This window comes from Mustela lutreola, chromosome 9 (assembly GCF_030435805.1).
Source record: "Mustela lutreola isolate mMusLut2 chromosome 9, mMusLut2.pri, whole genome shotgun sequence".
NCBI classification, from domain to species: domain Eukaryota; kingdom Metazoa; phylum Chordata; class Mammalia; order Carnivora; family Mustelidae; genus Mustela; species Mustela lutreola.
Genome location: NC_081298.1, coordinates 105,463,874 through 105,579,547, shown reverse-complemented (window position 1 = coordinate 105,579,547; position 115,674 = coordinate 105,463,874). Strand labels below are relative to the sequence as shown.

General features: G+C 49.4%; 3 protein-coding genes across 9 annotated transcripts; 1 reads left to right on the top strand and 2 right to left on the bottom strand.

Annotated features, from left to right (window-relative positions):
- Positions 1 to 52,644: 52,644 nt before the first annotated feature.
- Positions 52,645 to 59,900, bottom strand: SH2D6 (SH2 domain containing 6). Of its 4 annotated transcripts, none has more exons than XM_059188250.1 (15): positions 59,849 to 59,900; positions 59,696 to 59,721; positions 59,315 to 59,349; positions 58,820 to 59,107; positions 58,195 to 58,253; positions 57,289 to 57,355; positions 56,340 to 56,362; positions 55,842 to 55,887; positions 55,360 to 55,438; positions 55,140 to 55,170; positions 54,991 to 55,015; positions 54,490 to 54,548; positions 54,140 to 54,223; positions 53,804 to 53,962; positions 52,645 to 53,261 (listed from the first exon to the last, which is right to left on the bottom strand). In XM_059188250.1, the coding sequence occupies exons 1-15, from the start codon at positions 59,849 to 59,851 to the stop codon at positions 53,145 to 53,147; spliced, it is 1,101 nt and encodes a 366-aa protein (XP_059044233.1). In that variant the 5' UTR covers positions 59,852 to 59,900; the 3' UTR covers positions 52,645 to 53,144. The 4 variants fall into 4 exon arrangements, with proteins under 4 accessions (XP_059044233.1, XP_059044234.1, XP_059044231.1 ...); XM_059188251.1 differs by lacking the exon at positions 59,849 to 59,900 and having other exon boundaries at positions 58,820 to 58,931; positions 59,025 to 59,107; positions 59,696 to 59,842; XM_059188248.1 differs by lacking the exon at positions 59,849 to 59,900 and having other exon boundaries at positions 59,696 to 59,842.
- A 17,741-nt stretch (positions 59,901 to 77,641) lies between these two features.
- CAPG (capping actin protein, gelsolin like) lies at positions 77,642 to 89,132 on the top strand. 3 transcript variants are annotated; one of them, XM_059188252.1, is made up of 10 exons: positions 77,642 to 77,753; positions 82,845 to 82,880; positions 83,060 to 83,232; positions 83,331 to 83,485; positions 83,688 to 83,855; positions 85,064 to 85,213; positions 85,566 to 85,658; positions 86,100 to 86,232; positions 88,046 to 88,134; positions 88,956 to 89,132. In XM_059188252.1, exons 2-10 carry the CDS (start codon positions 82,858 to 82,860, stop codon positions 89,019 to 89,021), a joined length of 1,050 nt encoding a protein of 349 aa, XP_059044235.1. In that variant the 5' UTR covers positions 77,642 to 77,753; positions 82,845 to 82,857; the 3' UTR covers positions 89,022 to 89,132. The 3 variants fall into 3 exon arrangements, with proteins under 3 accessions (XP_059044235.1, XP_059044237.1, XP_059044236.1); XM_059188254.1 differs by having other exon boundaries at positions 77,747 to 77,767; XM_059188253.1 differs by lacking the exon at positions 77,642 to 77,753 and adding an exon at positions 77,774 to 77,938.
- A 2,059-nt stretch (positions 89,133 to 91,191) lies between these two features.
- ELMOD3 (ELMO domain containing 3) lies at positions 91,192 to 115,428 on the bottom strand. 2 transcript variants are annotated; one of them, XM_059188245.1, is made up of 12 exons: positions 115,147 to 115,428; positions 111,399 to 111,476; positions 110,869 to 110,938; positions 106,972 to 107,040; positions 105,899 to 105,990; positions 103,944 to 104,067; positions 103,543 to 103,665; positions 99,749 to 99,879; positions 94,911 to 95,063; positions 93,024 to 93,100; positions 92,647 to 92,774; positions 91,192 to 92,144 (listed from the first exon to the last, which is right to left on the bottom strand). In XM_059188245.1, the coding sequence occupies exons 1-12, from the start codon at positions 115,198 to 115,200 to the stop codon at positions 91,942 to 91,944; spliced, it is 1,302 nt and encodes a 433-aa protein (XP_059044228.1). In that variant the 5' UTR covers positions 115,201 to 115,428; the 3' UTR covers positions 91,192 to 91,941. The 2 variants fall into 2 exon arrangements, with proteins under 2 accessions (XP_059044228.1, XP_059044229.1); XM_059188246.1 differs by lacking the exon at positions 94,911 to 95,063.
- Positions 115,429 to 115,674: the final 246 nt, after the last annotated feature.

Here is a 115,674-nt window from a genome sequence, read left to right as displayed (position 1 = left end):
GGCTCAGTGGGTTAAAGCCTCTGCCTTCCGCTCAGGTCATGATCCCAGGGTCCTAGGATCGAGCCCCACATCGGCCTCTCTGCTCGGCAGGGAGCCTGCTTCCTCCTCTCTCTGACTGCCTCTCTGCCTACTTGTAATCTCTGTCTGTCAAATAAATAAATAAAATCTTAAATAAATAAATAAATAAAATGTTTTAAAAGCAGGTAAGAAACATGGAGGGATAAGAAAGAGTAAGAAGAAGGATCTCTTTGGCGGGAAACTATGGTTTGTCCTGACACAGGACCAGCTTATTTTAGCTGCATTAATAAAAGCATTGTGACCACATCATTAGGGTTTTGGGAAGACCACCAGGGCAGCAGCCTAGAGGATGGAGAGGAGATGTGAGACTAAAGTCAGGGCAACTGATCAGAGGTCTTTGCAACAGAGCGGGGCTCAGTTTTAGTTGGTGATAGTGGGGGTAGAGAATGCCTCAGCTAGGAGAGTTATTAAAAAGGACAACTGACAGCTATGGTGCCTGATTGGATGAGGAGGCCCAGCCATCTGCCTTGGGCAGCTGAGTGGGTGGCGAAGGAAGGAAGGAGAAGGTTAGAGACCAGAAGAGGATGGGGAAGAAAATAATGAGTTCAGTTCTGAGCGCACTGAGTTGAGGAAAACATCGAATCTGATTATGGTGAACAGACATAGAAGTCTGGAGCTCAGCAGATTCTGAGTTGGAGGCAGAACACATGAGATCAGGTGGGAATGGAAACGGGGTATAAGGAAGTTGTGTGATAAGAAAAAATAAAAGGCCCAGTTCAAGACGGCACACTACGGACACCCATTTTTGAGTGTTGAGTAGAGAAGAAGACCCAGAGTGAGGCTGAGGAGGGAGCGATCAGAGCTGTGAGGGGAACAGGAGGGACTGGGGTCACAGACGACCATTTCCTGCTCCTGGTGGGACACTGGCTGATCTTTTAAGCTACTCTGTCACCAGTGAAAATTCCCTTCTTTTGCCACATCTGCCCAGTAAAATCCCAACCCTGGATTTTCTGGTTTTGCTCTGGAAAAGGGCCACCTACCCAGTGAAAATGGCCCCACTCCAAGTTCACGGTTTATACCTCTGTTCGGCTTTCTCTCTGCCACCCATCGATTTATTTTTACTTACCTTGGGTTGGCTCTGGCTCTCACCCCTGTTATTCTAAATCAGCATCGTGCTCACTTCTCACATCTTACTTCCACTCATCTTTGTGACCTTTTTTTGTCTTCTTACTTCAAGGAACAAGCAAGGCCCTCAGAATGAGTGCATGGAACATCTCAGCTTTCTCTCTGTAAATATATCTAAAACAACATTCGCCTTCTTTCGCAAGTATTCAGCCTCCAAGGATGAGGTTCAGCTCCCGTTTAGTGTTAGGGCCCCTCAAGGAAGCTTCACTGACCACCCCCGCATCCCCGAGCCTTAGCTATTGGTCCTTTTTCCGTCTGTATCACACATTCTATCTTCCTCTTCATGGCATCTGCACTGAAGTTATCTCCATGTCTCCTCCAATTACCTTGATCCTATGCATATTTACCCCCACTTAACTTCTTATTGATAATACGACATCCAAGCAGATAAAGGCACCTGTTGTAAATGTGTCACTTGCAGAATTTTCTACTAAAGAGAGTCATGCAGTCAGCACCCAGAGGAAGAAACCAAGCTTTACAGTGCCCCCAGGGCCCTCCTTGTGCTCTCTTACACCCTCTATTTCCCCTCCCCAAGGCAACCACTATCGAGTCTTTCAAAAGCATTTGATTAGTTTGGGCTGTTTTAATAAATTAAAACAAAACAAAAAAAGCCCCAAATGGTGTGTACTCTTCTGTGTCTGGCTTTTCATTGACATCGCATTTGTGAGTCACCCACATTGTCGTGTATAGTCCTGGTGTGTAGTCCTGTCGTGTGATAATAGTCCATGCTGCGAACGGACCGCGATGCACGGACCCATCCAGGTATGACGGATTGTAAATAGCAGCCACTATGCTGTATTCATCTTCCTATCTCCAGCCTTTCCCACCTGTCTGCAAAATGGTTTGTGCATCAACAGGTGAGAGAACTCAAGGAGTGCTTTTCCACTGTATTCTTAGATGATTCGATGATACCTGCAATCTTAGATTCAATCCTGGGTCCCGTGATTAAAATGTTCCAAAAGGGCGATTGATCACTTGAATTGTCTATAGAGGGCAACGATGGTCCTGTGTCTGGAAGATGTGCGGGACCAAAAAACACTAAAGATGTTTATTACAGAAATGAAAACAGAGGGGCTCAGACAGGGGCCAGGTTGCTTTAGAAGAGAGCACTGGGCCCATGGGTCACTACTTGGGGGAGGCAGCTTTCTGCTCGATAATACTGATGATACTGGCTCATATTTAGAGAGCACTTAGCCACATACCAGCCCCTGACGAGCGCTTAGGGCTTGCTGTCCATTAATTCAATACAAGAGTGACTTTTTAATGATTGAGGCTTGAACATGAGCTGCCTGGTGAAACTGTGATCAGTCCCTTCACGGCTGCAGAGACTGGTGACTACAAGCCCTGGGAAGTGGCTCATGGTTTGTCTGAAAAGCCTTTCTCTGACTTGGCTCTCTGTCCGGCTCCCCTTCTGATAGAACTGCCTTTCTGCCCTAGAGCAGGCCCCTTCAGCGCCTCCCTAGGTCCCATCACAGTATGCAAGGTATAAAGTGTTTCTGCCTGGAGCTTCCTTCTGCCCGGGGGGCCTTTCTGTCCTGGCTGGAACCCTCTGCTCCCTACCCCAGGATGCCTGTCCAGCCCTGTTATCTCCCTCCCGTGACTAAAAAAAATTCATCTGCAAGGATGTTGGAGGGGGCCTCTGACTGGGTTTATGGCCACCGCAGGCTTGACCCTTCAGGGAGACAAGGGTCCTTTGGGTTATCCTAGACTTTGTTTGAGGAAAAAACGGGAAAGTTAGGAAGTGCCTGGTGGGGGGTGGGGAGGAGGGAAAGCTGGAGAAATCCTTCCCTAGATGTATCTATCCACTGTAGGCCTCAGAAAGAAGAAAAGCCCAGAGAAATAAATCTGGGTTGCTGATGCAAAAGGCATTTGTTAGAAGCAGCAAAATGCTGTCGTCCTCACAGGCTACACTGTGCTGCTGGCCCTGGGACAAGATGCTTTATCTTGCCACTGGCGCCTGAAGCCAAGGCCTGGCGGCTGCAGAACCACCAGAAAAACACTAGCTTGAGTGAGACAAGCAGGCGTTGTGAAGTGCTGGCGGACTGTGTCCCCACCCGGGTCAGCCCTCCCTCTCACTTTCTCGGCTCCATTTCCTGCCTCAATCCCTGCTGTCACCTCACTCTTGTATCTTCTCAGAGCTTTAATATTTTTTTGTTCTGGAAGCGGTCAGAGGGAGTCCTAGATTTAGGAAGCTGGCCAGCAGAGGGACAGATCCCAGAAGCCTCGCCCTCCCCACCCTCTCACAGCCACAGTTAATGTCCTCTCTTTCTTGTCTTCTGCTGGACAAAGCCCAACACACACTAACAGTGTCAACAGGATAAATATCAGCAGTCCTGACCTTTGTCTGTGGGTCCAGGAGTGGCCCTGACTCCCAAGCTTCGCCTTGCCTGTGCTTAAAGTGGATTAGCACTTACCGTAGGTTTGGGAGCCCTGCGCGAGGGCTTGATGGGAATCAAAATAGAGATTACCTTATTTGACTTAAAAAAAAAAAATTTCCACTTGAAAAGATAGAATCCCCCAGAGAAACACACTGGCGCTTACACATACACAACTTTAAATTGGATTTTAAAAATAGTTTGCCAGCTGTTTGCTAGGTCGTGCCTTAGGTTCTTGTCCTTGATTGATGTTGGGTCCATTTGGGAAACGAGGCCAAGAGGGGACAGAGGGACGGCCAAAGCCACAGGATCCTGGATGCCTGGGGATTTTCCCAGGAGTCCCGGCAGTTGTTGCCATGGGCCTTTAGAAACCCTCGGAGCCCTGGCACCAGGGTCTGCATCTTGCCCAGAGCTCGAACCACCTCCCCCAGACCGTACCTCATCCCTGCATTGCTTCTTCTAGGCCAAGTCTGGAAAGAGAAAGAGAGAAAGAGACAGAGAAGAGAAGAGAAGAAAAAAGGAAGACTGTTCTCAGCTGGATGGCTCTTTCACATTTTTTTGTGGTTAAATATTTATTTTAGCTCCTTGTAACACCTTCAAGTGATACATACACGGGCCCTCTGCCCGGAACTCCCATCGCCCTCCTGTCTACTGGCCCGACTGCTCTTCATCTCTCTGGTCTCAGCCAGAATGCCACTTTCTTAGGGAAGCAGGAGGGGCAGGAGAGCATGGCGCTTAAGAACACCAGTGTGCCCAGTTTGAAATCCTGGCTCAGCGCTTCCTAGCTGTGTGACCTTGGGCTAGTCTCTCAGCTCCCCTGGGCTTCAGTTTCCTCAGTTGTAAAATGGGGATGACGATAGCACCTGTCTCATTAGGGTGTGAGGATTCAGTGCATTACTATATGGTGTACAGAATATGTAAAGCACTTAGGACATGGCCTGACATGCAGTAAGCATCTCTTGTTACTCTAAAGTACGCTGTTGGTTCGTGGCTCGGGGGTCAGCGGCCACCCTGTGCTCCCCCCCGGCCACCTGTCCTTCTGGGCATCACCTCTCCTCATGTATCTGTAATGCTTAATTATCTGTCTTCTGCATGAGGGCAGGAACCTATGTCTGTCTTACTCTCCACTGTCCCTTCCTCACAACATAGAGCATGCCTCACTCAGGAGTTACTCAAAAAAAGTTTTTGAGTGCAATCATGAATGAGATAGAAAAAAGAAGAAATGTCAAAGGCAAATGCGACCCAGAAAGGGGGATAAACTCGGGGCCCTTGGGTCATGCTCTGCCATCTACATTTGCTCCGTATATATACTTGGCCTTTTCGTTGTATTTGTGTGATGGTTAAACAAAGACAGGATTGATGAGTTTCGGGTTCCAGGATTATAAGGATTAGGCTTTGTAATCACATCTTTGGCAGGAGACTTCCGCCCCATCTAGGTTTTCAAAATCGAACTAAATATTAAATGCATACAAAAGAATAAATCACATTAGCAGAATATAAAAAACAAACATCCAACTACCTATAGCCCAGCTTAGACAGAGGCTACAGCCCACGCCACCAAAGCCCCACTGTATACCTCTCCTCTGCACCACCCCCTCCCGGTACCCTCCTAAATTCATGTTGATTGTTTCTATACTTTTCTTCATAATTTTATGAAGGGTGTTTAAAATACCCTTCCCTGAACAACATGCTGGGTTTGCGTGCTTTTGAACTTTATATGAAGTAAATAATACAGTATGTATGCTTTGATCTGTTTTTCTTGCCACTCAATGTGCTGTTGGTGACATTTGTCCTTGCTGTGTCATGCAGCTGTATGACCTCCTATATGTGACTACTCTGCCATCTTCTTCTCCATTCTCCTCTCAACAGATATTTGGGTTCTTTGGCATTTTTTGCTCTTGTGGACAGTGTCACTGGGAACATCCCTGCAGGTGACACTAGATAACACAGATTTGTTTTCCCCAAGGGTTCCCAGCTTCCCACCTGGTCCCAAGCCTCATACCCGTGACGTTCTTCTTCAGCTTCTATCAGACCTGTTGGAAAGAGGCTTTGAAGCAGGACCAGAGAGAAACCTGTATGTTCACACTGCCCTGCTTCCCACTTTGGGCACAAGAGGCAACAGCATGGCCTGGGAGATTTAGACCATCTCCCCTTGTGGCCCAAGTGGCTTCTTTCCAGCTCACATGCACCACTGGGGAGCCAGACAGGAGAGAACTCTGTTGACCCAAAGCCAGAAGCCCAGTGAGAATCAAACAGATATCTGGAAACAGCATTCTGACCCATTTCTTTTCTTTTCAAGATAATAAAAGTTTTACTATTTCTTCAACTCAGTGAAAGTGATATTAAAAAACATTCATTTCCTTGTTGTAAATACCTTGTCCTTGCACTCATTGTTTTTAAATCCCAAAGAGCCTTGATTGTAGTAGGCTTTCAATAAATACTGACTTTTGTTTTTGGGCATTTAGTAGGATTACTCAGGGATCTATAGGCCAGAGCCAAAAATGGAAATCCTTTCTCCTGTTTTCTCTATTCTCTTCTATGGTTTTATGGTGCCCATATAAAAATAATTTAAAAGAAAGCTGGACCAGGGAAACCTAATGAATCCCTAAGGCCTGTTGTGACTTCCTTCTGGACACCCTTACATATTTGCTCACTGTCAGCTCAATAGGCTCTCCTGAACCAGCTTCTCAGGCTATGAAGGAGCCCAAAGCTTCTTGGTCACTCATTCACCCTTTTGAGAAGACCCACTGATGCTTCAAGAAAAGGCTCCTCTCTGAGGTTTGCTGGGGAGAGGGGGGTAGGGAGAGGGTGGTGGGGTTATGGACATTGGGGAAGGTATGTGCTATGATGAGTATTGTGAAGTATGTAAACCTGGTGATTCACAGACCTGTACCCCTGGGGCTAATAATACATTATATGTTAATAAAAAAAATTAGAAATTTAAAAAAAAACAAAGAAAAAGAAAATGCTCCTCTGGCAACTTAAGTGGGACAGTCTGTAAGCAAAGTCTGCTGCTAAAAGCAATAAGTTATAGACATAAGCCAGGGCTGTGCATAAACCTAGTTACTGCTGGGCCTGGCTGAGGCCCCAGTCACTTTGACGCACGGCTATATTCCCTTTGCCCATCACGCGCAATCTCCAACGCTTGCCAATTCATCTTTTATAATATTTCTCCTGCCCATCCCATCATCATGTTTGGGCCTTTTTCACTAGATGCCTGAGCCACAAGGGCCTGAAAGCATCCCCCTGCTTGAGTTCCTCCTCATTTTAACCCATTGCTGCTGGATTAATCTTTAAACCGTATAAACCAAACAGCAGCAACCACAAAGACCCTGACGTAGGACTGTTTGCCCCACCATACCCCTCTTTCTGGCCCCCAAACTCAATGGCTTCCGCAGAGTAAAATCCAGAACCAAGGCACGGCATGCAGATCTCTCCCCCAGCTGCTCAGACCTCCGTGGCCATCTCAGCAGAAGCCAGCATAAGCTCCCCCCATTGTCAGCCCTGTTTTCAGGACACAGGACCCCTGAAGCCAGCCATAGAGGGGGAGTTCCAGGCCCCGGCCCTGGGACATGGGCCTGGCTTCTCAGAATTATCACCCCACCCCACCACAATACCCACACCTCTTCTCTGGTGCACTGCCAACAGCCACTCCTTCAGGTGCCACCTGCCTGCACTGGCCTCCTGAGCAGCATTGCTTGGCACTCCCCTGCGCCCACATGCCCCCAGCAGAGCCCTCACCTCCTCCATCCCTTCCCTGCCTCCCTTAACCTTTGACCTTGCCCTCCTCCAGCTTGCTGTCCTAACTCAGGATGTATAGCTTATTCCAGATAGACTGTCCACTGAACTGTAGACCCCAGAGGACAGGAACCTTGACGTTCGTGTAGGGCGGGGCCTCCCATATGTTCTGTGCCAACATACATTGCATTTTACAACATGATGGTGATTGTGATAGTGAGAGGGAGAAAAACAAATGAAAGGGTAATTCCCTCTTTCTCTATGTCATAGTAGGCCCACTGGCTCCCTCCTTCCTCAAAATCTGCTAAAACAAAAAACAAAAAAACACGACAACGAGAGAAAATGCTGGGCCTGACTCCTTTGTCCTGTCATATGTAAAATAAGGAAGTAAAATTCTAGGGAATAGAGAATTGAAAAAGCAAACTAATACATTTCTCTTAATGACCCAAATAGCCCAGGAAAGATAAATAAACAACTTGGACCTGAGACAAAAGGTCATTGACCGCTGAGGGAGGCAAACCAGGTGCTTCTGAGAGCCAACTTGGGCCCCACAGCTGCTGGGCCAAGACTGATAATAAAGGAAAGCTGATTACCAAAAATAAAAGGTGCTGAATGGACCCTCAGTGATCATCTCTGAAATACCAATAGGTTAATATTGTGAAGGCCCCCATTTTTTTTTTTAATGCCCACACACCATCATGACCAATCTGTGGTTATAAATCTGCAAAGCCTTGAGCAGAGAGACCCCATCTGACTTAGGACCTGCAGGGCCATGCCAGTCCCCTCACAGTAGAGTAAAGGTCTTGTTTTGAAAGGTAAAGAAAATTCTGTAAAGGGGAAACAGGAAACCCTGGCTGGCTCAGTCCACAGGGCAGGCGACTCTGGCTCTCTGGGGTGTGAGCCCCACCCTAAGCCCAGACCCTACTTAGGAAAAAAAAAATAAAACAGAAAACAAATATCCTCTGAAAGCCTTGTCTTTGGCAGGAAGCAGAACCACCTATCCTAATTCACAGGTTATAGTGCAAATACTTAGGTTTCTTTAAAAGAGAAAAAAAAAAATCTGTCTTTTTTTTCTGTGGTCTCTCCATCACTTTATCCGGCTCCTCTCTACAAAACCCATCTTCCTTTTTTTTTTTAACTTATTTATTTGACAGAGAGAGCACAAGTAGGCAGAGCAGCTGGCAGAGGGAGAGGGAGAAACACTCCCTGTTGAGCAAAGAGCCCAATGCCAGGGCTCAATCCCAGGACGCTGCAATCATGACCAAGCAGAAGCAGATTAACTTAAGGACTGAGCCACCCAAGCGCCCCCAAACCCATCTTCCTAAAACTCCAGCCTCACCTCAGGACTCTGCTCAAAAATGTGCAGTGGTTTTCTGTTTCATCATGTATACAATATAAATGTTATCAAGGCTGGCTCTGCGGCCCTAGAGGCCCTAGAAATCCAGGCCCTTTTTACCTTCTTAAAGTTGCTTCCCCTCCCCACAACCAGCCTCCCCCTCTACAGGATGCGCCCGATGCCCATGCCCCACCCCTGTCCCCAGGCTCCCCTGGAAGCCCACTCTTCCTCCCAGCCTGACAGAGGTACTCCAGTGTCCCGTGAGCTTGGAGCATCCTGTGAGTCGCACACTTGGGCAATTATAACCCACTGTTAAACGATTTTGTGTGGGTTACACTTAGCTCTCTGGCTAAAGGATAAAGTCCTCGCGGGCAAGGACTGGTCTTATTTGCCGCTGAACTCATTTCTGAGTCTGGACTGCAGCCAGTCTTGGGTGGCTAAAATCTCTTCATTGCTGGGCTCATCAGGACATCTGGCCCTCTTTTTGCTTTGTCCCCCGCTGTCTTCCCCAAGATCTACGCCATCTCCCCAAGTCTCAAATCAGAGCAGCCTTCGGTTGTCCCCACTTATCTTAATCAGATGAGAATAATGGGAGAGATGACGTATTTGAGGAAGCCCTGAGGGGAGCAATCGGAAATAGCCCAGCTTCATTTACGAAGAAGAACTTTCACTGTTACCTCATTTATGAAGGGAGGCAGCTCTCACCCTCTGGTTTACAGATCTGATAAAAACGTTTCAGGGCTAAAGGCTTTGCGTAAAGGGTATGTCAGAACTGGCACTTAGGACCCATCTCTTAAGTCTGGCAATATAGCCTTTTTCCTTCACCAGGTTGCCTCACAGCCAATGGTGATAACAAAGCTAGTTTTATTTATCAAAAATGAAAACTATGTTAATATTTATGCTTAGACGTCGTTCTAGTAAAATGCTAATCATTACTATCCTGATGGGCGCAAAATATTAAAAATGGTTTTGCTGTATCGGTCTTCCTGAATTTGAGATTGGTTTTAGGATTAAAGTAGTATTAGCCACCTAGCGTGTTTGGGTGCATCCCAGTGAAATCCACTTAGCCTTTGGGTACTCAACAAAAAACCATGTACAGTTTACAAAGACTAGTTCAAGTGCCTGCTTATTGGTAGCAGTATCGTGCCATAGAAAAGACAGCAAGTTACTTTCAAGCATTCCTGGAATTGTGAAACTCAGAAAGCGTATTTATTTTTGAAGACATGTTTATTTCATGCTTTGTATTCATTTTAAACCCTAGGACTACTCTGTGGAACAAGTGTATAAGAATTGGCATTTTGGGGGCACCTAGGTGGCTCAGTGGGTTAAAGCCTCTGCCTTTGGCTCAGGTCATGATCCCAGGGTCCTGGGATCCAGCCCCACGTGGCTCCCTGCTCAGTGGGGAGTCTGCTTCTCCCTCTGACCTTCTTTCCCCAGCTCTCCTCCCCTCACCCCCGCTTATGCTCTCTCTCTTGCTCTCTCTTTCTCAAATAAATAAAGTCTTTAAAAAAAAAAAAAAAAAAGACGAGGAAACCAAGGCTGGAGTGCCTAGTGGTTGTGACCAGGGTCGCCCAGCTCATTAGTGGCTGCAGCAGTCAGGGTCCTGGCAGGAAACCAAGGACACACTCTAACTGGGTGATTTCAGCAGAATTCAGGACTCCTTACAAAAGTGGGGGCAGAGCATAGGGAAGCCACAAGGGACAGCCCAGTGTTTGGGGGAGCTACCTGGCGCTGAGGAGAGGGGAGGGCACTGTTAGCAGAAGCAGGAGGGAGACCCAGGGTAGGGGGAGCCGGCCCCAGCCTGCAGAGACCTAGGGAGAAGTCAGGGGAACTGACACCCAACCTGTCTCTCCTGCTGGGAGCCCCTCATTGGCTGCGCCATAAAGCCAGAGGGCAAGGGAGACTAAGTTTGCAGAGGCCAGCCTCCTGGAACATAAGACTAGGTGGAGAAGAGCAGGGAGTGCCTCCAGGGTGGGTTAAGCAAACAAAAGATAAGCAGCACGGAGGTGAATAGTGGCTAACCCTCAGACTTCCTGTCTCCTGTTCCTCCTATGCACTTTCCATAATGCTGTGGCCTCTACACACTGGGATCTGGCAGAGAATTCCAGAGAAGATCCCTCCAGATACCACCCTTAGGCCTTCTTTCCCCAGCTAGTTGAAGAACACTTCAAGCTAGTTCTCTAAAACCTTATATGTGAGTATTAGCCTCTACATGAGGACAGACTACCAGTCCAATGGGAGCTGTGAATGAGATTGAGTCACGCAGCTGGTTACGTAGACCAGGGCAAGCTGGTGGGCCTGGCAGGTGCAGAGAGCTCATTCTGAAGTCATCACTGGTTCTTGGCCTTCACCTCTTGCTAGTCATGTCCCAGGGTCTTTAATGCAGCTGCAGTGGGCATTAGCCGCAAGGATGGCGAAGTTTCAATAAGAGAAGATCCTACTATCTTTTGCACCTGACAATTAAAATATCTTGAGAAAGACTTCATTTCACAGCATTGTCTATAATGATAGAATTTGCACTTGGCTACTGTGGCTTTATTTTTATGTAATGCCCCTGGCGTAAAACTTTGGGTTTTATGAAAAGGAATCATCCTGGGCATTGAGAGTGTTCTGCTCACTTGAGTGAGCTCTTTATTCACCTTTGTCCTTGGTTGGTTGGGAGTGAAAGTCATGAAAGAGTCTGACCATGGCCTCTTCCACTCCCGGGAGCTGTGAGAACAGTGTAAGGAGAAATGCAAACCCGTGTTCTCCTAGAACACCAAGAGGCCATAGAGAAAGAATTTTCAGTTCCTGTCCTAGCAGAATAGTTTCCAGAGAAATGAAGTTGTGGTCACATGCAACTCTTATGCCCTGTAGTGATCACATTCCCCCACAAAAGGTAACAGCTGCGTCTATAGTGACTTTGCTCAGAGTCTCTACAGCCAAGTCACTCCCCCAACTCCTCATCCAAATTAGACCCTATGCACTGCGTATCCCCTCCACCACACACACGCACACGCATGCGCACATACACTGCCCACCTCCCCAGGGGAGGTTTTTCCCAGCTCCACTATTAAGCAGTTTCCCTGGTACCATTGTAATTGACCGAAAAGGCACAGAGATAAACCAATAGAATCTCATGGTAATGGCTCTGCAGTCTCCTTGCTGTTTCTGCCTTGGGCCTTTTGTACTTGCTAATCCCTCTGTTTGGATTACTCTAGCCCCAGATTTCAGCCTGAGGTGAGTATATACCCTGAAGTGGAATTGCTGAATCCAATGGTAATGCTCAATTTCATTTCCTGAGGACCTACCGTATACTGTTTGCCGCAGTGGCTGCACAATGTCACACCCTCGCCAGCCTGCCTCACCTACTTGCACTTACATATATTGTGTAGTGTCTGTCCCTACTCTTACTCGAACGTAAGCTCCACGAGGGGAGAGACTTGCTTCCCAAGTGCTCAGAACCTTGCTTGGCATGTGGTAGTTGGCGGTCAGTATTTTTTTTTTTTTTTTTTAAGATTTATTTATTTGCCAGAGAGAGAGGGAGAGTGGCAGGTAGAGGGAGCTGAGCAAGGAGCCTGATGTGGGACTCGATCCCAGGACTCTGGGATCATGACCCACGCAGAAGGCAGATGCTTAACCAATTGAGCCACCCCGGCATCCCAGCGATCAGTATTTGTTAAATGGATGCAACAGATTCAGTGCCTCTGAGTTCATTTGCAAGGCCAACCCCTTCAAGCCAGCTTGATGCCCAGGGTGCCTCCCTTAGCCCACTTCATCAGAGGGCTCCTTCCTTTTGATTCTTTCTCCTTTCCACTTTGCTTTCTGGTCATCTGGGAACTCGCCCCATCTCGCCGGCTAAATCCGGAACAGTGCTCCTCAAGGTTAGGGAGCATGGTTTGTTTGTTCTTGGCCTTTTGCCAGCTTCCTGGCCTAGAGGATATGTGCTCAACACACACTTAGCAGAGGAAAGTTCTAGTTACCCAAGCTGAGGAGCGACCCTATAGGGGCTGGGCTTGAGGTGCTCCAGAGCTCTCTAGAAAGAGTCCCCCAGTAAACCGTTGGCTGTGTGGCCTCGGCACATGCTCTGGCCTGGTTCTCCTGGGTCTGATGAAGAGGTTGGATCACTGATTCCTCAGGTTCCTCTTAGATATTTAGGTGTGCTGCAGGGCCACTCCTTTGGCAGGAAGACTTCAGTCTGCATCTCTGAGAGCACATGGTCTGAGATGGAGAAAATAAACATGTGAGAAAATTTAAAGACGCAGAGAAAGCTGGTGCCCAGAGCAGTCCTTGCCTGGAAGTACAGGTGTACGGGCCCTCCCCTAATGCCTTCCCCCACTGCTAGAGCTTCAGGGCACAAAACGTCAGGAAACTCAAGAGGAATGCATGACCTTTCCATTCTTGTTGAGAGAAGGAAAAAAAAATCTTTATAGCTCACGTGATTTCATTGGGTTATTTTAAACTGTTTATTTTTCTGTCCCATCCCCAGGGAATGAACATTTGCAGGCAAAAATGTACTTGCCTTTGCTCAGCTATTCGTGTATAAATATGACTTGAGCAAAGTCTCCAGAGGACGACCAATCCCCCCTTCCCACTTGTTTCCTAAGAAAGACTTAATGAGTTTGTACCCAAGAGTGAAATGTTTCAGGGACACTTAAAGCCCCCTATATATTTTTTTAATCTTTTCAAATGCATAAACCATGCACTAACAACATTCACAGATTATTTGAACAAATCACTCATGACCTAACAACCCTAACACACAATTCTTTTTTTTATTTTTACCAATTACCTTTCAGGTTTACCCATTTGATTACATAGTTTAAACTGTAGTATCTGGACCATAATACAACCTTGGATTCTATGTTTTCCTCGTAACATCTATAAAGAAATCACACATTTCCCCAGATGTATCTTTTTAAAAATATCCATAAATCTGGGTCAAATCTACCATGGATTGAGTGCCCAGTGAGTGGGTGCTGGGCTATAGAGGCTATAGAAAGATAAAAGTTGTGTCTGCCCTCCAGGAGTTTCCATTCTTTTGGAGAGATGGTACACACATTCCTCGGACACTCTTGGAGAGTCCTGATTTTTTTTTATGAGTTTACTTATTTATTTGACAGACAGAGATCACAAGTAGGCACAGAGACAGGCCTCCCCGCTGAGCAGAGAGCCCGATGCAGGGCTCGATCCCAGGACCCTGGGATCATGACCTGAGCCAAATGCAGAGGCTTTAACCCACTGAGCCACCCAGGTGCCCCTCGGAGAGTCCTGATTAATGGGAAGATGTGTGAGGTCAGTGGTGATGCACACATGGTGAGCAGGCATTCTAGGCAGTGGGGAGTTGATCAGGGGGAAGTCCGCCTCTCCTTGAAGATGAGAGAATTGATTTATCCATGATGAGCAACAGAGACAGAAGGAAGGGAGGGAAGAGGCGGTTCAGATGGGGAAAGCTGGAGGAGGACATGAATGTGTTGAGCATGGGGCCATATAATCCATTTGGGAGATGCTGAGGCACTTAGCCCAGCAACTGTAGAAGGCGGATGTGTGAGGGAATGGTGCGACCGCACATAGGCAGGTGGTCATGAGAGAGGGATTTGGAGTTCCCCCGAAAGCTGGACAGAAGTATAAAGCTGATATGACTGGGATGAGGAGGGGACATGGTGAGACCAGCACTGTAGTCCCATTGGCCCAGTGGGGGCTGGGAGCTGTGTGTTGGCACCGTTGTTCTGTTCTGGAGGTGAAGGAAATCTATCCATCTGGACATAGCCAGTAGATCGGGGGAGAGTTAAGGGACTAGAGGGCAGAAGGTCGAAGGGAAGCAGGGCCCAGGCCTTGGGAAAGGATGACATAGCAGAACTCACAAGTAAACACCCAGAGCAAGCCAGGGCTTACCCCTCAGGTTCTCTGCTCCATTCCTGCCTAGAACAGTGCCCAGCACAGAAGGAGTCCTCATAAGGACTGAACCAAGTTTACTTTTGCAAAATTTCTATACAGAGTTCAGCAAATCTCTCTTCCTTTTGCAGGCCTCAGTGTCAACTCCCTCAGATAGGCCTATTTTTTCAAGTCTGCCTCCTGGTCATTTAGGGCCAGGTCAGGCCAGGACGCCATGTGAGCCTCAACAGCTAGCCGTCCGGAGCCTCGCTGAGGCCTGGAAGGATTGCCACTTGAGATCCTAGTTAGTCATCCTGGCAGCTGCTTCCTGTCGCCCTTCCCTGGGTGATTTCGCTTTGGGCCTCTCTGGGGTGGTAAGAGGATATTGTCTGGACTCATCAATTATTACCACGGGAAGGCAGCTTGCACAGAAGCACGTGTCCCCTCTCCACGTCATCAGCCAGATGAATGCAGTCAGGCTGGAAGGGAGGGGGACTGACCCGAACCACATACTGCCCAACAGTAGCTCACGGTCTAGCCTCATTCTGGCACATTTTCACTGCTGGAGATACAGAAAAAACTGCTGAGGCAGGGGGACCAATCATTGAGATAAGCGAGGTAGGCAGTAAGAAGTGCCAAGGAAAAAGCGGAGGAGGTGGGGAATGGAATGTGATGGGGGTTTACAGTGGTAGAGAGTGTGGTCAGGGAAGCTCTCGGGGAGAAAGTGACATTGGAACAATGGCCTGAGCAGAAAGCAGGAGGGAGCATTAGACTAGCTGGGTGAAAAGTGGTGCAAAGGCCCTGTGGCAGGAGTGACCCTGGCATGTTGTAGGAACAGTAAAGAGTGATGTGAGACGAGAGGAAGAGGAAGCGAACCCTGAGAGATCCGAGGGGCAGAGGCTGTGCGAGGTCTCAGAGTGCACCGTGGGAGGCCTTTGGCTTTTTTTCTTCCCACACACTGCTCATTGTTGAATTCATGATCCTGCCTTTTCCTGTTGATTCTCAAGGGTGCTGAAACTTCTGTGGGCAGAGGGGAGAATAGGGCAGCCAACAGGATTCTTGAAAGCCCATAGCTGTGGTGTGGGCAGCAGCCTGGGCCACCTGTGCTGGGCCCACCCCCATGCCCCTGCTCCAGGAGTCCTTCAGGCTGAGAGGACAATGTGGCCTCCCATTTCATGGTCAGGAGAGAGAGCACAGATGCAAAGTTAAGCCAAATTAATCCAGTATATAGAATCAGCAAAATGTCGCAGGGGAGCAAGTTCATAGCTGAAGCAAGAGCAAAGGGCTGAGCCCAAGGCCAGCAGTGCTGTGCATGGCTGTGCAAAGAGTAGAAGCAAGTACATTTACATAGCAGTGCCTGGCAAAACAGTCATGTCCTAATGGTGATCCATTTCATTCTAATTCCTGGTGTCCTATGCTCCCTGCCAGCTCTCTGTGCCCACGTGCATGAGGCCTCTGCTCAGACTGGTTTCACAGGCATCCCCATGGATGCCATGTCCTGGGTGGGCAGCTGAAGCAAGTAAGCAATGAGCACTGTTGTTTACAGCAAGCTCTTGCCTGCCGGGGTCCCCCCCCCCCCCCACAGAAGGAACTGTTACACATCCTGGGGCAGAGCCAGGTTGGCAGATCCATTTCCCCTGGGGGATCTCAGCTTCTCCCGGTGACCCTGGCCCTTCTGCTCTGAGAGGGTGTGGGCAGAGCCTGGATGGTGGGCCAGACCATTGTCAGAGTTCAGTCAATCTGGTCTTGAACTCTGACTCTGGCTGGGATCTTCATCCATGTGCCTTCTCTCTCTCCCTCAGGACAATCCGGTTTCGGAGTCCAGATCAAGTCAATTTCACAATCTCTTATTAATTCCTAGCTGCCAGGCACTTTATCTCCTGCGGGGAATACTAAAATTGACAGGGCATGAATGTTCCCTGCAGAGACACTGAATCTATTGTAAGTGTGGGGTGCAGGCGTTCATGTGTGTGCACTTGAACTCACATGTGCTCATGGGAGGCAACCTGGGATATTAGTGGGAAGAAGCCTGAGTTAGAGTGAATTGGTTTTGTCCCAAGTCACCCAGCTCAAGGCACGAGGCACCACCTCACAAAGGTGGGGAGATCCTGCCTGTTCTAGGACATAGGTAGGCTATGGTCTCATCTTTATAACAAATAGAAAAATTAAAAGAAGCTTGCATATGTATATGTGTACGAAAAGATCTGGAAGGACACCTGACAAGCAGCCATTGTGGTTACCCCTGCCCCCCACCCCTGGCCCCGGGAGTGGAAGGAAGCAAGCAAGAGGAAGAGGCTCTTTTTGCCTTATGCATGTCCTTATTCTTTTTTCTCCAAGAAGCACACGCTACTATGTAATTTTTTGTTCTAATGAATAAGCGTAAACTAAGCTAGTGAGGCAGAGTCAGGGTTTAAATCCAAGCAACCAGCTGCCCCTGGGGCTCATCTGGTGGCGAAGATAGCACACACCCCCGCAGAGAAGAACCACAGCCAAGGTCGCTGGACAAGGACAGTGCAAGATGATTGGTTCAGAAGTCTGGGGGTGGGAATGACCACTGAGCCATGGGGTGCCGATGAAAAAGAAGGACAAGGACCTTCTAGGCAAGGGAACTTTAGAGGGGAGAGAACAAAGCCCTGAAAGGTATTAGAGACAAATGCAGGGCTGGAAGGCTCAAGCAGGTGAGTGCCAGGGGCTAAGTGGAGATGGGAAGAGGAAGCAGCTGCAAGGACAAGGAACTGAAATTTGATGTGGAGGAATTGAATAACTGGGACTTTGAAGAGAATGATCTCGTAGGCAGTTCCCAAAGTGTGGTTCCAGGACAACCATGTGTCTTCAAGACCCTTCTGGGGGTCTGTGCATTTGAAACCATTTTCACGGTCATGTTAAGATATCATTCACCTTCTCCACTCTCATGCTGAGTGTGCAGTGGAATTTTCCAGAGGCTACATGATGCATGCTGGCATCACCACTCTGATGTTAACATGCAATGGATTTTATTTTGTTTTGTTTTGTTTTTATTTTATTTTATCTTATTTTGGGGGGTGTTTCTTTTTAATAAAGTAATAAATATTTTTACAATTTCCCGCTTAAACATTGAACGCAGTAACTACTGATAGATACAACCCTATAAAGAAAACTCTTTGGGATCCTCAATAATTTTAGCGCACTCCAATATAAAACTCCGTGTGCACAGCTCTGTGTATGTGCACATGCCTGTGTGTATGTCAGTGAATAAATGGGCTTTTCTACTGGGGTGGGAATCCAAAGTGCTCATTCTATTCTCTAAGAGGTGATACACCAAATGCAAAAGTGGGAAATGGTTGGCTTGAAGGGGTAGAAAAATCAAACCCCAGGACTGAGCAATGGTCCACAGGAGGCGGGTTTTGGGGGCAGTGGCATGGTTTTAGATGAGTACCATAATCCTTTTTTGTCTCCAATTTAGGAATAATAACATTGGTCTATCAACTTCAGCAGGAAGGTGTATGTGAACACACTTTGCACATCAGAGATGACTCAGAGACCATCAAAATCTATGCCAATGTTAGTTTCTAAAATCCGTGGAATTCAAGTTTCTGAGACCTTTGCACTGTGACCTCTACCTTTGCTGCAGCAAAGAAAAAATGTGTGAAGTCTTAGGTTGGTGTTTGCAATTTCTCTTCCAGTCACATTCTGGGGGATGGAACCCAGAGAAAAAACTTAAAGATCTGGGCCTGTCTCTTGATTGGGGTAATACCTGCACGTTCACACATCACTTGTTCTTACATTGTCTGGCTGAGGGCCTGCCTGGCAGCTTGGCTAGACTCCTGCCTAGAAGTGGGATGAGATGAGAATGGGCTGGGACTTGTTATTTACTCCCAAAGGAGCTGTTCCCAGAGACTTAACTTCCCTCTCTCGCCATAGGTAACTTGCACAATTGCTTCAATATCCTTCCTATGGGAAATGATAATCTTATTTTCCTTTGCTTCTTTCACAGGCCTCGGAGTATTGAATATTTAATAGGGAGTGTGTGCCCTTGCAAGGCCAGGTGTGAAGAAGGGGCTGGAATCAGGACTCAGGCCTCGTTGGACAACGATTTTGGGCAAGCAAGGTAAGAATGACGAATGCCAAGTGGTCCGTGACAAGGTGAGCCCTCCTCCAATACAGGTTGCAGTTGAGGAAAAAGAGATATAAAACCATAATGATCTCTATTTCAATGAAAACACCCTCTTTATTGATAACGAGCTCAGGAAGATTTAGCTGAGCAAATTCCTAACAATACTTCCCCCAAGTTCTAAGCCAGCTTTTTGTTCTCAAATGTCAGGTATGAATTTCTCAATGTCGTATCTTCATGAGATATTGCAAGTTTAAACATAACCATTCCACTGCTGCTCACCTCTGCATTCCATTTTATGTTCTGAAATGGCTAAGATTTTTCAAAAGGTGTTAATTAATCTTTCAATAAGTTTCTGTTTAATAGCTAGAAACTTGACCAAGCTATGTGAGCCTTATAAAACCTTAGACTATTTGGGAGCTATTAAGAAGACGGAGTCCAACAGATGTGAGTTTGGATTAGCTGGTGACCTAATAGTTGGTAAGCTATTTAACAATTCTAAGCCTTGGTGTCCTCACTTGTAAAAGAGGATCCAAAATGCATTCAATAAATCCATTTTGAATGTTCGATGCCTGCCAGGCACTCTTCAGGGTTTACAGGGGCAGACATGACAGACGTGCCCCCCTGCTCCCATGGAACTTATCACAGGACCTGGATACTAAACAAAGATTACATAATGAAGTCATTAATTCCAATTGCAATACGGCATCCACTTCTGCCAATGCTGTGAGGATAAGAGAGGCAAGCAAATTCAAAACTGATGTCCTAATAGTACTTATTAGTTTTGCTAACAGTCCTAACTGGAATAGCTCCAGGCTGTGCCTTCGTTCCTCCCTTGTTGTTTTGCCCGTAAAGTGGTTAGAAGCAACGGCAAGCATGCGCCTTAGATGAGTGTCCTTTACAGAAGATGAGAAGGCAAGCATTCCTCCTATGTTGGGGACATGGGTTTAGTTAACCTAAGGAGAGAAGATGGGGTAGCTGGGTGGCTCAATCAGTTGAGTGTCTGCCTTCGGCTTAGGTCACGATCCCAGGGTCATGGGATCAAGCCGCATGTCAGGCTCCCTGCTCAGCTCCCTGCTCTCCTTCTCACTCTGCCTGCTGATCCCCTGTTTGTGCTCTCTCTTTCTTTCTCTCTCTCTGTCTAATAAATAACTAAAATCTTAAAAAACAAACAACAACAACAACAACAAAAACCTAAGGAGAGAAGCTGAAATTGTTGCTAATTGCTGGAAAGAACAGTTTAATGTTAACATTAACTGGAGTGAGCCCCAAGCCTCAGGGGAGTGGAAGGTGTGGGTACAGAGCTTGGCAGAGGGTCTCTGAATCATTTAATTTTTTTTTTAAATTTTCTTTTTTTTTTTTTTAAGATTTTATTTATTTATTTGACAGAGAAATCACAAGTAGATGGAGAAGCAGGCAGAGAGAGAGGGAGAGGAGGAAGCAGGCTCCCTGCTGAGCAGAGAGCCCGATGCGGGACTCGATCCCAGGACCCCGAGATCATGACCTGAGCCGAAGGCAGCGGCTTAACCCACTGAGCCACCCAGGCGCCCCACTTTTTTTTTTGCAAAGCGAAGTACGAAGCTTCTGAAGAGGGAGGAGACTCAAGAGGGTTTCCTGAGGGTTTCTGAGTCCTGATGTGCGTCAGGACTTCCCTCTCCCACAGAGTGAAAGCATATTTTACCCACATATGGACATGATTATAATCGATGTAGATGCTGATGTGATTAATGCAATATAGATTCCTTTAAATAAATTGTTGAATTCTTACCAGCATTTTTGTAATCACAAGCTTTCTCTCAAATCTTATCCCGTCTCTTCCTGGCTTACACCCTTTAACAGCCCTTCATTGCACAGGATAAAGTCCAAATTCCCTCCCGGGCACTGCCTGATTCCACTGACCTTCCTTGGCATGCATGCCACCCCTATCCCTGTCTATCCACCAAGTTCTAACATGAAGGTTCTTTCGGGCCATGGCTTTGAGCACTCACTGCTCAACTCAAGATTTGTTCTGGCATGAACAGATCTAGAGCTCCTGAGTGGGGAAAAATATCCACCCTTCCTGCAAGTGTCATGCCCTCTGAGGTGGGCATGGGAGTCCACTTGGGTTTCTGCTCAAGCAGGTCTTACCTTGGGCCAATGACTGCTCACCTAGACCATCTGTCCCCCACCCCCTTCTTTTTCTGGGAGTCAGCGGTAAAGTCCCCCTAGCTGCTTCTTCTGTCACTGTTGTAGCAATCCTGCCTTACTTTCCCTCCAAATGAGTGCACGAGCCATTTTCTGAATTAAAGCCATTTTCATCTCAAGGGTTTCAGAAAGAAACAATCTTGGAAGTCACAAAACTTCTTGATGTCCATTTTCCACGGACTCTCTTTCTTCAGTGTTACATAGAAACCTAAACGCTATAATGGCCCATATCTCTACAAAGCTAGGCATGCGGATTATTCAAACCTCTGGGGACAGAGTCATTGATAAAGATGGAGGAGGCATTTTTTACTCCTCTTCCCACCCTAAACCCCTCCAAAAAACGAAAAAGGGAAACTTTTAGAAGATGAGAAAAAAGGAACAATCATTCCATTTTTTATTATGAAATTTCATGCTAATAAAAGGATTACTTAATGTATATGAACAATTTAACTAATCACAGTAAAATGAACGCATGTACCTACCAACCTGCTTTTAGAAAACCTGATGTAAGTAGTTCCTTAGACGGTCCTGTGTGGACTCGTCCTGTTACACCCCTTCCTCTCCCTCCAAGCAGTAACTACTATCCTGAATTGTGACTTAATCATTCCCTTCTCTTTCTTTAGAGATTTGTTCCTCATGTATATTTCCCTATACAATATATTTTCAATTGAGGAGTTTTTGCTTTTATGGAAATCACAGAGTATATTCTTCCATGACTTACTTTTCTTTTCACTCAACTGTATGTTTTTAAGACCCATCTAGAGTTCACTCTTTTTTGTTTTTTAAGTTCATTTATCTATTTGAGAAATCTCTATACCCAACATGGTCCTTGAACTCATGACCCCAAGATCAAGAGTCACAGGCTCTTCCAACTGAACCAGCCAGATGCCCCAGTTCACTCACTCGTATTGGTGAATTGCATTCCATTGTATGAATATGTAACATTGTATTTACCCATCCTCCTGATAGCTCATGATAGCTTATTCCTTTCTAGCTTTTGTTATCACAGTGTTGAACATTCTTGTACCCATCTCTAACTTCAATGACACAAAGAAGCTGTAGACTGCCAAGTAAAGGTAAGGGCACTATTCTGGAAAGCCATTCTTTTTCCTTTTTTTTGTTTTTAAAAACTTACTTATCAGGACACCTGGGTGGCTCAGTCAGTTAAACATCAGACTTCCGTTCAGATCATGATCCCAGGGCCTGGGGATTGAGCCCCGAGTAGGGCTCCTTGTTCAGTGGGAAGCCTGCTTCTCCCTCTGCCTGCCACTCTGCTTGTGCTAGCTCTCTCTGTCTCATACAAATAAATAAAATCTTTAGAAAAAATAAAGACTTATTTATTTAAGGGAGAGAGCATGAGGGGTGCCTGGGTGGCTCAGTGGGTTAAGCCGCTACCTTCGGCTCAGGTCATGATCTTAGGGTCCTGGGATCGAGTCCCGCATCAGGCTCTCTGCTCAGCAGGGAGCCTGCTTCCTCCTCTCTCTCTCTGCCTGCCTCTCTGCCTACTTGTAATCTCTCTCTGTCAAATAAATAATTAAAATCTTTAAAAAAAAAATAAAAGAGAGAGAGAGAGCATGAGCAGGGGCAGAGGAAGAGAGAATCTCAAGCAGTCTCCACTCTGATGCAGAGCCTGACTTGGGGCTCGATTCACAATACTGAGATCACAACTTGAGCTGAAACCAAGAGTCAGATGCTTAACTGATTGTGCCACTCAGGGGCCCCAAGAAAGCCCATCTTACAATTCACTGTTTGGAACCATAACTCAAGCATCTGGAATGGCTCCAGAGAAGTAACTCCATCAAGGTGTGGCAGGATGTAGGCAGTAGGAAGGTGCGAATCATGGAGAAGTCAGGTGTAAGTAACATATTCATTATCTATGTCCCAGCCCCCTACCTGAGGGAATCTGCTGGGAGTGAGGAGAGACAAAGGAGGGGGAAAGAGGGCACATTAATTATCAGAAAGCCTGGTATACACTGAAGGTTTGTGTTCCCTCAAAATTCCTATGTTGAAACCTAATCCCCAAATTGAGGATATTTGGAGGTGGAGCCTTTGGGAGGTAATCAGATGGTAAGATGAAGCCCTCCTAAATGAGATTCGTGCCCTTTTAAAAGAGATCCCAGAGAACTCTCTCACCTTTTATACCACATATAGATACAGCACAAAGATGTCCATCTACGAACCATGTGGGGTCTTCCCAGACACCATATCTGCTGGCACCTTGATCTTGGACTTCCCAGCCTCCAGAACTGTGCGGAAATCAATGTTGCTTTTTAAGCACCCAGTAGGTGGTGTCTTCTGAAAGCAGCCCAAACAGACTAAGACAGAGCCTGTCTTAGGGAGTGTTAACACACTGACTTCCTACATCCTGAAAACTGGAAGAATATGGCCCCAGACAAAGGCAAAAACAAATTTGGTGACAACATTCGAGGAAAATCAACAATTTCAAACTGTGGTCTGTCCAGATCACTAGCTTCATCTTTCTCGAAACTGATTTTTAACAAAGCTGGTCTCTTGGGGCACCTGGGTGGCTCAGTGGGTTAAGCCTCTGCCATCAGCTCGGGTCGTGATCTCACAGTCCTGGGATCCAGCCCTGCATCAGGCTCTTTGCTCAGCAGGGAGCCTGTTTTAACTTCTCTCTCTGCCTGCTGCTGCCTACTTGTGATCTCTCTCTTTGTCAAATAAATAAAATCTAAAAAAAAAAAAAAAAAAAAAAAAAGGCTCGTATATTTCAGAGATAAGCAATAATCAGAAAAACTTATGCATAATTAATACAACTTCCAGTTATACAAGCTGGTAGGCATAGCCTTTCCTCCCCAAAACCCTAACAAAATAACAATGAAGAAATATAAAAGGGCCTCGCCCCTGAAGGAGTGAGAGGCAACTAAATTAGCAAAGTAGAAGAAAATAGAGCTTAAAGTTTCTGCAGATCAGGGTGCCTGGGTGGCTCAGAGGGTTAAAGCCTCTGCCTTTGGCTCGGGTCATGATCTCAGAGTCCTGGGATCAAGCCCCGCATCGGGCTCTCTGCTCAGCAGGGAGCTGCTTCCTCCTCTCTCTCTGCCCGCCTGTCTGCCTACTTGTGATCTCTGTCTGTCAAATAAATAAATAAATAAAATCTTAAAAAAAAATAAAGTGTCTGTAGATCCCATGAAGGCATGAGATACTGTGTAAAGTGGAGGTGACACATTGGGAGAAAACAGCTATGAGATCTTAGGCCTTTTCTTCCACCCCTTAAAGCAAGGTGACCACCAATGCAAGCAGGAAACTGTACATTCAGTGTCTGTAGGAACTAAATCTGAAAGGCTCTTTACTTAGGGACACACATTGTAAAGGGACTGGTGATGTCATATGGAATTAGAAACATGGGGATCAAGAGTAAGTCTATCCTCTCATATGACCCAGCAATTCCACTAGTGGATATACAACTACAGCATTGGGCTCTCTGCTCAGCAGGGAGTCTGCTCCCCACCCCCCCGTCTGTCTCTCTGCCTACTTGTGATCTCTGTTGAATAAATAAATAAAATCTTTTTTAAAAGAATTAAAAATATAGGTCCACAAAAACTTATACACAAATGTTCATAGCTTTCTCATCATAACCAAAAGGTGTAAACAACACAAATGTCCATCAACTGATAAAATGTGGTGTATTCATATAATGAAATATTATTTGCCCACGAAAAGGACTAAAGTACTGATACATGCTACAACATGACCCAACCTTAAAAGCATTATGCTAAGTGAAAGTAGCCAATCACAAAGGAGAACTTATTTTATAATTGCATTTATATGAAGTGTCCTCAGTAGGCAAATCCAGAGACAGAAAGTAGATTAGAGGATGCCAGGAGCTAGGAGAGAGGAATGAGGGTGACTGCTAATGGATAGGGTGTTTCTTTTTGAGGTGACGAAAATGTGGAAACAGATAGTAGTGATGGTTACACAACTCTGAATATACTAAAGACCAGTGAGTTGTACACTTTGAAAAGGTGGCTTTAATGGTAGTTGAATTGTATCTCCATAAAAAAAAAAAGGAAGGGTAAAGTGAAAACCTGTGAAATCCTCCACGATTTAGCTTTAAATCCAGAGTCAAAATAAGAGGTTTTAAATCATGCATCAGTTTGGTTACAATAGTAAATTACTGGAAACAATGGAAATGCCTGCCAAGAGACTGGATTAAAAAAATATGCTATATCATGCCAAAGGAATGTGATGCAACTGCTTAAATAATATGGGAGAAATATATCTCCTGACATAAAAACATATATGACATGAAGAAAACCAATTGCAAAAGAGAACGTAGATTGTCATCTTATTTTGTAAGGGAAAATTATGTACACATCTCTCTGGAAGTATACATACCAAAATGGTAGCCATGGGGCAAAAGAAAAAAAAGAAGAAGAAAGAAAAGAACAGAGGAAGACTTTCTCTGAATGGTGGAAACTCCAGCTCCTTTCTCTCACTCTGCTCCTAGAGCATAAATGGCCTTCATCTCCCGAAATAAAGAAAAGAGAGCCATAAGCAAAAAGCAGATGAAAAACATACATCAGAAAAGGGATTACTTCAGGAAACAGAGTCCAACAAATAATTCTCCATGATCTTAAAGAATGTGAGATGAAACAGTCTCTCTTTGACAAGAGAGCTCAAAGAAAAGATAACAAGAGTGCAAAGAAGAGATCCCAAGGCCCTAGAAGAGGATGAAAAGTAGGCTGGCCTACTTCAGAAAGAAGGAAAGAAAAAGATAGTAATATCACAGAGATACATACACCAGCAGAAACAATAGGAACTGGAATAAATACAACTGAAAAAGTTTTCTGAATGAATACAGTTGATAACACAAATGAAAGTGAAATGGAAAGAAAGCATTGTAAAAATATTTAGAGGAAGGATGATTAATATGGAAGACATGTACAAAGGGTACAAACACAGATACAAAGGTTAAAATAAGAAAGATATACAGAGTACAAAAGCTGGATAGTTGGCGTTCCTAAAGCAGAAAATGGAACAGGAAAAAAAATAGTCACAGATGTTCTAGAAGCTTTCCTGAAATAAAGATTTGAAGCTACATATTGAAAAGACAGGCCATACCCCAGGAAAGAGCAGATACAGATTGATCATAGCAAAATTTTCTAGTTTTTCTCCAGTGTTCATTCCATTACAGTGGGATGTTTTTAGCTGCATATATAGTCACCCAGAGTGAAGACTGGATTTCCAGTATTCCTGCAGTTAGGTAGGGTCATATGACCAAGTTCTATCCAATGGGATGTGAGCAAAAGATCACTGTATGCAACTTCTGGATACCTCCTTAAAGGGAAGGAATCTGATCTTTTCTCTTTCCTTCTTCCTATTGGCTAGAGTATGTATCTTGGTCCATGGACAAGGACAATACCCTAGGGATGGTAAAGCAGCAAAACGAAAGAGCCTGAACCCCTGACCATTTCATTAGAGAATTGCTACTGTATCAGTTTATATCATTAAGTGAGAAACACATTTCTCTCTTTTAAAGCCACTGTTCTTTTGCGTTTGTGTCTGAATTTCTATGCTAAGCGATACACTGATTACAGTATATATTGGTAAAGTTGCTGAATTTTAGAGTGAAGGGAAGAATCTTAAATATACCCAGGGAGAACAAGCAAGTCATACAGAAGGAATAAAAGTTAGTTAGCCTTTGGCTTCCCCCAAAGCAACACTCAATGCTAGAAGACAAAGGAGCAATATCTGGAAAGATCTGGGGAAAAGAGATAACCCAAAATTTTTTAATCAGTGTGCCCTTTAAGTATAATGATGCAGACCATTTGAAGCATGCAAGAATCTATGAGACCTGTAGGAAAACAGACTACTTGACGACAAAACCCCACCAATGAAGGGATGACTCCAAATGTAGGAATGGAGAAGTCATAGAAAGAGAACACTAATGAGCACCAATGCCATTTAGACACAGAACCAACCAGACAACTGTGGGAATTGTGGTAAAAGAATGGAATGTAAATATTATTAACCTTTCCTATGTGAAAATAATACAACCAAAAAAATCAGGGGGAGGCAAGGGAAGAGGAAATGGGGAAAAGTACAAGTGTGTTAATGTCCTCACGTTTGTTGGCTGGAAGTCAACTGACATTGCCTAAAGGTGAAATATGCTTTTAAAAATGACTCAAAACTCTGAATGTCATCATTTTTCTTAATTTAACGGGCAATTTTTAGGAACCTGTATTTCTTGATGTCAAGAAATATTTTCTGAAGTTCATGAATTCCTTCAAGTTTTTTGTCCTGATAAATGTCATGCCTTTGTTGGAAAGAAAAATATGATCCCATTTGGTGGGGGGTAATGCTATTGTGGTTATTTCCATTCTCTGTAAAACTGTTTCTTTTTTTTTTCCCCTACACAGATGCAAACATACACTTTCTTTTATTCTCATTCCTATCTGTGCATTTGCAGATAGAAACATCTGGAACAATTGTCTCTACATGTCAACAATTAATTGTCTCTGAGTGATGAACTGTGACCAAATTTATTTTTGCTTTTTACTTTGCTTCTTGACAATTTTTGGCACGCTTCAAATTTTGATAATACAGTAAAAGTTCAATAACCAAGCACAGATCTGACTTGGAACATGCCAAATAATTAGATATTCTGGATTGTTGGGCACCTGGGTGGCTCAGTGGGTTAAGCCGCTGCCTTCAGCTCAGGTCATGATCTCAGGGTCCTGGGATCGAGTCCCGCATCGGGCTCTCTGCTCAGCAGGGAGCCTGTTTCCTCCTCTCTCTCTCTCTCTCTCTGCCTGCCTCTATGCCTACTTGTGATCTCTCTCTGTCAAATGAATAAATAAAATCTTTAAAAAAAAAAAAAGAAATTCTGGATTGTTAAATTTACTGGGTATTCGTCTACTGCTTGTCCAAAGCATCACAATTTCACAAATGTATTTGTAATGTACTTCACTAATCTGTTTTTCACCTTAAAAGTATAATGATTTGGGGCACCTGAGTAGCTCAGTCAGTTGAGCATCTGCTATGGGTTTGGGTCCTGATCTCAGGGTCCTGAGATCAAGTCCCAAGTCGGGTTCCTTGCTCAGCAAGGGAGTCTGCTTCTCCCTCTCCCTCTACCCCTGCCCCTGGTTGTGCTCTCCACGCCCCCATACATAGATAAAACCTTAAAAAAATATATATAATGATTTAAGTATAATGATTTAACCCATATACTAAAATAATATACTCCAGTCATATTAGAAATGTAATGACTATAGTAAAAACACACTAATAATTCAGACCCTGAAAATATAATACACATTGCAGATTATAATTAAATATATTACAGTAGATGCATTACCTGAGTGGAGTTAATTTGAAAAGTAAAATAAGGGGCACCTGGGGGCTCAGTCAGTAGAGCATGCAACTCAACTCTTGATCTCAGGGTTGTGAGTTCAATCCCCACCTTGGGTATAGAGATTACTTAAAGATAAAATTTCCAAAAAAAAAAAAAAAAACCCAAAACCAAAAAACCAAACCACAGTGGGTGTTAATAGCCAAATAGGATTCTATCAGATGATTCTACTTGGCAAATTCTCAGTTGTTAGACAGTAAGGTCATTTCCATTTTTTTGCTAATATAAAGTTTGCTTACATCCTTAATTATTTCTCTGAGATAGATTCCTAGCAGAATCTCTGGGTCATAGGAATGTGTATTTTACAGGAATGTATATTGCCTGGCTGCCTTCCAGAAGGTCCTAGATAGTTATGCACCCCCACCTGCACTTCAGAAAAGAAAGTTCAGGCCTTCCCACGGGGTGTTGTTCTAGGAGAGATGAACTCTGAGCTTTCTTCTCAGGTGCCTGGGGAACTGCACTCACTAACTGAAGACTTAGACTCTAACGCATGCATGCCTTAGAGACTGGCCAGTAGGGGTGGGGCTTTGGACCATTTAAAGCGTCCAAGTGGTTACACCCCAGTAGACAGATCTAGCCCTAATTCCCATGCCTACCTTGTCCTTCATCTCCCATTTCCCCCACACTGCTCTTCAGAAGCCAGCTCCACACAGACATGCTTGTGCTTGGCACCACAATGTGTTTGAATTGCTCAGTTCATTGGTACCCCGCCCTCCCAGACAGGAGTTCCCTGAGGACCGGAAGCACAGCTGCCTGTTCTGCACTGATCCCTTGAGGAGAGCAGCGCCAGGCACCTTGTTTAATGCCTGGGAATCGAAAGGCTGGGAATCGAAAATGCTTGGGAATCGAGAGGCTGGGAATCGAAAGCCACTCACGGATCAACTAGACGCAGCAGAGTTTTCTGATGGTCTCTGCCTCTTCCTCACTCTCCCTATAACCTGTGATAAGCCAACTTTTGCTTTTCTCCCTTCCCTCTCCAAACCTCTGGGCTACCAGGCCTTATTCAGGTCCTCAGGGCATATCACTTAAACAATTAGCTTGCCCCTTAGCTGATCGCCTTTCCCACGTGCTCCTGTTTTAGCTCATTAATTTTCACATTCCCTGGTTCTGGCCCCACCATACCCCCCCCCCCAGCCCCCATAAACCTCCAGGGCTTACCAATCCCTCTAGAATCCTTTCAGTGGAGGTTTTGGCCCCTTTCACCTTATTTTGGCCTTCTCTTCCCCCAAGACTCTGATGACCCTATTTTAAAGAATACAGAATGAATCAAAATTCCCTCCCCTGCCCTGGGCCAAGAAGCCACCTGGTCTAATGCCTTCCTTTGCGCATGCTCTTTCCTGCACCTAGAACGCTTTCTCCTGTCTAAATTTCTGTTGAAGGCCCACCTCTGCGGTCACCTCCTCTATGAATCTTTCCCTGTCTCTCTAGACAGCTCATCACTACCTCACTCTCCCAGAATTCTTTGTTCACATCTTTCCCCAAAAAATTTTTTTAATGGTAGCATAGTCCCTTGATTATTAGCGTTTTCCTAAAACGTGTGAATTCCTAAAGGGCGAGGACTGTGTTGTCTTCATCTTTGTATTTCTTGAGCTCAGAATCACCTGCCACAGTCAGTATTTGTAGCAGAAGCTGCTTGTTGCCTACATCAGCATTCCGTAGTGAGCGCATCTGGGGCAGCAATCCACCGGCAGAAAGATATTGCCTAGATTCCTTTGTGGCCAGGTGTACCCACGTGATTAAGTTCAGTACATTAAAATGTTAGTGGAAATATTAGGTGGGACTTTCTGGAAGTGTCCTTAAAATAGAAGGGAAATAGGGATGCCTGGATGGCTCAGTCGGTTAAATGTCTGCCTTCGGCTCAGGTTATGATTCCAGGGTCCTCAGATCAAGTCCTGCATTGGGTTCCCTGCTCAGCGGAGAGCCTGCTTCTCCCTCTGCCTGCCGCCACCCCCCACACGGCTTGTGCTCTCTCTCTTCCTCTCTCTCTCCCAAATCAGTAAAATCTTTAAAAATAAATAAATAAACAAAAAGGAAATACCCTTCTCACTGTTCATCTTTCCTTCTTCCTCAAACGCAGTGGTGACAGCTGTGACTTGAAGAGCACTACTGAATGGTAAGGGATCTTGGTTTCCTGATGACCAGAAAGGCTCCCTACTAACTCTGGTTTCCCTACTTCTGGGCTTCTTTTACCTTCTTAAAAAAAAAACATGCCGTTATTAGCTTTTTCCCTCTGATATGTAGCCATACATAAGCCCGACTGATTCAGTAGCCAATAAATGTTTTTTTGAATGTGGAGTAACTTCACAATTATGTAACTTTTATTTTGTCTTACCTACCAATGAACTTGGTTGGAATAAGACTTAGCACTTCATTCTATCAATGTATCATCACACTTTCCTTGTGTCTGTCTTTATTTTTTTAATCGTCTTTGCCTATATTTTATTAATTTTGTAAAGTTGATTCAAATTTGTCTAAAATACAGATGGGGTAAAAATTATAAATAAGTCAACTTTCAATTTAAAATATAGACAATCGGGGGTGCCTGGGTGGCTCAGTGGGTTAAACCCTCTGCTTTCAGTTCAGATCATGATCCCAGGGTCCTGGGATCAAGCCCTACATTGGGCTCTCTGCTCAGCAGGGAGCCTGCTTCCTCCTCTCTCTCTCTGCCTTCTTTTCTGCCTACTTCTGATCTCTGTCAAATAAATAAATAAAATCTTTGAAAAAAAAATGAATACAATATAGACAATTGGAGTGCCTGGGTGGCTCAGTCAGTTAAGCATCTTTCTTCAGCGCAGGTCATGATCCTAGAGTCCTGGGGTTGAGCCCCACATTGTGGGCTGGGTGGGGCAGGGGCGTGACCCTGCTCAACGGGGAGCCTGCTTCTCCCTCTGCCCCTCCCCCTGCTTGCGCTCTCTTGCTTTCTCTCTGTCAAATAAATAAATACAATTTTTTTTTAAATAACGTGTCGACGATCAAAGCCAAAAGTGTAGGATTGGGGAGCAGCGCAATCACACCCACATACTGGAAAGTCAGCTCTGTTGTCCTCCTGGCACTTCCCCCACGGATTGCCTCAGCAGGCTGTCTTCCAGGCAGGGTTTGTCAACATCTTTCTCTGTGACACAATGTGGGCCAGGGCATACACCCCCAAAGGAAGTTTCATTTTGGCAAGTGGATGTGGCAGATAGCTGGCAGAAAGGCTGAGTAGGAGGAGAGGAGATGAAGAGGTTGACTGTTGGAAGGTGCACAGAATCAAAGAATAGGACCTTGCTCTATGGGCGGGGAGCCACAGGCCTAGGGATAGAAGTGACAAGCAAAGATCCTGTGACTAATGTTTTAGCTGCGATTCTTTCAGACTCAAGCAATAAAAAACAACTCTGACAAGTTTAAGCAAAAGAGAGAGCATGGCATCCATGGAAGAATTTCAGATCCTCGGTATAGACATCTTATGATGGACGGTGAAGACTGACTTCCCGCAGACCACACCCTGTTATCCCCTCACACACACATACTAAGCCCTACATCATCCCAGCAAATTATGTTCCCTTTCCTTCACAATTCTATCCTCCCTAGAGTAATGTCTTGTTTTTTCATTTGCCTAGTTTTCTACATACTTCTTTTTAACCCAATCTCAGTCTCCTCCCTCCCCCCAGAGCGGTATAAATCTCTCATGTTCAAGCAAGGAATGTTCCATCAGTTTCATCATCTTGAAGAAATCTCTCCAGTGCCTTTGACCTGATCTTGTCTTCTGTGGAACGCTCTTTAGGACTGCTGTGTAGGATGGTCATGGGGTCTCACTAGACCATCACCCCGGGGATGTCTTAGATGCACACGTATTTAAAAGTGGGGCACAGAAAAGTTCCTTAGAAACCCCATATACACATGTGGGGCTGGCCACGTGGGGACTTAAATGAAGAGTAATCAGTCTGGGCCAGTTCATTGGGAAACCTCTGATGTCAGGATCTCTAGGTTTTTTTCCTTGGGTTTATTCAGACTTTCCAGAAAAGTTTCTGCCAGTCTCATGCTCAGAGGGAATAAGTCTGTCAGTATTCTAATTGTGGAATGGGGAAAGAGGGATGGTGGTCTCCTTGTTTAGTGTATAGGATGTCTCTGCTTAAGCCCCCTGTTTCCAGTATGCCACCTATGCCCTCAACTGTGACTGATGTCTTCCACGCCAGAAAACCTGTTTTTATCCTTTCCTAGTGGAAGAGTCTAGTGTCTCCTGCTGGAGTAGAGGGGGGGACGGCCACTCACCAAGGGCAGTGGAGGAGGGGTGAGGGGACTAATTGCTTCTTAAATCAATACTTAATCAGTCTTCTGTTTTTATGCTCAGCTCTACCCTTACTCCAAGTGAGTGGTACCTGCTGCCTCCTATCTCCTGGGGGTTCCGTGTATTAGGGAGAGTGTACTGTTTTTTGGTTTTTTGGTTTAGGATTCCGCTTTCTCAGGTCTTCTAGCTCAGTTTTCATGCAGCCATCTAACTTCCCAGCTTACAGCATTTTATTGCTCTGTCTCCTCCCACATTTTCTTTGTTCTTGTTCAATTATTCCTTTTCACAAATTCCTCCACTGTTGTTTTAATGGACTTAAGGAGGGAAATACTGATTTCTGCTGACTTTCGTTGTTTAAAGTTTTATACAGGGAAATACACTTGCCTCTCCTAATCCCTAGGAAGTGAGCATTTGTCCAGTTTGAATCACGTGTCCCTTCTAAGCCCATTAACTTTGGCAAGGAGGGTAGAGGCTGTGGCTGGTGTGGGAGGGACCAATAGAGTGGTGGGGGTAAGAGTCATATTTTACTAACGAGGCAGCTCCCATGGTCATGGAGATGGGGAAGGGCAGTCCCTAGGAAAGACCCTAGAGGGATAGTTCCTCGGGATCTACTACAGCTAGGAAATAGGAGATTGAAATCTGAAACTCTTCTTATTCTCCCCAAGCTGTTGGTCATCATAATGAGGGCAGAAACGAAATGGAGGGGACAGGAGGAAGAAGGAGCCATCACAGCTGCTGGGGTAGGTAGAAGCTGCTATCCACAGGAAACTTCTGAGTCTTGGCTACTACTGGATTAGATAAGGGAGAAGACAGTCTACACACAGCAGGCAGAGGGACAATGGGGAAGTCTCGGAGAGGGCGCTGAATGGGAAAGCCATGGGGGAAGCACTGCCTTGAGGAAGAACGTTGCCCTGCCAAGTGCTCATCAAGAATTTCTGGGAGGGTTGCCTGGGTGGCTCAGTCAGTTAAGTAGTCTGCTCCTTGCTCAGTGAGGAGCTTGCTTCTCCCTCTGCCTCTGCATGCCACTCTCCCTGCTTGTGTGCAGGCTCTCTCTCTCACTCTCTCTTTCTGACAAATAAATAAATAAAATCTTAAAAAAAAAAAAAAAAGAATTCTGGAAGTCTTTCAGGGGTGGCTCACAAGGACTTAGGAATACATGGGTCCTTCTCTGGCATTAGGGCTACCCCAAGTCTCCCACCAGATATTCTCTGGGCACCACTAGTTTCCGGGAGATACTGGCATTTTGTGATGCCAATATGGCACATGGTTCTGTTGCAAAATGGGGCAAGACCTGTTCATCCCTACTGTGTTACATTTGTCGGAGGAATCCTAAAGCCACTATGGTGGCCACCATAGTGGCTTTATTGAAAAATAAAAGTGTTTTTCTATTTTTTTCATTTCTAACCTGACACATGGTACCTCTCTCCTCCAATGGACATGACTCTCCTCCAACAGCTCTTGCCTGGCCCAAGCTGGTCCCGCCTTTGGATTGAGTGCTTTCCCAGAAGTCTGCTTGCTCAGTCACTCAGGGAAATTAACTGCCGGGCACACTCTTGCATATCCAAGCCTCAATTTATACCCCAGATTATGTTTTCCTAGTCTTAATGTGTTCAGTATATTTTCTGGAAAATGTTGATTAATGTGGAGGAAGTTCAACAAAGAGGTGGTTATGTGCTGCCTCTCACACTCCTGGGAGTGAACATGGATGAGATTCAGTCTATGTGTGTTTGAGGACAGTCCTTTGTAAACTAGGACTAGCCCTGCTTTCTGTTGTGGTAACCGAAGACCTAACCTAGTGGGGGCTTGACCGTGGAATGAGCAAATGGGCCAGCAAGCCAAATCTGGCCTGTCCCTTGTTTTTGTAGAGCCCATGAACCAAGAATGGTTTTTATATTTTTATGTGATTGAACAAAAATTGAAAGAAAAATAAGGGGACTCCCGGGTGGCTTAGTTGGTTAAGCATCCAACTCTTGATTTCAGCTCGGGTCATGAGTTCAGGATTGTGAGATCAAACCCCACAACAGGCTCTGTGCTGGGCATGAGCCTGCTTAAGATTCTCTCTTTCCCTCTCCCTCTGCCCCCGCTCCCCCATACCACTCCTGCTTGCACACACTCTTCTCTCTCTCCCTTTAAAAAAAGAAGAAGAAGAAGAATGAGATCTTGTGACATGTTAAAGTTATATGAAATTCAAGTTTCAGTATGCATAATAAAGTTTGACTGGAACATAGCCATACTCTTTCCTTCATGTGTTGTATATGCTGTTTCCACGTGACAACAGTAGAGTGAAATAGTTGTGACAGACATTTTGTAACCTGCAACGTTGAAAATATTTACTATCTGGTTCTTTACAGAAAAGACATGCTGATCCCTGGCTTAAATCATCAAAAAAAAAAATCTTTATTTACTAAAAAATCTGAAAATAGGCATCTCCAGGGTTTCGTTCAGCAGTTGCACTAAGTCCAGATGCTGAGCTGTCATCTCTAGAACTCTCTGTCTGGCCTCATAGTCACAAGATGGCTGCATCAGCTTGGAGCAGGACTTAGTCACAAGATCACATCCAAAGCCAGGAAACAAAAGAACAGCAAGGAGACAGAGAAGGGCCTTATCAGCACTAAGCCACGAGGTCATCCCTCCCATCCCATCATGGAAGTGGCTGAAACGGAAGGGGGAGGACACGGCCATTGAGACATTGCATGGCTGACTGTGTGACTGCCACCTGCATGAGCTATGGCTCTGACCAGCTGGTGAGTTAGGGTCGGGGGTGTGAAAGCCAGCTGTGAACACCTCTTCCCTACCCTGCATTTAGTGAGGTCTCATGGGTAGCTGGAAGCCAGCTGAAACTGACCATGGTGGGAGTATTGAAGTCACAGAAGTCACCTAATACTATAAATCAAGTGGTTTTATCAGCACACCACGGATGAGGAATAATTTTTATTTGGCTTATACTTCCCCAAGTTTTCTACAAGAACACGAATTAATTTTATAATAGGAAAGATGTATTTATTTTATTAATTTTTTTTAAAGCTTTAATTTACTTATTTGAGAGAGAGAAAGAGGTCACAAGCAGGGGTAGGAGCAGAGGGAGAGGGAGAAGCAGACTCCCCGCTGAGCAGGGAACCTGATGCGGGCCTTGATCCCAACACCCTGGGATCGTGACCTGAGTTGAAGGCAGACACTTAACTGATTTGGCCACCTAGGCGTCCCAAAAGCAGAGTCTTGAAGAGGTATTTATACAACCAGGTTCATAGCAGCATTATTTACAAGAGCCCAAAGGTGGAAGTCACCCAGTGTCCATCTATAGATAGAGGGATAAAAACAAATAAGGTATATACATGCATGCAAAGAAATATTGTTCAGCCTTTAAAAGGAGAAACTATTTTGACACATGCTACAACATGGATGAAACTTGAAGACATTATGCTAAGTAAAACGAGTCAGTCACAAAAAAACAAATGTATGATTCCAATTACCTGAGATCCCTAGACTAGTCAAGTTCAGAGACAGAATAGAAGGGTGGTTGCCAGGGGGTGGGGGCAGAGAGGGGAGAACGAGGAAATATTATTTACTGGATACAGAATTTCAGTTCTGTAAGATGAAAATAATTCCAGAAATTGGTTCCACAACAATGTAGATATACTAAACATTACTTGACCATACACTTAAAAATGGCTAAGATGGTAAATTCTATGTTACAGGTATTTTACCACAACTAAAAATTTTTTTAAATTTTCTGGGGACAGTGTCTAGAGGCATTTAGATGACCCAGCATCTGAGGTACCATCGCAGGCTGTCCTACGACATAGCCTCTGACAAAACCAGGCTGTCCCGAGCTCCTGGTAACAGAATTGTTTCCCTTTATACCGAGAAGGTTAGGAAAGCACCAAAACATGTGTGGGGCTTTCCTGGGCTGACATCGAGGAGGTCATGCTGTGAGACCTCACCTTCCTATCAAGTTGCCTCAAATGAACAAACATGTCAGCAGGGCCGATGGTGGTTCCATGTCTGCTAAATGTGTCCACAACGGGATCAAATGTACTTTCCTTACTGAGGATCAGAAGTATGAAAGTGTTGAAGGACAGAACATAAGCACAGAGCCAGAAATTTTTTTTTAATTTAATTTATTTATTTGACAGAGAGAGATCACAAGTAGGCAGAGAGGCAGGCAGAGAGAGAGATGGAAGCAGGCTCCCCACTGAGCAGAGAGCCCGATGCAGGACTCAATCCCAGGATGCTGAGACCATGACCTGAGCCAAAGGCAGTGGCTTAACCCACTGAACCACCCAGGTGCCCCCAGAATCAGAAATTTAACAAAAAAAAAAAAAAAAAAAAGAAAGAAAAGAAAAAGAAAAAGAACTTTTTTGAGTAACAGAGCCTTTTTTTTTTTTTTTTTTTTTTTTGTAAAGGTTAATTTAAGCTTGAGGTGAAAATTGGAGTTAAAATATTTTGAGTCCAGGTGGATCCAGACTCAAGGACAGACTGACTCCCGAGGTCACTGGGGACAGTAGCCGGTGACTTGGGCTAGACCGTGAAATCCCTGAAGACCACAGGAGCTTAATTTCTTGGCAATTTGGGTTAGAAGCAGAAGCAAAGACAGTCCTGCCCCCTTCTGATCTGGGGTGCTCTTCTGAAACAATGAAGAAAACCAGGCTAGGATCACAACACTGTGGTCTAGTTTAAATGTCTACCTGTAATTTCTACTTTAACATAAAGGATACAATAAAATATCATTATACTTTTTTCACAGAATTTTAAAGAAAAAGGAGTCCATTATGCATCACAGGCAGAAAGGCCAGTCATTAAGCCACAGTGTGGGACTGGAGTGACCATAGAGGTCAGGCGGAAGTCAGGGCTTGGAGACACCCACACGGATGCAGATGCTGAATCTGCGTAAAGATAGAAGACGGAGATCAGACACTGGAGAACATTGCCGTAAAGCCGAAATCAATTCCCAGGACAGGGTGGTTCTGAGCAGGCCTCTCAAGCCAACTGTGGTCTCTCTTAGGCCCCAGATGGCTTCCCTCTGGTCCTGTGGGCGTGGGTACTGGGTGGCTAGCTAGCAGGAGGACCATCACGCTCAGGTCTCACTGTCACAACAGGTCTTAAACTTAGATTCGTGATGTTATTTCCAAATACGATTATACGTACACTGACAGAGAGGCCCTGACAGAAATGAAAAAACAAAACAAAAACAAATTGACCTCCTCATTCTACCGCCGAGACTTAAACCTAGAATGATTTTCAACTCCTACCTCTGCCTTGGCATGGGGACCCGGTTAGTCACCACACACAGTCCCCTGCTCCTGGCAATAGCTTTCACACTCACCTCATTGTAGACAGCTGTGAGGTTGCTGTGGGCGTCTAACCTGTCAGGCAGATCAGGCTGAATGGGACCCTGCCTGGGGCAGGCTGGTGTCAGCATGGAAATCTGTCACTAACCGCCAGAGTGGTATGTAATGGGAGCCGCGGAGCGATAGGTAACAGGAGGAGACGTAGTCAAGGTCAGTGTCAGATTCCCAGGCGAAGAGGGGTCAGGCAGGCATGGAAGTCATGAGCCAGAGTGGACCTGAGAGCTGAGCTGGGTTGGTCTCACAGGACAGAGAAAGGGCACTGCAACTGGCTTCTAGGGACAGAATTTTGCTTTGGGGGGTGGCAGTGGGATCTCTTTGGAAAGCCCAGGCTGTGCTTTCCTAGCTGTGTTATGTGGCCAGGCCTCATGGAACTGTGTACCCTTAACACACTCCTTCTTTTCCACCATCCTACTGCACTGCAGCCCAGAATGACTCCTTCATTGTCTTGACTTTGAGAAATATATCCCGACCTGGGAGGAGACCATTATGAATACAACCTTGCAGCCTCTGGAGGGGGAGCTACTAGCCTCTGTTGTACACCTGCTAAGGTCTTTTGTGTATTTTATCCCATTCATCCTGGCAGATAGATGGGACAGACACCTGAGATAGGTGGGGACAACTGACATTTATTCGGTGACTTTGTTTTTATTTTATTTTCACAAACGCAAACTCTTTTGAGCCCATGGTAACCCAGTGAAGTGGTCAGAGCCCTACTTGGCAGATGAGAACACAGTGACTCCCTAAACTCACCCAGGTCCTCGTTACTCCAAGTGTAGTCCATCAACAGCACCTGGGAATTGTTAGAAACAGGATGTTGGGCTCACCCCAGGCATCTGCAGCTGAACCAGGACCCTGGGGGATTCACGGGCCCATTAACTCTGGTCTGGGGAGTTGTTGGAGGAATCTATACTAGAAAGCAGTCTGACAGAACCAAGTTGGCTTCAGCTAGCCACGGCGGACACAAAGACCAGGTTACCTACAGCTCTTAGAGTCGAGCTCCCCCACGGGCCTTCCGTGCGGAGGAAGCTGACGGAGCCAGGAACTGGATGGGGAGAGAAGGGAAAGGAAAGTCAAGTCAAGGGGCATTTGTGGAGCTCCAGGAACACAGAGTAAGAAGTCCTGGGAGCTGAGGTGTGTTTGGGGAGCCCGCCAGGGAGGCCTACAATCCAACACACGGAGGCAAGCTAAGTGGAGAAGACGCTGGTCCGTCAGCAGTGAAGGAACTTCCTGAGCAGAAGCAGAGGGAAGGCCGGAGGAGGCCAGTAGGCCTGGGTGTTGTGGGTCTTTTAGACGAGGCAAGTGGGCTCGGGTTTGGTCCCTTTGTCTCCTCACCCATCTCCTCTTCTCAGGAGAACGACTGTGCTTATGCCATTGCAGCTTGTAGAACTGCTCCCCGCCCTTCCCCAACATCCAGAACTGAGTCCCACCAGGCCCCATTCCCTCTTCCTGAGTCTTGATAAAGCTGCCACTCTCCACCCAGGCAATCGGCCGCTCACCTTGGGAGTGATCTCTAACTCCTCCCCTTCTAAAGACCTTCACTTTCAGTTCAGTTTCCTCTGTGTGAATTATCTCTGCTAAGAACCGTTTATCTCACAATGTCTCCCTACCTCTCCTATCCCCACACCACCCCCCACCCCCTCGCACGCAGGAATCTCAGGAGGCTTCTTTTGTGGAGTTCCAATTCCGCAGCCTCAGCTACTGTTCTCAGCTCTCTGTGCCTTCCTCCCACTTGGCCACGCCTCTCTCCCCCCCCCCTCCCCGTGAGACGGCCATCCCCATCAGCCCCCACCTCCCTGCCCTCAGATCCTTCTTGTCCATTCCTGCTTATCTGCCCCTGACTGGGGAGACCTCAGGTCCTTGTGTCCTCTAGCCAAAGCCTGTTCATCTTTCTCTGACCATAATATGCCTTTGCTTCTCTTTCACTGGGATTAGAACCAAGGATTTGTGGCCCAGATAATAACGATGATCCCTGTCATAAATGTCACAGGAAACACCGGAATGAGAGAGCCATATAGTAACCATGGTGGCCTCTGGTGTCTGGGCAATTGGTAATTTTGTCCTTCCTACTCTGAAAAAATATTTTCCTATTTTCTCCATGTGACTGTAAAAAGAACTTGAACTATTATGTTTTCTAGAGCATGGACTGCAATGAGAAAGAGACTGAAGGGCAAACTGCTGTTCAGGAAGGTGAACCTTGGATGGACCAAGGTGGTTGGCGTTAGGAGGCTGGGAAGGTTGAAAGCACAGTAGTTAATTCGGACCTGGGCTTGAACCTCAGCTTTGTACCTCTTACTCTGACCCTGGGCAAGTTTGTTAACCCTCTGAGTTTCTACAGGTGCTAGCTGTTTGGCCTTGGGGAACTAATTCAGCCTCTGCAAGCCTGATGATTCATTCAATAACGTTAATGACTATGGAACTATGTTCCAGAAACGGTTCTGGTTGCTGCAGTCTAGCTGTGCACAATTCACACGCAGTCTCCACGCTCATGGAGTTCCTAGAAGGGTAAGGCAGATAATAAACATCCAAGAAAGATATAGAATCTGATGTTTATATGTGCACACGTATACGCAAACGCATATATGAGATCCCAGGCTGCAGTTAAAGGCTCTGAAGAGAATGTAAGGAGGCGTGTAGAGGCCGGAGTGTGGGAGGCTTTGCCATCTTACATTGTTCATGGAGGTCCCACTGAGGAGGTGATGTTGAAGTGGAGATCAGAAGGAATGAGAGCGCCTGCTCTTTGAAGGCCTGGCAGGAGTGGGCTGTGGATCTGAGGAGCAGCCAGAGGGAAGGCCGGGATGGCAGGAGCCAAGTAGGGGGAGTGACAGGAGATGAAGGCAGAAAGGGGACAGTGGGCCAGATGTTACATGAGCCTGGGAGGCAGAGGTCAAGGCTTTGGTGGCTAAGAATAGTGGCAAGAGGGCATGGGGGATGTATCTTGAAGGCAGAGCCAATGTGATTTGCTCATATACTGACTGTGAAGTGTGAAAAAAACACACGAGGAAGAGTCCTCGAACCAGTTTGGGTCTGAGCCCTGGGAGGATGAAGGTGCCATGTAGCTGTTTACTGAGAGTGGGAAGAATCACGTGGCTGTTTCAGCCTATTGGTAACCAATGCCGTTGTGGGACTGGCCCTGTAGTTCTCACAATGATAGCAACACTCCCTTCAGCCATAACCATCAGGAAACTTAAAAAAAAAAAATAAAGGTTTATTACTTCAGGACCTGGAAATTACATAGTATGCTTGGGGCCACAGAGTGAGGTCACAGGGAGAGAGAGAGAGAGAGAAAGAAAGAGAATACACAGCCAGGCCCGGGGTAAAGGGTGGAGGCCTAGGGTTTCATAGACTCACTCTGTGTTGGAGAATTTAAAACATAAGAGGGGGAATTTAAAGCACGGGAAGAGAAAAGGCAAGGGGCCCAAATGATCAAGTATCAAAATTGACCAAATTCTGTAAAAACAAAGGAGCCTCAGTCCAGGGAGTGGCCTGGCTCTTGGTCTAGTCCTGTGGCTGGTAATGTGGAGTGGATGCCTCTTGGAAGTGAGACCTTGGTGATCCAAGCCAAAGTCAGGCACTTGTCTTACAAAAAAGAGGAAAATCAACGGCCAGAGTTTCCGCTTCAGGAAGGCTCTGGAAGGAGCAGGCTGGGGCACAAAATAAAGGTTTGATTTTGGACAGTGTGTTGGCAATGCCCATTAGATGTCTAGGTCAAGGCGTTGAGTAGACCGTTGGGTCCTCAAGCCTGGAGCTCAGGGGACAGGCTAGGGCCGGAGATATAAACATAGTTGCTGTCAGCATAGGGAGATGGACCCATTTCATGACTCTGGATGAGGTCATCTAGTGTGAGCAAGGACAGAGGAAAAAGAATGGCCCAGTTCTGGGGCCCTCCAATGTTAGATGTCAGGAAGATGAAGAGGAACCAGAAAAATATGTGGAGAAGGAGGGGCCGCTGAAATGAAGAGAACCAGAAAAGAGTGGAAGCCCAGAGGCTGGGTGAGATTGCGTTCACTAACCATGAACCCTTGTGTTGTTGCTAGTATTATTGACGGACTAAGTTTAGGCTCCATGTGGGCGATGCTAGTAGTCCTTTATCTGAAGGAATGCTATTGCGGCTGTGTTAAAGAAAGGCCACTCTTTTCAATGGTCAATGGTTCAACAAACCAATTCCACCCAACTGAATGCAATAGTCATCCCACACTCCAAATTAAGTTTACCCTGACCTCACACAGCCACCTATGATGGAAATCCAGAGGGAACAAGGCAAGGCTTGGGGCTGCGTGGGGGTGGGGAGCAAGGCTTGGGAGGATGCCACATCTGGAATCCTTGGGAAGCAGGTGGGGCCCGAGATCCCACAACAGAGCTTTGGTCTCTGGGGAGCCTGGTGAGAGGTGAGGTCCTGGATGCAGAGGAGGTGCTCAGTCCATCAGAATGGAGACAGCCTGAGCAAAATAAGAAAGCAGGTAGAGAGGCCAGTTCTTGGAACAGATGAGTTCTTTGGTGAGTACCTTGATTTTCTGGTGTCTGGTGGAGCCTCCAGCTTCCTTCTCTGTGACCTCTGACCTGCCCCTCCTTAGATTCGCCATTCTCTCACCCTTCTCCATACTCAGGTGTCCCCCTCTCTGACTGCAGTCCCCAACTGTGACCTGTTCTGTCCCTCCAGCAGCACAGCCTCCGATCCTCTCAGGTCAGCACCCTCTTGGTCACAGGCCTCCCTACAGGCCCTCCCTCCCTGGGCCCCGTCACCCGCCAGCATCCTTACTCCCACCACAGAACGGAGCCTGAATTCACACGACAGCCCTGACAGATACTTTGTGTTCTCTGAAATGAATAAAGCCTCCCTCTTGTTCCTGCTGCATCACTGAACAGGCACAGCTCATACTTTTTTGAAGCCACTGTCCCCTGTTATGACCTTGTTTTCTCAGAGCCTAATCACCCTGGGCACATTATAACCTTCAGAGAAGACCGGCTTTATTTTTTCTTTTTTAAAGATTTTATTTATTTGACAAAGAGAGACACAGCAAGAGAAGGAACACAAGCAGGGGAGTGGGAAAGGGAGAAGCAGGTTTCCCACAGAGCAGGGAGTCTGATGCAGGGCTCCATCCCAGGACCCTGGGATTAGGACCTGAGCTGAATGAAGGCAGACACATAACCGACTGAGCCACCCAGGCACCCCAGACAGGCTTTACTGAAGCAAGCCTCGACATATCGGATGGAACTGGACGGTGAAGCGGGGCTCACCCCAGAGAAACCCCAAGGATCACAGAAGTGGGGGTGGGGAGGAATTGGGAGGAGGAAGGGATTACAAAGGAGGTCACCCCCTCAGCTAGATGACTGCTCATTTTGCTTTTCACAGAGGGGAAAATCTCTTTTTGTCACCCAGCTGTCATTTGCAACAATCTATATAGTTCATGGGCAAGGAACAGAATGTTTCACCATAAGATGATTCCACCCCCGAGGAGCAGACCCACGGCCTTGGCCTCCTGAGCAGGGCCATTAACTAACTGGGCCAACTACACAAGGAAAGAACTCCCAAGGCACAGGCCTGTGGGTCAGTGAGTTTGGTGGTCAGGCATGTGCATGTGTCCAGGTAGCAAACCTCTGGGTCTTGGAGGCCCCCAGAAGAAACAGCACTCCCTGTGCTGCTCTCATTGGACCTCACTGACATCTGTTTCCCACTGCTGGGAGGCTGTACAGGGCCCAGCTCAGAGTCCAGCTCGGAGGGGGCGAGAGAAGAGGAGACCTTGACCCTGCCCTTGCAATGTCTGGAGTCGAGTTGTAGCAAATAGATAATGAAGAACTTGAGGTGGTTTAGGAGACGAGGGGAAGATACCAGGGAAGGGGGTGGTGGTGTGGGGACACCGGGGTGCCTCAGCGTGAAGTGTGAGACCTTGCTGCTCTTTAACCTCCTCCTCTCTAAGGAATGAGGACAAAGCCATCTGTCCTTCGCTCTTGCCTTGGGCATCTAGCGAAGTAACAGGTGGAGGGCAGTGACGGGGAGAGAACCGGAACATGGGCCTGCTGGGGGAAGCTAATCTCCGGTCACTTCCTGTCCGTTCTCAGGGAGCGTTCAAAGCTGGGGAGTTTACCTTTCCCCCTCCTGAGCAGAAAAGAAAAGCAAGATGTGGGCGCCTGGGTGGCTCAGTGGGTTAAGCCGCTGCCTTTGGCTCAGGTCATGATCTCAGGGTCCTGGGATCAAGGCCCGCATCGGGCTCTCTGCTCAGCGGGGAGCCTGCTTCCCTCTCTCTCTCTCTCTGTCTGCCTCTCTGTCTACTTGTGATCTCTCTCTGTCAAATAAATAAATAAAATCTTTAGAAAAAGAAAAGCAAGATGTGACCTTGCTATGTCAGCTCTGATAATCACAAACCCTGTGGCTAATCTAGCCTGTCTGGAAAGATACACAAGAAACTGGTAACAGCGGTTTTGTCCGGGGTGGAGAACAGGGCAGCGGAGAGCGAAAGGTATGGGAGGGACGTCATCTCTCTCTGTGGTAGACTCTTCTTACACCTTTTTACTTTAATAGCATGTGATTGGAATATCTGATACGAAAACCAGTGTAATTCCAACTGAAAAGCTGTTTTAGGAATTGGTTTGAGGTCAGGACAGAGTTGAGAGCTGCGTGTGCACAGTGTGTTCTTCCTCAGATCCCCTTTCTCTGACCAGGTGCACTTGGTGAAGGGCGAGGAGCAGCCACCGAAAGGCTTGCCGTGTCCAGCAGGCCGGTCCTGGAATGGCCCCTGCAGTCGGTGTGTTGTCTCGGAGTGCTTCTAATGAGAGGGGCGCCCCTGCCTTCCTCTTTGCCTCTGGCTCCTGCAGGCCAGTGAGCCTGAGTCAGGGACGGCGGGTGCCGCTAACACGGGCTGTACCCTCCAGCGCCGGGCACTGTGTGCTCACCTGCCCGCGAGCCAGGCCAGCCTGAGCTCACCGGGCTCCCAAGTTGCACCAGCAGGAAGCAGCCCTGGGAAGGTGGGCAAGGGTCATGAAGACGTGTGTGCGGCCACCCAGAAAGGTCCAGGCATGGCCGAGGGCAAAGGGCAGGCCCAAATGGAATGGCCTCCTTCAACCCTGGCCTGGAGAGGGAGGCCAGCAGCGGCCACGACTGCTGGTCTCAAGCCAGAACTGCAGGGACTGGTCCTAAAGTCTGCTTCCGTCCCCAGGCAGAGACCCCAGCTCAGCTGGTGGCAGCCTGAAGTTGTCGTGACCCATGAGCCTTTGTCTGAGGGACACATAGGAGCTGTGGCTTCTGCGCTCCAAGTACCCTGCCTCCCATCTCTGTGCTCCCAGAATGTCTCCAGGCCTTTCCAGACGGGCTTGGCTCCCAGCACAGCTCTACCCCAGCTCCACAACTGGTCCTGCCAGCCCCCTCTACCTGGTCCCCAGGGTCCTCAAGAAAATTTCCTCTGCCTCAGCCGGGTCCCAGTAGCAAGCAAGTCTGTGGGAGGCTGCTTCCTGCTCAGGGCCATGCCTGATGGACGGGCCCATGGGCATGACTCCTGATTCTGCCCCTTGACCTCTCTGCCGGAGCTGCCCTACATCATGGCATCATCCCTTGGAGGACATCAAATGTGACACCCATCGTCTACATGATGATATTATACCTCACGTCATTATCACTGAGCTCTTAGCGAATGCCATAGGAATGCCCATCTTGAGCTGACGGTGCCTTGGGAGGGTAAGAGGGCCTTGGCATCCCTGCCTTAGGCCTGGACGTTGACAGAGTGAAAACAGGTAGAGGTAAGTCTACCCTCAAACGGGACAAGAGGGTCTGACCTCCTGGCGAAGAGGAATCGGGCCAGCCTGGAGAGAGCCTGAGAGCAAACGGTTGCCCAGGCCCTCCCTGAACAGGTGCTCCGGAAGCAAAACTCTGGGTGCCCACGTTGTTCACAGGCTGCGGGTGCAGGCAGCTGGGCTGACTCAGAAATGCCCAGCGCTACCACAGCTCCCAGCAGCACCTGTTCCCAGAGCCTTCCCTTAGAGGGCCCTGCCCTGCTTCCAGAAGGAATGGAGCTAGAAACCCAGGAGGGCCAAGGCAGAAGGGAACGAATTGGTACATTTTCTAGAGCGCAGAGGGGGTACAGAAGCTCCCGGCACCGGAGCCTGGCTGAGCTCACCCACCTCTGGCCTTGCATCAGCTGCAGAGCTGGCTGGGAATTAGGCAGGAGGTTCCCTGGAGGGGAGCCTGGCCTTGCTTCTGCTCTCAGGCAGGGGCTGGCCCGGTGGAGCCGGCAAGCCTGGGGCTCCCTGGGCTCTCCATTTCCAGGTCAGCCAGCTGCCCCAACTCCCAGCTTCCCAGGCAGCAGATGGCCTGTGTGCTCAAGGACAGGCACAGCTGGGGACCTTGTGAGGCCACCCAGGCTGGCCAAGGTCTCCTTGCTGGAAGACTTCCTAAAGCTGGTGGTGTCTCCCAGGTAGATTCGGGAACTCTGGAGCTGGCTCCTCTATGGCCCCTTACATCACCACTTTAAAAATGACCCTCTACCAACAGCAACAGGTGCTAGAGTTATGGGTAGGATGCGGATCATGGAGACTTCCAGGGAAGCCTTTATCTCACACTTATTATTCACCTGAGGGTTGAATGCAACAGGAGGTTCGCGGAGGGATTCCTGTTCTGTTGTTCTCCCCAGTGTTTGGGGTTTGTGGACTCCATGGGAACTGCTGGGCACCTGCTCTATCCCTGGATCCTTCTGGGGTCCACAGTACATGTGTGGCGGGGAGAGGAGTCTGTTCTAAGTGCAATGCCAGCTCCTCTTCAACTCCCCTCTTTCTGGAGCTTCTCAAAAGGGCATGCAGAGTTTCCGGGCACTCTGGGGGGCACCCATCAGCCCTCCTCATTCTCTAACCAGCGCTCTCTCTTGCCAGCCTCCTCCTGCTCCAAGCCCATGAGGGCTGCTGTCTGTGATATCCTGAGAGCTGAGCTGAGAGCAACAGGCAAAGGAAAGGACAGCTGGGGGGCCAGAGCAGAGAGGGCAGGCTGGGGGGAGGGACACAAGGGCTCACGGGGGCCTGGGTCATCCCTAATCTAGTGCTTCTGGCCTCTCCTGGACTCAATTTCCAAGTCTCCCTCACTTCCTCTCCGTCTCCAGACCTTACCCCCAGCTGAGGCATTGCTAGAGAAAAAAATGTACATCCCACTCCCAGCCATAGACTTCTCTCCCTTCCCTGGGTTTTCATCTCCTCATCGTTAACAAGAAGAGACAGGACAAGATGGCTCGGGTGCTGTGGGAGTCCATGATGGCATTCTTTTGCTAGAACTTTCTCTTTTAATGCAGACTCTGTCTTGGTGTTTGTTCTTAGGTTTGCTCCTGGTATCTGACCCTCCGCCCTTCCAGGGTTTTATGGAGGCTGGGCTAATCCACTCATGATGTCAGGACAAACATTAGGCTATTCCAAACCTATACTTGCCTTTTATAAGCTGTATCCCCTGGGTTTCCGATTAATCCAAAGTGCACTGTGAAGGGGGTGTTTCTCTGCAAGGAGCACAGAAGACCAGCTCAGCCGAGAGGGTAAACATTATGGTGCTGAGCAGGGAGGGCTGGAGGGGATGAGGGGAGAAGTAGAGAAGGGGGCGGGGAAGAAGGGGGAAGCAGGCCAGGCTATGAGCGGCACAGTCCCAAGCAGCAAGCAATGAGCCCCGGGCCTGGAGATCTTGGGATATCAGGTTGGAAAGGCCCTTGGAGGTTACGTAAGCCGAGCACCCTGCCCCCCCATTCCATTTTAAAGATGAGGCCCAGCAAAATAATGTGGCCTAAAAGAAAGTATGATTTGATACCAAAAAAGGAGCACAAGCTTGATTTCCCTCTAAAAGTTCATCCTTTAAATGGAATAATTTTGCTTCAGGAAGTGCTCACTCTGCAGGTTGTGTTTTTCTCCTTTTTTTCCCTCACCAACTGTTGATGTCATCATCATGGTCCATGGGTGTTCTGAGGACCAGATTTGGAAACCACTGTCCTTCTCTTGGGAAGAGAAGTCCTTCTCTTCCCAACACCCCTCTCTCTCCTCAACCAGATTTGCAAAGTAAACAAAGGGGACATGTGGGTCCATTGAGATAAAAACCACTTTTAAAACAACCTCAGTATCCCCATAAGTGACCACAGCAGCCATAAAAGGGAGCAGGAACCTGTCGCTCATGTAGGGTGCAGGCAGAAACTCTGCCTCGGGGCTCTGGGCCAGGGCTAGGACTCAACTCCATGCCAAGCAGACTGCAGTAGGTAGGTAGGTAGGTAGCTGGCTGGCTCCTCTCCCATCTTTGGCACATGAAGAGGATCCTGGAGTATTGATTCTGTAAAGACCATGAGTGTGTTCCCCCTCCTAGGGGAGAAAACTGTTTTTCACATCCTCTGATTTGCGGGTCCTTAGAGATTAGGAGTGAAGGTGGGGAGGAGGAGACCTCCAGTAGGTGTGGAGGGGGAACAGGATGCTAGTTTAGTGCGTGACACATAATATGCACTCAGTAAACACTTGTGAATGATGTGTGGGCTGTGAGTTCATGGCCAACCTAGAGCCAGTCAGACAAATCTAAACTCTGGTTCTACCACTAAGGGCTCTATGCTTCAGAAAAACCCCCAATTCCCCCAGACTTCAACCACACAAGTGCCTGTGGCAGGCAAGGGTCATCTTGACGAATATCAGATGCCATACTCCTACTAGCTTAAACCAAAAAGGAAATTTCTAGCTCACATAGCTGGGAGGGGCACTACAACTAAAGCTGCGACATTGGCCCCGGACCCAGTGTCTCCAAGAGTCTTGCTCCTTGTTTTTGCCTGATTTTGCTGTTAGGCTCTGTCCCCATGGTAGGGAAGGTGGCCATTTGCAGCCCAAATTCAGGCTTGGAGAGATGGCTTCTTTCTCTGAACATCAATATATCCATCTTTTTTTTTTTAAGATTTTATTTATTTACTTGACAGAGATCACAAGTAGGCAGAGAGACAGCAGAGAGAGAGAGAGGAGGAAGCAGGCTCCCCACTGAGCAGAGAGCCTGATTCGGGGCTCGATTCCAGGACCCTGAGATCATGACCTGAGCCAAAGGCAGAGGCTTAACCCACTGAGCCACCCAGGCGCCCCAGAACATCAATATATCCATCTCAGAGAAGGCTTTAATTGGGCCTGTCTTGGCTCTAGTCAGACCTAGGTCAGAGGCGGGTCCTATGGTTGGGGGAGCGGATGACATCACCAGAAGGACGTGAAAGGAAAGCCAGGTGGGCAGACAAAACAATCATCACAGTACCTGCAATTCCTAAGGGCTGAGCACGCGCACACGCACGTGTGTGTATGTGTGTACGGGGCTGTTAGGAAAGCCCAAGTCAGAAAGAGCCCCCGAAGAGCATACAAGTGGGACCAGAACCAAGCTTGGTCTATTCACAGGATTATCATTAGGTACCAATCATTTGGCTCCACTCTATGTCAGACTCCACATTAGGCTAAGTATATGTTACATAAATCATTTCTCATTCTCACAGTAACCCTAAGAAGTAGATACTATTAGCCCCATTTAAAAAATAAAGAGAGGTTGCCAGAGGGGAGGTGGGTGGGAGGGAAGGGAACTGGGTGACAGGCACTAAGCAGGGCACTTGATGTAATGAGCACTGGGTGTTCTATGCAACCGATGAATCACTAAATTCTACTCCTGAAACTAATAATACACTACATGCTAGCTCAATTGAATTTAAATAGAGATTAAAAAAAAAAAAAAAACTAAAGAGACCGACTTTAAGGACACACAGCCAGTGAGTAACTGAGTTGGCTTTAAATGTGGGTCCTTCAGACTCCAGAGCCCATATTTTTGCCGAAGGTCAAGCAACTGCTTTAGAAACCAAAGCCAAAAGCTTGCTGAATGGTTGCAGGGAGCACACCATGAGCCCCAGCAGGTGTGGTCTTGCCAGGGACTTTCACGAACTTCCTGGCTGCGTACTTCCTCAGCTCCCCATCCTACAGGCCTATCCTGGCAAATGGAGACAGGCAAACCACTGGTGGTAATACAGGGGCTTCTTCTGTATTGGCGTTTCTCCCAGACTTGATCTCCCAATTGCTGACCCTGCCTGGAATTTTCTAGAGTCTGGCCTTTTAGGTGAGAGGAAGTGGGGCTGGGGTGTTTGAAGGGACACTAACATGGCAAAAAAAACAAAAACAAAAACAAAAACAAAGGATGTCATCTCTCATCTGAATCACAGAAATATCTGCAGCCCCTATTGTTCTCTCTGTCCCTGTGCTGCCTCTTCAACCCATTCAGCACATCACAGCTAGAGAGACCCTCCTCAAATACTATTTCTCCTGCACCCCCCCTCCCCTGAACCTCAATGGCTCCCCTTTGCCCACACTCATTATGGAGGCTTCCCAGGCTTCTCAGGACCTAGCCCCCCTCCCAAGTTCTCCAGCTTTCTCTTCTACCACTGCCCCTCACACTTAATGCAAAAGATTTGGAACAATAAGATAGCAAGGAACCACATGTGGCTATTTAAATTTAAATTAATTAAAATTAATTCAATTAGGGGTGCCTGGGTGGCTCAGTGGTTAGAGCCTCTGCCTTTGGCTCGGGTCATAATCTCAGGGTCCTGGGATAGAGGCCATCGGGCTCTCTGCTCAGCAGGGAGCCTGCTTTCCCCCTCTCTCTGCCTGCCTCTCTGCCTACTTGTGATCTTGCTCTCTGTCAAATAAATAAATAAAATCTTTTTTAAAAATTAATTCAATTATAGTTAAAAATTCAGTTCCTCAGTCACACTAGTCACACCTCAAGTGCTCAGTAACCTCTGTGCTAGTGGCTACTATACTGGACAATGCAGATATAGAATGTTCCTATCATCACAGAAAGTTCTATTGAACTTTTACTAAGGAAGCTCTGATCAAGGAATGTTAATAACTTTAGAGGAATCCAGGTTGGATCTGACCTATTCAGTGACTTTTTTTTCTTTCTTTCTTTCCCTTTTTTAATTCAATGACTCTTTGAACAAATATTTGGCACCTATTGTATTCCAGGTCCTAAATACACAATAGTGGGCAGTGGTAGCTTGGTCCTTTCCTAGGAGTAAAAAGGCAATCGCTAAGAGGTATCCTAAGCGCCTGAGCCCAGGTTTGGGGATCTGGGAAGGCTTCCTGGAACAGGGGACATCTGAGTGTAACCTGTAGGCTGAGGAGGGTACTAGCTAAACTGAGTGGCTCTTGAAACGAAGCTCTTTTGGGCCCTTGGTAGCCCTTATCACAGGCTATTCCCACTGCCTGGACTGTTCCTCCTCTCTTTTTCCCTAAGGAGAGAAGGGCTGAGGCTAGTTCCTTAAAGTTAGTCCTCCAGCTGGTACCAAGCTGAGAGTGTCAGGCTGCTGGCTCAAGAGCTCTGTGCTGTGGCTTCTGCTCCCCTCACAGGCCAGCTAGCTTTGGGGCTAGGCAAATTCACCACTAGGAAAAGCAGGCCCTGAGTAGAGGGCTCCTCAAGGGAAGTGAAAGCTGAAAATCTGGTGGGAGATGGGAGAGTCTGATTGTACCCTGAGGCCAAGGTTGGGCTGGCCACCTTCTCCAGTCCTTAAGTTCCCACCTGAATCAGACTGGGGAAAGTGTAGAGGAGACAGGCCACACTCCCACATAGGGCCTCGAGGGAGCCAGGACTGGCTAACAGAGCCGAGGGAGGCTGTCCTGAGGTCTCCTAACCACCTACTTCTGCGAGAGCCCCCAGCTGCTAATCCCCTTCCCACATCACAGGCCGTGCCACCCTCACCTGCCCTGTGCCACCTGCCTCATGCTGCTCCCCTTCCCCGTGGCCTGGCCAGAAGGTACATCCCTGCTGGGACTTGAAAGTCATTGACCCGAATTCCCGCGAGTGCTTATCTGGGAGACAGACGCTAGCTAGGACACTGTCCATCAGGCCCTGCACTGTCCAGAGCACGCCTCCTCCCCCTAGGATAATTGCGTAGGGACCTCTATCTCCACCACCATCACAGAAATAAAGGAAAGGGTGATCTGTCAGAGCCGGGAGCGCGGGGGCCAAACGCCAACGCCCCACCACCAGCCTAGCCCCGTATCGCACTTGCATCTCCCAGTGCCCGCCGCGACCCTCGCCCATCTCCCCGCGCTCCAGCCTGGGCCTCCGCACGATCCGATGCGGAGCCGCCCCGCCGGCCAGCGCCCGGGGTCCGTTGGGAGGCGGGGCCGGGGGCCCAGCTTGGGGTAGGGGGTCCCGCCCCTCGGTGCCAGCCCAAGCGCCAGGCGGCCGCTGAGCCGCCCTTTGTTTGGCGACGCTCGTGGCTTCTGCGCAGTCACGGTCACATGGCGCTTCCGGCACGGGGCGTTCCGGGCGCCGGGCCAGGGCTCGGAACGCTCCCGTCCCCGCGCGCGCGCGCGCGCGCGCACGCGCGCCGGCCAGCCGGCGGGCCGCGGATCTCTGGCCATCCCCCAACCCCCGCCCAGGCTCCCGGAGCGGGAGCTGTACCTTCCCGGGCGCGTCCCGCAGGCAGATCTGCTCCCTGACCGCTAATCTTCTCTAAGCCCCACCCTTGGGCCTTCCATAGCTTTTGGTCTTCGGACTGGCACGTCCAATACCCAGTTGCTTCCTGGGGTCCGCCTGTCTCCCCTACTCTAGACAACACCAAGTGAGCAAACTCGGGCTCATTCCTCGGTGGGGGACAAATACTTAAGGCCGTTCTCGTCATATGTGGGGCGGCAGACAGTACCAAGCCTTTCACACCCTTACCCCATTCTGAGCCCCGAAAACACAAGCAAAAGCAAGCCACCCTCCACGGGACGTCTAAGGGTAAAAAACCCAATCAGGTACAGAAATGGGGCTGACCCTTCCTGCCCTGGCCACCGCTGCTCCACCACGCTCAGACCCGGTCTGCATCCTGGGACATTTAAGGACCTTGGAGCCTCATGGAGGCCACCTCTGCCTCGCCCAGCAGATTCCAGATTCATTCAACAAATATTTATTGAAAGCAGACTATGTACAGTGCAACCAAGCTGCCAGCCCTGTGCTAAGCCCCTAAGAGAATGTGAAAGGATTCCCTTTGTGTCCAAGCAGTGCCCCCGGCAGGCCTCCCGAGGCTCAGCTTCCTGGAGGAGGCCTTTATCCAGAGCGGCTGGGAGGCCCTTGGGAACAGTACAGACCCAGCCATGCCTGGGGCCTGGGAGAGGGGGCTCTGCCTGACCCCTGCTTCCCAGCCTTGGATGTGCAGCAGGGAGGGGCACCTCCAAGCTCCAGGTGAAGCTGGTGTGGGGTCTCAGGGGTTCTTTCTGCTTCTGGGGAACCTTTCTGAAAGCCTTTCGGCCAGGTCTGCAGGGACTGCAACAAGAGAAGGGGAGGGCCTGGAGGGGTGGAGACGGGGGAGAGGCGAGAGGGACACAGCAAGGTGACTAGGGCAAAGAGCAAACTGTGGGGCCAGAGGCAGTTGCGTACAATCCACGCTGTGGTCAGGGCTTAGTCGGGAAGAGCAGGCAGGTGAGCTGACAGCGATGGCTGTATCTGTCCACAAGGGGCAGGGGGTGCTGTGTGTAGTGCTGGACCATGGCGACCACGGATGGAAACAGCTAGACAGGACGCAGGGCATCAGTGAGTCCCCCGAGCCTCATGCTGGGGAAGGGGCCTGTTGACATTTTTCTAAATCCTTTCCTTTCAGTTTGCCCCATGAAGTTCTACTGCCCTTTTGTGCCCCGTTCCAGGCCTCATGGAATTTTCTCACCACAGCACCCACGGGCGTGCTGTTAGCCAGCCAGGTAGAAATAACTCTGGGGCCCTTCCTCTGCCCAGGCCTTCTAGCATGGAAACCTCAGCAAATGCCGGGCACAAAGTCCAATCCTTGGCATGGACAGAGTCTAGATTACCCAGTGCTCACTCTCCTCCTGGCTGGGGTCGTGGCAGGCACAAAAAACCCCCACCCCCACCTGGGGCCCTGGACGGACTGAGCCGTGCAGGAGGGGGTGTCTCCTTCTGAGAAGGACTTCAAGTCCCTGGCTTCTGTCATGTCCACCCAGTCCAGAAAAATGCCAAACGTGTGTTTTCCCCTAGGCAAATGCACCTGGCTCTGTTGTGCCCTCTTGTCTGCTAGTCCCCATCCTCCTCCAGCACCCACCTCCTCGTTGTTCCTGCCCTGCCGGCCCAGGGCATAATGCCTCCCACCGTCCAGCTGCCGGATGGGAATATTGAAGACCCGGCCATGGAGAAGCACTGCCAGGGTGAGGGGCTGGGAGCTGTGAGGCTCTGAACTGGGGCGCACAGTGTAGGCGCCATCCTGTGGAGGAGACCCCATCTGTCAACCCCATCTCTCAACTAGCCTACCTGCAGCCTTGGCCCACAGATGGTCAGCAACCCACCTCCCACCCACCCTCCCATCTCCAGTTGCTCAGTCAGCCATAGCCCATGAGCAGAAGGGTTTCCGCAAAGGCCCAGGAAGGCTGCAGTTGCCCACCTTTTGGACTTGGAGCAGGGCACTCTCAACAGCATGGCGGTCACAGTTTCCTGAGTACCAGGGCTGACCCAGCAGGCTGCCGTCCTGTGCGTACACATACAGCCACTCAGAGATGTGCCAGGGCACTGGAGAGGGGCTGGGACACAGAGAACCCTGGGCTGTGTGGTTCTTTGTGTTCACATCTGCCTTCTCCAGACTGAGTCTGTGCCAGTAGAACCAAGATGTGTCTGTGCCTGCTGCCCAGCACAGGGCTACATGCCCACGTTCAATGTGTTCCTTGTGATAGCAGCCACCAGCCCAAGGCGGGTCCCTGTCTGCCTCCTCCCAGCCCTCTCCTAGCCCCACCTCACCTCAGCAGTTGAGGTGCTCCAGGTAGGTGCTCTAGAGGAAAAAGAAGATCTCCTTCCTGCTGGGAGAAGCAGATTACAGAGTTGAGGCTGGGAGGGGATTAGACAAAGAAGGCTTTGGGTCTGGCTGCAGAGGTGGGGGAGGTTAGAGGGCTGTGCGCATAGGCCTGAAGCCCAAAACTGGACACTGAGTGCGTTACCCCTCCTCTCCAGGCCTCAGACTTTGGTAGGACCTATCAGCTAGGCCATATGTGACCTTCAAATGAGGGGTGATCTTGAGGTACAGGCTGGGAGTTTCCTGCTTTGTCGAAGACCCTAGAAATTGCCCCCGTAGGATCCCTGTAGGCCTGCTCTCACCTGAAGTCAGAGCTGCAAGGATTCCCACAGCAAAGTGGGGCATGAGAGGTGGGCAGAGGGCTGGGGAGCAGACTTGGGGCTGCAGGCCTGTGGCTAGGGTGGGAGGCAGGACTGCCTAGGGTCCACACTGAAGATGCCCGTACTCACCTTTAGAGGTGGCATTCGCTGCTCCCTGGGACACAGAAAGCCTGCTCAGAAGAGACTCAATTCTGTAATCCTATCCCCTGGGCCCAAAGTTTCTCCCTGAGCCTACCCCCAACCCCAGGTCACAGGTCCCCTGGCTAATAGCCTCTTACGTTCCGAGCTTCCTGGGGAGCTACAGTGGGCCTGCGGGGGGCAAGGTGGGGAAGAGAGCTTAGGTTTTACTTCCTTTAAGAGAAAGAGCCCAGGGAACCCAGAGATTGCGGGGTCAGAGATGGGGAAGCCAGAGTTGGCCATTTTGTGTGTGTGTGTGTGTGTGTGTGTGTGCGCGCACACACACACACACACACACCCATACACCCAGCGGGCACTCACCTGGGCACCATTGATATCCTTGGCAGAGAGATTGGGGGCATCAGGACTTGGGAGCTCAGAGTCCTAGTCAAGGCTGGGACTGAAATAGGGAGGGCAGGCTGGGCTGAGCTGGGCACCAGGCAGGAGTACCCACGCTGACCAGAGAGGGGAGCAGATGCCTGCAGGGCCTGCTGCCTCTCAGCAGCCTGGGATCTCTGGGAGTCCTTCCAACCAGAGGGAGGGCTGTCCTGACACAAGAGCTGGGAAGCCCCATGCAGCCTTTGAGTAAGTAACCCCCGCTATGCAGTGGGGGTTCAATCTGGACCAAAGGCCAAAGCATGGGTGTCCCTGTGAGTGTCTGAAGGCAAATGTGTATTGGTGGAACAGTGAGGGAAGACAAGGGAAGAACATGAAGCCAGAATGTGTCCTGTTTTGAGCAGCCGAGGGCCCCAGGGCAGGAGGGACCTGGGACAGAGGGAGGTGTTCACCCGGACTGGACTCACATTCCACATAGACGTTATTATCAGGTTTCTTTGGAAGGCCTGGCACCTAAGGGTTTGACCCGCAAATGGGAGAGAGGGTGAATCCATCACCGGGGAGCCTTGGGGGGGCTACTTTGGGTATCTCCCTCCCCCCTCACAAGGTGGTGACTTTCTGAGAGCTAGCTAGAATGATTTCAGTTACTCCTTTGCCTGGGGGAGGAGCACCCACGAGCACCTTCCCCTTCAGAGGTACCTGTAGGCTCCAGCTCTCCTAAATGTGGGCATCCAGGAAGAGTGGCCTCTGGGAGGCCTCTGGGGGAGGCCTTCCCCAGTAGCGCTGGGTGGCACGGAGAGCTCGCTTACATCCTGACAGGGGCCCATGGCAAACAGGATGCCACTCTGCTCTGAGCCCTTTTCTTTGGTTTCAGGGATATTTCCTGGCTCTTCCAGGCCTGCTACCCCAGCCCTGCCAACTTCCTAGCCAGAACCCTGTGACGGGTGGGCAGGGGGGCCACTCACCTCTCTGGCTGGTGTAACCAGCTCTGGAAGGAAAAAGAGAAACCAGCAGTCAGAAATACAGAGAGAAAGGAACTCAACGAAAATTAAGCTGGGAGAGTGGAGTGTCCTCGGACCTTATCTGAGAGCACCCCCTGAGCCAGCTTTGAAGCTCCAGGAGATAGCCACCTGAGTTCCAATCACCCCACTTCATAACCCCAGGGGTGCTGCCCAACTGAACCTCCCAAATGATTTGCCAGGCTTGCTCCAAATGACTTCGGGGTATTCCAAAAATCAAAATCACCCCCAAGCTCATGAAGGCTTACCAACCACTGAGCATAGAAGACACAAACATGCCTCAGGTTAGCTGTTTGCCCTGAGGCAGGAGGAGACTGCCCCTCTTGAGCCATTTTCAGACAAAAACACAAGGCTGAGGTCCCTCACTATCCCGACACCCCAGAGGTTCTGTGTTCACAGGCCTCGGGGCTCTTAGCTTGGGCAGTCTCTGGACAGTGATAGCAATAATGACAAGGGCAGAATCAGAGACGGGCAGCCAAAGGGCCCCTTGGATGGGGGATGACACTCAGATGTGTTTCAACAGTGCAGGTCCTCTGGGCAGGTGAGGCTGCCCTTCAGAACTCCTCAGTCCAGAGTGTCCCTTGCCTGGCCCGGACACCACAGCAGATGCACAACCAGACCTGGGAGTCAGGGACTCTGCTGCTTTGTGATCTCAGGCAAAGCATTTCTGGGCTCCAGCCCTCAGTCTCCCCCTGAACTGCCTTAACAGGGATGGGCAATCAGCAGGCAAAAAAAAAAAAAAAAAAAAAAAAAAAAACCGAGGACCCCCAGTGATTGCAGGGGGTAACCTGCAAAGTGACCAGGCAAAGCCTGAAACCAAGTTAGAGGAGATCAGGTCTACCCTCAGGGGTGGGCAACCAGTGGGCCTCTGAAAAAGACAGGACATCCTCTTTACCTTGCTTCCTGAGGGGGAAGGGCTGTCCCTGCTTCTTAGCCTCCTTCAGGCTCAGTACCGCCTTCAGCTGTGGGCACAAAGGGGCGGGGAGGAGGACTAGGGTTAGGGAGGAGGGAGAGGGGAACTGAGTCAGGGGAGGGCAAGGATGGCGGGGTGGGAATGGGCCTTGACACCACAGCAGCACAAGGACTCCTGTGCAGAGGTGACTCTTTGCCTCGGTCCTGTGGCTCTTGCTTTGTTGTGAATCTCTCCCTGATTTTCTTTTTATTCCAGTAAAATCTATGATGAAAGCGGTAACTTGTGAGACCATAAGCTTCTCTCAGCCCAGCGGGCAGTGATGGCAGCAAAATGAAGGATTTCTCCACTGTCTAGGCAGGGAGGGGTCCGCAGGCTCTAGGGACTGGGGAGGAGAAGCCGAGCCAGCCCTGCCTTCTGGGCTCCGGCTCCAGAGGAAGGGTGAGTCCTGGAGGATGAGGACAGCCAGGGGCACAGCGCTGGGGGGGGGGCGGGGGGGAAGGTGGGAGCAGCGAGGGCTGACAGGGTTCCTCTTCTAACACATTTAATTTTTCAGGGACCTCTTTTTTTTTTTTTTTTTTTTTTTAAAGATTATTTATCTATGTATTTGACAGAGAGAGAACACAAGCCGGGGGAGTGGGAGAGGGAGAAGCAGGTTCCCCACCGAGCAGGGAACCCGATGCCGGCCTTGATTCCAGGACCCTGGGATCAAGACCTGAGCTGAAGGCAGGACCCTTAACAGCTGAGCCATCCAGGCACCCTCAGGGGCCTCTTGAATGCAAATATGGGGGAAATCTTGCAAATGAGATGCCTCTTAGATTTACACCCTGGGAAAGGGTAGCCGGGTCGGGTGGGTGGGGAAGGAGGGGCTTGGGGGAGGGTACTGTTCACCGTTGTGGCCTGGGGCTGCGGTGGTGGTGACTTGGATGCGCCCACGGGGCCAGCGTGATCTGGAAAAGGCCCCAGGCATCGTGGGTCCGTGGGTTCCTCCCACATAGGTTTCCAATTTTCCTCCCACCCCCCACCTAGCCTCTGTTTCCTCCCCTTCTCCCCCTCACTGGCTTCCCCACAGCCCCGTCTCCATGGCAACTGGAGGCGGCCAGCTTTGCTGCCCCCACCTGGCCTCGTGGAGGAGCTCTGGGGGTGGGAGGCCAGCAGCAGCCAGGCTCTCCTGGCACCCCTACCCTTGCTCTGAGAAATGAGGGATCTCAGAGGAGGCCCCAGGGACCTTGTCGGGCCTCCTGCTCTCCCACTGTTGCCTTGGTTACCGTGCCCCTCCAGCCTCCTCTCCCCTTCCCACTCTTCCTCTTGCCTTTCTCCCTCCTCCCTCCGCCTTTCCTTCATCCTTCCCTCTCTCTGCCCAGCCCAGAAGCTTCCGCAGCTGCCGGCTGAGGCCTCCCCTTGCCGTCCCAGCACAGACAAAGGGAGAAGAGGCAAGGCCTGTGCCCTCCTTCCTCATGGGGACCTCTGTCCTGCCTGACCACCCAACCCCCTGCCTCAAATGCCCAGCCCTTACCCAAGTACACAGAGTCCTCCTCGGTGTCAGGAAGGTGGGCTGGGGCGAGACTGAACGGCAGAGCCTCACAGGGGGGCAGCTCATATTCATCTTCATCTTCTTCCTCCTCCCCCTGGGCTTTCCAGAAGGGACAGAAGAGGGGCAGTACCAGTGGTAGGCACTGTGGCCCACCTCCCTCCACCCCAGGCTCAGCACCTGCACTTACCTCAAATCTGCTGGTCCCCGGGGTGGGCCAAGGAGATGGGCTGGGGGCACCTTTGTTCCAGGCTGGGGAATCTGGACAGGGGACTGAGGAGACTGGCCTCACCTTCCAGCACCCCCCCACCCCGCAGTGACTTCCTCTCTTTCCCCCATAGAATAAACCATCCGTGTTTTTACAGTGGGCCTTTCAGGCTACTTCACTGGACTCAGAGGAGCTTTCATGACCAGTGTCCAACATGGCCGCAGGGCCAGTGAGGTCGGTGTTTTGAAACCCAGGGGGCCACCGTCACTTACCTACATATCTGGGGGGTGGAACGGGTGGCTCCAACCTGCAATCAGACTCTAGTCAACTCTGCCTGAGGGGCCAGACCCTGCACCGCTCCCAGGACATTCACAGCCACGGCTATGTGAGTGGCGCCCCCTGGAGTTGTGCGCCAATAGCCTGGGACCGAGGCAGCAGGAAGAACAGTCTGGGGGTAGAGCTGGTGCCTGGTGGGTGCACAGCCGGATGAGCAGGTGCCCCAGTGAAGCCGGTGGGGCGGGAGCCCTAGTGCTCGCATGGCATGGAGGTGGGTGGATGGTCTCCCTGGGCAAGTAGGGCTGTGCCCAGGAAAAGCGGCGGCGAGGGAGAGACAAGAGAGGAGGCGGAGGAAAGAGAGGAGCCTGAGTACTCACTGGAGCTTGCTTCCCCTGAGCTTGTCCTGGAAAGAATCAGGGAGGGGGCATAAGTCAGTGCAGCCAGGATGCCTCTCCCTAGCAAGCATCCTGGGTCGCCAGGGGTGGCGGGTACATCTGTGCACCTGCTGCTGCCCCAGAACCAACTCTCACCATGGCTGGGCTGAAGGAGCTCTGATCCCTGGGAGCCCAGACTCTACCACAAATGGCCTGGGGACAGAGGTCCTATTATTCTCATCATTTGCATCTCACAAGCACCAGGAAGGTGGGTCTGCTGTGGCCTCTAACCCCAAACCCAGTTGCCCCATGAGGCTCCCATGAGCTTCCCCACATGGCCTCCCACAGCTGTGGTCCACGGTCTCCAGCCTCTCTGCCTCTCTGGAGGAAGGGCTCTCCCCTCTGCTCCAGGGCCTCAGGCCCACAAGGCCGGACCCGAGCTCAGAGGCTTCCTGGAAGCTCTCTGGTCCGTGCCCCCTCCTCCCAGAGGCTCCAACTCTCCCCATGGTCTGCCAAATGGTCCTTTCCCAACTCACAGAACAGAGGCCATTAAGGGGCAGATCCAGTTGAAAATAGGACACTGTCCTTGCACTTTTCTTAAACACTTTCGCTTGCTGTCCTTTCCTGGTGAAAGGTCACCAATGATGAAAGAAGCGGAGGTTAGTGAAAAGCTCAGAAATACGCATGTGTATTTAGTTTGACAGCTTCCTTTCTGGATAGCTGTATTTATTCATGGAGTAAATATTTATTGAACATCCTCTCTATGCCAGATACTGTTCCAGGTGATGAAGATGTTATAGAAAATCCCAAAGAAGCATGCGTATTTCCTGCCGGACCCTCACAGTAGCCCCATGATGCAAACGCTAGTTTTATCCCCCTGTGAGGGAACTGAGCTTATTAGAGCAAACTCCTCACAGAATACCACAGATGCAGTGCCTTCGACAACAGAAATGACTTTTCTCACTGTTCTGGAGGCCAGAAGCTCACGATCAATGTGCCATTAGGATTCATTTCCGGGGAGAGGTCTCTTCCCGCTTGCAGACCGTCTCCTCCTCTCCGTGTCCTCACATGGCCTAGACTCTCTGCAGTCCTGGAGAGAGACATCTCTCATCCCTTCTTAAAGGGACAACCAGTCTCATGGAATCAGACCTCCACCTTTATGACCTCATTTAACCTTAATGATCTCCCTAAAGAGCCTGTCTTCTAATCTAATCCCAGGGGTGTTAGGGCTTCACCATAGGCATAGAAGAAGGGCAAATGCAGCCCAGAGCTCAGAGGCTTTGAGGAACTGAGTGGCTTTCCCAAGGTCAGACAACTAGTAAGCATGGGAGGTGGGGTTCCAACCCAGGTTTGCCCAACCCAGAGTCTGTGCACCAACCTGGAGGTGCTCCTGTATCTCATCTAGGGTTGAGTCCCTACCCTCCTTTCCTGTCATGGAATTAGACACAGCAGGAAACATGCCTTCCTTAAGCCTGAAGGAGCCCGTGACCTCCAGGTGTTGTTACTTTAACATCTGAGAAATGTTGGGGGAAGGGCGTGGGGTCTGACTTTGTTAAAACCAGGGACTGAGGAAACACAGAGGAGGACCATGAACTAAGACCTTTCTAGTGCACCGTGACTTTCCTGTGTCTGTTATTTTGGTGATGTCTTGGCTGTTGGCAGAAAGGAGAAGTGAAAGCCAGGTGCTTACATCTTGGGAAGCCACATGGCTAGGACCCTAGAGAGGAAACCCCACTGTTGGAGCTGGCCACAGCCTTCAGAGAGGAAGACCAGATGAGTTCTGGGACCTGCGGGCCAATGGGCGCTTCGGAAGCTATGAAAAATCACTGGGGTGGCTTACCAGGGAACCCAAGTGGTACAGTGGAAAACACTGAGAAAACAAGAACAGAGAAACCATCCAGGCCTGGGTCAGGGGCAGGAGGCTCCTCCCCAACCTCTACTCCCCATTTGACCTTTGTTCCACATTTGGACCATAATGCAGGGGGCAAGCTCCCTTACCAAAGGGACTTCCTATGGGACAGGGCCAGCAGGTCAAAGTCAGCTGGAGGCTGCTGCTCTAGAAGCCCAAACCAAGTGGGTTTCCAGTCAGCACTGCCCTTGCCCCGGCACCTCCCTCCTGTTCTGGGCTTTGCATAGGCAAATTCCAAGACCTGGGTGAGTGAAAGTGTCCCCCCCGGGGAACAGAGGATGGAATCATGCCATCTGGGTGGGGGCATGGGCCAGGACAGATCAGGGAGAAGCGGGGAGGATGGAAGGAAGCCTGCTTCATGGCTTTGTCTCACCCTGGCCGGCCTTCTGAGGGGTGTGGACTGTGCTTCTTACTAATTACACAGACTGATTTGTTGGACAACCTCTTTCTCCCCTGGCACAGGATAGTGCAGAAGCCTAGCTCTTCCCTCAGGATGAATTCCTAGAAGTGGAATTGCTGGAAGCTCACATTTTGGTTGCAAGTCTCCATGGTCTGGTAGCCCTCGAGCACCTGTTTTAAGGCCCTTTCCCAGTACTCAGTGATTCTCCACGTTTGCTGGGCTTCAGGAGCTGATCTCCAATGGGAACAGACTGTAATCTGCAGGCCCAGGGTAGTCTAAATCCACCCAAAGCTCTCTAGGGCCGTGTCCCTCCTATTTGCATGATCACAAGCATCGCTGGAGAGCTTGTTAAAAGCCCTTGTTCCCAGATCTTCCCTGAGTTTTTTGTTTTTGTTTTTTGGGTTTTTTTTTTTTGAGAGAGAGAGAGAGAGAGAGATCATGTGCATACCCACGCGCACGTTAAGCATGGAGAGTGGCTGGCAGAGCGTTCCCTGAAATCTTAAGGACTGGCTACTCCAGGAGGGAATTGGGATTCTACATTATTATTTTAAAGATTTATTTCCTTGAGAGAGAGAGAGGACACACGTGTAAGCAGTGGGGAGGGACAGAGGGAGAGGGAGAGAAGTGGACTCTGAGCTTAGTGGGGAACCCAACGCAGGGCTTGATCTCATGACCCTTGAGATCATGACCCAAAACTAAGAGTGGGACACTTAACTGACTGAGCCACCTAGGTGCCCCAGGACTTTATATTATTTTTAACAAACATCCTTGGTCAATTTTATGATCAGTTTTGGGAAATGCTGCTCTACAGGAAATGGTCTGAGAACATGTGACTTCTAGGACATGTTTAGAATCCCATATGGACTTTTGCTCGTTCAGAACACAGTGGTCCCCAGCAGAGAAAGAATGTGACACAGACCTTGCTTTCAGGGGGCCCCTCCGAGTGATGGAGAGGGCACACCCGAGGAGATGTCCAATCTCTGCGTTTCGGTTTCCTCTTGTGTAAATGGAGATGTCTGTGGGCAGTCCTCTTGGCGGGGGAGCTTCTGAGGGTCAAATGAGGGGAGAGCCCAAGAAACACACAGCAGCCGCACAATAAATACCAGCTTTCCTGAGACAGTGGTGTGGTGCCTGATGAGGTTGTCCAGCAGACAGGGCAGGTGGTGGGATCCTTGGTGTGGCCAAGTAGGAAGCACTGTGAGGAGGAGGGCATGGTTCCTGAGGACCCGGAGGAGGAGGTAAGGTAAGCAGGAGGAGGTAAGCAGGCTGTGGCCTGAGGTCTCAGGGATGAGGGCAGGAGCCCTGAGATGGGGGTGACTGGACTCCCAGAGAATGGAAGGGGATGTGTGCCATTCCTTCTGCCTGGGGAGCGTGTCCTGCACTGGGGGCATTCTCCATCTTCCAAATCCTAGATCCAGCCATAGGAGCCCCTTGAGGCCTTCCCAGCCTTCCTTGAAGCTTCCTTTGCAAGCATTTGGCCAGCGACAGGCCCCCATGTCAAACTTTGTATCCAAAGCAGGCACCAAGAGGAACCCAGCCTGGGGAGGGGATGACAGCTGTGTCCTATTTCCAGAGTCCGGAGATTGAGAAGCTAGTGCCACTACCAGGGCCCAGGTTAGCGGTGCTGGCAAAGCGTGGTATCTGTGCACAAAGGTGCCTCCACCGGGCCAGCTAGGCCGTGACCTTTGGGACATGATTCCTGGGAGTTTCTCTGGTCCTCCCAGAGCTACTATGAGCTACAGAATATTTTTAATACTTATTTTTCAGCCTAAACTAGCTAGGGTGGGCTTGTCTTACTTTCACTTGAGAACTCTAGAGTTGAAACTGCAGAAGTCCAAACAGTGAGGCCAGATGTGGGCGTCTCCTGGAAAGGTGAGACCGAGGCATGGGATGGCCTGAACATACAGGGCGGGAGAGGGGAGCCTTGCAAGTGGCAAACAATGTCCTATGAGGAGTCATAGAGATGGAGTCCTCAAGATATTTCTACCTGAGCAGGTGGAGCCTGAGGCCAGTGGAACTCTGAGGTTGGGTTAAAGCGAAGGTCAGGGACCCGCCCTCTCACTCCCTAAAAGTGATACAGAGCTTGGTGTGTAGTAGGTCTGTGTTTTTTTTTTCTAGTTTCCCTCAGATTTCCCAAGGGTTAGGGTGGGGGCTGACGGTCGATGCCAGCTTTCTGGGTCTCCAGGGCAAAGAGCACGAGCCGCTAGCACCCTGCTTCTGCCCATGCTTGGCACGCCTCTGTCCCACACACCCTGCCCTTCCCTCTTCCGGAGCCTTTGCTCATAGCAGAATTTGCCGTGTCACAGCTCTGCCTAAACCCGGGAGGGACGCCCCATGGCTCCTTGAAAGAAAGAGCCAAATGCTTCTTGTTGCCTTGTAAGGAGGTCAGGCCCCTATCTGCTCTTCCTGCCCCAGCCTCTCCACTTTCTCCACGGACTCACACTTGCCTTCTCTCTGACGTGACAACAGGAGGGGTGTTGTCCCTCTGCATCCTGTTGACTGAAGGAAATTTCAGTTGGAAGAAATTTAAATCTCTACCGAGTCCTTAGAGAATAAAACCAAGGGAGGGTACTCTTCATGTACAGCAAAACACAGTAAAAAAAGAAAAAGGACTCTTCTCTATGTATGTAATACTTCAAAAACATTTTACGCCCCCCCACCCTCCAGCGACTTTACTCAGCTCTGCAAGTGACAAGACTCTCTTCACAGATGGTGGAAGCACATTCCCCTTCCCCGGACACCAGCCCTCTCCCTTCCACCTGGGCCTGATAATGCAGATCACCACAGCTGCTTTAGCTACCTTTAAACTTGATCTGTTAGCCACTGCCCAGATTCTAGAAGGAGCACCTGGTTTTAGAGAACTGCGGAGATGTCCCAGGATTCGGGAAGCCTGGGGAAGGTGACCGGGGACAGGGTAGTTGCAAACATTTACAATGTTAGATGGCTTCCTTCATCCCTTTCTAGCCTCAAGCTAGAAAAGGAGCCCTTTTTAGATGTGCGGCTGGATCCCAGGACCCTGAGGTCATGACCCAAGCCAAAGGCAGAGGCTTTAACCCACTGAGCCACCCAGGTGGCCCAAGCAGGCTCCTTTTCTAGAGGTTACACACCTGCCATGCTTTTGCTAGAACACTCTGGCCCATCTCCTCCCTCCTCCTTCAGGCCACAGCTTCTGTGACCCTCAGGCGAGGTCCCAGACCAGGGCCAACTGTCTCTCCCCACAACACACTCTCTCTTGTGGCTCCCACCATCATTAAATCTAGGGCTTTACTTCAGAGCTAGACTGTGGACTCCCACTTGACTGTAAGCACTCTCCATGGGTAGTGACTGTGTCTGTTCAGTTCAAGGCCCAATTCCAAGTGCCCAGCCCAAAGCCTGGCACAGAGCCAGCTCTTAACAAATAGTTGTTGCTGCATATTCAAATATCCCTTGAAGCCTGCTTCTCTGTGTGCACCTACTAAATGCTAGGCATTGGCCTGGGCACCGGAAATACTGCACAGAATGGCAGAAAAAAATCCGTGCCCGCTGGAGCCTACATTCTACAAAGAAAGGTAACAAATAAATAAGAATTTTTAAAAAGCCTGCGTCTCTGCAAACATCTCTGGTGTCTCTCTTCTGAAAGGCTATAGGTTGTTCCTTTACTGCCCACTGGACATCAGGCGCTAGGCCTAGGCTGAGCACAGTGTCCTACCTGCTAACAACTCTCTTCCCTGAATGCAGATGGATTACTGTGGAAATCTTCTCTGTGCCCTTACCCTACTGGGTCCTTTCCTCTATTTAACTTCCAGAGAGCGTGTCTGTGTGGTGGGGGCACCTATCCCCCTCCCCCTGTGCTCCAATCCCTCATTCCCCCACTCCCCCATCTCCCTGGACGGATGTAATATGGCCCAACTTAGGTTTCCCTCTTCAGCCCAAAGCCAGAGAGCCAGATATCTGCTATTCCCGTTGCTTGCTAGTTCCTCCCTCCTAGGACTGGTGAGCAGAGAGAGGTTATGGAAAACCAGCCAGGCCTTTTACCTCCCCCTTCGGAGAGACCAGGCACTGCCCCTAACGGATGTGTCACCATTCCACATCCTTCCTTTGATGGGCGTGGAGGGCTCTGAGATCACCCTCCTCGCCTTTACCGACGGAAAAATTGAGACTCAAGCAGGGATGGATGCTGGGCCTTGGGCCAAGGCCATCCAATCGTATCATAGGCCAGTACTAAGGCCCTCATTCCCCCATCCCGACCCTGTCGGCCACCGGGACCACAGCAGTCTTTCTACGGGAAAGGGCGTCCCCTGGTGGTAAAGAGAAGCGTGTCGGCCTGTCCTCATCTCCAGGATGACAGGAAGGGGCGTGGCCTGCAGGACCACCGACAAAGGTTTACCACCTGCTAGTGATGCAAGGACCCTGCTTTGAAAATGGGCACAAATTTGTGAGGCCTATACAAATGAAAGATTTTAAAAATATGCACAAATAAGATGGAAAGTGTTATTAAAACGAGTTTCTGTTTATGAATTTGTTAAGTTTTTATTTTTTAGTGATCTTTACAACCATTGCTGGGCGAGAACCTACAACCCCCAAGATCAGGAGTCACATGCTCTACTAACTAAGCCAGCTAGGTGCCCCTTTGTTTATGATTTTAAATGACGGTTTTAACAAACTTTTATTTAAAACATTCATGTGTTGAGGATAACTCCATCCAGCACAGGTGCAGGTCCTTCTCAGTATAGACTGTGTATGGTTCTGAATTGCTCCCATGACCCTGAAGGGAAAGAACCCAAATTCTGGTGCACCTTATCCTTAGCCACATTCCCTGTAATGACCTAATTAACACTGCCCTGTGACTTTACCTGCATCCTGTCAGCTGGATCATCAGGAAGCAGGGATAGGCATTAAACAGCTTTTGGCACAACCCGGCCAAGTGACACAGGCTCTAACTGGTTCAAGAGTCCAGTGCTCAGCCCTGGAATGCAGAATTCCCTGTTACAGGAGAGAATGAGCCTTTATTAGAGAGTCCAGGGCCTGGAGCAAAGCTGTCTCCAAGTTTCTATGGTATCTATCGCTCATCTCTTGGCACAGAGGACTATTCAACAAAAGGTTGATTGTCTCAACCAAAGTACTTGGAAAATCAAGAGTTTGAGAACGTCCCAGACAGAAATGGGTATGCTTAAAGACCACCTGAGTAGTTAATATGACCCCCACTCCTGCTACCAAGGGAACCTGGGTGATTTACTTTGAATATCATTTCTGAATTTGTTTCTAACTGTACCAAAAATAAATGGAATATTTCTAGGAAACAGCTGGTCTCGACCTAAGTACAGAAGAATAAAATCTCACTGTATCACAGGGTCATGACTATACCGTCACAAACCAGGTATTTTCCTATCAACCTTGATGATCAGGGACACAGCAGTACATGATCAGATCAGAAAGTGTATAAGCTGAAAATAGGGTTGGAGACATAAAGTCCAATATATTGCTGGCCACTGTGGTGTCACTGCTCCCGATACAGGTGTAACCTGAATCCCCACTTGGGAGCCAGAAATCAGCTGAGAAGAAGCCTCTGGAGAGAGACTGTCCTGGTCCTGGAGGGTGGATGAAGTGGGGCCTCCCCACAGCTCATCCCACTGAGCAGACTGGACTGAGTTCCTGACTTGCATTTAAAGGATTGGGTAAGTCTCTTCTGTAACATCTCAGAGGATCCCTGAGTAATCTGGAAGTTAGACAAGAGTCTGGCGCTGACCCTGAGCTGTGAGCAGAGCATTTTGAGACAGAGCATACTGAAGGAGAATGCCCAGCTTCTAACTTCTTGGCAGCCTCTCAGCCTTATCAGGGTCTGTCATGTAAAGTTGATGCCTGGGCGCAAGACGCTGACAGCGGTCCGACACCGTGGCCCGAACGCCCGGACACATATCCCAGGGGCTGAGAACCCAGGCCTTCTGCGAGCTTCTCAAGGAGACCTGCAGGCCATACAAGGACCCTAACAAGCTTAGTCGAGCCCCAGGGTCCCGGCTGCTCCTCCCTCCTGGGAAGAGGCGTTCGCTCCACGCTAAGGAGAAGAGGTCAGGGAGGAGTACTCTGCATCTTTCCACAGCGGAGGGGCCAAACCCCAAACAACCATCCCCTTTCCCCAGCAGCCCAGGCCGCTGTAGGGTGGGAGGCGGGCCAGGGCTCCGGTCCGCGGAACCGGAGGGCTCGGATCGGCGGCCCCGCAGTCGAGCAGTGTGTTGCAGGGGCGGGGAGCCCGGCTGGCGGGGAGAGAAGACCCTCTTCTCTGTATCAGGGAAGCCCCCATTCCGGGATGAGGGTCCCACCTCTCGCTACATTCTTCCGGTCCCGAGCGTCCCTGTCTCTGAGGCCCCGCCCCGCAACCCACTGCTTGCTGGGATTTGTAGTTCCTGGGGGCGGAGCTAGCACGGCCTGTGCGTGGGTGTGTCTGTGTCCAGAGGTCCACTGTGGCGTCCCGGTCCTCGTGACCTCCTGCCCGAGGGCCTACTGGACCTGGGGTTGGCACTGAGGTCGCAGGCCACTGCTCCCGAGGACCCGCCCCGTGGCCCACTCCTACTGGGACTTGTAGTTCGGGTGCGGATTCGCGCCTGTGTAGGTCGGGTGGGCGGAGAGTGTCCCACGGGAGCTGAGCCCAGCTAGTGCCATCCTATTCCTCTTTGGCCTGGATCTGCACAGTAGACCCGGAGTAGCAGCTCCGGTCGGGCTTCTGGTGTCCCTTTTTGCAGCCGGCCCACCGCCTCAGCGGCACCTGAAATACCAGCCTCTAGGTGGGCAAATTGAGGCACGAAGAGTTGTGTGCTCTGGCTGCCATCTGTCCTGGTTTCAGGCGGAGCCAGGCCGCAGTGTAAACGTGGGAGAGGAAAGGCCAGAGTGAGAACTTGGCCTGGGAGGCCCAGCCGAGACCTGTGGGCCATTCCGGGCAAGGGGAGGGTCCGGGGACCTTTCAGTTTTTGTTTTTGTTTTTTTTTAAGATTTTATTTCTTTGAAAAGTAGGCAGAGAGGCAGGCGGGGCGGGGGGGGGGGGGCAGGCTTCCTGCTGGACAGAGAGCCTGATGCGGGGCTAGATCCCAAGACCCTGAGATCATGATCAGAGCAAAAGGCAGAAGCTCAACCCACTGAGCCACCCAAGGGCCCCTGCCCTTTCAGTTCTTAAGAGTCTGTGATCAATGATGTCTTGAAATGATGAACAGATTCGCCCAGGACAGACTGAGCACATTAGAGCTGACCAGGGTTGACAGATCAACCCTAGAGAGGGAGATCAGGGAGGAAGGACGTTTCTCCTGAGGAGGAAAAGCAAGAAATGGGACAATCTTGGCCCACAGGTTTCCTTTGAGGATTACATAAATAGGGTTTTGGGGCGGGTTATTATTATTGTTTTTTATTGAAGTAGGTGAAATACAATATGATATTAGTCTCAGGTACAACATAGTGACAGTTCCATATATTAGGGAAGTATCATTATCATTTAGTTACCATCCGGGGATGAGACTGTTTTGTAAACTCTAAAGTACAGGGCATTGTAAGGGGTTACCATCCTCAGAATTTGAACTTGAGACCCTGGAGAAAAGGCTCTGGTCCTTTAGGACCCTCACTTTAAAAGGGAAGGTACACTCATGTAAGATCTCTCCATCAAGAGAAGCTGGGTGGTAGAAACATGGGCCCTGTCTATAATATATTTTTTAAGTTGGGTGCAAATGAGTCAGGGATGGCCTTACTGCTCAAAAGTTACAAAGCTCTTTGAGTGTTTGTTTGTTGACTGCTTTATTGACTGTACAATTCAGTGTTTTTTAGTACATTCACAGACTTGTGCAACTACCATCACTATCTAATTTCAGAACATTTTCATCACCCCAAAAGGAAACTCCTCCCTATTAGCAGCCACTCCCTAAACCCCACCTTTTTATCTCTTCCAGCCCCAGACAACCATTCATCTATTTATTTCTACAGATTTGCCTGTGCTGGACATTTCATGGAATCATATGATATGTGTTCTTTTGTGATGAGATTCTTTCACTTAGCATAATGTGGTTTTTTTGTTTGTTTTTTGTTTAAAGATTTTTATTTATTTATTTGAGAGAGAGAGTGAGAGAGAGAGAGAGAGAGCATGAGAGGGGAGAAGGTCAGAGGGACAAGCAGACTCCCCATGGAGCCGGGAGCCCGATGCGGGACTCAATCCTGGGACTCCGGGATCATGACCTGAGCCGAAGGCAGTCGCTTGACCAACTGAGCCACCCAGGCGCCCTACTCAGCATAGGTAGCAGGTAGCAGTACTCCATACTGTTTTTTGCAACTTCTTGTGAGTCTACAATTATTGCAAAATACAACTTCTTTTCTTTAAAGCCAAGTATCTGGAGGGTGAACAGAAGTAGCTTATTACAAGTGAAAGGACTCCCATCTAACATTTGATGCTGCGAGAAGGGTGGGCCCTGGGGAAGGAGGGAGGACAGGGCCTGGTGGGGAGGAAGGGGTCCCTGACTCAGCCCAGCTTCACCTCAGGAGCCTGTGTGCTCTGAGGGTTGGGATGGCCTCACCACCAGGCTCCTAATCCACCCTCTGCCGCTCACTAAGCGGCAAGTTTTTTGGTTTGGTTTTACCTCATTTGGCCTCCATTTCTTCATCTGCAAAATGGGGATAATAAAATCATCTACCTTAGAGAATAAACGGGAAGATTAAAGGGAAAAAAATCGAATAAAGGACAACACCTGGCATATAGTGCCAGCACTCAAGATTGTTAGCTCTTTTTTTTTTTTTTTTTAAGATTTTATTTGTTTGATAGAGATCACAAGTAGGCAGAGAGGCAGGCAGAGAGAGAGGGGGAAGCAGGCTCCCCACTGAGCAGAGAGCCTGATGCGGGGCTCCATCCCAGGACCCTGAGATCATGGCCTGAGCCAAAGGCAGAGGCCTAACCCACTGAGCCACCCAGGCACCCCAAGATTGTTAGCCTTTATCATGAGCTTACAGTGGTATTGAAGACCCAGTGTGACCCTGGCTTTGAGTGGATAAACCAGCCCTTCCTCCTGCCCCTGTCACCCAGTGCCCTTCTTGTCACCACCGTGCACCACTGGAGCTCCTCCTGCCCCATTTTTGCTGGACTGGAAGAGTCCCACTTTCCCAGAGGTCACCAAGAAATTCCACCATGTCACTGCCCAGAATGTCTCTGAGCACCCAAAAGGTTTATTCAGAAAATATGGCGGTCCACACCCCTGGCCATTCCTCAGAGCTGGTTGAAATGATCTAGAAAAATTCATTACAGATCAAATTTAAAGGGTAGATGCATTCCGAGTCAATGCCTTCAAAGGAATATTTTGGGGAATTTGATGTTGGAATTTTTAAGTGTTACAACAGATCCCTGCCAGCTTCCCAGGCTGAGAAAATACGACAGCTCAGCCTGACCTGTGCCTCTAGATTGCAGTCCAGGACCCAGAAGGGACTGCTTTGCTGGTGTCTGCATTTTATACATGGGAAATAGACTCAGGGAGGATCATACAACAAGGTAGTTAGAAGCCAGGTTGGGAGCTCCATTAGGGAGACTCTTTTCCAATTTCAAGAAATCCTTAGCCCTGGAAACCAATTCATAAACCTGGGTCCATGGACACAGAAGCAGAGAGCTGGCCATCTTGGATGGCTCCAGACCTTGGCCAGAGACCAAGCAGCCAAATTCAGAAGTCAATGTCAGATGTCTCTCTCTCCTGGTGTTTTTTCAGCCAGATGTTTGTCCTAGAAGTAATTTATTAATAATAATGGTAATAGCACCTTGCATGTGTCCAGGCCTTTATTTTTTTCAAAGAGCTTCCCAAGGATCATCTCACTGCATGCCCACAATACCCTAAGGTAGGATGACGGTGAGAGGAATCTGTGGCTCAAAAGTGTTTTTTTTTTTAATTTTTAAAATTTTATTTATTTATTTGACAGAGACAGATCACAAGTAGGCAGAGAGGCAGGCAGAGAGAGGAGGAAGCAGGCTCCCCGCCGAGCAGAGAGCCCAATGCGGGACTCGATCCCAGGACCCCGAGATCACGACCCGAGTTGAAGGCAGAGGCTTTAACCCACTGAGCCACCCAGGCGCCCTGTGGCTCAAAAGTTTTAAGTGACTTTCCCAGGGTGACAAGTATCTTGGGGACACACTAGAATGTGGGAGTTTTGCTTTCTAATCTGCTAATCAGAGTAGAAATCTAGTAAAAAAAATTTTTCACCTGCTAGGTGCTCTGCTGAGTGCTGGCATCTGTGGGGAGCAAGTATTTCTTGTTCTCTTCGAGGTCCTTCCAGTTGGACTAAGAATTAAATTGATGTGAGACAGATTAACAGGAGAAAGTCAAATTTAATAGTGTACATATGGCGAACCTACACAGACTTGGAAATTCCAAGGACAGTCAGGCAAAATGAGATCTAGTTGTCATTCTGAATTAAGAAGGGGGTAGTGTTCTGGGACTTCAAAGGGAAAGAATGCAACTCACAGGAGGATGAAAAAGAGTAAATGTTTGGTCAACAAATGTTTTCTAGGCCACTCAGAAACAACGGGACAGAGAGGACTTTGATCAAATGGGCCCAGGCTAAGTTCCTTCCAGTCTACCATACCTAGTTCACAGTATAATGTTGTTGATGGTGATAGCTGTCTTCCTGGAACAGGTCCTGAACCTAAATTCTTTTAGGCATTTGGGAGGGGAAGGGGGTAAAGAGCTTTTCCTGAATCTGCTGGGTTTTGATTGCTTTTTAACTCAATATGACCTTCATGTTGGTGTGGCCTGCCCTTGGACTCTTCATTTCACAAGAATAATCTGATGTAGCTCCTGGGCTGAGGAAGCCAGCAGTGTGATAGAAGAGGCATGCATGTAGCAGATGATAAAAAGTGATGGCAAGAGAACTTTTCAGGGGGACAGAAGTGTTTTATATCTTGGTAGGATATAGGTTTACATGGGTGTTTGTATATGCCAAAACTCATTATGCATATGCTTTGTTCATCTTGCTGTATATTTTCCCTAAAAATGTAGAAAATGAGAATGCTCTGGGAAGACTATGTCTAGCCAGGTGCTGGCAGGGGGCAACTGTTGGGAAGTGGGCCAGAGGCAAATTAGGTTGCGCATGGGTACAATTCCACCTTTCCTTGTGGGGTGTGGTTGAAAAGTTTTCCCATGGAGGCTGTAGATCAGATGGCCTAGTAGCCTTGATGCCCAGAGCACCTGGGAACTACAGAGGAGGGGACAGGGATTGCTGCATGTTGCAGGGGACCAATATTTCAACTGAGTGTGCAGGGTGAGCAGTTGGCAAGAGGACAGTTGACAGGGGGAGGGTGGTTTCTGAGCACTGCTCAGTGAAGTGTGGTTGCCTAGCATGGTTCAGATAGAAAGAGGTAGTACCAAGCTTTGAACTGCTTCCCTTCCTCCAAGCCCTATCAGTAGGCCTCAGTGAAATTCAAGCTGGTTGGAATTATTTTTTTAAAGATTTTATTTTTTATTTTTTTTAAAGTTTTTTTTTTAAATTTATTTGACAGACAGAGATCACAGGTAGGCAGAGACGCAGGCAGAGAGAAAGAGGAGGAAGCAGGCTCCCCGCAGAGCAGAAAGCCCGACGAGACGACGCAGAGCTCTATCTCAGGACCCTGGGATCACAACTGGAGCCCAACCCACTGAACCACCCAGGTGCCCCTGGTTGGAATACTTTTTAAAAAAAATAGGGGCACCTGATTGGCTCAGTCGGTTAAGCAGTTAAGTGTCTGCCTTAGGCTCGGGTCATGATCTCTGAATCCTGGGATAGAGCCCCATGTCCTCGGCATGCTCAGTGTGGGTCCACTTGGGATTTTTTTTTTCTCCCTCTCCCTCTGTCCTCCCCCTGCTCATGTGCTCTCTCCCTCTCTCAGATATATAAAACAAAATCCTTATTTATTTATTCATCTGAGAGAGAGAGAGAGCACAAGGGGGTGAGGGACAGAAGGAGGGGAAAAGGCAGACTCCCCACTGAGTAGGAGCTCCCTCCCAGGACCTGACCTGAGCCAAAGGTGGACGCTTAACCGACTGAGACCCCCAGACACTCCTAAAAATTTGTTTTAAATTAATTTTATTTATTAATTTTTAAAATAAATTCTACCCCCAACATGGGTCTCAAACTCATGACCAGGACATCAAGAGTCCCAAGCTCTACTGACTGAACTCTCCAGGTGCCCCTAAGCTAGTTGGAAGTTTTTAGGGTTTTTTGTTTTTCAGATTTATTATTTATTTGAGAGAGAGAACACCTGTGCTAGCAAGCAGGAGAGGGGGGAGGGGCAGAAGGAAAGAATCTCCAGCAGACTCCCCTCTGAGCAGGAGCCCAACCTGGGGCTCAATTCTATGACCCATGAAATCACCACCTGAGGAGAAACCAAGAGTCAGCTGCTGAGCCACCCCAGTGCCCCTAGTTCGAAGTTTTAAAGCTACTTCCAAGAAAGAAGAACAATGTCCTGTTAATCTCCCCAGGTCAGGAGGCCAGGTCCATATCCTGATCGCATTGTGTTTTGTCAGCTGACATCTTTTGGGGTTTGCCGGTGGCTCCTGACTCTCCACTCAGGATCCAGGGTGGAAGTGTGGCCCCTGTGCTGACTCACTTCCTGGAGGGCCCGGCTGACTGGTGCAAACACAGGCTGGCCTGTCTTCCTCTGGAGAGAAGGGTGGGAGGTATTGCAGGTCTAGTCCAGGCTTTGAAGCCAGACCAGCCTGGGCGAGAATCCTGGTTCGTGGCTGAACTGGCAATGTGACCCTGGACAAGTCACCCCCTCTGAGCCTCCCTGACCCTTCTCTGTCCATGAAGCCTAATGATGAGGGTAGTAGGTCTGAGGACAGAAGCACATCGCGTGTAAAGCCACGGAGTCCACAGTAGGCACTCAAGGGACAGACAGCAGCTGTGAGAGCTTGAGCGAGTCCAAGGCTCAAGGGGCTTGGGGCTGTGGACACTGCCAGCCCTGGCGGAGTTTCCTGCGCGGCCTGCTATTAGCCTCCTCAATACCCGCTACAATTCTAGGTCCACGTGAGCATCTCTGGCTCCCGGCAAGGGACAGGGGCGAGGGACAGCTCAGCAGCGCCCCAAGCCGGTTCAGGCCTCCGGGCTCTGACTCGCCCGCGTGCGGGGCGGCGGAGGGTCCCGCTACGGCCACGAGCTACCGGCGAGGCGCTGGCAGGCGAGCAGCGCTCTGGGGTCTAACCCCCGGAGCCAGGCTCCGCTACAGGGGTCGGAGGGGCTCTCCTGGCCCGGGGCGCCTCCTCCGGGATCTCGCTTCCCGAAAAGAGGGGCCTTCCCGAAAGGAGAGGCGGGAGGGGGCGGATCCTTGCTAAAGAAATGCTTTATTTTATTCCATCTGTAACAAACTGGGCATTCCCGCTGCGGCGGGCTGGAGGGAGAGGAAAAATGCGAGTCTGGTTAAAAGAAAACCAAACAAACCACACACACACACACACACACACACACACACACACACACACACACACTTTCCAGTCTGGTTACCAGATGTTTTTGTCGCTCATGGAGTGCTAAGGGGCTTGGATCCCCAGGCTGAGCGACCTGCTCTTTTGTTTTGCCCTTAATTCGCAAACCTCATTTCATGTTTGTGGTAATGGGGCCACCATTGGCCAAGTGAGGCTCAAATGTGGAGAACAGTGACTCCCCTTCGCGTCCTCCGTAATGCACAGAGTCAGTACAGAACCGAAGAGCTACCTGTTATGCCCCGGGGCAGACCAGAATCTGTAACCCTTGCTAGGGTAGGACTAAGGGGCGGGGACAAGGGGCGGGGACAAGAGGCGGTGAGGTGTGGTGTGACTTCCCATCCACTTGCCAGCTACACCAAGCTCCTGGTGGGAGGGTCAGGGGCATTACTTCCTGAGGTGCTCAGCACACCTAGTGGGGTCCCCCTACTAAATTCTCTTTTCGGGAAGAAAAATAAGTCTACGTTTATTAAGCATCTATTTGTTAATTTTATGATCTCATTTAATCTTTGCCTTTATCTTTCTGCCCACTTACAGACTGGGTACGGTGAGGCTCCAGATTAAACATAGCGAGTAAGTAGTCAAACTTTTCAGCTCTTTCTACTCTGCCAGGCTATCTGCCCAGCCACAGGTTCTTGTGGGGACAAAGCTCTTGTGGGTGTTACAGCTCAGATTACCTTGTATTTAAAGCCAGCAGTTTGGGGCACCTGGGTGGCTCAGTGGGTTGAGCCTCTGCCTTTTGCTCTGATCATTATCTCAGGGTATTGGGATGGAGCCCCACATCGGGCTCCCTGCTCTGCGGGGAGCCTGCTTCCCCCTCTTTCTCTGCCTGCCTCTCTGCCTACTAGTGATCTCACTTTCTCTTTCAAATAAATCTCTCTTTCTTAAAAAAGAAAAGGGGAGTATGGGCTCCCCTTTTTTTAAAGCATGGGCTTTAAAAAAAAAAAAAAGAAAAAGACCAGCAGTTTGACCATGAAGACACTCAGATGTCAGCTAGTCTGCATTCTCCAAATAGTATTTACCATCTTGCTCTGGTCTTGAAATTTTAACACGTGGATTTGACTTCGTTCTGCCTAAACTGCTGCCCCTGGGTGGGGCCTTGCCTCTAAAGGCTGAGCCTTATCTTTAACGAGCCTGTTGACCAGCACTGGGCCAAGGCAGGCCCGAGTCCCTAGAGCCGCATGTGTGGTTGAGTAACTGGGTGCTCACTTTCTCCTGGATCTCGCACAGACTCTGCATCCCTCTGCATGGATTCAGAAAGAAATGGCAGCTTCCCCCCTTACACTGCCCCTGCCTCCCATTCCTGTGTGACCTGCGTCTTGTCGCACAGGACTGTGGGCAAGCCACTTGTGCTCGCAGGGCCTCAGTCTCCTCCTCTAGAAAGTGTGCAAGCAAGCTGGCCAGACTAGCTCCAGGGTCCTGTGATGTGATGAAGGCAAGATGGCTCCAGGGTTGAGACAGAACCACTCCTTTTTTTTTTTTTTAAGTAGGCTTTACCCGTGTGGGGCTCCAACTCACAGCCCCGAGATCATGAGTCTACCCATTGAGCCAGCCAAGTGCCCCAAACCACCCTTCCTTTTATTGCCATCCCTCAGAGTGCCCAGTGCCAGGACTGTGTGTCAGCAAACATCTGGTGAACGAGAAGATGACCCAGGGTAGACTTGGGAGACGTTTTGAATGCAGGACACAGCAAAGAATGTTTTTCTAGACCCCAGATACTCCCTCATTAGTGAGCTTAAAAAAAAAAGAAAAATCAAATGTATGCATTCAGGGCAAGGAGAAAGGCAAGTCTGGGGGAGGAGGAAGAAGTCACTGCAGAGGCAGTGACCCCACCCAGGAAATATGACTAACCCAGCTGAGGCTGGGGCTGGTAGAGAGGTCCGCCTGCGGCTGGTGAGTGTGGTAGCTCTCCTGGGGCTCTCCTCGCAGGTCCCAGACTCAGAGGCTACCCTGGCCTGCAGCCGCCTGAGACCACTATGGGGAAACCACCGCATCCGGTGTGGACGTTAGCACCCCATGCCCCGCCGGGTGCCAGCAAGGAGCCAAGCTGGAAGCATTCCCTGCTGGGCCCCAGTGCTCGCCCTTCTCCATTGAAGCGGGCTGGCCCCTCAGCACGGCCCCACTCCCCGGGCGGGAGGGGACCAGGCTCCACGGGGGCGGGGGCGGAGCCAGGCGGGGCAGGTGGGCGGGGCAGGTGGGCGGGGCAGGTGGGCGGGGCAGCCCCGCCCGGGACCTCGGGAAGTGAGAAGTTGGGTGGGGCGGGCTGGGAGGAAGAATCTGAAAAGCAGAAGTGCCAGGAAGGAACGCTGCGGAAAGGTGAAAGTGGCTGGGTGGGTGAGGGAGAGCCGGCCCCTGGGACTTCTCCCTGGGACCCTCTAACGCGGGCAGGGGAGGGTTGGCTACCAGGGTCTGGAAGCAGAGACTCACATTTCTGGAAGCCGCTTTGTCCGGGACCGGTGTCCCCCAGCCCGCTGTCCTGGCAGCTTTGTGCCAGGCTCCAGGTACATTTATGGTCTGTCTGGAGCCCCCAAGGATGCCCCGGAGGTGGGCGGGTTGTGCCTAGGATACTAAGGACGCACTGCTGGGTCAGGCGTGTCCTGCCTGGCTGGAGAGGAGGTGCAGATATCCTGACAGATTTGAGGATGCGAGTCCCTGAGACTGGACTGGCCTGATTGTAGACGGGTGGGCTGCAGTGGTTGCGGGAGAGGGCAGAGAATTTGAATTCAAATTGTAGCACAGCCCATTATTTTGCAAATTCTGTGAGACCTCAGCCGAGGGTCTGCTCCGGAGCCTGGGGTAGAAGAAGGAGAGGAAGTAGGGAGGGAAAGGTGGAGGAGGTTTGAAAGAGTAGGAGCTCCACTTGGTGTCAGGGAAAAGAGCACTAGCTAGAGATTCCCCAGGCAAGACCTCTGGACCCAGCTCCCCCCTGCCCCCGGGAATGCCCCTGTCCCAGGCTGGGGGGACCTGCTGTCATTTCTAGTGTTGACGCTTACTCTGCCTCCCTTACTTGAGGAGTGAGGTAGGGCTGTTTCATTTCACAACTAGAGGCAAATGGACCACGAGGTGAAGAGACCTTTTCGGATCAAAAATCAGTGTCTTGAGGAGGGCGGAGATAGCACAGGAGGGCAGGCAGGGACAGCTGGTCCGACAGGTGTCAAGCATTGCCTTAAAGGTCTGCATCACAGCAGCCCCCCCACTCCCCAGGCTCCCCAGGCTGTCCTCAAAGGCGGGATCCTAAGGAAGTCAGGGCTGTTTGAGGGCCAAGCCCGTGTGCACCCTCCCCCACTCCTGGCCTCAGGACAGTCTCTCTGGATTCCCCAGCCTCTGCTTTCTGGCTCTAGGGCTGTTGTAACCTGTCCCAGCCTGTGAAATCCCGTGCTCTCTTGGGCTCCCGCTGCGCTGCTCTCGGAATCACAGCCCTACAAGTCCTAGGTATCCTGTATGTCCTCTGAGCTCCCGCAGGGTGCCCAGCACAGGGTGGGGTTTATAGCGGCAGAAAAGTTTTCCCTCTTCCCTTCTAGATTCTGGTCTAGTACATTGATACAAGACAGATTAACAGGAGGAAAACAGTTTAATCACGTGTATACCTCCTGTATACTTGGAAAACACCCTGAAATGATTGAAGCCATTAGAAATACCATTAAATACCATCTTATGTTAAAGAAAAAAGATGTTGGGGGTCAGTTACAGGAGGTTACCAGGAAAGGCATAATGAACAAGGGAAAGATTGTTACGAAGATTTAAGTGGCTGCTTCCCCCTTTGATAAGTTGCTACAGTCATCCCCCCTCCCTTCCTGATGCCGTGGGGAGACACCCTTACCAAGGGAGATTTCCCTTATAAGAGTAAATGTCTCTTACCAAGGACAACTTCTACTTCGTTTTCAGAATGTTACCTGTGTCTGCTGCTTCTTAAAAATAGCCGGTTTAAAATATGCCAAAGAGGCTTATTTTAGGATGGTATATTTTGCTCCCATCAGGTTCTAGCTATGTTCAGAGAGGCAAAATACTGTCTCCGCCCAAAGGGCCTTTATAGCCTAGTAGGGGAGGTAGGCAGATCCATAACTGAGAGTACTCCGAGAGTGGGAAGAAGCAAAGGTTTTAAGGTAAAAGGTATTTGTGGAAGAGGCTATCCTGTGAGGTGGTAAGTTCCCCATCACCAGAAGTGTGCAAGAGGAGGATGGTGAGGGATGCTGTAGAAGAGATTCCTGCACTGTGTACGCATGGGCATGTGTTGGGAGGCAGATGCGGAACAGGATTAGATAAGTATTTAGGCCCTTTCTAACGCTGACATCTGTGATTCTATGACATTGCCCACTTAGGGGAAGTTTGTGGCGCCACTGGGTGTGATGGCTCCCGACTGCTCTCTGTCTCCTCCAGGTAGACCATGAGACATGGGTTGTTCTTTCTCATGGTGCCCCCACCATCACTCTGCCCAGTGCCAAGCTCCCAGTGTAGACTTTGTATGGAATTGCACGGAGCCTGTCTTGGGCTGTTGGAGGAACACAGGTGTGTCAGTTGAGTCTGCGGCTCTGGCTGAGATGTGAAGCTGCCAGATCATCCTAATAGACAACCTGCAGGTAGAGACTGGAGTATCTGCTCCTGAGTGAGAGGGCTGGGAGTGCTCCCGGAAAAGACTGCCGAACGTCCTGGCAGGCTCATTGGACAGCTGGGGTTTGGTCTGGGCCTGGAGGGTGGTGGGGCTTCACTGGACTTGAGGGTAGGTGTGTGCACACTGGGCAAGCTCAAGCTGCTGTGGGCTTGGGCAGAGTCGCTGGAAGGGAGAGGTGTCTGATGGCCCCTAGAGCAGAAGGCCAAGCAGCAGGGATCTGACGGGATGGCAGGTGTTCCTGCCTCGACCTGAACTTTAGAGTCTCCCTGGGACTTCTCACACCTGCCCTCCATCCCGACTCCACCCCGGGAACTATGATTTCAACTGTTCTGGTGTGTGGCCTGGACACTGGGATATTTTTTTGAACTCGATGATTTTAATGTACAGGCAGGTGTGAGATGCCTTTCTGGCCAGTTAACAGGCAGCAGAAAATCACCTGGAACGTATGTTCAAAATGCAGATGCACAGGCCCCACTCCACACCTCTGTGATCAAAATCTCCAGGCCTGGGGCTGGGGCAGCTGTGTTTATAAGATCCCAAGCTAATTTGAACAGGCAGGGAGGATGATGAAGAAGCAGGTGGCCAAGTGGGTCCCGGAGACCTGCAGTTCCGATGGGGGGCTGCCTGCTTCGGAGGTATGGCCTGAGCTCCCCGGTCAGGGACATAAAAGGAAAAATAGTAAAGCTCACAATTGGCCCTCTTGTTCACACTATCTCTCCCTGCTGGCTGGGGCGTGGGACAGCCGCCCCACCATTTCAGACCTGAGTCACAGGCTGAGCGGCCTGTGGCAAGGGATGTGGGCAAGCATGTGACCTTTTGTGGAATGGAGGAACATTAAAGGTTCCCTCCCCAAATTTCCCCTCATTGCCTCCTGCTTTGGGAAAGAGTGAGTCCAAACAATGCCTTCAGCTCTGCTGTGAGTTAGGAATGGAAAAGAAGTCATGATTCCCGTGGTTTTTGACAGCCATTACCACCGCTCCTGTTTTCCCTCCGTTTTCTGCTCAGACCCAACACCCTCTCCTCTCCTGCTTATCCCCTAAGGATGGCTCTTTGCCCTTCCTGCTTCTCCAGGCCCCAAAAAGCTCCCCATGGTGCCCATTTGTCTCTTCATCCTGAAATTCCCCAGGCCCTTACCCTGAGTAACAGATGCTGTTCACCTGCCCAGCATGAATTGTGTTACAGTGCTGGCTAGTGTGGGCTGTGCATTTTAAGCCAAGAAAGAAAAAAAGAAGCTGTGTAGTAATAGGAACATAGGAAACAGATGGTAAGCGAAGCTGTAGCTATTGCATTTGCTGATTTAAAATAATAATAATATATATTTTTGAAATATTTGCTTTACCATTTCCCTCTTGAGTAACTTGTCCAAAAAAGATTGCTTTCACTGACCTATAGAATAACATGACATTTGAGGTGTGGGGGAGGAAAAATTTCCTCAGTCCCTCAAGGTCCTTCTAGAATCAGGTACACGCTAATTTTCTTTTCTATAATATATTTATCTTGTTTTTTATATCAGGATAATGCTGGGGGCATAGAATGAATTGGGAAAGTTCTCTCTCCTATTTTCTGGAAAATGGAATTGGTACTTTGTCTTCTTTAAAGTTTTGGTAGAATGTACCATGTCTTGGGGGTCCCTTGGATGGCTCAGTTGAGCATCCAACTCTTGGTTTCAGTTCAGATCATGATCCCAGGATCTTGGGATCGAACTCTGCCCAGCAGGGAGTCTGCTTCTCCCTTTCCCTCTCTCTCAAAGAAAGAAAGGAAGAATGAAAAAAAAAAAAAAGAATGTACCATGACTTGGAATTAGAGGCAGAGGGTTAAGTACAAATTCAGTTTCTTTAATAAATATGAAAACTATTCAGGTAGTCTATTTTTTTCTTGATTGAACTTTCATAATTTATATCCTTCAAGGAATTTTCCCATTTCATATATGTTGTTGAATATATTGGCATAAGTTTTTGTAATATTCTCTTTGTCCTTTTAATATTTGTAGAATCTGTAGTGAATCATTCTCTTATTTCTGAATTGGAAATTTATGTCTTTTCTTTTTCCTAATCAGTTTATCTAAAGGCTCATCAGTTTTATTGATTTTTTTTCAAAAACCAGCTTCTTGGGGTACCTGGGTGGCTCATTGGGTTAAAGCCTCTGCCTTCGGCTCAGGTCATGATGCCAGGGTCCTGGAATCGAGCCCCACATCGGGCTCTCTGCTCAGCAGGGAGTCAGCTTCCCCTCTCTCTGCCTACTTGTGATCTCTGTCAAATAAATAAATAAAATCTTTAAAAAACCCAGTTTCATTGATTTTCTCTCCATATGTATATTTTTATTTCTATTGATTTCTGCTCTTATTTTTATTATTTCATTTCTTCTGATTATTCTGGGTTTAATTTTCTTTTCCTTCTCTGGCATTGTTATGGTGGGAACTTAAGTTATTGATTTTTTACTTTTCTAATATAAGCAGTTATTGCTGAAAGAGCTGTGTGTCAGTCAGTCTCGTGTAAGGACCAGAGTTAGGGTTCTGGAAGCAGAGGAGAGGTATGGCTGAGAAGTCACAGCAAGAGAAAGACATTGGCACAGGAGTCAGAAACCTAGTTTTCACTAGCCACTCACAAGCTTTGTACTTTGATTTTCTGAGCCTCAGTGTCTTTGCCTGCATAATGGAGCCAGGGTAATCTCTTGGGCTCTTGCGATGAAATTGTTAATGAATATGATAGCATTTGACACCTGGAAAGGCCTCCCCAGACCAAAGTGAAGGGTGGTTGTGATAACATTTGTAATCATAACGGCTTCTTCTGTCTTTCTAGAACCGGAAACAGCATGTACACACGCCTCCCCCAGAGGTAGGCTATATGCCCCATCCCCTTTCCCTTCTTCCCTTCCTCCTCAAGAACTGCCCTCCTCACAGCTTCCCTCATGCCCACACCACAGTCCCCCGCCCACCCCGGTCCTCCCCGGTGTCTGCTTGGGCCCACTCCTCCTGGGCCCTGGCCACCACCACCCCCCTGCTTCCCTCCTGCAGCGGCTCTCCGTTCCCAGCCTCAGTGCAGGATCCTGGCCTGCATGTATGGCGGGTGGAGAAACTGAAGCCAGTGCCTGTAGCACGTGAGAGCCAGGGCGTCTTCTTCTCGGGGGACTCCTACCTCGTGCTGCACAATGGCCCGGAAGAGCTGTCCCACCTGCACCTGTGGATAGGTAAGGAGGCTGCGGGCCAAGCTGGGGGTGTGGCCCCGGCAGGAGCTGGGGCTGGCATGGGTCTCATGGGCCTTGCCTGCCCCTCCCCGCCCCTGCAGGCCAGCAGTCCTCCCGGGACGAGCAGGGGGCCTGCGCTATGCTGGCCGTGCATCTCAACACCCTGCTTGGGGAGCGGCCCGTGCAGCACCGAGAGGTGCAGGGCAATGAGTCCGACCTCTTCATGAGCTACTTCCCACGTGGCCTCAAGTACCAGGTCAGAGCCCACCTTCTGGCACCCTTAACCTGCGGCCTCTCTCCAAGCCACTCCTCCTTCCAGCCAGTTCTCACCCTGCAGGAGGCCCAGGCGCCCTCAGGCCTGGGTCCTCCCCACTTTCCACCCATCCCCCGCTGGCAGGGGCTGTGGAGGATTGGGGGGCTCCCATCAGCCCGCTAAGGTTGGCTGGTCTGGGCTGCAGGAGGGTGGAGTGGACTCAGCATTTCACAAGACCTCCCCCGGGGCCGCTCCAGCTGCCATCAAGAAACTGTACCAGGTGAAGGGGAAGAAGAACATCCGGGCCACCGAGCGGGCACTGAGCTGGGACAGCTTCAACACCGGGGACTGCTTCATCCTGGACCTGGGCCAGGTGAGCAGGCTGGCAGGGCTGAGCGCCATGTGGGCACCCGGCTTTTAAGAGTGCCAGAGAGCGGGAGAGAAGCCGCTCCAGCCTTTAGAAAACATCTTAAAAACATTCAGAAAGGCAGAAACCTCCCTCTGCCGTCTAGCCAGTGTCTCTAACACGGCAGCCCACCGTCTCCTCCTCTTGGAGCCTTTGTAACTCTGAGGTCGTGCCAGCCAGACCTCCCATTCATTTGTCCACTCAGCCCTTCACTCAGGGAGTATCTGATGCCTACTCAGAGCCTGCCGGGGGACCACAAATGGCTTGCCCTGGGAAGGCAGCCCCCACAGGCCTGTCACCTGCTGTAATGCTCCCTGGGATGCCATGAGGACTCCGAGCAGGACCTGTGCTGAGGGGTGCTTGGGGCCGGGAGGGCTCCCTCTAGCGGGCGCTGACGCCACTGTCCCAGGCAGGAGCCATCTGACTAGACCCTCTCGAAGGGGGACTTGCCTTTCCCGGTGAAGGGACAGGCCAGGGGAGGCTGAGGCACTGAAGGGGGAGAGGTGCAGAAACACATGCTGACGGCAGGGAGGGGACTAGCTGGGCTGAGACCCTGAGTGGGGACAGGAGCTGTGGAAGCGAAAATTGTTGCGGAGCCTGAGACCCAGGTCCTGAGACTGTTGGAGGAGTCTGGACTGCACCTTGTACTGAAGGCTCCAGGCAGGCAGCCCACCTCGGGCAGTGTGTGAGGAGGGTGAGCAGTAGTGAGTGGAGGGAGGAGACCAGTGCAGCAGGGTGCAGGTGGTGGTGTGAGATATGGGGCTCCAGGGTGCCAGTCACCCCTTCCCTCACTCATTCGTTCATTCATTCATTCATTCATTCATATTTAATACGTGTCTGGATATGTGCCAGTCTCTGTTTAAGTATTGGGCACACGGCTGTGAACAAAGCAAAGCAAAGCAAAACACTCCTGGCCTAGTGAAGCTTACTTTCTAGTCAGGGGAAATAGATTACAGACAAGATCAAGACTTTATGTATTTTGTGGGTGAGCCTTGGGGAGAAAAGGAAAGCAGGAGGGACATAGGCTGGCCACAGAAACACTCTCGCAAAAAGTGTCATGTCATCTTAGATGGTCTTGCCCCCAGGGGCAGGTCTTCAGGACCCCCCCCACACACACACACACATGCGCACAACAGGCTGGATACAGGCAGTTGAGCCTCCCCATTTCCCTCCAGAACATCTTCGCTTGGTGTGGTGGCAAGTCCAACATCCTGGAGCGCAACAAGGCACGGGACCTGGCTCTGGCCATCCGGGACAGTGAGCGGCAGGGCAAGGCCCAGGTGGAGATCGTCACGGATGGGGAAGAGCCCGCTGAGATGATCCAGGTTGGGGGACATTGGGATCGGCAGCTGGGAGAAGCTGTGGGGAGGAGGGTGGTCAGGAGAGGAGAGTGGGGGTGAGAGTGGGGATGGGTGGTCTGGGGGTACTGCTTAGGGCTGTGGCTTCTTACAGGGTGCCTTGTGCGATTTAGAATAAAGTGCCCCTCTGGGTGGATGGACCAGTGCCCTGGCAGGTGGACTGGGCTAGACCCAGCCCTCACTCGCCTCTGCTGGGTGCCCTTGTGCAGGACACGGTTTGCCTCCCCCAGACGCGGTAGCCTCAGGCATGATGGGTTGGGAAGGTCTGGGGCAGATGCCCAGGAGTCCCTGGAAACCTGGCCTGCTGTGGCCCCTCTAGGTCCTGGGCCCCAAGCCAGCTCTGAAGGAGGGCAACCCCGAGGAAGACCTCACAGCTGACCGGACAAACGCCCAGGCCGCAGCTCTGTATAAGGTGGGCACTCTGGGCCTGCCCTGGGCCGGGGCAGGGTGTGCTGAAGGGAGAGGGGGAAGCCCAGGGAAGGTTGGGCCATGCAGCAGGGTGGCTTATCTGGGACTCCGAGCGGGGTGACGATGGGAAACAGATGGATGCCTGGCCCTTTTGAGGAGATAAAGACCACTTCATTTCTCCCCCATTCTTGGAAAAGGAAGTATGAAACCAATGCTGAGCTTTACTTTTTGGGGTTTGTTCCATTCATTTGTGATTTGGAGTCCACTTAATTTCCTTGGCGCTGCAGTGACTGAGGTGACATGAGGGTCGGTGTGCCCAGTCTCCTCTCTGCTCCTTGGGCTGGGGCCATGAGTGGGGACCTTGGGGGCTGTGGTCTAGGGGCGGAGGTTAGGGCTGTGTGCTGGGGGCAGCGGGTAGGACCTGGCACTGCCCGTCCTCCCCCAGGTCTCCGATGCCACCGGACAGATGAACCTGACCAAGGTGGCCGACTCCAGTCCCTTTGCCCTTGAGCTGCTGCTGTCTGATGACTGCTTTGTGCTGGACAACGGGCTCTGTGGCAAGATCTACATCTGGAAAGGTACACGTGGCTTCTCCATTCTAGCCTGAGGCCTCTGCAGCTGCTCAGACCTGGGCATGCTTCCCATTCTGGGGCTCAGCCTGCCTGATTGCTTTCAAAAACAGCACCAGGGAGCTGCTGAGCCTTTTCTCTCTGCTGTTCCCACCCCTAAATTCCAGGCAGGGGTTCTGAAGTATCAGCAAGCCTTAGAATCACCGGAGGGCCTATTAGAATGGATGGCTGGACACCCCCCCTCCAAAGAATTTGCATATCTAACTGGTTCCCAGGCCTTGCTGCTGGTCCAGGATCACATTTTGGGGCCTGCTGTCCTAGAGCACCCCTAGGCCTTCAGGGCTATTGGGACCCCAGTCTTGCCATTCTGCCTTGGGGTATGACAGAAACTTTTGATAACTTAGATCTCACTTGGTGCCCTGGGAAATGAACTAGTAGAACTTGTTTTTCCCAAGAAATTACATTGGCTGGAGATAGAAACACTGTTGTGTACAAGCTTGTTCGCTTGGTTTAACTCCAAAAATGTTGAAACAAATCCCTGAGTCTCCGACTGACCCTGGGAACTTCTTTCTCCATGCTTCTCTTTTCTCGAGCGTGTCTTACCTCCCTGACCAGATTATAATCTTCCTGAGAGCAGGAACAATATCATCTCCAGTGTTGTGGCGAAATAGCATTTGCTCAATAAATATTTGTGGGGGCAACCAAAGCCCAGAGAAACCCGCAGCCTAGCCTGGGGAGGAAGATGGGGAGGGATTAGGTGGTCCCAGGGTAGCTGCTACTGGCCAGTAATACTCCGGGCTCGGGTAAGAGCCAGAGCAGCAAGGAGCTGCTCTCCTTGCTTTCTGTGAGCTGGGGCGGGGATGGTAGGAGACCGGGCACTGGGGCTGCCTTTTCCCCTCTTGCCACAAGGTACCTTTCCCATGGAACCAGTTCCGAGCTTGAGGGGTTCCCACATGCCCACGGAAGGGAATTTAACCCCAAGCAAAGAACTGAATCATTTTGGAAAGAAAAACCAGAGAAGAAAAACAAATAAAAACAAGAAAACTGGGGCGCCTGGGTGGCTCAGTTGGTTGAGCAACTGCCTTCGGCTCAGGTCATGATCCCGGACTTCCAGGATCGAGTCCCGCATTGGGCTCCAGCTCCTTGGGGAGTCTGCTTCTCCCTCTGACCTTCTCCTCTCTCATGCTCTCTCTCACTCATTCTCCCTCAAATAAATAAAATCTAAAAAACAAAACAAACAAACAAAAAAAACCAAGAAAACTTGGAGCTAGCAAGAGAAGTATCTTGCCTTACCCAGAGCACATCTTGCACTAACAGGATTGCCCACAGGAGGGGATGAATAACTGTATGGTCTTGCTTTTTATAAGCTCTGGCATCATGGGAGTAAGGTAATAATAAATCACACCCTTTTGTCCTATTTAGGTTTACACAAAAGGTTTGATACTTGCTGATACTCGTCAACAGTACAGTTGACAGATTCCAGCAGTAAGGGGTCCTGGATGGGGCTCTCGATGTAGAGTCTCATGCCATGGGGGAACACTAACTGAGCATCCATGGGGCCCTGGTCTGAGCAGAAGGTTTCCATTAGAGCAGGCAGAAAGAAGAGTTTCCATCCCATTTGGAGCTGCCAGATTAGAAGTCTCCAGGCCTGACTTCACACCTCCAGACTCCTCAGCATCTTAGCACCTCCTGGTCCATTTATTTGAGAAGCTGCCAGCTATCTATGGACCGCCCTCCCCCGATCGCTTTCCTTGAAAAAATGGGATGTACGCTAGAGAGGGTCCCTGCTCTTTTTTAAAAATTCCCCTTCCCATTGACCCAGGGCGAAAAGCTAACGAGAAGGAGCGGCAGGCGGCTCTCCAAGTGGCCGAGGACTTCATCTCCCGCATGCGATATGCCCCCAACACTCAGGTGAGGAGACACCTGGTGCCCCCCTCCCCCTCCTGGGGCTCTTCCTGTGGCCCCCTAACCTGCAGAGTGGACAAGAAGGGCTGGAAATCCTCGGGCACAGTCAGGAACAGTCAGGCCTCCCTATGGGCCCCTCCAGATTGAAAGCCCTTTTAATCCTTCAACATTTACACTTGATCTTAGCCAAAAGGCCAAGAAGCGATAATCCTTCAACATTTAAAAGTACATAGTGTTTTCTCCTCCTTTTTAAAAGATTTATTTATCTGAGTGAGAGCGAGCTCGCACACGAGCATGATGGGGGAAGGGCAGAGGGAAAGAGGGAAGGAGCGCATCGGACTCTGCTCAATGTGGACTCTATCTCACGACCCTGAGACCATGACTTGAGCCGAAACCAAGAGTCGGATGCTCAGCTGAGACACCCAGGCATCCCAAAAGTACACATTTTCTGAGGGGACGTTGGGCAGCCCTCCTCTGGCAGCCCAGAGAGCCTGGTGCAGGCAGCGTGTGTGCCTCCTCTGGGCCCTGGTCTCCGGCTTGTCCTGCCCCCGTTGCCCCAGCACAGTGACTCCATGAGTCATTCCAAGGGGAGCTGATAAGGCTCAGAGATGACAGCTGCATCTCTTGGACTATGCACCCAAGTGCTTGAAGCCATCTGTTTTCTCAGCTGTGTCCCCTCTCTTGGCTTATTTCTTGGCCAGGAGCATCCGTGACCTGGGCGGCCATGTGGACTCAGGCCTGGCACCCAGTACCCTGCTCCACAGCTCCGCTAGGGCCTTGCCTGGTGGAACCTCGTGGGCTAGACTTCTCCCCCGATCTTCCTGCAGGTGGAGATTCTGCCCCAGGGCCGCGAGAGCCCCATCTTCAAGCAATTCTTCAAGGACTGGAAATGAGGGTGTGCGCCTCCCTGACCCCCGCCTCCTGCCCGCTTTCTCCTCTTCTGGCTGCCTGGTCAGTGCAGAGGTGGCCCCGAGGCTGTCCAATAAAGATGAGTGCTTTTCTGACCCTCTGCCCTCACCACCTGCCCTGAGCTAATCCTCACTCCCCCGCTTGCCATCAGGGCTCATCCAGGGGCTGGGGCAGAGGAGGGCCCGGCAGTCCTCCGTTGTCCCACTCAGGGGCTGGGACAGACTTTCGAAGCAGTGGGGCCCAGAGCTCCAGACAGCTGGTGGGGACTTCGGGGAGCCTGGTGGGGAGGAGGCACAGCCCCGGGCCTGGGCACTGCTTGCCACTGGGGTTCAGTTGCATCACACGTCCCCAGCTGCGATGAGGCTGGGGAAGCAGGCTGGGGACGCAGTTCTGTTTGGGCTGCGATTTCCTCAGCTGCCCTGAGAAACCACTGTGAGGCGGCACCTGAACAACATGCTTGCTGACCAAGAGGACAGCTTATTGCCACTGCACACAAGTCTGGCTTGTCACCTCGGGGGCACATTGCATCACATTAGGCCGATGGGAACAGGGCACTGGAGGGCCAGGGAATCCCCAGGTTAGTGTGGAGAATCACGGAGTCTGGTTTGCATGTTACCATGCTTCTTGGTCATCCTGGCCAAGCTGCTTTTCCTGGTCTAGGCCATTCTTTCGTATCATGGGGTGGTGGCTGGAAAACCAGGCTAGAGAGCCAAATGGGAGAACGGAGTAGGCCAGTGTTCAATCTGGGGGCAGGAGCAAGGCTGGGTAAGTCTGAACTGGAGTTCAGGAGGCCAGGCCGAGCTGCGGCTGTCCTGACCCACTCCCACCCCTGGGCCCCAAGGGTTATGTGGCTTCTGAACTCTGATCAGCTGGATTCTTCCATCCCCAACAAATTCTAACCAAGTTCATCTTGATTTCATGCAAAGTAGCACAGGGAAATCAGCTCAGCTCCTCTACGTATCTCCCCATCTTCTCTCTGGGGAGCTGTGTGGGGGTCCACCCGACAGCCTACGGAGACAGCATGTGCCAGGGATGATTCGCAAAGGAGAGCGAGAAGGAGAGGCACCAGATCCATGGTTCCGACCTTTCTAGGGTTGTGAAGCATTTTACATCTCCTGTGGAAGGCCTAGATAGGCCCTTCCTAAGAAAAATGCACAGGTTAAGATGTTTGCATCTACTTCCAAAGGGTTTCGGCCCCCCTCCCCCTTCCCCAAGAGAACCACAACTTAATCCTTGGACTGTGCTGTTGCTAATGTCCCAAGGTCTGAAGCTGAGCACTCTGGAGGCATTACATGGGGAGTGACTTAGTTAGAAAGGACTCTCGCAGAGGCCTCTGGCCTCCCCTCCAGCTAGAAGCCCACGTGGACTGGTCCCCAGCCATGCTGCGGGCTACTGGGTATTGTCTGTCCTGTCTGCAGAATTAGCCTTCTGCAGAGCAAGTGGAAGGAATCTGCAGGGGAGGAGCTACTGAACAGACACTCTCAAGTGGAGGTTGGGTCATAGCCTTTCTGCGCCCCTGCCCCACCAAGCTCAGGATGCTGTTGGCTACCCCTGCAGGACCACTAAGAGCCCAGATTGGAGGAATTAAAGGGGACGAAGGATTAGTTCAGGTTGGGCCAGGATGGCATGATGCAAACTGCAGTCCATTACCAGCCCAGGCCTTGAGGCATCCTGCTAACAACGGTGCGGAGTTCTCTGCTGAACTGGGGGGCTATGTTGTCTCACCTCAGCAATGCACCCCAGCTCCAGAGGGTTGGACGTGGAGAAGTGTGCAGGGGTGAGACTGTGATCTTCCATGGGTCTACTTGAAGGGGTACAGAGGACAGAGCGGTGTAGTGGGGTCTCCCCAGCTCAGGACACCCTGACCCGGAGCAATGGAGCAATGGAGCTACTAGCTTCCCCAGAAGCCAATGTAGGAAAAACACGTGGGGGCCGCACAGCAATCTTAACCAGAGCCAGGGCCACTCTTCCCCCTAGCTAGAGTGTGCAAGGAGTCTGGGCCTCTAAGTGCAGGATAGACACCACATGCCCTCAGTGGGAGCCTGGCCAGGGCAGAGCAGCCTTCTCTCCTGGAGCCCCTGGCTCTCACCAGGCCCTGGAACAGGACCATAGCAAGGTATGTGGCTTGTCTTGGAGGAAAACACTTGGGGCACCTGACCTAGAACAATTCTTTTATTCAAAAACTGCTGGTGTGTGAATCTCCTCCTTCCTTCAACCAGGCCAGAAAACCACCCCTGATGGGAAGTGCACACCTCCACGGGGTAGGGGGCGTGCAGCAGGGGGGTGCCCAGCTGGCAGACAGCCAGGATGGGCAGGGTGGGCAGCAATGGAGACACCCACCAGAAAGCTGGTTCTGTGACATAAACTAAGGGATAGGGAGAGGGGAGGGTGGGGTAAGTCCAGACCAGAAACCCCCAGGGGCCTGGCTACCAGCTCGGGAGAGGATGGAGTGAAGGCCTCTTGCCCTGGTTCATGCTGCCCCATTGGCTGCTACGATGGCTACCTTCTCCCTTCAAATTCTAGCTGCAGGTCCCTGTCCTGGGGACACCCACAGCCTGAGAGCCCTGCTGCCCAGCGACTCAGAATTCTGGCCCCTCTGTGTGGGAATATCTCCCAGTGGGATACAGGGAACATCCACGCAGGGCCTTCCCACCTCATGATCCATCCGCTTGTTCACCTGGAAACCAATTCTCAACTAACTCAGTTCCAATTACGGCAAATTCTTGCTCTGGAGGCGGGTCTGTGGGGAGTGGGATGGGTCTAACTAACCTGAAAGTCTCACTGGGTGAGGGTCCTTGGCCTCCCCAACCAGGCCCAGCCAGGGTACGCCTGGCACAATGCACCACACACCCTCCCAAGCCCCTCTGGCCCAGCCTTTAAGTGTCTCTGTCGGCCTTGGGCTGGTCAAATCAGCCACGTGCCTTCGGATGAATGTGGTGGCAGGTCACACACGCCTGTGAAGGTGAGATCCTTGGAGTGAGGGGCTTGTGGCCCATAGCACTTCGGTGCTCCCAACAACGAGGCCTGTCCCTTTGACACTCCAGCCAGGTAGATTTCCAGAGTCTTGAGCAGCCGCCTGGGGCTCTTCTTGGCCAACACCTCCAAGTCTGGAACAGAGGATTGGAGAACAAAAGGCTTGACGGGGTTCTGGACTGCACACTAGTCCGGGCCCAGCAGCTCTAGGCAGCTCTCTCATCCCAGACCCCGCGGGGAGAAGGGTGAAGGAGTGTTCTAAGATGGAGGGTCACCAGAGAGGGAGGATGACGGACCAGAAAAGGCCACAGCAACCACACCTCCTAGCTTGACCAGGACAGTCTCAACTTGGAATGGTTAGTCCAACTCTTGGGCCCAGCTTTTGATTCAGAAACCATGACCACCCTAAGTCTGAGGCCAGAAAGGGAGGACAGGTGGCAGAGAAAGGAGAGCTAGCAGGCTCCAGAGGGTGGGCTAATGGAGACTTTGAGAAGCTGGAGCTCGAGAAGGTGTGAGTGGGGGGCTGGGGGGAAGGGAAGCACAGTCCAAACCAGGTTAGCCACCACCCTGGGGTCCCTGAATCTGGGGAGGGGGATGCTAGGGAGTTCAGGCCTCTCCAAGAAAGAAAGAGCACACCTTTGAGGACAAAGCCAGAGTCAGCGATGGTCTTCTGCTGCGTCCTCCAGACATGTGCGAGGCGGAGGAAGGTGGCGGCATAGAAGCTGTTCACCACGGGGATCACTTTCTGCTGCCGGTTACACTCCCTATGGCGCAAGCGGGGTGGTGCGCTCAGCAGCCGACAGACAACGGCTAACAGCTGGGTGCCTCGGCCAGCCCCATTCCCCCAGTGAGCCATTCCCCACACAGCCTTCAACCCCAGGGCAGGGTTGGGAGATGGGCACGGGCTCCCCAGAGAGAGCAGGGAGAATGGCGTGGGGATGGGAGGGAAGCAGGCTCTGCTGGGTCCCTGTCGTCAGCCAGCCAGCAGCCAGGACTGAGCAGTGGGGACTCACCTGGAGAGGCTGTCCTCCCTTAAGGCCTGGATTGTGATGCGGGTGATGTTCACGGACATCAGACAGAAGGGGAATTGCTGGAATGGAGTGGGCAAAGGTCAGCAGCAGCCCCGGCTCTTGCCTTCTGGAGCCGCCATCCACAGCCCAGCAAGGCCGGCTGTAAGCAGGGGCAGCCACGGCCCGGAGGCGACAGCTGACATTGCTGATGCCACACTTGATTTTTGCAATAATCATCCCATTTCCCAGATAAGGAGGTTGGGACTCAGCAACCTGAAGTCATCTTCCTGAGGGGCTGCAACCAGGATCCCAACTGAGGATAATTCACTCCCGGCAAGCAGAACCCCCATGCTAGCTCTCCAGCCTCTTCGCCATCCTGACCCATGGGCTCTCCTTGACCTTCATTCACCAGACCCACCGTGGTGCTGCCCAAGCACTGCACCACCCCTTGGGGGCAGGGTGAACACAGGAGGGGTGGGGCTTGGTTATCTAACTGTACGGGTTCCTACAATCTCTTCCCCCTTTTTCTAGGCGTCTTTTTATTTGACTGCTCATAAGCACTTCATTCAAAAGTAGACAGCGCAGGTAGAAAGTCAGCCTGACTTGCTGTCACACCCCATTTGTCAGTAACAGAGGCCTGAGAACTAGCTGTGCAGGTCAGAGAGGGGGCAGCATGGGGTTCAGCAGGGCTGCTGCCCCGGGGGGGGGGGGCTCAGAATTCCCTGTGGGGTCCACTTTAATGCTTTATTTTTTGGAGGGGCATGCTCCTTTCTTTTTTATTTTTTTAAAGTAGGCTCCATACCCTGTGTGGAGCCCAATGCAGGGCTTGAACTCATGACCCGGAGATCAAGACCTGAGCTAGACCAAGGGTCAGATGCTAAACCCATCAAAACATTCAGGTGCCCCATCCCTCCCATTCTTTCATAACCAAAAAACTAAGAAAATGAAGAGAGGCTTTTCCCAGGACATTTCCATATATTATATGTTAGTTTCCACCGTTGCACATACTCAAGGACACCCACTGAGAGGGCCCCACAGATCAGTGCACTCATTAGTTTAGAACAAGAGCCAAAGTCTATCTCATCTGCTTCCCCTGAGAAGAAAAAGCCATTACATTATGATGCAAAACTGTGCTGTCCACTATGATAGTAAGTAGCAACACAGAACTATTTAAGTTTATTATCTTTTTCAAAGATTTTATTTATTTATTTGACAGAGAGAGAGAGAGACAGTGAGAGAGGGAATACAAGCAGGGGAGTGGAAGAGAGAGAAGCAGGATTCCCACTGAGCAGGGAGCCCAATGAAGTGCTCGATCCCAGGACCCTGGGATCATGCCCTGATTAAATTAAATTTAATTAATTTAATTTTTAAAATTAATTAAAAAATTATCATTCGGGTACCTGGGTGGCTCAGTTGGTGAAGTATCTGCCTTTGCCTCAGGCTCAGGCTCCTCGTTTAGTGGGGAGTCTGCTTCTCCCTCTCCCTCTGCCCCTCCCCACACCACCCTGTTTGTGCTCTCTCTTTCAAATAAATAAACAAAATCTCTTTAAAAAAGTTAAACAAACTTAAACATTCAATTCTTTAGTTGAAAAAAACTCAAGTTTTCAGTCCTATTAGTCCTATTTCAAGTGCCCCATAGCCATGCGCGCTCAGTAGTTTCTGTATCAGACAGTGCTGATATATAACATTCTCTTCATTGCAGAAAGTTCTGTCTGACAGCACTGAACTGTCGAGGGCCTTCTGCCTCCACAAAGAATTTTCTCAGGGTCTTCTGTGACATCTAGGTTCCAGATCTTGGCCTGGCCACCTACTAGCTTTGTGTCCTTAGAAAGGCCACCTGAACTCTGTGAGACTTAGCTTTCCCATGTCTTAAAACCAAAAAGGAAGTACCTTTGAGTGACGTGCTGGAAGAGTTAACACACCAGGCCCGAGACTGCTGTCCTTAGAAAGGCCTGCTTGCAGGGGTGGCCCCTGGCTGGCATCTGGGAACCTGGATTTGGGAAGGGGTCCCACCATTCCCTCAGGATGACTCATGCACCTAAGCTGTTTGTGCAAACAATGCGATTTATGAATATCTGCTTTTTCTCTGATTCCAGCATTTGGGTATGTGCCACACAGATGGTATCTGCACAAGTGCCCCCCCCCCCCTTAAAACCTTGGGGACTGAGTCTCTCCATAGTGAGCTCCCTGGCTGGCAACATTTCCTGTGCCACACAATTCAATGCTGGACTCCACCAGGAGAGGACTCTGGGAAGGAAGTCCAGCCGACTTCCTACAGTTTAGTCCCATGCACTCCTTCCCTCTGCTGGTTTTGCTTTTGCTGGACTAGATGAGAGCTGTGTGTACAACTACAGACCAAGTCCCGTGGGTCCTCCCAGCACATCCTCGACCCTGAGGGTGGTCCCGGGGACCCTGCCACGCGTGCCATGCTGGATGGAGTCAAGTCACTAACATCACACTCCCCGAGATAGGTTTTATTACCTACAGTTCAGTTTCTACCATCTATCCCAGGACCTACTCCCAGAGTTACTGTCAGAAGTAATCTAGATCACATATGCAAAACACTAAGCACGGTGCCAGTCCGAGGAGGTGCTAACAACGGTTCATGATCGTCATCCTTGCCTCAACATGAGCGGCTGAGGTCAGTGGCAACACATATACGCCTTCACGAACCGCCTATCTACCACATCCTTGTATGAGATTGACCTCTCCTTTGCCTTTTCTCAGTCTAAAAATTAATAAGGGAATAAGAATATGGCAGCAACATAATTAACAGAGGATCTATACCTCGTGTTCACTCACTCTTGGGAACATTCTAATCAAGCCCACTTATTAAAAAGCAGAGAAAAACTGGGATTCAGATCTAACTGTCTCCTTTTCTCCAGCAGTTCTGTTGGCCTTGGAAAGTGTTGCCTGCAGCGAAATACCACCAGGAGGCTGAGTTTAGGGAACTGACTGAGGGACAGCAGGGGACACCAGACCTGGACTGTTTTGAGTTTCCATTTAAGATTTCACTTCTCCTCATCCCTCACACTGGGGCTTAACCACCTTGGAATCCTGAAGCAAGGAAGACCAGGTCATCTTTTGTGGGGGCTGCTGACATGGCCCCGCCCCTGGAGATTCAAGCCAGTAGTTCTGGGGAGGGGCCCGGGACTCTCAAGTGGGTTGCTGGCTGACCACAGCTGCCCTAAGGAGCCTGCTGCTAGGCCTGCTGTCAGGAGGCAGGTCCCAGGCCCAGCTTTACCCTTTGCTAGCTTTACCTCTCTGACCCTCACATTCCTTTGCTGGAAAACAGTTTGCAAGGATCACTGCTGCCCTACCTCTTCATCAGCCAGTCATGTTGGTGGAATGAAACGATGGGTGGAAACTGCACAGAAGGCTAGGGGAGTGTGTGTGTGACTAAGCGCGATTATAAGCCGCTTCCCCGCCTGCCCTGAGCAAGCAGCTCATTGTGCCCTGTGTCTCTGTGTTGTAACCTCTCCGCTTCTCAGGGCGGTGTAGGCTAAGCACACCCACCCTGCTGGGATTCCGTGGAAGCCTGCCCCCTTCCCGCCCAGCACTTATATTTTTGGTCAGCTCCCTTCCAGCAGGATGAACCACAGGTACCTTGAACTTGAGTTCTTCCCTTAGGAGAGAACAGGACTGGTTATGGGCAGGGCTGTGTCACCAACTGCTCCTCTGACCTCACCATGCCTCCTGGAAAACGGTGTTTTCAAGATTCATAAGGGCTTGAGGTCAAGTTTTACTTTAAAACCTCGGAATTGATGGGGGTGCCTGGGTGGCTCAGTGGATTAAGCCGCTGCCTTCAGCTCAGGTCATGATCTCAGTGTCCTGGGATCGAGGCCCGCATCCGGCTCTTTGCTCGGCAGGGAGCCTGCTTCTCTCTCTCTCTGCCTACTTGTGATCTCTCTCTCTGTCAAATAAATAAATAAAATCTTTAAAAAAAAAAAGACTTATAAAACCTCGGAATTGCTTATAGTTCAAGGAATTATACAATAAATCTGGAAGGGACCTTAGAATTTTTTAGGCCAGAGTAAGGCCCAGAGAGGTGAAGTGATTTGTCTCAAATCATAGCTCCATAATAATACCACAGATAGAATGAGCGTCTAGCTTCCCGACGTCTGCACCAGCCCTCTTGTTTTATTAGGTTAAGCTGCAATTCCGTCTTATTGTCCGACAGGCATACTGTGGAGGAGTAAACATAAATCCCAGAAGCTAGCAGGTGAAGGGATGAGAAACACATTGGTCACACTGGTCAGTCTGGGTCCCTGCCTGTCCCTGCCGTCCCTGCTGATCAAGTTCCCAGCATTTCCCCTCTCATCCTGTTGCTCCCTCTGTCTGTGATGCTCCTCCCACAGATATCTGAATGGCCTGCTCCCTCCCCTCATTCAACTGAGGAATTCTGAGCTGGCAAAAACTCTCTATCCTGGCTTCCGTTTTTCCGTATTTCTGCAGGAAGCACTTATAAGAGAACCTTCATGAATCACAAGAAGGGAGACACTGAGATCAGAGATGACCTATAGGAAATACTGATTAGCTGTGGGACCTTTGGCAAGTCATTTCCCTTCTCTGGGCCTCTATCTAAAATGAGAGGCTGGGAGCGCCTGGGTGGCTCAGTTGGGTAAGTGTCTGACTTCAGTTCTGGTCATGATCTCAGGGTTCTGGGATCAAGCCCCACACAGGGTTTTGTGCTCAGTGGGGAGTCTGCTTCTTGCTCTCTCCCTCCTCTGTCCCTCCCCGCCATTCATGCTCAGGCTCTCTCTCTCTCTCAAATAAATAATTAAATTCTCTGTCTAGAGAAATGATCCTCGAGGAGTAAAGGGGCAATCAAGACACCCAGGCATACCTTGGCTCTACTTTCTTAAGCCCATGAGCTCAAGATTCTATATCCAGGGGGTGCCTGGGTGGCTCAGTGGGTTAAGCCTCTGCCTTCAGCTGAGGTCATGATCTCGGGGTCCTGGGATTGAGCCCCACATCGGGCTCTCTGCTCAGCAAGAAGCCCGCTTCCTCCCCTCTCTCTCTGCCTACTTGTGATCTCTACTTGTCAAATAAATAAATAAAATCTTTTTTTTTATTTTTTTATTTTTAAAGATTTTATTTAATTATTTGACAGACGAGATCACAAGTAGGCAGAGAGGCAGGCAGAGAGATAGAGAGAGAGAGAGAGGGAAGCAAGCTTCCTGCAGCAGCCCAAACCACTGAGCCACCCAGGCGCCCCAATAAATAAAATCTTTAAAAAAAAAAATTATACATCCAGAATCTGACCACTACACACCACCTCCTCTGAAAATACCCATCATCTCTGACTTGATTATAAAAGCCCTCACTATAGACTATTCTCAACCTAGCAGCTGATAGGATACATTTAAAAAGTTAGATTGGATCACGTACTCCAGGCTGCAAAAACCCTCACTTTATTTGGAGTAAAACTGAAAGTCCTTACCACAGCCTACCAGGCCCTCTGCCATCTGTTCGCTGTTCGCCATAGGACCTCCCTTCCAATTGCTCTCCTGGGCTCCTTCTGTTCCAGCTTGTTCCCTGCTACCCCTTCACGTGCCAGATATGATCCTTCCTCAGGAGCTTTGCTCTAGTGCTCCCTCTGCATGGAATGTTCTCCCCCAAACACCAACTAGGCCAACATCTTCACCTCCTTCAAGGTCAGGTTTAATTCCCACCCTCTTGTGAGAGTTAGCCTGAGCACCCTGTAAAATACTCCCCACGGAGGTGCCTGGGTGGCTTAGTTGGTTAAGCGTCTGCCTTCGGCTCAGGTCATGATCCCAGGACCCTGGGATCGAGAGAGGGAGCCTCCTCTCCCTCTCCCTCTGTCTGCTGCTCTCCCTGCTTGTGCTCTCTCTCAAATAAATAAATTAAATCTTAAAAAAAGGCACTCCTCATATTTTCCTAACCTACTTGTTTTTTCTCCTTAGTGCTTGCCACCTTTGAACATACTCTATCATTTATTTATGTGTTGGGCTCACTGCCCTGTCGTCTCTGCTAGAAGGATCTTTGTACATAGATGTGTCCCAAGCACTAAGCACAGTAACAAGCATAGGGAATACTGAAGAGAAGCTTATTTACTGGATGAATTCCAGGTCCCATGAATGTGGCATAGGTGAATGGCAGGGAACAGGTCAGATTTGTTTTCTAAAATGGTGGGACTACTACCCTTTACTACCTGGCAAAATCATTAAACCCAACCCCAAAGAAGGCTTGGACAGACCGAAAGCTACAGAAGCCACATCTGGTCTGTCAGTAAGACCATGTGTCCCTTGCCCCTCATAGGTAGATCTCCTCCTCTGGGGCACAAACAAGCTAACTCTCCTCCTTCAGGGTTAAGAGAACCTACTGCTGCTCAAGGGATGTCCTCAGGGATGACAGTGAGTTGACACATTAACATCACAGCTGTGCCTAGTGCTCTGGTACACATCTCATTTAATCTTTCTAATTGTCCAGCTGAAGAGTTCCTGATTTCCATTCTACAGATAAAAAAAAAAAAAAACAAGGCTTTGAGGAGTTGAAGCACTTGCCTGAGACACACACTGAGTGGTGGAGCTCAGATTCTAGTACAGGTCAGGCTAATGGGGGAAACCTGGTCCTGCATCAGTTGTCCTGAGAGCCCTGAGCAACTAGAGACAGCCCCCCTGTGAGGTTCTCCTGGTTGTTCAAGAGCATTCTGTACTAACAATGGCTTCACAGCCCTCTTCTCTAGCTGCCCAGCAAAGCCCCACCTGGATATGGTGACGAGATAGGCGGAAAATCTCCTGGGCCATCAGCAAGGTCTTGGAGTCCATCACCAGGTAGAGCAGGTGTAGGAGGGCAAGGAAGCCTGCTCCTCTCAGGTCTGTGGCTGGATTCGCTCCTGTAACCGAGAGGAAGAACTGAAGGGCGACCCAATGCCAAATGAAGTCCCCCCTCCCTTGAGCTTCAAGGGCTTGGCTACCTTTGTTAGGCCAAGTGGGGAACCTGGACTCCCACTCCTGCCTGACTGTAACGAGGTGCCCCTTAGCTTCACTAGGGTGTCGGCAAACTGGGGAGCCGGGACTGAGCCCCATAACTTTGTGTCGTCAGTGGAGTCCACGCCTGTAATGAGTCATGTAATGAAGCACTGGTGCCCCTCTTAGCCAGTGGAACCAGCAGAGCCCAAATGGGGTACCTAAATTTCTACCCCTGCCCCGCAATAACGAGTGACATCCTCCTTCCCCCACTGGCTCAGCATCAGAGGAAGCCTGCTAAAATAAAAGATTTACAGCAGATCCAGAGTGTCATTACATAATACCCCAAATATCCAGAATACAAAAAAAAAAAAAAAAATCACTTGTTACATTAAGAACTAGGAAAATCTTAATTTGAATGAGAAAGATACTTAATAGATAGCAACACTGAGATAACACAGCTGTTGGAATTACCTGACAAGGATTTTAAAGCAGCAGTTACAGGCAAAATAATGGTCCCTCCAAAGACATCCTTGTCCGAATCCCTAGAACCCAGGAGTATATTTTGTTGCATGGCAAGGGGAAACTAAGATCATAGGCAGAATTAAGGTTGCCGATCAGCAGATAGGGAAATTATCCTGGATTCTCTGGGTGGTCCCACTGTAATCAGAAGAGTCCTTAAAAGTGAGAGAAGAAGGCAGAAGCACAGAATCAGGGAAAGAGATGCAAGGCTCAGGGAGATGCTAAGTTCCTGGCTGTGAAGAAGGAGGAGTGGAGGTAGCCTCTAGAAGGTGAGAAAGGCCAGGAAACAGAGTCTTTCCAAGAGTCTCCAAAAAGAAATGCAGTCCTGCAGCCACAGTGATCTTACCCCAGTGAGACCTGTTTCGGACACCTGAGCTACAGAGCTATAAGGTAATAAGTTTGTGTGGTGAGGGGCTGGCTGGCTCCACAGGAAGAGCATGGGACTCGTGATCTCAGAGTTGTGAGCTTGAGCCCCATGCTGGGTGTAGAGAGTACTTAAATAAATTAATTAATTTTAATAAGTTTATCTAGTTTCAAGCTACTAAATTTGTGGTAATTTGTTACAGCAAAAACAGAAAACTACTATAGCAGTTATCACAAAAATGCCTTTAATAAATAATTACACAGTTTGAAAAAAATTTAAAAAGTAGAAAGTCTCAGTAAAGAATTATTAGGTATAAAGAACCAAACAAAAAACCCTTACAACTGAAAAATATAACTAAAATTAAAAACTCACTTGATAGGCTCAACAGCAGAATAGAGACAACAGAGGAAAGAATCGGTGAAATTGAAGATGGAACAATTGAAATTATCCAGTCTGATGAACATCAGAGAGAAACAAAGCAAAACAAAACAAAACAAAATGAGCAGAGCCTTGGAGATCTGTGAATTACAGAACAGAGATCCAAAGGAATGAACTAGCACCTGTGTCATCAGAGTCCCACAAGAGAAGAGAAAGTATGGGGCTGAGCAAAGTACTTGAAGTATTCATTTATGTAGAATTTAAGAAACAAAACAAATGAACAAAGAAAAAGAGTCAAACAAAAGAACAATTCTTTTTTTTTTTTTTAAGATTTTACTTATTTATTTATTTGACAGACAGAGATCACAAGTAGGCAGAGAGGCAGGCAGAGAGAGAGGTGAAGGCAGGCTCCCTGCTGAGCAGAGAGCCTGATGTGGGGCTCGATCCCAGGACCCTGGGATCCTGACCTGAGCTGAAGGCAGAGGCTTAACCCACTGAGCCACCCATGCACCCCAAAAGAACAGATTCTTAACTGTAGGGAACAGATGGTTACCAGAGTGGAGGCGGGTGAGGGGATGGGTGAATAGGTGAAGGGCTGAGAGTACACTTATCTTGATGAGTACTAGGTGTTGTATGAAATTGTCGGATCACTGTATTATTCGCCTGAAACTAATATAACATTGTATGTGAACAACACTGAAATTAAGGAAAAAAGGTACTTGAAGTAATAATGGCTGAAAATGGACCATATTTGGCAAAAGACATAAACCTATAGGTTCAAGAAGCTGAGCAAACCCAATAGGGTTAAAGCCCAAAGAAATCCACACTAAGACACAACATAAACTCCTGCAAACTCTAAAAGATCTTGAAAGCAGAGAGAAACAACTCCTTACCTCTCATGGAGAAAGAATTCAAATGACAGTAGCTTTCTCATGGAGGCCAGAAGCAAGAAGCACAGTGTACAAGTGCTACAAGAAAAGAATTGTCAGCCTGGAATTCTTTGTCCAGAGAAACGATCCTTGAGGAGTGAAGGGGCAATCAAGACATTCTCAGAGGAAAGGAAACTAAGAGAATTTATCACCAGCAGACCTCCTTTAGAAAATGGTTAAAGGGGGGGCGTCTGGGTGGCTCAGAGGGTTAAGCCTCTGCCTTCGGCTCAGGTCATGATCTCAGGATCCTGGGATCGAGTCCCACATCGGGCTCTCTGCTCAGCAGGGAGCCTGCTTCCTCCTCTCTCTCTCTCTGCCTGCCTCTCTACCTGCTTGTGATCTCTGTCTGTCAAATAAATAAATAAAATCTTAAAAAAAAAAAAAAAAAGAAAAGAAAATGGTTAAAGGAAGTTCTTCAAAATGAAAGGAAATGATAAAAGAAGAAATCTTGGAATATCTAAGAACAAAAACAGAGCAGTGGAAAGAGTAAGCATCTGGGGATATACAGCAGACTTAGCTCCTCCTCTTGAGTTTTCTAAATTGTTTGATGGTTGAAATAAAAACTGTAACACCGACATGATTCTCATTGCATATGGAGGGAAATAATATAATTGTATTACAGATCAGGGAAGATAGAGGGATTTTAACGTGTCAATACCAACAGACCAATTAATTATGGGTACATAAAATTTCCTTTTTAAGTGAGGACATTTTCTGGGGCACCTGGGTGGCTCAGTGGGTTAAAGCCTCTGCTTTCAGCTCAGGTCATGATCCCGTGGTCCTGGGATTGAGCCCCACATCGTGCTCTCTGCTCAGCGGGGAGCCTGCTTCCCCTCCCCAGCCCTGCCTGCCTTTCTGTCTACTTGTGATCTGTCAAATAAATAAATAAATCTTTAAAAAAAAAAAAGAAAGAAAGGCAAGCTGGAGCCTTATTAAAAAAAAATAAATGAGGACATTTTCCTATTCCATATAAATGTAACTTGATAAATTTTCAAAAAAGAGTAGCATAATCCAAAAAACAGCTGAAATCAATTTGTTTCACTCAAAAAATAAAATAGTATAAAGCAAAATTTTCATCGGTGTTAAAAGGAAAGAGGAAAAAGAAAAAAAAAAAACAGATTGCAAATCCAACACTTTGATGCTTTCCATCTCTCTTAGAGTAAATGTCTGACAATGGCCTGTTAGGCCACAAGGGACCTTTCCACTTCAGCCACACTTCTTACTATTTCTAAAGCGCAGTAAACACGCTTACCTCGGGCCTTTGTATTTCGCACCCTCTTCCCCCAGATACCCTGCCTCAGGGCGCTGGCATGACAGGAAGGGGACTATCTGGGCTCTCACTCTAGTTCTGGATTCAGGAGTCAAGGAAAAGAAGATGATCCATTCCTGTCTCTTACCCTGAAAGCCCAGATCTTCCCAGTGGTCTCCGTGGAGGGCACAGTCAAACTTGGAGCCAGTCAGCTTCTTGTAGATGGTCTGGAGGACTCGGCCATGCATTGGGTCCTGATTATCCAGGCCACCTGCCCGAAAATACACCCCCAGTCTTTGTCGGATTGCCCGCCCCTCAGGAGAGGACTATTTCTCAGAGAATGGTAATGTACCATTCGAACTGGACTGTACCAAGATAAGATCGAGCTGGAATGTACCAAGAGACTGTGTTCTCCCACGTTTTCACCCCATAGCTCCCGCTCTCCCTGCCAACATGGTGCATGCAAGACCTCAGCAACAGGTGTGCAAACAGTGCTCTCTGCTTGACCACATACACAGCCCCCGCTCGTGGCAGCACCCGTGCACTCACACTGAGCAATGGTCAGGACCAAGTCCCTTTCTTCTCGGAGGCCCTGGTGGAGTTTTGGAGGCCCAAAGAGGCAGTGCCGGATGGCAGCGAGCCCCGTCCTTCGAATAGTTGGCTGGATTCTTTTCTGGGGAGGAAGTTGCAGGTAATGAGCAAAGGGCTGGGTTCACCTGCTCTAACTTACCATCAGGATCGGTACAGGGACTTGTAGAAGAAAGTAACTTCCTCAACTAACTGGCTAGTCTCTGGGCCAGGGAAACGGGGTAGGGGCTATGAAGCACAGGCTCTATCTCCAGACACAGGCTCTGCTGGCTCCCAGGATTTTTATTAGTAGAAAAGAGATTTCCCTGGGCCACCTGGTGACTCCATTGGTTAAACGTCTGCCTTTGGCTCAGGTCATGATCTTGGGATCCCGGGATGGAGCCCTGTGTCTGGCTCCCTACTCAGCAGGGAGCCTGCTTCTCCCTCTTCCTCTGCCCCTCACCTTGCTCCTGCTCTCTAATAAATAAATAAAATCTTAAAGAAAAGAGAAATAAAAGAAAAGAAATGTCCCCAAGTATAGGCATTATTAGCCCATTGTCTGCATTTGTTCCTTTGGGTTTGTCTAGAGCTATTTTTCCATTGATGGCCAGAGATAGCTGGCACGGGGACCCCGCTTTGGTCCAATCAAGCCAGGCCAGGCTTCCCAGCAGGGCTGCTTTCCCTTCTATAGGTCCATCTCTTTCTGCAAAGGGCATAAATTACACAGCCTAGCAGTCCTCTCAACCTCCAGGACAAGGGAGCCAGTGAGGAGGGGAGTCTAGTGGGGACTTTTGGAGCTGGATACCTGAGGGATTGCTGGAGCATTCTGTCCATTCCACAGGGGCACCTCCTAAATCAGGTCATGCTGACTTATTGCTCAAGGGCCACTGCCGCAGGCCTTAGAATATTCTGATTTTGGTAGCTTCTGACCCTCTGCATCCCATGAACCAATCTGATTCTTGACTTTTCAGCCTCTCTTGAAGCTCTGAGGTTTTAGGTTGAAGATCTGAAACCAGAATCTTCTTCTTTTTTGAAACATTTTATTTATTTATTTGAGAGAAACAGAGATAGTGAGAAAGAGCATGAGTGGGAAGGAGAGGGAGAAGCAGACTCTCCGCTGAGCAAGGAGCCTCATGCGGGGCTTGATTCCAGGACTCTGGAATCACGACCTGAGTGGAAGGCAGACATTTAACCAACTGAGCCACCCAGGTACCCCTGAAATCACAATTTTTTTTTTTAAAGATTTTATTTACCTGACTGACAGAGCTCACAATCAGGCAGAGAGGCAGGCAGAGAGAGAGGAAGGGAAGCAGGCTCCCCGCCGAGCAGAGAGCCCGACACAGGGCTCCATCCCAGGACCCCGGGATCATGACCTGAGCCGAAGGCAGAGGCTTTAACCCACTGAGTCCACCCAGGTGCCTCTGAAATCACAATCTTCTAAAACTACTCTTAGTCACTCAAGATGCCCCAGAAAGTCCACCAGCTTTTATTTTCCTCAATGTTTCTTTTTCCAACCCCACATATTTTTTAAAATTCCCAGATAACTTCTGGCTCCCTGATAGGTTCAGGGAATGATAGATTTTCCTACAATAGTCATGAATTACTCAGCTTTCTAGACAGCATGCCTTGCTTCCCTAAGTAACTATCTAACATTTGATTCTAGATCTCCCCATCCCTAAGAGGGAAGAGCAGGGAGCTCTGTGTATAGCAGGGCCACAAGAGCTCTGGGGACACAGTCCCAAAAAGGTCACTGGGTTCCTGCATGAACCTTGGGTCCTTGGCCACCCCTGATTCTGTGCTCCAAGATTTCTTAGGTGAGGTAGGGTCCTCAGCTGGAAGTTTCCATCTTGCTTGCCTAGTGCCCTAGGTTGGTGGGATAGAAACCTGGCTTCTGGGAAGATGCTTTGCCTGTGACCCCAAACTCCCTACTTTCATACCTTGAAGGAAGAGAGGTCCACAGTCTGGAAATGCTGCAGAGCCTCACTGAAGGAGATCAGCTGCCCAGGCTGGTCTACACTGGCCTGACTCCCTGTGGCAAAAGGGAAGACATTCTCAGATTTATAACGGTTGTCATTCTGTCTGTGCACATTCACTGGGGGCCTTCTGATCATCACCTCTAAGCCAAACACTGGCTTTCAGGGACAGACATCACATATCTACAGCTAAAACTGACCTTCTTTTAAGGGGCTGGCATTCTCTGCTGGGCCAGGTCCCTTTTTAGACCAGGCTGTTCAGGAGCTTGCTAGACTGACCTCTGAAGTGAGTAGGGACAGATCTGCCCTGCAGGGGGTCCCAGTCCACTCATCTGTGAGGAGGCAAGTCACTGCCCAGAGTAGGTACCCACAGAGGAGCATGCCAAGGTCTGTTTCGGGAACTTTCCTCACTTCCACTTTGCCCCTTTTCACACCCTGTATATGAATGACCCCCTCTCCAGCCTCTGGTACAGTCCACAGGGAATGAACGTATCCGTTAGCAATGTCGGGGATGACTGACATAGTCCACTATAACGACTTTCTAGGAGCCCAGGTATAGCTCGAGCTAGATATGGGCCCGAGCTCTACCCTCCTGCAGCTTCATCCAAACCTGTCAGAACACGAAGTGAAACAATATTTACCCAGCCCTCAAAGCCTTCCAGCAGATGGCTTTAGTCCCTATCTCCAGAGACCTCCTTGTATAGTGAACAACCTGCTTACCCTTGGGCCGGGACCCTGGCTGCCTGCCTCCATCCTTCTGTCCAACCTCATCACCCTGCAGAAGCGACCCTGACCAAGGTACTCCCTGTCTTCTCTCAGGTCTGAGTAGATGGCAGCCCTTTTCCCGTGGCATTCACTCCCATTTCCTCCAGAGGTGGAATGTCATGATCTTTGGATTAGAAAGGTACTGTATCCTAAGTCAGGGAGCTAAAATGGGAACTCTCAGGAATTCGGTGTCCTAACCCCAGGGCCACAGAAACGCTAGCCACACGTGGATGGGGCCTTCATTAGCAGTGGAATGCCATTCCTGCGGTTACCTGACTCTGTCTGGATGTTGTCCACAGCTTCCCATTCTTCTTGGGCTCTGAGCACCTCCGCATTCACAACTGTAGTCAAAAGAAAAGGAGACCCTCTGAGACCTGGGGAAGTCTGGATTGCTGCTGCAGCCTCAGCCTTGTCCTTGGGTCCCAGTGCCCTCAGATACCCTCTCCACATGGGGGCCAGAGTGAGCATTCGAAAAGGCAGATCTGATGCCAATCCCCTGCTTGAAAACCTCCAGGGGTTCTCCATCATGACTCTCTAGATAAAACCCAAAATCTTCAGCACAGCATCTAAATAATCCCACCATTTGGCTATTTCTTCCACCCACAGCTGTGCGCTAAGGGTATCCAGAACTCCTCAACTTCCTCAGCCCCTTGCACCTTCAATGCCCTTGCTTAGACGGCTCTCCCCCTGCAGTCACCCCAGGCACCTGCATCTCCGGTCCCAACCCTTGTGCTGTTTGTTATTCCTCCTCAACCCTCGGTGAACTCTGACATCTCCCTCAGCCAGCCACCTGGCCTGACTCCATTAAGTCTGCAGAGGGAGCCCCTGACACCCAGGCTCCTCAGCGTGGTGACTGTCTCTTCCACCACACGGTGCGCTACACGAGGACACGTTTTCCAGAACCCAGGGCAGTGCCCCACACAGGATAAGGGTTCAACAAATGTCTGCTGAATGAATAAAAGCACCGGGAATGGGGGGAAAAGCAAGAGAGAAAAAGCAGCAAAACAGGTTCTCTGTAGTCCCCGCATAGCCCTTTCTCCAAAACGCAACTGTCACTCTAACCCAGACTGCTGGCGCGCGTCCTGTTGTGGCCTTCCCCATTTGCTAGACAGGAAGTCAATACAACATGGAGAAAACAGAGACCCTTCAGTCCAAAGCCCCAAATCGTGACCCCTTCAGCCTCTAGCCCCAGTGCTAAGAGTGAGAGGGCAGCTCCTCTTGGCCATGCCCATCTTGATGGAGGATATCAGAGGGCAATGAACTGTTTCCAAAGAATACTTGAAAATAAAATAAAATACCCCCAGAAACTCAAAACACTAACAGAAATGGAGGCAGAGAAAGTTGCTGGGAAGCCCTAAAGGGCTGCTGCTGAGAGCAATTCAGGAGCCAGACTGCTGGCAAGCACTTCCTGTCTGCGCTCCCCAGCTGCACTTCTGTGGACAAGTACTTAACCCCCGGCCATCACTCCTGGACCTGCTGGAGAATGGTGTATCTCTTCAGCTTCCAGGGGTGGGGGAGTGGGTATACGATGCAAAGGTCAGTACTCAGGACGTGTTAGCTCGTGTCACTGACACCAGCCTGGGTTCAGGTCCAGCAGTGCAGGGGCTGTGGAAGCGGATGACATGGGTCTGGACTTCTGAATTCAGTCATGCAAGCCCCAACCTGGGGTGGACGGGGACCCTGAGCCTTGGGGCTTCCAAGGTAGGTAACTTCATCAGGATACAAACTATATGAAGAAAATAAAATTTCCTTCCAGCATACTGGACCCTGGATGATGAAAAGGAGGGAGAAAGCAGCTGAACAAAAAACAAAACAAACAAACCAAAAAAAAAAAAAAAAGAGAGAGAGAGAGGGGCAGCAGCAGGGACTGCTGGGGAGGGCGCTGACGAGGGCTGCGTCACCCCTCACCCTCGCTGGCACCTGGCTTCAGACTCTTCACCCTGCACCTCTTTGTTTCAAGCAACTTGGTCAAACTTTTTTTTTTTTAAGATGTTATTTGAGAGAGAGAGAGAGAGAGCGAGCATGAGTGGGCGAGGGGCAGAGGGAAAGGAGGAGAGAGAGAGAGAGAAGCAGGCTCCCTGCTGAGCACAGAGTCCCTTGCAGGACTTGATCCCAGGACCCTGAGCTTATGACCTGAGCTGAAGTCAGATGTCTAACCGAATGAGCCACTCAAGTGCCCCTCTTTTATTTATTAAAGATTTACTTGTTTATTAGAGAGAAAGAATGAGAGCCCAAGCAGGGGGAGAAGCAGAGGGGGAGAGAGAGAGAGAGAGGAATTTCAAGCAGACGCCCCACTGAGTGCAAAGCCCAAAGAGGGGCTCCATCTCATGACCCTGAGATCGTGACCTGGGCCAAAATCAAGAGCTGGCCACTTAACTGACTGAGCCAGCCAGATGCCCTTCAACCTTTCACCTACAAACAACTTGGCAGAAGGTTGTGAGCTCAGAGCAGAAACCTCACCAGCACCTGGGAATCTGCTGACACAAAGTGCAAGGTCTCAACTAGGAGTTGCAATCTAGTGTCTAAAAACTGGAGACAAACGTCCAAGGCATAGCAAGAGCACCTCTTCCCTTTCCTCTTGGAACCAGGGAGACTCTTCTTCATCTGAAGATGATCCTAACATAAATACTAATTTCCCCCAACAGAAAAAAATGGAGGCAAAACACGAATCTTCAGGATAGCGAATGCAGCTCACATCAGCACAGTTCTCTACTTTTCTTCCAATCTGGAAGAAAACTGCAATTTTTTTTTTTTTTTAAAGATTTTTATATATCCATTTGACAGTGAGAAAACATAAGCAGGGGGAGTGGCAGAGGGAGAGAGGGAGAAGCAAGCTCCCCTCCAAGCAGGGAGTCGGACATGGGGGCCTGATCACAGGACTCTAGGATCATGACCCAAGCCGAAGGCAGATGCTTAACGACTGAGCCACCCAGGTGCCTCAAAGACTGTTGTTCAATACAACTAAAAATATGTGGGACAGAGGAGCCTCGAGTCTGACTTCAGCTCAGGTCGTGCTCATCTTAGAGTCTGCTAGAGACTCTCCTTCTCCCCGTGCCTGTTCACCATGCTTGCTCGTGCACATACTCTCTCTCTCAAATAAGTAAAAAATCTTTAAAAAATACCTGGTACACAAATGTTACTTGTACTGAAATATAAAATATTTTGGCATTTAAGGCAAAATCTCTAATAAATGTTAGGTTTGTCACTACACAGCAAAGATACAATTTTATTAGAAGAAACTTCATATGAGGCACCTGGGTGGCTCAGGTCATGATCCCAGGGTCCTGGGATCGGGCCCCACATTGGGCTCTCTGCTAGGCAGGAAGCCTGCTTCTCCCCCTCCCACTCCCCCTGCTTGTGTTCCCTCTCTCGCTGTGTCTCTTTCTGTTAAATAAATAAATAAGTTAATTAATTTAAAAAAAAGACTTAAGAAGAAACTTCATAGATCTCCAGATAACTTTTCTATAAGCCCCATATTCAAAGAGATTACATTTTCAGTTTATAGAACTTCAAGATAATAATACATAGCACTGAGCATCACTACAGATTTACAGTCTGTGCACTACGTACTTCACCTTAGCTCATGTAATCCTTACGCAATTCCCATCACTCAGGTTCTGACCAATTTGTTTTAGAGATGAACTAAGTGTAGTAAAGGTTAGAAGGTTAAGAAACTTGCTCAGGGTCCTATAGTTGGTGGGTGAGAGACGCAGGACTTAAACCAGAGATGTGGGACTCCAGAACTGGTTATTTCTCACCTGGTGAGTGGACCTTTCTGTGTCATAAATCAGCAAGTGAAATGAGTTTTAAATAGAGTATATGAAAGAATCATGTAAAGCAGATAAAATAGGATACTTTTTCAAAGCCTCTTTACATACACTCTCATTTCATTGTTACAATATCTCTCTGGGGACAGAGAAGGCCCTGATGTCTTCAAGGCAGACATCTGATTTGCCCAAGGCACATAATAAGCTGCTTGCAGCACTAAATCAGGACTCGAATCTTTTGACTTCTAATCCAGTGTTGATTCTAATTTTCCTTGAAGAATGATAAATTTGTCAAATTCTATAGGACATGTAGTGAGAGAAATTCCAATGATGAAAAGCAGACAATGGGGAGCTCTGACTTGGGCCCCACCCAGGCTCCAAGGGCCCTGAAGGGGACCTTACCACCTGGCTGCCATCCGTTGGCTTCTGCTGTCAGGGCCCGGAGGATGCCATGATTCTTCAACTCTGAGATCTGCAGGGGCAGATGACCTTCGGTATAAGAGTGAGACCGTACCCTCCCAAGTACACAAACGTACCCGACCCGCAGTACAGAATGTCCTTGGAACTGGAGGTCAGAAGGATGGCTTTAAAGCCAATCTTAAAGAGAGACACATGGAAAACTTTAACTCTGATGTACAAGTTGGGTGACCTGGAGACAAGCATATGCTCTCCTTAAAGAATAAACAAAAATTCACACAACTCAATTGAGACTGTGAGGTGCCTTTGGTATTCCCACTGCACTTTACATTCTGCTTCCCTAGAGCAATTATCTTACTAGCTAGAGGTTGTTTTGCATGTTTGTGGCCCACAACTCCACCCCCAAGTGTGATTGGGGTCTCTGCCGTCCTGAGTCCCTGGTTTCTGGCCCCACAGAGCGGCATGCAAAAAAAGGTGGTATGGGCAGGAAGTCCTGGGGTGTGGGTGACACATACAGGAATTCCTCTGAGAGCCCGAAGAACACCGGTGTCCTTGTCATATGGTAAAGGATACGCAGCACACACACTTTCAACCTGTAAGACAAAGAAGGGTCAGCTTCTTGGGAACGTATCAGTCCTCTGAAGCTGACAGCTTAAATGTCACACCTTTTCCCAATACCACCCACACAAAGACGAATCAACTCCTGAGAACTCAACTGTAAGGAATCCTGGAAGGGAAAACTTCTGCTTAACCTCGTCTTAAGAAAAACTACAAAAGGCTTAATGTTATGGCAGATTTCTTGGCTCTGTGAAAGGTCTCAGGTGAAAGGTCTCAGGATTCTGAGTTTAGTGAAGCAGTTTCCTTACTTTTGGCCTTTTTGTTCAGCTAAACCTTTGCCCAGTAGAGCTTAAAAAAAACACTTGACCGGGTGCCTGGGTGGCTCAGTGGGTTAAAGCCTCTGCCTTCGGTTCGGGTCATGATCTCAGGGTCCTGGGATCAAGCCTGGCATCGGGCTCTCTGTTCAGCGGGGAGCCTGCTTCCCCCTCTCTCTGCCTGCCTCTCTGCCTACTTGTGATCTCTGTCAAATAAACAAATAAAATCCTAAAAAAAAAAAAAAAAACCCACTTGGCCAACTTCAAACAAACAAACAAAACAAAACCACTTAACCAACTTCTGCAACTCAGATTATCAAATACAGAACGAATTTTCCCAATATGTTGAAAAAAATCCTATAAATCAGTTAGGAAAAGAAACCAAACCCAGTAGAAAAATGGGCATGGATATGGATAGCTTACAGAAGAGGAAACTTGCACTGCTCTGAAACAAACACAAAATGCTCAACCTTACGCCCTTACTCATATTAAGAGACATGTCATATAAAACTGTTCTGAGATAATATTTGTCACTTATCACATGAGCAAATTTCAAAAAGTGTGAAAACACACTGTGTTGGCTAGAAAGCCAAGTGTTTTAACACACTGAAGAGTAAATTGTTCCCACCTCCACTGCTTGACAATACTTGATAAATCATACATGCTTTGTCCATTTTGGGCCCTTAACTGCATTCTAGAAATTTATCCAACAGATACACTCATCTGTGTGCAAAAGGACATGCTTACAACGTTATTCATGGTAGCACTGTTTGTCATAGCAAAAAGCTAGAAAAACCCGAATGCCCACTAATGGACTAATTCCACAAATAAAAGCATATTAACTCAATGAGCTCTGATCTAGCCATAAAGAAGAATAAGAAAGTGTTTTATGGACAACATGGAAGAATACACATGATATATTAAGTGGAACAAGCAAAGGACAAAGTATATACACTGCGTTATCATTTATATTTTTAGAAAACACACAACTATATATGCTTGTCTCTGCCAAGACTATTTCCAGACTTAAACTCAAGGAAGCACGATTTTGCCTCCAGAATAAAACTGGGTAGCTGGGAGACAAGAGGAGAAAGCAGTTTTTCACTATAGTACATACTCCCTACTTTTTAGATTCTGAACATTGTGAATGTATTATTTTCTCTAAAATAAATAAGAGGAGGGGCGCCTGGGTGACTCAGTGGGTTAAGTATCTGCCTTGGGCTCAGTTCATGATTCCAGGGTCCTGGTACAGTGTCCTCCATCGAGTTCCCGGCTCAGCGGGGAGCCTGCTTCTCCCTCTGCTGCTCCCACTGCTTGTGCTCTCACTTTCTCTCTCTCTCTGACAAATAAATAAATAAATCTTAAAAAATACAAGGGAAAAAATTAAAAGAAAATAACTTAACAAAAAAAATCAGTGCTATGTCAAGGCCCCAGAATCCCAAGGCCCCTGTTACTCTCATCCCTCTTACACATTTTTGCCAACTACTACTCCTTAAACAGAGCTGTGATTTCTTTGTGACCCAGACACAAGAATGGATGCCCGAACATAGCACAGCTGAGCAGACTCCTCTGTCGCTGGCCTCCTGATGCCTCCTCACGAGTATTTCCCACCTCAGTCCAGCGAACACACTTGCTGCAGCTCCTCTCACCTCCATCCCTTGGGTCATGTGGTTTTCCTCCAGAAGACACCCCTACTGCCACCTTTTCTGTGTCCTCCCGTCCCTTCAAGATCGGTTCTACCTCCTCAAGGTGGCCTGCCTCCCCTGCCCCCGACCCTGGGGCTACAAGGGTCTCTCCCCTTCTTTAAGTCCTACAGCCAGCCCTTCTACCGGGAGCACACGTCCCTCTGCAATAGGCCTAAGTGACGAGAAAACGGCTATTCAGATTTGCTTCCTACGCGTTTGGAGTATGACAACCCTGCTCACAGCCAGAACCCAGACATTTAGATAAGCGCTCGAGTTTAGGATTCCTGCTACGAGTTCCTGCCTTGCTTTTCGTTGGGCACTTTTTAAAATAACCACTTAGTGTTGAGCCTGAGAAAAGCCAGTGACCTTCCCCCTGTAAGTAACAGGGGTGCTTGCTCCCCTACTCCCTAATCTTCTTGCTCATGATCTGGAACTGAGGACTGTCCCTCCCTTGGCTCACTGTCCCCTCCACACACTCACCCCTGCCACATTTCTGGAATCTGTACATAATAAGTCCCGTGACTCCACTTCTTTTTTGAGTGTGCTGAAACTGCACAGTCAATCAAAACAGCCCTAGAGTTCTCACTTCCTCCAACACAGCCTATCTTTAAATCAGGCCCTGTGGCTTTGAGTGAAAGAACGTTCTTTTACACTGCTTTTTTCTATTCCTGACACCCATTAGCACAGTACTAGGTACAAATGTGTTCTCAAAAATTCTGATGATTCACTATCCTGAACAACTCCTTGCAGAGGCCCGTGTGCTCAGGGTTCATTCCATCCTTCCTTTCCATCTCCAATTCAGTCCCCTCCAGTGGCCAAAGTCTTCTCTCTGGGAGAACAGTTCACTTTGTACAGGGAAGAAAACCTCCCTAGACTCCCAAAAAGGCTTTGTCCTACAAGCTCCATTAAGACCACTTCTGGACCAGATAGGGGGAAAGGTAAGGAAGGGAGGGTTAGCTGCCAGGCTCACACAAAGACTTATCACACAGGACCCAGAGTCTGAGGATAATCAAGCCAAAGTATGTGTTTGACAAGGGTCAATAAGGTAAACAGTCCAAATTGATAAATTACAAATAGCTTGGGGGGATTCCCTGTTGACATTCTCCTCTCACCCAAACAAATCTGAAACAAAATGCCATGACCCACTTAGAAAATAAGCTACAAGCAAAGAAAGCATATGACTCTTGATCTCGGGGTTGTAAGTTTGAGCCCCACACTGGGTGTAGAGATTACTTAAATGAATAAACTTAAAAAAAAAAATAAGGGAAAAAAAATTTAAAAATTAAAAAAAAAAAATAAGGGGTTGGGGAGGCTGTGTGGCTCAATCTGTTAAGCAGCTGCCTCTGGCTTGGGTCATGATTTCATGATCCTGGCATCAAGCCCAGGGTCAGGGTCCCTGCTCAATGGCGAGTCTGCTTCTCCCTCTCCATCTGCCCCTCCCTGCTCCTGTGCACACACACTCTTTCTCTCTCACAAATAAATAAATAAACTCTTTTAAAAAGAAAAGAAAAGACGCCACTAGCAAAGGCAATTGACTTAGAGGTGAATGAACAGAAGCTCCTCTTAATAGAACAAAGAGCATTACAATGAGGGTTTTCCCAAAGCATTTCTAAAGTTCTACATTCTCTTGATATATTGGGTGTTATTATTAATAACAATATATCCCAAATGAATACCTTTTTTCTCAAATAGAAGTGCTTGCTTACCTGTCCATCTCTTAATTCTTTCTCACTGTGGAAAGAGCAAGAGTTTTCATTCATGACTCAAAGTCATTTGTTCAAGTGAGCTTTGTCCTTGGCTCAAAAAGGAGTTTAATAAGGTCTGAGATTAGAAGTACGGGGGGAGCCAGAGATCCGACCGCTCTACCTTTGTCTTCCTTCTTGGCAGTCATTCAGACTAAGAGCAAGTAAACAGTCCCCATGTGCCATCACCAAGGCTAGGAGGTTTCTGTGAGTACTGAAAGAAGTCTCTGGAGTCTCTGAAGTCTCAGCTCTGAAGAAAAAAAAAATTACAAAATAAAACTAGTTTCATCATTCAGTTAAGCCGCTGTTAAGAAAACCTGACTTTTTGGGACGCCTGGGTGGCTCAGTTGGTTGGGCGGCTGCCTTCGGCTCAGGTCATGATCCCAGCGTCCTGGGATCGAGTCCCACATCGGGCTCCTTGCTCATCAGGGAGCCTGCTTCTCCCTCTGCCTCTGCCTGCCATTCTGTCTGCCTGTGCTCGCTCTCTCCCCC

Coding starts and splice junctions, on each gene's coding strand:
- SH2D6 (XM_059188248.1), bottom strand. CDS start 59,784: ATGCTTGCTAGGGAGAGGCATCCTGGCTGCACTGACTTATGCCCCCTC. Junction 59,108..59,314: donor TCCACCCCCCAGATATGTAG/GTAAGTGACGGT, acceptor CAGTCTCCTCAG/TCCCCTGTCCAGATTCCCCA. Junction 57,356..58,194: donor CGCAGCCCCAGGCCACAACG/GTGAACAGTACC, acceptor TTGTGCCCACAG/CTGAAGGCGGTACTGAGCCT.
- CAPG (XM_059188252.1), top strand. CDS start 82,858: ATGTACACACGCCTCCCCCAGAG. Junction 82,881..83,059: donor TACACACGCCTCCCCCAGAG/GTAGGCTATATG, acceptor TCCCTCCTGCAG/CGGCTCTCCGTTCCCAGCCT. Junction 83,233..83,330: donor CCACCTGCACCTGTGGATAG/GTAAGGAGGCTG, acceptor CCGCCCCTGCAG/GCCAGCAGTCCTCCCGGGAC.
- ELMOD3 (XM_059188245.1), bottom strand. CDS start 115,200: ATGAATGAAAACTCTTGCTCTTTCCACAGTGAGAAAGAATTAAGAGAT. Junction 104,068..105,898: donor TGGACCTCTCTTCCTTCAAG/GTATGAAAGTAG, acceptor CTTCCTCCCCAG/AAAAGAATCCAGCCAACTAT. Junction 95,064..99,748: donor TATCTCGTCACCATATCCAG/GTGGGGCTTTGC, acceptor TTGCACAAACAG/CTTAGGTGCATGAGTCATCC.